Below are 144,179 nucleotides of genomic sequence, written 5' to 3' on the forward strand. Positions count from 1 at the left end.
GCGTCATTAACATTTTATGTAAAAGTGTTTCCAATATCTTCCCAATACGTCTGATAAAATTTGACGGGGAACCCAGTGAGAACTGCTGATTTATTGACATCTTGGGTTGTCGGGTGTTCTGCCGGATATCAGCGTCGTACTTGCACGATATTTCGGTCACGTAGCTCGTAACCTTCATCAGGTGCGACCTGAGACTGGTCTCACCTGATGAAGGTTACGAGCTACGTGACCGAAATATCGTGCAAGTACGACGCTGATATCCGGCAGAACACCCGACAACCCAAGATGTCATTAGATCGCCGGAAAAGCCTGAAGAGTTGCTGATTTATTATTTGCGTATTTTTGAGGATTTGTTTCTTCGAGGTGTGTGAGGTTTGAATGCGCAGTAACGGGGAGGGCATAGCAGAAGGGTCAGACGGGCTGTGAGCGAAAAGATATACGGAAGAAGAGGGGACACATTGTTAGATATAGTGGTTTCCACTGCTCGCCATTCTTATGCTGAATGGATGGAAGGGACCTCTTCTGCATGCTGTGTTTTTCGTTTTGAGAAACCTTCAGTATGATACTTCCATCTGGAAAGATCCCTGCAGACCTTGCTCGAATAACATTTTTAAGAAAAGTTATAAGACACCATCATCCATTGCACACTACAAGTACGGTAAATGAAATTTGATTTTTGACAGCTTCATTATTACCTTAATAGTGAGAAGTTGCAGAACAGACGAGTCTTCCGTTCGAACAGGTCGGCCAACAAATTTAATTACCGTCAAATTTCATGTACGCTGTAAGGTAGAGTGATTGTCAGAATGTGTCTGTCGAAATACCACATCACTTCAGAGGTTTGCAATCGGTAATTGACTTCGGAAAGGTATTATCTTGCGAATTTTCAAGCAGTTTTGACACGAACTTAAATTTTCTTTTCTTTTTCTCTATAATTAAAATAACAGTTCTAGTACAGTCATTGTTTGCACCGAGCGAAGTGGCGCAGTGGTTAGACACTGGACTCGCATTCGGGAGGACGACGGTTCAATCCCGCGTCCGGCCGTCCTGATTTAGGTTTTCCGTGATTTCCCTAAATCACGCTAGGCAAATGCCGGGATGGGTCCTCTGAAAGGGCACGGCCGACTTCCTTCCCCATCCTTCCCTAATCCGATGAGACCGATAACCACGCTGTCTGGTCTCCTTCCCCAAACAACCAAACCAACAAACCATTGTTTGCACGTCTAAAGATGAAGATTAACGGCACGTTAATATTCGCTTTAATTGTACCAAACATAACAAGAAACGTACTTTAACAGTACTACACATGGCTAGCAAAAGTGTTTCTCATAAGGCGGTCTGTGAGTACGACTTCTGGTTCGTCATGTGAGCACTTCCGAGTCGATTATCGAAATGCGTTTTCAGATGCCGGATTTGTTATTGCATTTTAAAAGTGGTAGTCGATACCACAGCAGTCCATCATTTTGCGGTTTTGAAGTACGTTCCATATTCATAAACACCAAGAACTGAACTCCTGAGAATGCGGTTAACAAACAGTCTTGTCACGTCATGTCCGGCATATGTACCGGTACTCGATGGCCAGCCTCGCTCAATCAGCACTGCTGAAGTTATTCCTTTTTTTTACGTCCGTTACACGTATATCACTAATTGACTTCGAAACGGGTCGTCGACCAGTGTTCCGCCACGTCACTCGAACGAAAGCACGGGTTACACAGAATCGTGAAACCGTCTTCGGTTTCGCATATTGACGCTGTATTGATTCTGTTGTCAGATCGGTTACTGGTGCTACAGTGGGAGGTTATTAAGATTTAAAGAGTTTGAACGGGGTGTTACAGTCGGCGCACGAGCAACGGGACACATCGTCTCCGCGGTAGCGATAAAGTGGGGATTTTCCCGTAATACCATTTCACGAGTGTACCGTGAATACCAGGAATCCGGTAAGACGTGAAATCTCCGACATCGCTGCGGCTGGAAAAAGATCCTGCAAGATCGGGACTAACGACGACTGAAGAGAGTCGTTCAACGTGACAGATGTGCCACCCTTCCGCAAATTGCTGCAGATTTCAATGCTGGGCCATCAACAAGTGTCAGCGCGCAAACGGTATCGATAGGGGCTTTCGGACCGGAAGGCCAATTCATGTACGTAAATGACTGCACGACACAAAGCTTTATGCCTCGCCTGGGCCTGTCAAGACCGATATTCTACTATTAATGACTGGAAACATGTCGCCTGGTCGGTTGAGTCTCGTTTCAAAGCTTTGTAAGTAGGCTGTTTAGGTTTATGTTGGTAACGTCACCTAGCGCTATGTATGAAAATCACTGGCTGTGCTGTGTGCAGTCTGTGGCTGGTGGGCAGTGCTGAAATAGTCGCTATTGTAGTATTGAGCAGTTGGCTGTTAACAGCGCGTAGCGTTGCGCAGTTGGAGGTGAGCCGCCAGCAGTGGTGGATGTGGGGAGAGAGATGGCGGAGTTTTGAGAGCGGATAATCTGGACGTGTGTCCAACAGAGACTGTAAATTTGTAAGACTGGATGTCATGAACTGATATATATATATATTATGACTTTGAACACTATTAAGGTAAATACATTGTTTGTTCTTTATCAAAATCTTTCATTTGCTAACTATGCCTATCAATAGTTAGTGACTTCAGTAGTTAGAATCTTTTATTTAGCTGGCAGTATTGGCGCTCGCTGTATTGCAGTAGTTCGAGTAATGAAGATTTTTGTGAGTTAAGTGATTCATGAAAGGTATAGGTTATTGTTAGTCAGGGCCATTCTTTTGTAGGGATTATTAAGAGTCAGATAGCGTTGCGCTAAAAATATTGTGTGTCAGTTTAGTGTTGGTCAGAATAAGTAAAGAGCGAAATGTCTGAGTACGTTCAGTTCTGTTCAGCTGTTTGAAAATCAAATAACGTAAGCGGTTTACCAGCACAGTAATTCAATAATTTTTCTAAGGGGACGTTTCAGCTTCATCGGATTCTCACTGCCGCTACCAGTTTTACGCCCAATCGGACCTTACTTTCCGACTAGTCCTCGAGTGATTGTGAGAGTTGGGGACCTGTCTGAAGTGAGGCTCAAGTTTCCCTCGAACCTTTCAGAATATACAGCGTCTCTGTCCAGGGGTCGATGCGAAAATGTATTTTCGCTGTGAATGTCGAGTAGTATTGAGAGTTTATAACAGATGGCTTTGGGCACCCGTGCTGCTAACGAGTATCCGTCGCACGTCGTGGTACTGAACCGATAAACGCGGTCGTTTGGTGGGATTGAATGGGAGTTCGGTTTGCGTAGATCACGCGGGCGACAACTGCGTCACCAGACCGTGACAGAGAGGTGTCCATCCAGTATCGATGTACCGACCGTGTAAGGCCGTGTTCAGTGTTTAGAGAGAATCTACTGTCGCAGCGTCGCGGTTTCTCGCCTCCAAGTGGTATTTGCGGAACTGCATCACTGCGGATGTGCGACAGGAATACTCCACGTGTTTACGTGTGTGTGGGAAGTGCGGCCACAAGTGCTGGCGTCATATCCAGCCGGGTAGCGGTTAGCGGCCAGCCGACAAACTGTCCGCTGTCCCTGGAGCCGCTTCCCGCTGCCGCCAGCCCGGCATCAGTAAGCATTGCAGAGAATGTAAATGAAAGTTCAGAATTTCTGTTGTTGGACAAGACCAGTGAATGGACGTCTCCCAAAGCGTCTAATCCCTCGTACCGTCCGTGACGACGCTGCGTTCTCTGCCGCCTTCATCTCTGGGCCTGACACTCGAGGACTCATCTTCGTGGGGTTATGTCCCAGAACACAAATCGCACATTTCTGATGCACTCGCCTCGCTAACTCCACATGCACTTCTAAGTGTTTAGCCGCGCGATCTGGGCGTCTTGTCACGGCCCGGGCGGCTCACCCCGTCGGAGGTTTGAGTCCTCCCTCGGGCATGGGTGTTTGCGCTGTCCTTCGCGTAAGTTAGTTTAAGTTACATTAAGTAGTGTGTAGGCCTAGGGATCGATGACCTCAGCAATTTGGTCCCATAAGATCGTACTACAAATTTAAAAACTTCTAAATGTGTCGCTTACATGTTGTGTGCGTCACTATGGCTTTCATGCAAAATACCTGCACACAATCTAAAATACATTTCCTCTGTATCGAATAGCTACCACCATTGGTAATCGCTTCATTCGAGTTTAATTGCCCTGTACATATTTCATTGGCAGGACACTTAGAAGATGCAACAAGTCCACTAAACAAACAGCTTACACCACACTAGTTCGCCCTCTGTTAGAATATTGCTGCGCAGTGTGGGATCCTTACCAGGTGGGATTGACGGAGGACATCGAAAGGGTGCAAAAAAGGGCAGCTCGTTTTGTATTATCACGTAACAGGGGAGACGAGTGTAACAGATATGAAAAGCGAGTTGGGATGGAAGTCATTAAATCAAAGACGTTTTTCGTCACGGCGAGATCTATTTACGAAATTTCAGTCACCAACTTTCTCTTTCGAATGCGAAAATATCTTGTTGAGCCCAACCTACATAGGTAGGAATGATCATCAAAATAAAATAAGAGAAATCAGAGCTCGAAATGAAAGGTTTAGGTGTTCGTTTTTCCAGTGCGCTGTTCGGGAGTGCATGTCGCAAACTGACACGTGCATGTCGCAGACTGACACGTGCATGTCGCAGACTGACACGTGCATGTCACAGACTGACACGTGCATGTCGCAAACTGACACGTGCATGTCGCAGACTGACACGTGCATGTCACAGACTGACACGTGTATGTCGCAGACAGATATGTGCATGTCACTGACTGACACGTGCATGTCACAGACTGACACGTGCATTTCACCGACTGACACATGCATGTCACAGATTGAAACATGCATGTCGCAGACTGGCACGTGCATGTCACAGACTGACACGTGCATGTCGCAGACTGACACGTGCATGTCACAGACTGACATGTGCATGTCACAGACTGACACATACATGTCACAGACTGACACGTGCATGGCGCAGACTGACATGTGCATGTCACAGACTGACACGTGCATGTCACAGACTGACACGTGTATGTCGCAGACGGATATGTGCATGTCACCGACTGACACGTGCATGTCGCAGACTGATACGTGCATGTCACCGACTGACACATGCATGTCGCAGACTGACACGTGCATGTCACGGACTGACACGTGCATGTCGCAGACTAACACGTGCATGTCACAGACTGACACGTACATGTCACAGACTGACACGTGCATGTCGCAGATTGACATGTGCATGTCGCAGACTGACATGTGCATGTCACAGACTGACATGTGCATGTCACAGACTGACACGTGCATGTCGCAGACTGACACGTGCATGTCTCAGACTGACACGTGCATGTCTCAGACTGACACGTGCATGTCACAGACTGACACGTGCATGCCCAGACTGACACGTGTATGTCACAGACTGACACGTGCATGTCGCAGACTGACATGTGCATGTCACAGACTGACACATGCATGTCACAGACTGACACCTGCATGTCGCAGACTGACACGTTGTAACGTCTCCGCTCTTGCGTACGTTAACTCTTTAAAGCCTTTACTATGATAAGTTGACGGGCTTCACCTTATCAGAAAGGATTTTATTCAATATGATGACCGTGTGTACCTAAATGGAAGCAAAATCGGACTTATACCCAGTCAGTAACAACAATGATACGTCAAGCTAGTATAAAGTGCAACTACACATTAGGACGGGCAAGAAACACATACAGTAGATGCTACCAATGGTTAATAATACGGTCGCCAGCCTAATTAGGCATTACGTGAGTTTTTTCCTTGTACAAGTGGATGTACGTACAAACATAACCACACGTAGTAATACTGCATTATATGGAAAATTTTAGAACCAGAAAAATCTACTAAAGTAGTATTTTCCTTTTCTGTACTGATTTGGACAAGCTACAAATACACAACATTACACCACAATGATTACTACTAACTGCGTTTTGTCTATTGATCAGACTGAAATCGGGCATAGGTTGCCCTAGAAATAGCACTTTTGAAAAACACATACAATGTCAATCTTAATAAGAAAAAAAAACTGATAAATTTAGGTTTTATATTGGCTTTCACTTTGCAGATTAAATCAGTTCAGTGCACTTCAGCATTTAAATGAATAGAAATGAAAAGAATGAAAAGGAGGGGGGGGACCCTGAAACTGTTATGGTCACTGTGATGAAACTATTAACTGTTGAAAACATGAAGCACTCAAGATTTACAAAATAGGAGTTACTATTCTTTTTGTCTTATTAATTCCTCATTTAACTACCATTATTTTCGTCTCTCTAATTAATTAAGCTTCATTACTAAACCGCTTTCAACATTATCTTCAAATTTTGTCAGGTCTATTATTTACCAAAATATTCATTAACAACAAAGTTCTTTAAACATCATTCTGATATAGATGGGTCTGCAGGTAATTCTCATTAACATGAACTTTATATCTTCATTTCGGGACACTCGGATTGCACAACATGCGGAAAGGACCCTAACCAGGTTAGTGATTAGGATAATTAATTAATAGGGCAATTCTGGTAAAAGTCAAGTTATTATTTAACAGTTAGGAACAAATTTAACACTGGTCCATACGGATACACTTGTAAAGAATTGACCTGTGCAAGTCGATGCGGCGGTTGGCGGGCAGCGAGATGGCGAGGCGCACAGCACACATACAATCACAGCTATGGCTCTTGCTGTATCGGCACTTTGCTTCTTCTTGGCGTTGTAATCCTTTTCAATTCAGTGCCTATTGGATATAGCCATGCTGTATAGTCGTCGGAAACGGCACATCCGAGGCTCAATGAAACCACTTTTTCCAGGATCGCCTCCTCAATCCTGAACGTGTTCCTCAGACCGTTGCCCAACTCCGACTGTCTACTGAGCCAGTTATGCCGTACCACGCCCGTGTGCATTTTCCCGCGCTCGCCTGCCATCCACCTTTTACCTCTCCCCTACAGATAGGGTATTCACCAAAGGTTTTACATTCCACATATCCTAATACATTGCCTACGTATGGACCAGGCGTACAATTACAACTTTCACATCTTACAATATTCCCAACATTATTTAAACTTCATTTCTATTATAACATTATTTGAAATTTAACATAAATATTAAAATTTACATCGAAATGTGTTTACAGTTTCTTTAATATAATGACATGACAAGAAAAGAAATGGATTCAGAACCTTGATTACAGTAATTTATCGAAATTCAGAAGAAAAATATTATATGTACAGTTGTTGTTGTTACAACGTGCATGTCCCAGACTAACACGTGCATGTCGCGGACTGACACGTGCATGTCACAGACTGACACGTGCATGTCACAGACTGACACATGCATGTCACAGACTGACATGTGCATGGCGCAGACTGACAAGTGCATGTCACAGACTGACACATGCATGTCACAGACTGACACGTGCATGTCGCAGACTAACACGTGGATGTCACAGACTGACACGTACATGTCACAGACTGACACATGCATGTCGCAGATTGACATGTGCATGTCGCAGACTGACATGTGCATGTCACAGACTGACACGTACATGTCATAGACTGACACGTGCATGTTGCAGACTGACACGTGCATGTCGCAGACTGACACGTGCATGTCACAGACTGACACATGCATGTCACAGACTGACATGTGCATGGCGCAGACTGACAAGTGCATGTCACAGACTGACACGTGCATGTCACAGACTGACACGTGCATGTCGCAGACTGACACGTGCATGTCGCAGACTGACACGTGCATGTCGCAGACTAACACGTGCATGTTGTAGAGTGACATGTGCATGTCGTAGAGTGACACGTGCATGTCACAGACCGACACATGCATGTCACAGACCGACACGTGCATGTCACAGACCGACACGTGCATGTCGCAAACTGACATGTGCATGTCGCAGACTGACACGTACATGTCGCAGACTGACACTTGTACGTCACAGACTGACATGTGCATGTCGCAGACTGACACGTGCATGGTGCAGACTGACACGTGCATGTCACAGACTGACATGTGCATGTCACAGACTGACACGTGCATGTCGCAGACTGACACGTGCATGTCACAGACTGACACGTGCATGTCGCAGACTGACACGTGCATGTTGTAGAGTGACACGTGCTTGTCGTAGAGTGACACGTGCATGTCACAGACCGACACATGCATGTCACAGACCGACACGTGCATGTCACAGACTGACATGTGCATGTCGCTGACTGGCACGTGCATGTCACAGACTGACACATGAATCTCGCAGACTGACACGTGTACGTCACAGACTGACATGTGCATGTCGCAGACTGACACGTGCATGGTGCAGACTGACACGTGCATGTCACAGACTGACATGTGCATGTCGCAGGCTGACATGTGCATGTCACAGACTGACATGTACATGTCATAGACTGACACGTGCATGTCGCAGACTGACACGTGCATGTCGCAGACTGATACGTGCATGTCACAGACTGACACATGCATGTCACAGACTGACATGTGCATGGCGCAGACTGACAAGTGCATGTCACAGACTGACACGTGCATGTCACAGACTGACACGTGCATGTCGCAGACTGACACGTGCATGTCGCAGACTGACACGTGCATGTCGCAGACTGACACGTGCATGTTGTAGAGTGACACGTGCATGTCACAGACCGACACATGCATGTCACAGACCGACACGTGCATGTCACAGACCGACACGTGCATGTCGCAAACTGACATGTGCATGTCGCAGACTGACACGTACATGTCGCAGACTGACACTTGTACGTCACAGACTGACATGTGCATGTCGCAGACTGACACGTGCATGGTGCAGACTGACACGTGCATGTCACAGACTGACATGTGCATGTCACAGACTGACACGTGCATGTCGCAGACTGACACGTGCATGTCACAGACTGACACGTGCATGTCGCAGACTGACACGTGCATGTTGTAGAGTGACACGTGCATGTCGTAGAGTGACACGTGCATGTCACAGACCGACACATGCATGTCACAGACCGACACGTGCATGTCACAGACTGACATGTGCATGTCGCTGACTGGCACGTGCATGTCACAGACTGACACATGAATGTCGCAGACTGACACGTGTACGTCACAGACTGACATGTGCATGTCGCAGACTGACAGGTGCATGGTGCAGACTGACACGTGCATGTCACAGACTGACATGTGCATGTCGCAGGCTGACATGTGCATGTCACAGACTGACACGTACATGTCATAGACTGACACGTGCATGTCGCAGACTGACACGTGCATGTCGCAGACTGATATGTGCATGTCACAGACTGACACATGCATGTCACAGACTGACATGTGCATGGCGCAGACTGACAAGTGCATGTCACAGACTGACACGTGCATGTCACAGACTGACACGTGCATGTCGCAGACTGACACGTGCATGTCGCAGACTGACACGTGCATGTCGCAGACTGACACGTGCATGTTGTAGAGTGACACGTGCATGTCGTAGAGTGACACGTGCATGTCACAGACCGACACATGCATGTCACAGACCGACACGTGCATGTCACAGACCGACACGTGCATGTCGCAAACTGACATGTGCATGTCGCAGACTGACACGTACATGTCGCAGACTGACACTTGTACGTCACAGACTGACATGTGCATGTCGCAGACTGACACGTGCATGGTGCAGACTGACACGTGCATGTCACAGACTGACATGTGCATGTCACAGACTGACACATGCATGTCGCAGACTGACACGTGCATGTCGCAGACTGACACGTGCATGTCGCAGACTGACACGTGCATGTTGTAGAGTGACACGTGCATGTCGTAGAGTGACACATGCATGTCACAGACCGACACATGCATGTCGCTGACTGGCACGTGCATGTCACAGACTGACACATGAATGTCGCAGACTGACACGTGTACGTCACAGACTGACATGTGCATGTCGCAGACTGACACGTGCATGGTGCAGACTGACACGTGCATGTCACAGACTGACATGTGCATGTCACAGACTGACACGTGTAAGTCGCAGACTGATATGTGCATGTCACCGACTGACATGCATGTTGCAGACTGACATGTGCATGTCACAGACTGACATGTGCATGTCACAGACTGACATGTCCATCTCACACACTGACACATGCATGTCACAGACTGGACCGGTAGGTGGTGGCCGCCTATGCAGGCCATACACTGGCTGTTATGAGTTTCAGATCTGTGCCTTTTTAAAAAATGTACAGTACCGCAATCAAAGTAGACTAAATTAGGACGTCGGTGGTGCTTATGGTGGGTGTCTAGTACAAATAACGTGCGGGATAACGTAGACTGAACGTTGTAAGTGAAACACGCACTCAGAGCACCTTTAGCGGCTAGAAAAAAATGATTCTTAATGTGTTTCACATCATTACAGAGAAAAATGAGCTTTGGCGTTTATTGACAGATACGATGTAATAAAAATAAGAGAGGCAAAAGTAACAGTGATCCTGGGCTAATCGGTCATGTCGTTGTTTGATAATCGGGCGGGTTAGTAGGCGGTAGCTCGAAGCCCGTTGTGAACAACAATTTTTTGTTCTGTTTGATTACCTAAATGATTTAAATACAAAATTTGTCAATATGTGGTGATTAATTCATACTTAACCATGATGTTTTTCAAGAAAAATGCACGTCTTCTGGTTTCTAATCACATACCACACGGGGAATTTTGGTTTTCGTTGCAAATACATATTCTTAATTATCGATGTGTTATAAAAGATTGTTACAGATTTTGAACCTAAGAAAACATTACACAGTTAAATTTTTAGGAGCAAAACGAAAAATTAAATACTCTTTGTTTGAGAATGCCCGCTGTTTTATAGGAGAGATGTGGTGTCACACGAACCAGAGCGATAAACGTCGCAGAAACACGGAAAAGAATTTTCACGGTGTCGAGCACGCTGTAAAAATGTCGCATTTTTACACTTGTAGCCACGCCTCTGCTATCTGAACCCAATAGAACTGTTCTGCATTCGAGTTAAGTGATTTGTCGCAAGAAAGAACAAGACATTTAAGCTGCAAAACATACTGGAACTAATGCACAAAGCCTTCTGACACGTCACTGCCGTAAGATGGCGAAAAGCGAAACAGGACGTCATAAAAGAGAAGGAAGAGGAAATGTGGACTTTTTGGTGGCTTGGGACTCTGTCGTTGATCGCCTCGGTATCAGCGTGGCAGTACTGAAACGTACCGCATTCCTCTGAGTCCGTTGTGGAAGCAGATCAGAGATCACCAGACGACTGGCTGTAATACCTTCAGTGGCTTCAATGTTTAACTACACGGTGAGATCACAGCAGTCCGCTTTTACGCCGCTGGTAGCTCCCGCAGGAAAGTTAGCCTTGTTAAAGTCAGGAATTTTCATCGCTCTCGTTTTTATCACAATACTACGTTAGCTAAGATCGAGAGCATGTTTTCCTTCAGATCACCTAAGAAGCGTATCACCTCAGTTTTACTATTCTTTCCTTCTGTTCAAAAATAAAATGACATTCGCGACTATATGGTGCTCTGCTCGTCTCTCTTTACACCTTTACTGCAACTGTTCACATCACTGCAGGTTAGTCGGACAAGGTGGCTCGCCAGTGCTGTCCAACTTTAACGCGCTGGTAAACCTGTTGCCCCGTACTATCGCTGAGTCGACGAACGCGTAACGTACAGCGTGAAACGTATCCTCATCACAGTACTTGACTGTACTCGAGACAGATTGGCTTGTGCTCCACGTGGAACGAAATCTAATCAGGTTCCAGCTAACGCGGAAGAATACATAGTGTAATGTTTACATGAGGTTTATTCTTATGATGAACGGATTATATCTACATAATGTGTGCAGCATCAGTCACTGTGATCAACAAATTTATCTTTACAATAAGCGCAGTTACCTCCAGTCTGTCTCAGTTCCCACTTCAGTACTGAAGAAGGGCAAGCCTGGCGACTTTTTTCTTTCCTTCTTTCTTTCTTTCTTTTTTTTTCCAGCACTTGTAGACATTTTCTACAAGTCTTTTAGTGGAACTTGCTGTCGTCCTAAACACATGTGGCGAGTGTTCATCAGAGACAAGGGTTTCGTCATGAGTGCCCCAGGGGAGTGTGGTAGGACCACTGTTGTTCTCTATATACATAAATGATTTGGCAGACAGGGTGGACAGCAAATATCAACTTGTCTGCTGATGATGCCGTGGTGTAGGGTAAGGTGTCGGAGTTGAGTGGCTGTAGGAAGACTTAGACAGAATGTGCAGTTGGTGTCTTGAGTGGTAGCAGCCCCAAATGAGGAAAACCGTAAGTTGATGCCGATGAATATGAACATCAAACATTTACTGTTCGGACACAGCCAAGTTCAAATGGTTCAAATGTCTCTGAGCACTATGGGACTTAACTTCTGAGGTCATCAGTCCCCTAGAACTTACAACTACTTAAACCTAACTAACCTAAGGACATCACACACATCCATGCCCGAGGCAGGATTCGAACCTGCGACCGTAGCGGTCGTGCGGTTCCAGATTGCAGCGCCTAGAACCGCTCGGCCACCACAACCAAGTCCTTTTAGACTCAGTCAGGTTGTTTAAATACTTGGGTGAAACAACGCAACGCCATATGAAACTGAATGAGCATTTGAGAACTATGGTAGGGAAGGCGAATGGTCGATATTGGTTTATTGGGAGAATTTTAGGAAAGAGTTGTTCATCTGTAACGGAGACTGCATACAGGACGCTGGTGCGATCTGTTCTTGAGCACTAAGAGAGTGTTTGCGATACGTACCACCTCGGATTGAAGGGAGACATCAAACCAATTCAGAAGCGGGCTGATAGATTTGTTTACCGGTAGGTTCGAGGAGCACGCAAGTATTACGGAGACGCTTCGGGAACTCAGATGGGAAGACGACGTTCTTTTCGAGAAACACTGTTGAGGTAATTTAGAGAACCGGTATTTAAAGCTGACTGCCGAATGATTCTACCGCCACCAACATACGTTGCGCGTAAGAACAACGAAGATACGAGAAATACATACAGTCGTTTTTCCCTGGTTCTGTTTGCGAGTGGAACAGGAAACGGAATGACAAGTATCTACACCTACATCCACATGGATACTCTGCAAATCACATTTAAGTGCCTGGCAGAGGGATCATCGGACCACCTTCACAATTCTCCATTATTCTAATCTCGTATAGCGCGCGGAAACAATGAACACCTATATCATTCCGTACGAGCTATGATTTCCCTTATTTTATCGTGGTGATCGTTCCTCTCTATGTAGGTCGGTGTCTGCAAAATACTTTCGCATTCGGAGGAGAAAGTTAGTGATTGGAATTTCGTGAGAAGATTCCGTCGCAACGAAAAACGCCTTTCTTTTAATGATGTTCAGCCCACATCCTGTATCATTTCTGTGACACTCTCTCCCATATTTCGCGATAATACAAAAGGTGCTGCCTTTCTTTGAACTTTTTCGATGTACTCCGTCAGTAGTATCTGGTAAGGATCACACACCGCGCAGCAGTATTCTAAAAGAGGACGGACAAGTGTAGTGTAGGTAGTCTCCTTAGTATGTCTGTTAAATTTCCTAAGTGTCCTGCAGTCTTTGGTTAGCCTTCACCACAAAATTTTCTATGTGTTCCTTCCAATTTAAGTTGGTCGTAATTGTAATACCTAGGTATTTAGTTGAATTTACGTCTTTTAGATTAGACTGATTTATCGTGTAACCGAAGTTTAACGAGATCCTTTTAGCACTCACGTGGATCACCTCACACTTTTCGTTATTTAGGGTCAACTGCCACTTTTCGCACCATTCAGATATCTTTTCTAAATAGTTTTGCAGTTTGTTTTGATCTTCTGATGACTTTATTAGTCGATAAACGACAGCGTCATCTGCAAACAACCGAAGACGGCTGCTCAGATTGTCTCCCAAATCGTTTATACAGATAAGGAACAGCAAAGGGCCTATAACACTACCTTGGGGAACGCCAGAAATCACTTCTGCTTTACTCGATGACTTTCCGTCAGTGACTACGAACTGTGACCTCTCTGACTGGAAATCAGAAATCAAGTCACATAACTGAGACGATATTCCATAAGCACGCAATTTCACTACTAGCCGCTTGTGTGGTACAGTGTCAAAAGTAGTGGTAGACGGTACCCTCAGCCACGCACCGTACGGTGGCTTGTGCTGTCTCTATTTAGATGTAGCTGTAGACGCACTCGTAAATCGAACGAATAGTTCTGTGACGGATGTCTGTGGACGGCTGTGACTCGCTGCGGTCTGCGCGTCCTGCGGAAAGACTTCGCCACGCGTGTCGCTATATATACAGCCCGTGCTCTGCGCGATACGCACTGTGTGTGTTTTTCTATCTCAGTCCCAACAGATAATCATGAATTCAGGAGGCGTAGTTGCATCGTTGGTGATTTTGCTGGTAGCAAATGACAACGAGTTGCTCGATTGTGTCTGTAAACAAATCAAATTCGCCGGAGAACAAGCGGGTAGAGTCTCAGTCAGCCCTGGTTTGTCAGAGGTCTGGAGTACGTACTGCATACATCACGGTGAGTACCTCTTCGTACATCATGGGTCTGCACGACGTTAAGCGCTGTGCGGTTCTGAACACCTGAGGGCTGGCTTGCTTTGCACATAATGTTGTCAAGAAAGGTAATACGTTCTCAACCTCGCAGTGAAAGTCTATCCTTATTTCGGAAAAATGTACTTAATTTTCAACCTTTTAGGTCAGTGGACTTTTTCATCCCTTTTTCGACCGAGGAGATATCACGTGGCACAGTTTCAGAAGACTGTAAATTAACCACTGACAGTTTAGGAAAATGGCCCAAGTCACCTTACAATATCTGACGCTGACGAAGCTCCACAATTTACTTGAAATCAGTAATACTGTCTACACAATGAGTAATAAGTGTGTTGCTTCCCTGCAACTTGAGATTAAGTTTATTCACGTGGGATGTGATGTCGGTGAGAAATGCTACCTCATTAATCCATTTAGGATCAGTGAATTCATGGACGGGGGGACCCTTCTTTTCCATGAATAAAACTATTTCGTCCAACAAATCAAAAACGCCCAACAACATATTACCTCTACTGAACCAACCAACTTCACAAAATTGCCCAATATCATCAAATTGAAACTTTTAAATTATCTATGGTTGCGTCCATGACTCTTAATAAAATTAACTGCTGTCACTACTATGATTATTACATTTGCCGTTGTGACGTGTTTTGCGCACGGGTTTTGCTGACGAATCAAACAATGCACAGGTACGGACCTCACCTCGTGTTGCAGTAGTTTGCCTCTCAGACGACTTATGAGTCCTTCTCTACAGCCGGGCATGGAGGGTGCTCCGTCAGTGGCGATCGAAACGAGCTCTCCCCACGGCAGACCAAACCTGATAAACACATCTTCCACGCACTGCGCCGGCCAGAGTGGCCGAGCGGTTCTAGGCGCAACAGTCTGGAACCGCGCGACCGCTACGGTCGCAGGTTCGAATCCTGCTTCGGGCCAGAGCCATTTTTTTCCACGCACTGCAGTACGTCATAACCTGTCATGGTGTCTTTGAGAGGACATGAATTAAGGGCTTCCTCCCTTACTGCTAAGTTTGTATCGACACCGCCAATAAATATGTCCAGCTGGGCTGTGTCCGATAAGTCGGTTCTCTCATCTAATGCAACAGGAAATACCAAGACATTCGAAGTAACATCCTGCAACTGTTCCACAGTATCAGCTGACGAACTCCGATACGACGCGACAGTTTCAAACTTGCGAAAGAACGTGATAATTGTGGACGGATTTTTCATTTAAAACGAAAATTTGGTTTATTAGGTGCCGTTATTCACTTATACCGTACGGAGGTACAACAGTATAATACATACCTCTACTTTAGTCCCTTTCTCGTGTAGATTATTGAGAACTGTATTTCACTCTCTACTCTTCCGTACAGGTCGAAATGGTGTTTTATGTAGCGACATTCTAAATTGTACTTTTATGCCTAATATTTTATCACATACTAAACATGGTGCTCCTCCTTCGCTTTCGGTGAGCAACTAATCACACTCCCAACTATTGCACTGTGAAATACACTGAAGAGCCAAAGAAACTGCTGCACCTGCCTAATATCGTGTGGGGCCCCCGCGAGTACACAGAAGTGCCGCAACACGGCGTGGCATCGACTCGACTAATGTCTGAAGTAGTGCTGGAGGGAAATGGAACCGTGAATCCTGCAGGGGTGTCAATAAATGCGTAAGAATACGATGGGGTGGAGATCTCTTCTGAACAGCACGTTGCAAGGCAGCCCAGGTATGCAAAGTGATGTTCTTGTCTGGGGAGTTTGGTGGCCAGCGGATGTGTTTAAACTTAGAAGAGTGTTCCTGGAGCCACTGCAGCAATTCCAGACGTTTGGGGTATCGCATTGTCCTGCTGGAATTGCCCGAGTCCGTCAGAATGCACAGTGGACATGAATGGATGCAGGTGATCAGATAGGATGCTTACATACGTTTCACCTGTCAGTCGTTTCAAGACGTATCAGGGCTCCCATATCACTCCAACTGCATACGCCCCACACCATTGCAGAGCCTCCACCAGCTTGAACAGTCCTGAGCTGACATACAGGGTTTGTGGATTCGTACCCGTACACGTCCATCCGCTCGATACTATTTGAAACGACACTCGTCCGACCAGGCAACATGTTTCCAGTCATCTATGTCGGAGTTGACGGGCCCAGGAGGGCGTAAACCTTTGTGTCGTGCAGTCATTAACGGAATACGAGTGGGCCTTCGGCTGCGAAAGCCCATATCGATGATGTTTTGTCGAATGGTTCGTACGTTGACACTTGTTGATGGCCCAGCATTTAAATCTGTAGCGGTTTGTGGAAGGGTCACACTTCTGTCACATTCAACGATTCTCTTCAGTCGTCGTTGGTCCCGTTCTTGCAGGATCTTTCTCCGGCCGCGGCGATGTGAGATACTTGATGTTTTACCGGATTCCCGATATTCACGATACACTCGTAAAATAGTCGTTCGGGAAAATCCCCACTTCATCGCCACCTCGGAGATGCTGGTCCTATGGGTCGTGCGCCACGTTCAAACTCACCTAAATATTGATAACCTGCCGTTGTAGCAGCAGTAACCGATCTAACAACTGCGCAAGGCACTTGTCTTACACAAGCGTTGCCGACCGCAGCGCCGTTTTTCGCCTCTTTATATATCTGTATTTGAATACGCTTGCCAATACCAGTTGCTTTGGCGCTTCAGAGTAGAAGGCCGCTTTACCGCACTGCTTTGACTAGCCATTTCAACTCCACAATGCATTGTACCGTAACGTATTATATTCAGCAAGGTTCGCTTCTGTGGCTATTCTTGCGCCTTTACTGCGCATAACGCCATCTAGTCTTTACAGCATGTGTTTCTTTAAGTAAGTACCGTTTTGAAATTTAAAAAAAAAGACTTGGTCAAATATCTCAATAATTTTATTTTTACATGAAAGCCTGTACCTTAATCTACTTTTCTACATAATATCCGTCAATATTGATGGACTTGTCATAACGTTGTACCAGTTTTTGAATACCCTCCTCATGGAAGTCTGCCGCCTGAGTTGTTAACCACTGCATCACCACTGTTTTGACTTCGTCATCGTCTTGAAGACGCTGACCGCCTAAGTGCAGGAACAGATGGTAGTCACTGGGCGCAAGATTGGGGCTGTACGGAGGGTGATCTAGAGCATGGCTTTCCAACGTGTGGTCTAAAATTATTGAATAAAAATGTGAAAATCAAATTCATCACTATTTTTTTTTCGTGTGAAAAACATGTGTACTTTTACTTCAGGGGCATCATTAAATGTTAAACTTGCTTTGTCAGTGTACTACCTATTTCATAAGTCGATTTTTGTCCTTCAAGTTGTTTTCATTCATCTCTAAATCAAAGACTATTGATACTTCGGGAGGGGGGGGTGGAGGGTCATTGGGAACATGGAACTTGGATTAAGAAGCTTTCAGTTCCCATGGGTTTCGCTCTGAAATTTAAAGTTACTGTGCTCTTGACTGACTAGGGGTCCGCCATGGATTTTCGACTGAAGAAGGGGTCTACCAGCTGAAAAGGTTGGGAAGCCCTGATCTAGAGTTTCCCATCCAAAAGATGTCATGAGATCTTTGGTCTGATTCGCCAGATGCGGACGGCCATTGTCTTGCAACAAAACGATGCCCTTGCTCAACTTCCATGGACTGTTGCTTTGATTCTGGTGTGACGTAGGTCACCCATGTTTCATCGCCCGTAACAATTTGGCTTAAGAAATCATCACCGTCGTTGTGGTACCGCTCAAGGGAAGTCAATGCACTGTCTAAACGTTTGGTTTTGTGCACATCCGTCAACATTTTCGGTACCCAACGTGCGCACAATTTTCGGCAATTCGAGAACTCGGCCACAATGCCATACAAAACACTGCGAGAAACATTAGGAAAGTCATCCCGCAAGGAGGAAATCGTAAAGCGTCTGTTTTCTCTCCCCTTACTGTCCACTTCCTGCACCAAACTTTCATTAACGACCGAAGGACGTCCACTCCGTTGTTCATCATACACATCTGTGCGGCCATCTTTAAATGCTCTCACCCACTTCCTTACCATTCCATCACTCATAATGTTTTCTCCGTAAACTGCACAGATCTCACGATGAATATCGATCGCTTTTAAGCCTTTAGCACTGAGAAATCTTATAAAAGCCCGTACTTCACAGTCGGCGGGACTCACGACTATCGGAGGCATCTTAAATACTCAGTACACAACGTAAACAAGGAAGAATCAGACTGTGCGTAGATTAAGGTACAGGCTTTCATGTAAAAATAAAATTATCGAGATATCTTAGCACGTCTTTTTTTAGTTTCAAAACGGTACTTACTTAAAAAAAACACGCCTCGTATTAGAGAGACGTCAGCTGGTCTCGGCTGGTCGGCTCATGCAGCTGGCTGCGGGAATGGGGCTGTCTCATTGCCGACCTCTGGTTTAGTTGTTGTCCGTTTGACCGAGAGGAGTCCCATAGAACACCTGTTACGTACGTAAACTTGTTTTGAACTTTCCTTCGTGTTCTATTCAGCTCTTATCGCTGAATCGTTATGAGTTAAAGAGCTGTAGCCTTTCGTCATCGTTGTACTCATTTTGAAATGACGTACAGTGAGGTTCTTGCAACAGGTCGGTGTTGCGGGCGAGGATCGCTTCTCGAGGAGACACCGTGATCCTGCAGCCAGCCACGTACCTGGAGAAGGGACGCCTTACAGTCATAACAAAGCCACAAATATTAGTAACAACAATTCAGTTTGGTGATAGAAAAGGACAGACAAAGTTTCTCAGCCACTGGCCACAACTGTGACACTATTCCAATTCAGTTAAAGTTTAGGTAAACAAATGTCAGGGACACAGCCTACAAGAATATACGAGAAGGCACGAAGTCATCCGAAATTACATATATTGAGGAAAGAAAACGATGTGTGTTCGTTATATTAACGAGGGTACGACGCCAAACGGGGCGACTTGGAGCAGGAGAGGTGCCACAAGACATTTTCATTTCCACTGCCTATACTTTTACAAATAAATTGATAAAACTTTGTCAGCATGACCAGGAAGGATTTAGGATTCACACTCATAGTAGTGGATGTTCAAAAACATAGCAAAATATTTTTTTTGCATTTGAAATTTCATCATTTTTTCACTTACTAATGGCTATATTTGTTGCTATAGGTACATTTTTCTTCACAAGTAAGAGAGATTCTTCGATGAATGTTGCACAGCATGCAAACCATACTCACAGGTGTATGAAACCCTACAATTTTCCAAATTTATTAAGAACTGTCGTAAAATTGAGATAATTAATTTTAAAATTTGAGTTTTTTCTAAACATGAAGTTTAAAATGTAACAGCTCATTCATTTTTCCATAAATTAAATAAATTCTAGAGTTTCATACACCTGTAAGTATGGTTTGTATACTACTCCGCCCAAACAGGCCATGAAGGCCCCCCGTCGGTACCGACCGTCCGCCGTGTCATCCTCAGCCCATAGTCACCACCGTATGCGGGTATGGAGGGTTATGTGGTCAGCACTAGAGATGGGCAAAACTGTTCTTTTCAGAGATTGGATCAGAACTGTTCACTCCCTGAAATGAATTAGCTGTTTTTCATGACTCACCACTCATTTACAAAAGAAAATAAATGAAAGGCACATTGCCCTTTAAACTTGGTTTATTCCAGTACTATACCTGTATTTTGATCTTATTTGATCATATTTTGAAGTAACATAGATAATGAGTAAGAATTTTGTATTGTTTATTGAAATTTCCACGATATGACAAAGTTTTTGATTATTGATTTATTTTGCACTAGCGTGGTTTTTTGGGTGATCGGAAAATGTTGTAGCTTGAGATTTACATTAACAATATATTTGGCTATAATGTATTAAAATTTCATTAACCTCATACAAATACATCGTAAGCCATATATTTTTCCTTTCGAAGACGCCTAAAATCGCAAAATCCGTACCAGAATAAGAAAAAAAAATATAAATTTGACTGTAAAACGAAAGTGCTGCATATAGCCTTACGCAGAATAAAACAAGGAAAATATTGGTGTATCACATTTTGCGATACGTTTATCGGTTCGCTCGTAATTAAAGCGTAAATTCGAGTGTCCATAATAAAAATCCTATAGTAAGAGTAGTCATCAGGAACCTAATCTAATCAGTTTAAACAAATAAAAATAAAATAAAAACAATTGATGTATACATAACATAATAATGTAATATACATAGCAGTATTACTACGAAGAACAATATCCAGTGGGGACAAACTCCGATGCAGAGGCGCTGAGTCGAGCAGGTCGAGCCGCGAGCTGTATTACTGCATGAGCTGAGACCGCAGAGACCAGAGTGACACCAGAGTCGCTTTGCTCGACGCTCTGGCTAGAGTCGAGATGGTGGGGTGAGCGTTGAGCGGGCGAGTTCCGAGGGCGGGGGGAGCTCACCCGCTCCGAGACAAATCGTCCGCTCCCTTGCGAGCAGGTTTTTGCAAGTAGTTCCTATGTTATCCGCTAGGTGGCTCTCTGTCCTGTTGCTGGCATCAACTGCCCAGAGGGCAGGACGTGCGACTGAAACGATCGCCGACAGAGTGCGATGCGAAGTTAAGCTGCGCCAGACACTGCACAGTGCACACGGCAGACGACGCACAGAGACGGCCCGGCATATGTGAAACACAAAATCCAATGGGGCACTGCACAATGCAGGCAGCCAAGGTAGAAGCAGGGCAGAGGCCGGCGCTGGCTGTGTTGTGTGGCGTGCACTGTGCTCTGACCAGCAGAGGCGCTGCTGATATGCTCCGTCTCTCTCTCTCTCTCTGCCTGGGAAACGTTTGGAGCTACCGTTCTTTTTTTCTGAATCACTGATTGTTCACTCCTTTGAAAGATTGAACTCTATGAATTAGTTCAAGAGCCGATCCCCCATCTCTAGTCAGCACACCGCTCTCCCGGCCGTATGTCAGTTTCTGAGACCGGAGCCGCTACTTCTCAGTCAACTAGCTCCTCAGTTTGCCTTGCAAGGGCTGAGTGCGTCCCTCTTGCCAACAGCGCTCGGCAGACCGAGTGGTCACCCATCCAAGTGCTAGCCCAGCCAGACAGCCCTTAACTTCGGTGATCCAACGGGAACCTCTGCGGCAAAGCTGTGCAAAATTCGTCGGAGAATCTCTCTTAATTATGAAGAAAAGTGGACTTATACCAACAAATGCAGCCAATAGTAAGTGAAAAAATGATGAAATTTTTACATGTAAAAAAAATTATTTTGTTATGTTGTTGAACTTCCACTGCTATGAGAGTGAATCCTGAATCCTTCCTGCTGATGCTGACACAGTTTTATGAACTTATTTGCAAAAGCATAGACAGTGGAAATTAAAATGTCCTGTGGTGCCTCTCCTGCTCTCCAGTTCGACCCCTGTGACGTCCTGCCCCCTTTAATGAGGTTATAACTGTGAGAAAAACATTGGCAGGCAATGATGAGGGAGATAAAGTATGTGTCATTCCAGAAGAAACATTGTCAGGCCATGATGAGGGAGATAAAGTATGTGTCATTCCAGAATATGACAGTCGCTGTGGAGGCATGTGGGGAGTGGCTGGGCGCTGTTGGATGTCTACTGGAGCCGCGGCCTCAGCAGTAGAGACCCACTGACTGTCACTGCACTGAGAGGCGTGTCTCGCGCCACCTGCGAGCAGCAGCTCAAAACTGCCTCACATCGAGGCAAGCGTCTCTCGTGAAGTGTCGCAGTGACGTCTCCCACACGAACGTAAGAGTGTCTCTCCCCTAGCAGACTGCAATGTTTTACATAGGCGTGTTCATGCATCTGACTGGTAAGCTCACGTACTCGATCTCACCAATGAAATCATTTTAGAAGTGCATTTTTTACTTGAAAAACCTCTCTGTGACTAGCCGAGTACATTCCACGTTGCTATGGTAGGACTTGTTTGGGCAATGATGAATTCCACAACTTAATGATGCTGAGTTGCTTATGGCTGTATGGATTGCTCGCCGAACTGCCCACCGTCTGTGCGATCCCATTTAGTAACAACAGTGTTTAATGTTCCAATTATCTGTCTGTCTCCGCCGTCCGCTGTGGCCGAGCGGTTCTAGGCGCACCAGTCCAGAGCCGAGCTGATGCTACGGTCGCAGGTTCGAATCCTGCCTCGGGCATGGATGTGTGTGATGTCCTTAGGTTAGTCAGGTTTAACTAGCTGTAAGTCTAGGGGACTGATGACCTCAGATGTTAAGTCCTATCGTGCTCAGAGCCATTTGAACCATTTTTTGTCTGTCTCATATTTGTTGCATACTGTGTTGGAAACTCGAGGTACCTTGAACACTCTTCCACGCCAACCATCTTAGATTCTGCAAAACACAGACTTTCACTTTTGACACGTGTCATGCCAAAGGCCACGTTGAAGGCAATCAGGTAGAGTTTTTTAATTGGTTTTCTAATAGAATTTGACTAATTATCAGGCCAATGCTTATTAAATAGATTATCAAATGGGATATCAAATGAAATTCGTGGCTCGATTCTGGTAGAGATGACATGTCATGGAAAGAGTGTCGTCTCACAGGTGTACAGGTAACCACAGGGAAGTAAGTTGGGACCCTTACTGTTAGTGACGTATGTCAGTTATCTAGTAGAAAATTTTAATAGTGACCTCAAGTGATTGTTTCATCTGTAAAGGAGTGTTAAGTCGAAAAATCTGTACAAGTATCCGGACAGATACTGATGCAATCTCTATATAGTCCAAAGAATGTCATCTTACTTCAAATGTTAAGAAACAAAAAATCGTGCACTTCACAAATTGGATCAGTCAGATCGTAGAAATATCTGCTGTAACTATTTGTAAATCGAACGATCACATAGGTTGAATGAGAGGTGGAGTACGTGGTAGAATACTGGGGAAATAAGACATGCCTGTGTGACCCTTTCCACAATATTGGCCAAGTGCATGCTGTCCATATTAAGTAGGACTAAGAGGGAATATCGAATGTACATATACGCGTACAAAGAGGGTGACAAGAATGGTCGCAGGCTTTCCTCAGTCTCATAGAAGGTCACAGGGAAGTTTTAAAACCTAGCACGAAGCAGACGTTAGCTATCCTCTGAGAGCCTACAAAGTATCAAGAACGGGCATTAAGCGAGGAATCGACGCTTGTACTACAGCTACTTACATATCGGTCGCCGGGACACCTTGGAGACAAGGTTCGACCAACTGCTGCATGCACAGAGTAACCTTAAGCCGTCGGTACACGGACCGTGCATCCGAACGTTGAGCGTTGAGCGTTGAGCGTGCCGAGTTTCTGACGTCATAGCGTGGAATAGCACGTTCGGGAGTCTTTCCGAACGTGCAGAGCAATATCTGGCCTGTCAAATATTCTGAGCGTGCGTCTGAGCGTGGACCAATGAGATGTCACAACGCCACCTACGTCACACGCACGCCGTGTCCCTTCAGTACAGAGTTGTGAGGCGCCATATTGGCATTCATTTCAAGCCTATATGTATATATGCCGTTTCTGAGCACCAGCAAATTGAGAATCACTCGAAAACCCGTCGTTAACTGTGTCATTCGTTGCAATAAAATAATGAGAAACATCATATTCGTGGCAAAAGAATTATTGTAACTTGCGTATTATGAGAGTAGGCTATTTGAAGGCAGCGACACACTGAAGATCCACCAAAAACGCATTGTTCTTGGTACAATTTGTTATAATTAAATTTCAATTAGTAACATATCTACCATTAAGGTTTTCTGTAGGAGCTAACATACTGTGATTAGACGTTCGCTATCTGTTACTGGTGTAGCGTATTGACTAGCGTCACTGCCCAGCTTAGGAATATTTGATGGGGCGGTGGTTCGCGTCTTGCCACTTCCAATTTTTTTCCTAACATTCGCGCTTTTATTGGGTTCTGATACTTTATTATTAGTTTAATATAAGTATATACTATAATATTTGATGTTATGTAAATGTAAGTTCACCTTTTTTTGAGGGACGACTTTGTTCGATTGGCTTAATCTACAGGACAGCTTGCGCTGCTTGTATAAAGATATTTTGCTCATTTTTCTTTTACGCTTCGTAATTCTCATGTTGCAAAGATTCTGCTACTGGGTAGGAACACCGATCAAGTAAGACTGACCTTGGGGTTTTCCTAAAATGTGGGAATGATGAAATAATGTTTATCTTATGCGGAGAAGTATTTCAACTTTGTACTGCACTGTTTGTAACAGAACTTTTATAAGCCTGTGTACTTATTGATTGGACATGGTACTTTCCTTTTCGTGGACGATGGAGGAAATTTGCGTTTTAATAGAGCTAATGTGGGAATTTTACGCGCGCCCGTTGAGTAAACAGTGTGACTTACGAACTAGGAACACCAATCAACTGCCGCTGCAGTACGTTGCGATCGCGTATACCACGTTGGGGCCCACGTACCGTGTGCACAAGTCGCATCGTTCCTGAGCGTTCAGCAGCACGTTGAACTTGGCACGCTCAACGTTGACGTTCGACAGCACGGTCCGTGTGCCGACGGCTTTAGGAGACATTCTTTCCTTACATCTGTGCACAATGTGCTAAAATGTTGGGAAGGCACCCTAGTGTATAGTAGAATGGAAAGTACCCCTCCCAAGCACTTCACAGTGATTGCTCTATTGTGGAATTAGAAGTACATTCTTGACCGTTACAGTAATTGTAACACCAGAAAAGACAGGCGCTATCGAAATTTGTAGCATGTATACAATATGGTAGGCAGAACGCGACTCTTACATTCAAAGTTGGTTGGGGTATACAGGATGCAAAATTTAGTACATATTGCTGCCACCTGTATCACCAAGAACAGTTCTTATCTGGCTGGGCATCGGGTCACATTGCACTAGGATGACAGGACACGGGTATGCGGCCTGCTGGTGCGTCACCTCTGTGCCAGGGTTCTGTGGGTGCTGAGTGGAGGCAACCACTGACCACGTGTTTACTGAGTGAGAGATTTGGAGGAACTTCTGCTCAAGGGTAACGGCTCTGCATCTTGATGTAGATCATGGCACGATGGGCAACGTGCAACCTCGAGTAATTCTGTTGAAAGATAGCGCCACAGAGATCCTGAAGACACAACAGAGACACCAGTCTTAAGAACTGAGGAATGTAATGGCCGGGGTCCATGTTACCGACTGTACACTGCGCACCAAATGACAGTCGACACGACGACGGCAAGTGTCGCCTGGACACGACGAATGCAACCTTTGCTCTTCTTGGAGCCTCCATACCTCGACACGTCCACAGTAACACTATGATCAGAACTGGGACTCACCTGAAAAGATGATGCGATGCAACTCCTGTGTCCGATGTTGTCATCAACTACACCACTGTCGGCTTCAATGGAAACCGCAACAATGGTGTTAACAACCACCTCAAATGTTAATCATTTCTCTGTGTAAGAGTGTAGCGCACACCGTGTCATGTGTCATTTCTTGGTTACTGCTTTCACGGTCTTGCGATTTCAGTGGTGAGCAGTGTTGATGCAGATTGAAAGCTGATGACAGCGTCTCCGAGCAGTCAGTTTGCAGACCACAAGGTGACTGGAACGCGTTTTGCAGATGATTACCAGCTGTACGAAACGTGCGACAACCTCGACCAGTCGTCGCCCACGTTGCCAGCTGTCGGACGCCTGGTACCGACCACCTGGGACATGAAACCTTTCCGGTACGCAGACGAGTTGAAGTGCGGCTTCGTCACAGAGGAGATCCGTGGCCTGACGGTGGACGCTGCCGTGAAACTCTCCAGGGAGCTGAGTTGCCACATCGCTGCCAACTGCATCGACTCCTACTCTGTACAGGGGTACGTACGCCACCGAAGGCCGCGACCACTAATCGTACGTCTAATCCTCTCCTCCTCTTCTTAAATTTGTTCCGTATATTATCTTCTACTTTTCGTTTTGCGTGAGACTAATGTCCATCAGTAACCACTGAACACCACATTGGTCAGCCCCTAGGAGACAGTATGCCTGCACCTTCAGAACCTATTCTGATCTTAATAATGACCTCAACTAGATGACCAGGAGAGTCCATTATACAGGGTGTTACAAAAAGATACGGCCAAACTTTCAAGAAACATTCCTCACACACAAAGAAAGAAAATATGTTATGTGGACATGTGTCCGGAAACGCTTACTTTCCATGTTAGAGCTCATTTTATTACTTCTCTTCAAATCACATTAATCATGGAATGGAAACACACAGCAACAGAACGTACGAGCGTGACTTCAAACACTTTGTTACAGGAAATGTTCAAAATGTTCTCCGTTAGCGAGGATACATGCATCCACCCTCCGTCGCATGGAATCCCTGATGCGCTGATGCAGTCCTGGAGAATGGCGTATTGTATCACAGGCGTCCACAATACGAGCACGAAGAGTCTCTACGTTTGGTACCGGGGTTGCGTAGACAAGAGCTTTCAAATGCCCCCATAAATGAAAGTCTAGAGGGTTGAGGTCAGGAGAGCGTGGAGGCCATGGAATTGGTCCGCCTCTACCAATCCATCGGTCACCGAATCTGTTCTTGAGAAGCGTACGAACACTTCGACTGAAATGTGCAGGAGCTCCATCGTGCATGAACCACATGTTGTGTCGTACTTGTAAAGGCACATGTTCTAGCAGCACAGGTAGAGTATCCCGTATGAAATCATGATAACGTGCTCCATTGAGCGTAGGTGGAAGAACATGGGGCCCAATCAAGACATCACGAACAATGCCTGCCCAAACGTTCACAGAAAATCTGTGTTGATGACGTGATTGCACAATTGCGTGCGGATTGTCGTCAGCCCACACATGTTGATTGTGAAAATTTACAATTTGATCACGTTGGAATGAAGCCTCATCCGCAAAGAGAACATTTGCGCTGAAATGAGGATTGACACATTGTTGGATGAACCATTCGCAGAAGTGTACCCGTGGATGCCAATCAGCTGCTGATAGTGCCTGCACACGCTGTACACGGTACGGAAACAACTGGTTCTCCCGTAGCACTCTCCATACAGTGACGTGGTCAACGTTACCTTGTACAGCAGCAACTTCTCTGACGCTGACATTTGGGTTATCGTCAACTGCACGAAGAATTGCCTCGTCCATTGCAGGTGTCCTCGTCGTTCTAGGTCTTCCCCTGTCGCGAGTCATAGGCTGGAATGTTCCGGGCTCCCTAAGACGCCGATCAATTGCTTCGAACGTCTTCCTGTCGGGACACCTTCGTTCTGGAACTCTTTCTCGATACAAATGTACCGCGCCACCGCTATTGCCCCGTGCTAATCCATACATCAAATGGGGATCTGCCAACTCCGCATTTGTAAACATTGCACTGACTGCAAAACCACGTCCGTGATGAACACTAACCTGTTGATGCCACGTACTGATGTGCTTGATGCTAGTACTGTAGAGCAATGAGTCGCAAGTCAACACAAGCACCGAAGTCAACATTACCTTCCTTCAATTGGGCCAACTGGCGGTGAATCGAGGAAGTACAGTACATACTGACGAAACTAAAATGAGCTCTAACATGGAAATTAAGCGTTTCCGGACACATGTCCACATGACATCTTTTCTTTATTTGTGTGTGAGGAATGTTTCCTGACAGGTTGGCCGTACCTTTTTGTAACACCCTGCATAATGGCCTCAGCTATACGAGCCGATAGTCCATTACTTTCTTGAGGTATGGCCTGTACAGCTGAAGTCATGCAGCTGGCCACTGTGGCCGAGCGGGTCTAGGCACTTCAGTCCGGAACCGCGCTGCTCCTATGGTCGCAGGTTCGAATCCTGCCTCGGGCATGGATGTGTGTGATGTCGTTAGGTTAGTTAGGTTTAAGTAGGTCTAAGTCTAGGGGACTGATGACCTCAGATGTTAAGTCCCATAGTGCTTAGAGCCATTTGAACCATTTTTTGAAGTCATTCGGTGATGAATAGATCCTGTAGAGCTACCACCCTGCGAGAATGTTGACTGCAAAGTCTCACACACTTGCAAATTAATCACACAATGTTTATGTAGGTTTAGCGGACCAATCCAGGAGTGATACACCACCTCAGTTTATCCGTAGAGCCATGTGAACACGGCTTTTGTTATCTTGTGAGATGGAAATGTAAACAGCATACTTGTCACAAACATGGAGATGATAGGGAAACACTCATTGATCCTCTTGAAATGAGCATCCTGGTTCAGATTCGTGGAAGCCCGAATGAGTGGAACCAAGACGTTGTATCAAAAACAGCCTCATAACAACTCAGAACCATCTCTGGCCTGAACTACACAACGTACACAATGCATGCCAAATGCCTCACTGCGCCGTCGGAAGATTTACAAAGAAGCAAAATCGACACTTGTTGGCGGCCCTCAATGAACCGCTGTCCAGTTTCTGTGTTGTCTGGCCTAGTGAACACGTGCAGCTCTACCTACCGCTGCGAGCAACAGCCTTTTGCAACATACCTGACTGCAAATCTCCAATCTATGCAATTCTCTCTGACAAGGAACCCCTTGAGTGCGAGGTCACAAGTTCAATCTTTCGTAAGGCTCATTTGAAAGTGTTGTGTTAACAATTATGACAGAAAAAATATTAGCTGCTAATGACTCGCCATGTACATCAGGAGAGTCATAGAAATTGAGTCCCTGGGAGGTGTAGATATTAGCTATGTATGGGATGTATGTATTACACTTCAAAACATGAACATTGTTGACATTCGAGAAATGTTCAAAAGAAACCATTAATTTGGACCACGAACACCGAATGAAAAATGGTGCGTCGCAGTGATCACAAAGGTTCGCCCCGTCGAGATCGAAGGCGCGCAGGACTTCAGCTAGGTACCCACCCTTAAAGAATGTGTACAGAGTAATATGGAATGCGAATCGCATGCACACAAGTGTGGAACAGTCTGTCTTGTAGCTTATCATGAAACTGGCTATCCTTTAACACGTAGCTGCAGGTAGTGTGATAATATGTTTTATAATCACCAAAAAAACAAACATCCAGAGGATGAATTGTCCAGCGGTTCCAGGTTGTATGAATAGCAACGTCACACACTTTTCAGGAGGGACAGTTTGCTCTAAAGGTGTATAATTTTTGTCTGGAGACCGGGAATCAAGTTATTTTGACCAGATATTACCCAGAAGCAGGGCTCATACCGTGGTTGTAGTTCGTTTGTGCCCATTTTACCACACTTGTTTACTGTGACGTAGCCGTCCGTTGTGGCCGAGCGGTTCTAGGCGCTTCAGTCTGGAACCGCGCGACCGCAACGGTCGCAGGTTCGAATCCTGCCTCGGGCATGGATGTGTGTGATGTCTTTAGGTTAGTTAGGTTTAAGTAGTTCTAAGTTCTAGGGGACTGATGACTTCAGATGTTAAGTCCCATAGTGCTCAGAGCCTTTATTTATTTTTTTTTTTTTTTTTGCTGTGACGTAAATATTCCCTTCTGCCCTTATAAGATCATACACACATGAAATAATCGTAGGGGGGGGGGGGGAGCAGAGGACCTCCAGCTTCTAAGAGCACAATAAATTGCTTTCCAGACAATTTACCATCCAGATTAACAGTCTGCATAATGGTATACGGATACGTTAAGGCATTGACGTTAGTTGATCTTTATACAGCTCTCTTGGAACCTCCAATTTCCAAGGTTTGTTTCATATGCATTTTCTATTCAAATCCAGATTGGTCGGAGCTGAAAACATATTGAAAAATCAGATAAGTTTGTTCATCTGAATTGTAAATTTTTGAGACGATTCTACAGTTCGTTCTGCATCATGAAATTGATGCTTTGCCTGAAATTTCGCTGTCTTCTGGTTCCAGTTCTGTGGAACTTTTTCAATCTAGACAAACGCCCACTGTTTCCCTTGGGATCACTGTAATATATGTCGCACGCAATTTGATGTGCGTAATGTAGTAGGTCAGCATCATGCACATCTTGTAAATCGCACCACTGAAAAGTGCAACCACAAGTTTTTGTCCTCTCTTGAATGCCTGTAATTTTCCTAATACCCTAGACGTTCACACTGCTGTGGACTTATTGGAGATTGTTCATACACTACCGGCCATTAAAATTGCTACACCAAGAAGAAATGCAGATGATAAACGGGTGTTCATTGGACAAATATATTGTACTAGTACTGACATGTGATTACATTTTCACGCAATTTGGGTGCATAGATCCTGAGAAATCAGTACCGAGAACAACCACCTCTCGCCGTAATAACGGCCTGGGCATTGAGTCAAACAGAGATCGGATGGCGTGTACAGGTACATCTGTCCATGCAGCTTCAACACGATACCACAGTTCATCAAGATTAGTGACTGGCGTATTGGTGACGAGCCAGTTGCTCGGCCACCATTGACCAGACGTTTTCAATTCGTGAGAGATCTGGAGAATGTGCTTAGAGGTGTACAAATTCCTCTTGCAGCCTGCTTGCCCCTAGCTCCTATGCAACCATTCATGCAAGTAAGCCTGCCGCGACATAAACACAAGAGTGCGCTTGTACAGAGGCATAGTGGGTAATGCGGCCGACTTGGGCTCCCGCAAGCCCGGGCTACCTGGGTTCCCACAGGCCTGCCAAGCTTCACGGGACCCGCTCAGCTTGCTGCGCCTGACAACAGGTTGCGCTGTCAAGCTACCGTGACTAGAGTAGCCAGGTAGTTAGCCCGCAGTTCATTTATCGCAACGGTGGGGACAGCACAATGAATAGGTCGAACTTTGGTGAGACTGAAAAGAAATTGACAACTGCCGAATACATGCTTGTAACGAAACAGAGCACAAGTGCCGCATGGGAAACGTTTTCGTGTGTTTATGAGGCCACTTCAAATAAATCGGTAGGTGTGTCTCAATGCAAACTATGTAAAAAGCTCTTAAGTACTTATTCTGGAACCTCGAGTATGTTACGACATGTGTGCAAATTTTACAAGCAGTTCCCTCACTCCGTAAATATCTTGAAAGAGGACAAAGATTTAGTGGCCGAAAAGTGCGTCTAAATGTGTGCTAAGGACCTGAGACCATTTAGCATTATAGAGGGAGAAGGATTTCATGGTAACCCGCAAACGATGTCAAAATCTTTTGTAAGATACTCTTTTCCATGCACTGTCCGAAATATTATGTAGACAGTGATGTTCCTCTTGATGGTCAAGTGTGCAAAATTTCTTCAAGATCGGAATAAAACTGTAGGTTGGTGTAGAAGTGTGTAAGTAAAGTACCCTCCGCCATGCACCATTCAGAATTTTAAGCAGACAGCGCCCTTCATCCTGCTTTGAATATCAAGTGTGCCAAATTTCATGAATATCGGAATAAAAATGTACAATTTGTCGAATTCCGTTAGGTAAAGTAACCTCTGCCATGCACCCTACGAAATTTTATGTAGACTGTGACCTTCCTCTTGGTTTCAAGGTATAGTGTGCAAAATTTCATCAAGATTACGTGCAATACAAGCAAAACGCACTTTCAGTTTTTCTCAAATTTTCCAATTTTTCGGTCGATTTTCCAAAAATTTTATTTCATAAAAACCTTGTCCTGAGTATTAGGAACACAGCAAAAAAAATTAGCCGAGTTGGTCCAGCCGTTCTCGAGTTTTACGCTTATCAACACATTTGGCAGTTCATTTTTATTTATATAGATAATAAGCCCGAAATATACGCGTAAAGGAAGAATGTACAAATAAAACCCAATCTTTTTGACCTGAAATATATATAATGTTGGGGTTTGTCTTTCGGTGCTGAGGTAAAATAAAAACTTTTAATTAACTTTCATAATACGACAATGACGCGCGCAGGCTTAACGGCTGCGTAGCGCAGCTCAGCAGTAATATGGGTAGGCAAGCAAGTTTCCCGCAGCCTGCCCGGGTTGGGTTCTGCTTGGCTTGGCTGGGAGTGAAGCAGCCTGCCCGTTCTGTTGACAACGCGCGGCGGCCTGCCCGCCTGGCCACCGGGCAAGCATGGGCGGGTTAAAAGCGGAACATGTACACCACTGAATGTGCTGGCCAGGGCAGCAGTCGAACATTTTCTGTATTCAGAAAGGCCGTGCATTAACCTGCTGAAATGTAGGGTTTCGCAGGGATCGAATGAAGGGTAGAGCCACGGGTCGTAACAAATCTGAAATGTAACGTCCACTGTTCAAAGTGCCGTCAATGCGAACAAGAGGTGACCGAGACGTGTAGCCAATGACACCCCATACCGTCACGCTTCCAATGTGCGTTCACCACGATGTCGCCAAACACGGATGCGACCATCGTGATACTGTAAACAGAACCTGGATTCATCCGAAAAAATGACGTTTTGCCATTCGTGCACCCAGGTTCGTCGTTGAGTACACCAATGCAGGCGCTCCTGTCTGTGATGCAGCGTCAAGGGTAACCACAGCCATGGTCTCCGAGCTGATAGTCCGTGCTGCTGCAAACGTCGTCGAACTGTTCGTGCAGACGGTTGTTGTCTTGCAAACGTCCCCAGCTGTTGACTCAGAGATCGGGACGTGGCTGCATGCTGCCATGCGGATAAGATGCCTGTCATCTCGACTGCTAGTGATACGAGGCCATTGGGATCCAGCACGGCGTTCCGTATTACTCTCCTGAACCAACCGATTCCATATTCTGCTAACAGTCATTGGATCTCGACCAACGCGAGCAGCAACGTCGCGATACGATAAACCGCAATCGCGATAGGCTATAATCCGACCTTTATCATAGTCATAAACGTGATGATACGCATTTCTCTTCCTTACACGAGGCATCACAACGTTTCACCAGGCAACGCCGGTCAACTGCTTTTTGTGTATGAGAAATCGGTTGGAAACTTTCCTCATATCAGCACGTTGTAGGTGTCGCCACCGGCTTCAACCTTGTGTGAATGCTCTGAAAAGCTAATCTTGTGCATATCACAGCATCTTATTCCTGTCGGTTAAATTTCGCGTCTGCAGCACATCTTCGTGGTGTAGCAGCTGAACACGATCAGGTAGGCTGAATGCTTCAGCACCAATATTGAAGTATGGAATTTTGCCTTGAATACATTTTATTTCCTCTACATTAGATACTGATAAATTCCCATGTGTCAAGTGTGTGTACAAGAACGAATCTTTCAAAATCGACAAATCGCTACATTTTCCATATGCCTCAACGGCAGTATATGTAATTTATAGTTGCTATCACGCAGTGCCATCAAAACTAATGAAAATATTTCTGTAAGTGTAATAAAGTGATACTCTGATGCGTGATTTTATACACAGCTATGTTTTGCATCTGTAGCTCCAACAACATGACGAAAGTTTGAAGCCTCTGCCGTCGCTTGCGGAAGGCATCGCTCTGCAAAAAATGGTTCAAATGGCTCTGAGCACTATGGGACTTAACTGCTGTGGTCATCAGTCCCCTAGAACTTAGAACTAATTAAACCTAACTAACCTAAGGACATCACACACATCCATGCCCGAGGCAGGATTCGAACCTGCGACCGTTGCGTCGCTCAGCTCCAGACTGTAGCGCCCAGAACCGCACGGCCACTCCGGCCGGCAGCGAGGAACAAGTCTCTCCTCAGTACTTCACTGGGAGAGCATCTCTGTCGAGAGGGAATTGAAGTGCTACTCTATATTGAGTCCTCGCGATTAAGTGTTGTTCACTGTGTTGGCCAACACACTTATTGTGCGGTGTGAACGGACAGAGTTACATTTAAACGCCTGCAAGCGAATTTTGAGTGGCATCACGGTGGACTGGTTATCTGACCGGTGTACCATGCCAATAGTTAGACTAGGGGCGAATGGGAATCCTTGACTTCGTCAAGGCATAAGGAGAGTTTGATTGGCGAAGGTCAATCCAGATAGAACGACAGTTATCTTATTTGTCAGCAGCGAGCGACGCAGACAGCAGTCATCGCAGCTTACGGTATTGTGCACTAAAGCTATTGCGAGCCCCATATTTCCTCCACAACAGTACACTTCACTGCATTTCACACACGACAACCTCGACCGTAACTAGCAACATTCTAAAGGATAATTATTCAAGTTGAGTAGGCGCTCCTCTCAGCCATTCTGCCAAGTCAACAACCATCTTAAACTTCGTATAGAAATTTCATTAGCGAATCCTACCCTTGAGAGGTAACTTCACATTCCGAAAAGAACCATGATATAACTTGTTCAATTCATAACTAAAAGTGCCATTGTGATTTCTCAGAATTTTTGCAAAATAAATAATAACTTTTGTTAGTTTCATGTTTTTCTTACACTAACTAGCACTACTCCAGTAGCCAAGTATCCCACTAGTTACGTAAGAAATTTTGTAAATTTTTGTGTCATTTCCTTACAGCGGACGACTCCAGAAGATATTTATTGCTGAAAGTTTTTCAGACATTTCTCTTTAGAACGTTAGGAGCGTCTGTCTGACTTCTGTAGTAGTGTGGGGGCGGAAATTGCATCTTGCAGGAGCCACAGAGTAAAGGGTACATCTCAGATTAATCCGTTGCGCAGAATAACAGATCAACCCCACACCTCAGAGCCTGTGTTGAGCGGCGCCTGCCTCCGCAGCCCAGTTCCACTCGCCGTCCCCGCAGTACACCGAGCGCCTACTGACTACTCGGGGAGCTCCGTGCGCCGGCTTCCCTCTCTCACTGCCGCCGACCGAGTTTGCTGAGCCAAGCGAGCCGCGGCCGTCCTAAGCAGAGGTCGCTGGACAAGCAGCACACCGCAAAACGCGTAACTTGGACACAGAAAGTATCCTGCCAAGTTGCCCCCCTTTTAATGCGGAACTGGAGGGGAGCAATTTTCATTCTCGTGACTGGATCCTGGATCCCTTATGTGTGTCACCTACCCCGGCTGCCTTAATCTGGCTGAGATGCGCCCTGGTTTTACATTCCTCAGTAGGAAGTTCACCGGTGACAGCGTCTTCAAAACCAGGTATGGTCCCACAAATCTCGGCAGCAACTTCTCTGCAATCCCTCCGCTGCCCTGAGCTTGCCTGTGGAAGTTTTTTCAAAAATACTCTGTCCGCTACTTCCAATCCATCCACCCGCCTGGCTTTATTACACCTTTCCCTATTCTGATGTTCCTTTTGGCTGCCTCTCACGACCCCTTACTGTCGTCAAGACTAATTTGGCGGGAGTCGTCCAATGCGCCTCGTGATTTGCGGTGTTGAACGCGAAGGACAACCAATTAAAGGCTGAATATTAAATTATTTAAATAGGATACGAACAAGCGTACCTGATCGTTACAACTAGCTTTCGTTCAGCGTTATATATGATCGGATTTTTGCTGTCGCTCCAGTTACTAAAGAAAGTTCCGAAAGTAATTCGTCGAAGCAAGATCCTGGAATTCTGGTGTAGCTAAAAAATTTATCCTCTTATACCCTTAACTCCTTGTACGGTCTCCATTCGTATTTCTCTTATCCAGGAAAGGCTGCACCGAGTGTATGTGTTTTCTGCTTCTGCGGCGCCTTTCCTTCTTCAAATGGCGTTCAAAGAGCCAAAGAGCCACAGCACCCTCTGCAGACACTTACATTTATTGTTTCCAACAGTCTGAATAAACACCTTGCGCCCGTCCGCATATTCTGAGCGAAGCGACTGAGATAGTCAAGGGCTGGCACGCTACGCGCAGAACAACCCACTGACCTGGTCCACACGCCGCGGCTTTCGGTGGGCCAGTTGTTGTTCCCCTTATAGGTGGTCTGAAGGACTTGCGTGAAGAGACAGCGTGTGACGCGCTCTGGTTGGCAAATCTAAAAGTTAACCGGTCACTACACTGTGCGCGTGCGTCCGTGTGTCCTGTGAAGCCATGCGGTATTAGTGGCCCTCCTGTGCGAGATCGTATCCTTGTTCTGACAATTGTGGACGAACGTGTGCGCAGGCTTTGTTGTGTTTCAACCGAATGCGTCGGCAGACTCGCATGGCACTCAAATTTATTGCGGAATGTGGCAGTCTGATATCTTGATTCAACTTGGAAGACTTACAAGGAGACGACACGACCGTGGGGTCGGTGATTTGTCCGAAATTTTGTGTGGTGAAGGAGGACCCCTAACACCTCACATGGTTAAAATATTAGGACGCACTACCCGGAAAATCCCGGGAAAAATCGATCCAAAGTTTCTTAGGTGCCGTATGAGTGTAAAATGTTGGTGCATTGCCGCGCCGCCGTCTGGCCTAGATGTTGCCGGCACGGTAACTCAGAGTGTTCGGTCAGAGGATTACATGCCCTCTGTAATAAAAAAAACTGAGTTAATCGATCGTCAACGAACTTAAAACGGACGTCTTACGACGTCCGTCCCGACCAGACGCAACAAACTAAGATTAAAAAAAAAAGTTGGGTTAGGCCTCGGACTCTTACGCCAGAGGTCTCTAGTCCGATTCCTACTCCGGCACTTTTTTTTTCCTTCTGTTATTCCACCAATTATTCCCAAACCTACATTATCTTTAACAAATTAGTTACATTATTGAATAAAAATTATTTTCTTTTTGTCCAACAACACAATTCATGGCGGTGGGTTTTCCATTTTTCATCGTAAAGTATATGAGGAGAAACATTGGGTTTTTAATCAGAATAACAAAGTCGATTGGGAAACATTTAATTTTTATACATATAATAAATATTCCAAGACACAACAGGTAGGCACAGTCTACACAACCTAAGCAATGACAATGGAGTTAGGTTCATCAGCTTCGCTACATCATTAGGGTTGTTCATCTCCAGCACAAACTTCCAGCGGAAAAACATACATAAAGGAACCTGGGTATCACCAGATGGGAGAACTGTAAATCAAATAGACCATGTTGCCGTTGATCTCAGAGCCAAGAGATGGGTGTTAGACGTTAAGACAGCGCGGGGTGCCGCAGGTGGGAGTGATCATTTCCTGGTCAGAGGCCATTTAAACATACAGTGTAAAGGAAGAACGGGGCCTAAGTTAAAAAGAGTGGAAAGGTACCATGTGGAGAAACTAAAAGATGAGGCAACGAAGACCAGATACCAGTTGCAACTTAGTAACCGCTTTGAAGCACTCAGTGAGGTGGACGCGAATCAGGACCTCGAACTTATGTGGGGAAACATCCAGAGCTCAGTTAGGGATACAGCAAAGGAAACACTCATGGGAAACCCAGTGGGCAAGAAGATCTGGTTTGGAAAGGAATGTGCAGATGCCCTGGAAAGGAGAAAGGAAGCCAGGAATAAATGGCTGAAGGGGACAAATCTGGCACAGGCCAAAGCACAATTTGAGGAGGTCCGAAAGACTACACAAGCAATTCTGAGAAGAGCAAAGAGGAAATACATAAGGAATATCATCACTGAAGCAGAAACAGACTTCAGAGGACAAAAGACGAGGGAAATGTTTCTGAGGGTGAAGTAACTCTGCAAAGGTCACCAGGCCAAGCAGAAATTTGTCAAAGATTCCCGTGATAAGATCCTGACGAACGATAGGGACATAGCTGACAGATGGAAAGAGTACTTTCGACAGCTGCTAAATTGTGATGAACCCGAACTGCAGTTTGATTTCCAGTACCCAATTACAGCCGATGCAGACTATCCCCCACCTACCCTGGATGAGATAAAAACCAGAATCAGACACCTTAAACAGAATAAGAGTCCAGGTCAAGATGGAATACAGGCTGAAATGATCCTGGCAGGAGGAGAGAAACTTGCAGAAAAAATACACCGACTGATACAGGCAATATGGACCAAAGAAGAACTACTAGGAGAATGGAAAACAGCTCTGATTTGTCCAATACATAAGAAGGGCGACAAACTGAAATGTGACAACTATCGAGGAATCGCCCTGCTTAACATCTGCTATAAGATCCTGTCCAATTGCCTCATACATAGAATTCAGCCAGTGGCAGAATCGGTGATTGGGGAGTACCAGGGAGGTTTCCGGCCAGGACGGTCAACAGTAGATCACATCTTCAGTCTCCGGCAGCTCACTGAGAAACTGGGTGAATATGGTAAAGATTTGCATATTTTATTCGTTGATTTTAAGAAGGCCTATGATTGCATACATCGTAAGAGCCTGCTCAACTGTTTAAGGGAGTTTGGCATAGCAGAGAAACTCATCAATCTGATAAAGATCTGTCTGAACGAGACACATGCAAAGGTGAAGATGGGAAATCGCGTAACTGAGGAATTTGAAATTGTGACAGGACTCAGGCAAGGAGATGGGTTGTCCCCTATCCTGTTCAACTTTGCCCTCGAGAAGATCATACGCGAGACCTTCCAAGAGAACGAAGGGACTGAAATCGAAGGAAAGAGACTGGCATACTTAGCCTATGCAGACGACATTTGTTTACTCTCTAGATCGGAAGAGGAGTTGGAGCAAATGACCAAAGCACTAAAGGAGGCTGCCAGCAAATTTGGGCTAAACATAAACGAAGCTAAGACAGAGTACCTCGTTATGACGCGTGGTCATTGTCAGACTGCTGATAATCTACAATCACTGCAGGTTGGGGACCATTCCTACAAGAGAGTGCAAGAATTCAAATACCTAGGGGCACTTTTCACTGAGAACTCGTCATGTGAAGCAGAGATCAATGCCAGAATACAAGCAGGAAACCGATTTTACTACAGCCTAGCACAACTGCTTCGGTCCAAATCTCTCTCCAGACAGTTCAAGATTCGACTGTACAAAACCCTGATCCAGCCTGTTGTTCTATATGGCTGTGAGACATGGAGTATCCGGGAACAGGACTTCCATAAGCTCCTTGTCTTTGAGAGAAAAGTGCTTCGGAAGATCTTCGGTCCGGTTGTGGATGCAGATACAGGGGAATGGAGGATCAGATACAACCGAGAGCTTGAGGAACTATACCAGCAGCCCAACATAGCAGGAGCTGTCAAAGCCAAACGAATGCAGTGGGCTGGCCATGTGGCCCGGATGGAGGATCACAGATGGCCTCGGAAGCTCCTGGATTTCACACCTACAGGAAAGAGACCGCCAGGGAGACCCAAGAAGCGTTGGAGGGATGGACTCCATGAATAATTAAAACAAATGTCAATAGATGTGGACGAATGGCGGATAGCAGCAATGGACAGAATACAGTGGAGGAGGAAACTTGTAGATGCGTGCGGTCCACTGGGCCTGATCACGTAGTTGTAGTAGTACATATAATAATTATAAACAAGAACCGCAGTGGTAATAATCGTAAAAACAAACAAAGCAATAGTTTTTGCGACATCTTGCGCAACGTATGAAAGCGGATTTTTTATAATCACAGGGCGTTTGCAATAAATCTGTACAAAAAAATGCCCCATTAACATTTACGAAAATGTTCTGAGTTTCTGATAATTTTGAGGCAAACCAGGAATATTGAATCATGTCTCGGAATATTGGTGACGATTATTGATGGTGAATTATAGAATGAATTTTTATACGATCTTCCCGGGAATTAATTTCACGATTCTCCTGTAACAATGCGCTGCAATTTTGCAAGCAATAGAAAAAGAATGCGTGGGAGGAGGAATCGAAGCCGAGACCTCTGTCATAAAGGTCCGAACGCTAACCATGTAGGCCAAACGGTGTCTCGGCAATGGACTAACATTTTATACTCATACGGCACCTAAGAAACTTTGGATCGATTTTTCTCGGGATTTTCCGAGTAGTGCGTCCTAATATTTTAACCATGTGAGGTGTTAGGGGTCCTCTTTCACCACACAAAATTGCGGACAAATCCCCGACCCCACGGCCGTGCCGTCTCCTTGTTAGGCACGTCTATCAAAGGAAAACTTAAAAACTGAGGACGAGGCTAGTTGACTTTAGCTTCCACAGTGCTGCCCTAGAAAATACAGTCCAGTTCCGGGATATAATTTGTCACATCGTGTGACTCCGTTTCATTTTGTTAGGTCGAACGACACGGAATGGAACTTGACGACGCTGGAAACGCACACTCTGTGGGATCCTATCATCTGGGATTCACTGGAGGCCGTTCAGCGCGTCACAGGGGCGACGACTGCCAGGGATATGTGTTATCTCCGACATCCAGTCAACTTGCCCGAGCTGTCTTCCAAGCAACCTGGTGAGTATCTTATTTGTATGTGTGTTATTGTTGACTGAAGCTTTAATATTCTCGTTAAGGTATGCTACGAAGAAAAATTTCGTTCAAGGCAGTGAACAAATAGATGAGGAGGCACTGCAGGAACTGACAACTCCGTCCTGATAAGTGTACGTAGATAACAACAAGAATTAAATAATACCCACTTGGGAAGAAAAAAGAGAATCAGATAGCACCCAAGCTATCACTCAGAATTATCAACACGAACGCTGAGGACGGATTTCGATTGATCTCAGATAAACACACCAGACAAAAAGACAGTCCTGGCGCTGAAGCCGCAGTACAGTACACGTCTTCTGGCCCTGACAGTGGTTTGAGTCTGGAGTCGGAGTCCTGAAGTCTCTCCAGACAGGGCACGTCTAGCCGAAGCCACTCGCCAAGTCCCACGGAGCTGCCAGATTGCAGCGATGTCGACTAGCACGTTTCACATAGAGGCCTGGACGTTAGCTGTTGTTGTGGTCTTCATTCCAGAGACTGGCCTGATGCAGTTCTCCATGCTACTCTATTTTGTGCAAGCTTCTTCATCTCCAAGTACCTACTGCAACCTACAGCCTTCTGAATCTGCTTACTGTATTCATCTCTTGGTCTCCCTCTACGATTTTTACCCTCCACACTGCCCTCCGATACTAAATTCGTGATCCCTCGATGCCTCAGAACATGTCCTACCAAGCGATCCCTTCTTCTAAACGATTTGTGCCACAAATTCCTCTTCTCCGCAATTCTATTCAGTACCTCCTCATTAGTTACGTAGTCTAGCCCTCTAATCTTCTTCTGTAGCACCACATTTCGAAAGCTTCCATTCTCTTGTCTAAACTATTTATCGTCCATGTTTCACTTACATACACTCCATACAAATACCTTCAGAAAAGACTTCCTGACACTTCAATCTATACTCGATGTTAACAAATTTCTCTTCTTCAGAAACGCTTTCCTTGCCATTGCTAGTCTACATTTTATATCCTCTCTACTTCGACCATCATCAGTTATTTTGCTCCCCAAATAGCAAAACTCATTTACTACTTTAAGTGTCTCATTTCCTAATCTAATACCCTCAGCATCACCCTTTTTAATTCGACTACATTCCATTATCCTCGTTTCTCTTTTGTTGATGTTCAGGTCCTTTGATGTCTCTGACAGAATTACAGTGTCATCGGCACACCTCAAAATTTTTTATTTCGTCTCCACGAATTTAATTCCTACTCCAAATTTTTCTTTTGTTTCCTTTACTGCTTGCTCAATATACAGATTGAACAACATCGGGGATAGGCTACAACCCTGTCTCACTCCCTTCCCAACCACTGCTTCCCTTTCATTCCCCTGGACTCTTATAACTGCCATCTGGTTTCTGTTTAAATTGTAAATAGCTTTTCGCTCCCTGTATTTGAATTTGAAAGAGTTTATTCCAGTCAACACTGCCAAAAGCCTTCTCTAAGTCTATAAACGCTACAAACATAGTTTTGCCTTTATCTTAAGCTATCTTCTAAGATAAGTCGTAGGGCCAGTATTGCCTCATTCTACGGAATCCAAAATGATCTTCCCCGAGGTCGGCTTCTACCAGTTTTTCCATTCGTCTGTAAAGAATTCGTGTTAGTATTTTGCAGCCGTGACTTATTAAACCGATTGCTCGGTAATTTTCACAGCTGTCAACACCTGCTGTCCTTGGGAATGGAATTATTATATTCTTGACATCTTGGGTTGTCGGGTGTTCTGAGACTGTCGCACCTGATGAAGGTTACGAGCTACGTGACCGAAATATCGTGCAAGTACGACGCTGATATTCGGCAGAACACCTGACAACCCAAGATGTCATTAGATCGCCGGGAAAGCCTGAAGAGTTATTATATTCTTCTTGAAGTCTGAGGGAATTTCGCATGTCTCATACATCTTGCTCACCAGATGGTAAAGTTTTGTCAGGGCTGGCTCTCCCAAGGCTATTAGTAGTTCTAATGGAATGTTGTGTACTCCTAGGTCCTTGTTTCGACTTAGGTCTTTCAGTGCTCTGTCAAACTCTTCACTCAGTATCATATCTCCCATTTCATCTTCACTTACCTCCTTTTACATTTCAATAATATTGCCCTCAACTACGTCGCCCTTGTATAGACCCTCTAGACCGGACGTTATCTACGAGATTAAAATCGGATGACTTAGCGGCCAAGTCGAGGTGCGGTAGCACGCCTAAATGGACGTCAAGCCAGGAACGCGTCCACATGCCCCTGTGAACACGGCCGTTGACTTGGAAGACCTGAATGTACTCGGCACTCAGGCGTGGAGCAAGTCTGGAATTCACAATTACTACGCGATGTTATGCAGTCTACGCTGGACGTACACAAAACTTCTGTGCCAAGCTCCGACACATGGCATTCTAAGACTTTCTCCCATTGTCGTTCTGATAACAGTGAAAACGCAGAAAGGTGATGTATGGTAACACCGCAATTTCTGGAGCTTTGAGTCCATCTGCTGCCTGAGTGGCCAGTCTACAAGGTTATCGGGACCTGCTGGCACACACACGGTGCAGAGGCTACGAGCTGTAAGCAGTAAGCCGAGAGACACTGTGGCCCACGATAAAGAACACTGCGTGGTCCCGAAACAAGCATATCATAAATGTTCACGTGACATGTCTGAGAAGCTTTGAAATGCCAATATACACTGATGCGCCAAAGAAAGTGGTAGAGGCATGCGTGTTCAAATACAAAAATATGTAAACAGACAGAATGCGGCGTTGCGTTCGGCAACGCCTGTATAAGACAAGAAGTGCCTCGCGCAATCGTTAGATCAGTTACTGCTAAGTAAGTGAAACCCTTCCGCAAGCTGCTGCAGATTTCAGTGCTGGGCTATTAACAAATGTCAGCGTGCGAACGATCATCGATATGAGCTGTCGCAGCCGGAGGCCCACTCGTGTAGCCTGACTGCTCGACTCTCGCCTGGGCTCATTAACACCGACTTTGGACTGTTAATAACTGGAAACATGTTGCTTGGTAGGACGAGTCCCGTTTCAAATTGTATCGAGCGGATGGACGTCTACGGGTTTGGAGACAACCTCATGAATCCATGGACGCTGCATGTCATCAGGGGACTGTTCAAGTTGTTGGAGGCTCTGTTACGCTGTGGGGCGTGTGCAGTTGGAGTGATATGGGACCCCTGATAAGTCTTGATACGACTCTGACAGGTGACACGTACGTAAGCATCCTGTCTGATCACCTGCATCCATTCATGTCCATTCAGCAACTCCAGCAAGACAAAGCGACTCCCCACATGTCGAGAATTGCTACTGAGTGGCTGCAGGAACACTCTTCTAAGTCTAAACACTTCGCTGGCCACAAAACTCCTCAGACATGAACATTATTGAGCATATCTGTGATGTCTTGCGACATACTGTTCAGAAGAGATCTCCACCCCTCGTACTCTTATGGAGAGCATGGATAGCCCTGCAGGATTCATGATGTTAATTCCTTCCAGCACTACTTCAGACGTTAGTCGAGTCCATGCCACGTCGTGTTGCGGCATTTCTGCCTTCTCGCGGAGCCCTACACGATATTAGGTAGGTGTACCAGTTTCTTTGTTCCTCCTCTATATTATATAGCAGAATAATTTAGACATATAATGGGGATGACACAGAAATACATAAGGCTATGCATGATAGATACACTGATTTTGAAGCGCAGGAAGAGCCTGAATCTGAAGGTGGCTCTCCAAACAGTAGACGATGTTCAGCTCCAGAGGATCAGGAACAGTCCAGTCAAAGTGAGTACGAACTGACTCCACCCGAACAGACATTGGCGACAACCTCCTAGAGAACATTTGGCTTCATTTCCTATAGCAAACTTGTGAGGCGTTATAGATGCATTAAAAGTAAGTAAAATTGGAGATTACATGTAAATTAGGTGTCTATCAAAACGTGAGTAGGAGATCGTTTCGAAGCAAACAGACTGTCGCAATTACAAACTATGAATGAGCTTGTAATATCGCAGTTTGAGAGAAAGAGGTAGTATGGGTCTTTAGTCCACTATTGGAGTCTGCAAATGTGGGCTCTGGAAGCTTACGAAACGGTTAGCTTGGACAGTTTCTTTGACTTTTGGAAGGCGGCCAAGCTCCTGATGTTCAGGAAGCCAAGGAAAGACCACTCCCTCCCACAGAATCACCGACCCGTCAGTCTGCTGTGCTCGATCAGCAAGATTGTTGAGAAGGTAATACTTGAACGCATCACTAGGCACTGGATCGCCAATGACATCCTAAGAACGGAGCAATGGCCTTATCCGCAAACTAAGCGATGCTGGTTTCCCCGACGGAATCATACGTCTCATACTCTCATATCTCACGAACAGATGTTTTAACACCGACGTGCAGGGAAAACAATCGACACAACACAGTATGCAAGCTGGAGTACCCTAGGAAAGCATTCTGGAGACGATCTTGTTCAACCCGTACATTAATGACTTTCCAGTAACACAAAACACGATGTTAGGCGTCTACGCGGATGACACAGCCATCCTTGCGCGAGATTGGAAACCGTCAAACATAAATTCACAAATACAGACGGTACTCAGAACCGCCGAGACTTGGTTCGAACGATGGAGTATTAAAGTGACTGTCGACAAGTGCGAAGCAGTTCTGTTCACACGCAGACCGAAGCTACTGCGCAAACATCAACACTGTCGACAGGTAACACTACATACTGGCTCCATACGTTTCCGAGAGAAAGTGAGATATCTCGGTGTCTGGCTGGACCGGAAACATACATGTGGGGCCCACATAGAACACGTTGCCAAAAGAGCGCACGTGTGGCTCAAACAACTCTATCCAATGCTCAACAGGGAAAGTATACTGAATAGGAGAGTGCCGAGGTCCATGTACATGAGACTGATTAGACCTCTGATGACGTATGCAGCTCCCGTCTGGGGATACGCAGCTCCTATACGCCTGCGCCGACCGCAGATCATACAGAACAAAGTGCTACGCATCATTAGCAACTCTCAGCGGTACACACGCACCGTGGATCTTCACAAAGAATACCGCCTTAAAACCCTCAATTAAGTATTCAAAAACACACGCCACACGACTATACAGGAACTCGAGACCCTCGAACAGTCCTTTCACCCTTACTCTGGGAAACTGTGATCACAACCATAGGTGGAAGCATAAGCGGCCAAAGACTCTACTAGCTGGGGCATAACCACCTATGGCAAGCTAACATACACCCACAAGCGACAACATCGGAAAACCCCTGCATATCAGCAACGTTGGCTGGATGTGCCAGCTGCTACTAAAGCCGACCGACAGGCTACAGCAGGGAAACCGACGAGCTCGCACACTGACACACAAACAAACCGCCTTCACTGTGAGTCTGATGTATGACCTATCGGACACAAAACGATGATGAACCTCTCTGTTACAGGTATGCTGACGCTGACCAAGAAATCAAAACTGGCACCCATCGGCAGCCGCCGAGTAACAGCACCGCACGACGTCAAAGGTATCGACCTGCATGATATCCACTACTAACAGAGCCCACCCTTGCATGTCCTGTCGCAGGCAGCAAGAAGCAACTCCAATCGCTTGATACGGGCAAGTCTTCAGGTCCAGATTGTATACCGATTAGGTTCCTTTCAGATTACGCTGATACAATAGCTCCCTAATTAGCAATCATATACAACCGCTCGCTCACCGATAGATCTGTACCTACAGATTGGAAAATTGCGCAGGTCGCACCAATGTTTAAGAAGGGTAGTAGGATTAATCCAACGAACTACAGACCTATATCATTGACGTCGGTCTGCAGTAGGGTTTTGGAGCATATACTGTATTCAAACATTATGAATCACCTCGAAGGGAACGATCTATTGATACGTAATCAGCATGGTTTCAGAAAACATCGTTCTTGTGCAACGCAGCTAGCTCTTTATTCGCACGAAGTAATGGCCGCTATCGACAGGGGATCTCAAGTTGATTCCGTATTTCTAGATTTCCGGAAAGCTTTTGACACCGTTCCTCACAAGCGACTTCTAATCAAGCTGCGGGCCTATGGGGTATCGTCTCTGTTGTGCGACTGGATTCGTGATTTCCTGTCAGGAAGGTCGCAGTTCGTAGTAATAGACGGCAAATCATCGAGTAAAACTGAAGTGATATCAGGTGTTCCCCAGGGAAGCGTCCTGGGACCTTTGCTGTTCCTGATCTATATAAATGACCTGGGTGACAATCTCAGCAGTTCTCTTAGGTTGTTCGCAGATGATGCTGTAATTTGCCGTCTAGTAAGGTCATCCGAAGACCAGTATCAGTTTGCAAAGCGATTTAGAAAAGATTGCTGTATGGTGTGGCGGGTGGCAGTTGACGCTAAATAACGAAAAGTGTGAGGTGATCCACATGAGTTCCAAAAGAAATCCGTTGGAATTCGATTACTCGATAAATAGTACAATTCTCAAGGCTGTCAATTCAACCAAGTACCTGGGTGTTAAAATTACGAACAACTTCAGTTGGAAATACCACATAGATAATATTGTGGGGAAGGCCAGCCAAAGGTTGCGTTTCATTGGCAGGACACTTAGAAGATGCAACAAGTCCATTAAAGAGACAGCTTACAATACACTCGTTCGTCCTCTGTTAGAATACTGCTGCGCGGTGTGGGATCCTTACCAGGTGGGATTGACGGAGGACATCGAAAGGGTGCAAAAAAGGCCAGCTCGTTTTGTATTATCACGTAATAGGGGAGAGAGTGTGGCAGATATGATACGCGAGTTGGGATGGAAGTCATTAAAGCAAAGACGTTTTTCGTCGCGGCGAGATCTATTTACGAAATTTCAGTCACCAATTTTCTCTTCCGAATGCGAAAATATTTTGTTGAGCCCAACCTACATAGGTAGGAATGATCATCAAAATAAAATAAGAGAAATCAGAGCCCGAACAGAAAGGTTTAGGTGTTCGTTTTTCCCGCACGCTGTTCGGGAGTGGAATAGTAGAGAGAGAGTATGATTGTGGTTCGATGAACCCTCTGCCAAGCACTTAAATGTGAATTTCAGAGTAATCATGTAGATGTAGATGTAGAACCCTTATGCAGAGATGGCAGTAGATCTTTTGTGCCTGCCATCATGCCCGAGTGCACGTGGAGGGGCTCCACCTCTTATTAAAAAAAATCAAAACAAAGTTTCCATTTCTTTCTTTAACAATCTTAAGACTGAATATGGCATTTCAGCGAGGTATATTACTTTTGTGACATAAGACGGTAATAGTGTACATCATAAGGTACAACACTTTGTGGAGGAAGTCATTGTGAGACACCAGGGTGTGGAGAAAGGAAATGTTTAGAACAGTGAGCAGAGTCAGTTCCAGTATGAAATGTCTTCATCATCAACACTGTCTCACAGAGGAGGGGAAACTGTAGCTAGTGTGTTGCAGTCTGTAAATGGCTCTACCCACAACTACACAATTGATGTGGTGTTATCAATGACAGGCAGACTATCAAACAAGTTGTACATCTGTCTTCAAGAGGCACAAGGCACTTTCGGCCCAAATATTTCAAGGATACCTGAAAAAAAAAACTGCCCACGAAACACGCATGTGGCGGCAATAAATGTGGAAAAATGACTAAAGAACACATGTAACGTTTTCTAATGTTATTCCTTGGCGAACACGTAACAAGTGAAAAGAATCCACTGGTCTGCTCATACAGGTCGTACATTTCTAGATGCAAGTTTTCCAAACAAATCTGTTATGCTGAAGAGATTGCCACCAAAAACAAATAAATATTGTCAACCCCCTTTAATGTTTACTTCTTTCGGCAATGTAAGTCCTATATCAGAAGGACTGCTGATTTTTTCAGACTACAATTAGCCAAACCACAAGTGAAGATACGTGATGGTTATTTCACCATCTGACTTTGCTATGTAATTTACAGTTACCTTTCTGCACAAAAGTATCCGCCTGTGCTGCAAAATTCTTGGCGAAAGGCAGTCTATGACATTTACATACTCATGTGATCATCTGAAAATGTAATTAGTGTGGTTTTTGATCTGGACCGCTTGAAAGCGAAAGTGATTTTAAATGTAAAAACGTGGCTTTAGTGAGATTTGCACATTGTTCTATTCCGATTTGTTTTAACCACTTCATCAAATTCCCACATATGTACTATGAGGACTAATACAGCAGTATTAGGACTGTAGGATATGTGTTTTGCGCTATTATAATAGCTTCAAGCAGAGGATTTTTGGCACTATTCATTGAAAATGTGATGATATTCTGACGTCACTGAATTACGTAAAATGTCCCTCCTATGGTACTGATATCTTGTTACTTTGTTTACCTCTATTTAAATGTCACTCGTCGTTGAATGAAAATTTTACCATCGAAAAGACACAGACCACTAGTTTCTTTTTAAGATCGAGTGTTGTTCTAAATTAGATTCCATGTGGTTCGGAGCGTTCCAGGTCAAAGATGTCCCTTGCTAATATGTCAACATTATAACATGCATAGCACATGAGAAGTACGTAGTTATAACCAGTGATGACTAGTTATCGTGTGCTAATGTGCTGCAGCACGCTATAAATATCACCCTAAAATTATGCCGTTTCTCCTTGAATGCGAGCTGAAATCACACTAAAATTGCACCATTTCTCTTCGAATGCAGGCCTCTAATCACAATAAAATTACCCATTTCCCTTCGAATGGGAGCTGGTATGCAAATGAAACAGACGAAAACAGGTTTTATAGTGCCCTCTGTGCGATTACTAGAAATAGGTGTCGAGGAATGTAAATGATGATCAGCCACACTATGATCAACTGTGAAAGGGACTCATTGGCTGTTTTCGATTGCACGTGGTCTGAGGTGACGTCATCCCTTCCAGAACTGCAAGTGAAACGTTGGTCACAGCGTCAGGACAGTATTTTTCTTTGAAACTGCGTTTGGCGGGTTGTTCGAGCGTAGGGTATGAGGGGGTTTTTGAGTAGCTGTTGTAATGTCGCCGTGGCCTAGCGGTCTAGCACACAGACTCGAATGAAAATTTCGAAATCATTGCAAAATATCTTCATCAGCTTGTTAATTGTCCAGAACCACTCCATAAGTTCGAATTCTTGAACACTCATGAAAATCTAGAAGAAGATTTATCCCAGCTACCAAGAAATTGAAGAGTTTATTAAACTCTTATTGCAAAGCTAGTGGAGAAGACTCTATTAGAGCAGAACTTTTGAACTGGTCTCTGTTGTTGTTGTGATCTCCAGTCCGGAGACTGGTTTGATGCTACCTTATCCTGAGCAAGCCTCTTCATCTCCAAGTAACTATTACAGCATATATCGTTCTTAATCTGCTTAGCGTATTCATCTCTTGGTCTCCCTCTACGATTTCTACCCTCCACGCTTCCCTCCAGTACTAAATTGGTGATCCCTTAATGCCTCAGAACGTGTCCTACCAACCGATCCCTTCGTCTAGTCAAGTTGCGCCATAGATTCCTCTTCTCCCCAGTTCAATACTTCATTAGTTACGTGATCTACCCATCTAATCTTCAGCATTCTTCTGTAGCACCACATTTGGAAGGCTTCTATTCTCTTCTTGTCTAAACTATTTATCGTCCATGTTTCACTGCCTCACATTACTACCCCTCTATACAACTGCTTTCAGAAGAGTTCCTGGCACTTAATTCTATATTCGATCGTGACAAATTTCTCTTCAGAAACGGTTTCCTTGCCATTGCCAGTCTCCATTTTGTGTCCTCTCTACTTCGACCATCATCATTTACACTCCTGGAAATTGAAATAAGAACACCGTGAATTCATTGTCCCAGGAAGGGGAAACTTTATTGACACATTCCTGGGGTCAGATACATCACATGATCACACTGACAGAACCACAGGCACATAGACACAGGCAACAGAGCATGCACAATGTCGGCACTAGTACAGTGTATATCCACCTTTCGCAGCAATGCAGGCTGCTATTCTCCCATGGAGACGATCGTAGAGATGCTGGATGTAGTCCTGTGGAACGGCTTGCCATGCCATTTCCACCTGGCGCCTCAGTTGGACCAGCGTTCGTGCTGGACGTGCAGACCGTGTGAGACGACGCTCCTTTCAGTCCCAAACATGCTCAATGGGGGACAGATCCGGAGATCTTGCTGGCCAGGGTAGTTGACTTACACCTTCTAGAGCACGTTGGGTGGCACGGGATACATGCGGACGTGCATTGTCCTGTTGGAACAGCAAGTTCCCTTGCCGGTCTAGGAATGGTAGAACGATGGGTTCGATGACGGTTTGGATGTACCGTGCACTATTCAGTGTCCCTCGACGATCACCAGTGGTGTACGGCCAGTGTAGGAGATCGCTCCCCACACCATGATGCCGGGTGTTGGCCCTGTGTGCCTCGGTCGTATGCAGTCCTGATTGTGGCGCTCACCTGCACGGCGCCAAACACGCATACGACCATCATTGGCACCAAGGCAGAAGCGACTCTCATCGCTGAAGACGACACGTCTCCATTCGTCCCTCCATTCACGCCTGTCGCGACACCACTGGAGGCGGGCTGCACGATGTTGGGGCGTGAGCGGAAGACGGCCTAACGGTGTGCGGGACCGTAGCCCAGCTTCATGGAGACGGTTGCGAATGGTCCTCGCCGATACCCCAAGAGCAATAGTGTCCCTAATTTGCTGGGAAGTGGCGGTGCGGTCCCCTACGGCACTGCGTAGGATCCTACGGTCTTGGCGTGCATCCGTGCGTCGCTGCGGTCCGGTCCCAGGTCGACGGGCACGTGCACCTTCCGCCGACCACTGGCGACAACATCGATGTACTGTGGAGACCTCACGCCCCACGTGTTGAGCAATTCGTCGGTACGTCCACCCGGCCTCCCGCATGCCCACTATACGCCCTCGCTCAAAGTCCGTCAACTGCACATACGGTTCACGTCCACGCTGTCGCGGCATGCTACCAGTGTTAAAGACTGCGATGGAGCTCCGTATGCCACGGCAAACTGGCTGACACTGACGGCGGCGGTGCACAAATGCTGCGCAGCTAGCGCCATTCGACGGCCAACACCGCGGTTCCTGGTGTGTCCGCTGTGCCGTGCGTGTGATCATTGCTTGTACAGCCCTCTCGCAGTGTCCGGAGCAAGTATGGTGGGTCTGACACGTGTTCTTTTTTCCATTTCCAGGAGTGTATTTTGCTTCCGAAATAGCAAAACTCATGTACTACTTTAACTGTCTCATTTCCTAATCTAATCCCCTCAGCATCACCTGATTTAATTCGACTACATTCCAGACAGTCTGTACCAAAAGCAAAAAAGCCTAGAGAGGCTATCGAAATTCGTACCAGGGACGGACTCATTAACCGAGATTGCGGCTATAACCTCAGAAAGGCATGGGAACCAGGACTGAGTCTAATTAAAAAGACGCTCAGCAAAGATAACTAACGGGCAACCACAGCAGACGAGGCAATTACGCCGACGCCGCCACAGACGCCGACGCCAGCGTCTCAGCGACCGAAGATGCGCGGGCGCGGGCGCGGACGGCGGAGAGAACGTCTAGCAGGGGGAGGGGATTTAAGATGGCTGCCCGACCTCACGAGCTCAGTTCGTCAGCGCACCTGACGATGGCAACATGTCTGATCGCTGTAATATTGTGCCTGTTGGACACTATGGACCGGCAGTACAACCGTGGACTGTTCAAGTGAATGTCCCATGTTTCTAGCTCCAACTACTATTCCGCGTTCAGTGTTTGTTAATTCCCATGCTGCGGCCATAGTCGCATCGAACACCTTTCCACATGAATCACCTGACAGCTCTGCCAATGGACTGCTCTTTTATACCCTGTGTATGCGATACGAGCTCAGATGGTTCAAACTATGGGACTTAACATCTGAGGTCATCAGTCCCTTAGAACGCGGAACTACTTACACCTAACTAACTTAAGGACATCACACACATCCATGCCGGAGGCAGGATTTGAACCTGCGACCGTAGCGGTCGCGTGGTTCCAGACTGAAGCGCCTATAACCGCTCGGCCACACAGACTGGCGCGATACTAGCGCCATCTGTATGTGTGTGTATCGCTGTCCTATGATTTTTGTCACCTCAGTGCATTACAAAAGGGATTAAGATTTTTGCCATATCCTGGAGAGCATTCAGCCTTCCTTCAGTATACCCAAAATCAGTCCTGCTGGCATATCTGACAGCTCGCCAAACCATGACTCCCTGAGTTGGATAGATGTGCGTATAGAGAATTACGGCTCTCTGAGAGTGGTCAGCATGTCGTCTACAGACAAAACAGCGCCGACCAGTCAGCTACAAACAGAACCGATTCGAATCGCCACATAACGCCACTCAGTGTGCCAGTTAAGTCTGGCCATACACCATGCCGGTCTCCATTGTCTGTGGCGTGGTACCAGTGGTGAACGACACACTCCAGATGTCAGCCCAGCTTCAACTTACCTGTTCCCGACGGTCAGTGGTCTCCTAGCCACACTCTTCGCCAGAATCCATCTCGCCACCACACGTTCTTCAGTCATTCCGCCGGCCGGAGTGGCCGTGCGGTTCTAGGCGCTACAGTCTGGAACCGAGCGACCGCTACGGTCGCAGGTTCGAATCCTGCCTCGGGCATGGATGTGTGTGATGTCCTTAGGTTAGTTAGGTTTAATTAGTTCTAAGTTCTAGGCGACTGATGACCTCAGAAGTCAAGTCGCATAGTGCTCAGAGCCATTTGAACCATTTTTCAATCATTCCGCTGCAGATGGCTGGGTGTGCGGTCTGTCGCTGCGATGTTCTCAGGTCCCTCATGCCGATTATTCGGCCTTCCACAAAGTCAGAAACACAACAATAAACTCCACGTGCACCTCTACTGGGCATGCTCTCTTGCGGATAACGTTCGATAAAGGTGTCCATCCTCTTACTGTAGTCATTGTATATTGATCTATGCTGAAGAACCGAAGAATCTGGTACACCTGACTAGTATCGTTTAGGGTCCCCACGAGCACACAGAACTGCCACACGACGTGACATGGACTCGACTAATGTCTGAAATAGTGCTGGAGGGAATTTTCACCATGAATCCTGCAGAGCTGTCCATAAATCAGTAAGAGTACGAGGGGATGGAGATCTCTTCTGAACAGCACGCGGCAAGGCATCCCAGATATGCTCAGTAATGTTCATGTAATGGTAGTCTGGTGGCTAGCGTAAGTGTTTAAACTCAGAAGAGTGTTCCTATAGCCATTCTGTAGCTAGTCGCGACGTGTGGGTGTCGCATTGTCCTGCTGAAATTGCCCAAGTCCACTGGAATGCTCGATGGACCTGAATGGATGCATTGATCAGACAGGACATTTACATACGTATCACCTGTCGGAGTCTACCACTCCAACTGCACACGCCCCACACCACTACAGAGCTCGAACAGTCCCCTGCTGACATGCTGGGTCCATGGATTCATGATGTTGACTCCATACACGTACACCTCAATCCGCTCGATGTAATTTGATACAAAACTCGTCCAAACAGGCAACATGTTGTCAGTCATCAGCCATCCAATGTTGGTGTTGACTGGCCCAGCCGAGGCAAAAAAGTTTTATGTCGTGCAGTCATCAAGGGTATACGAGTGGGCCTTCAGCCCCGAAAGCCCATGTGGATGATGGTTCGCATGCCGACACTTGTTAATGTCACAGCATTGATATCTTCAGCAATATGCGGAAGAATTGCACTTCTGCCACGTTGAACGATTGTCTTCAGTCGTCGCTGATCCCGTTCTTACAGAAACTTTTTCCGGTCTCGTTGAAGTCGGAGATTTGATGTGTACCTCGGACATGCTGTGTCCCATCGCTCGTGCGTCGACCATAGCGTGACGTCCAAACTCACTTAAATCTTGATAACCTACCATTGTAGCAGCCGTAACCGATCTAACAACTGCGCGAGAACTTGCTGTCTTTTATAAGCGTTGCCGACAGCAGCGCCGAATTCTGCCTGTTTACACATCTCTGTATTCGAATACATATGCCTATAGCAGTCTCTTTGGCGCTTCAGTGTAGTTTCTAAACGTTGATTTTACTTTCATACAGTCTGCGACCTGGTGAACGTCGAGGTTGAATGTTCTGCTTCTACAGACATCTGGCGCATGTGATTGATCACTAGTATCTGTTCTGTTTTCATACCCAGAATTCCAGGCGGTCGTCCTGGAAGAGCTCTCCAACTACTGGAGAGACAATGCACAGCTGCTGTCATCTGGAGTGACGCACGTCTCGCGACTGCTCATTCCCCTCGCATTCAAATACCTGGTAAGTGTCTTTGTTTGTCCTCCTTTGAGCTGTGTTATATGTACGAGTACTGAGAAAACTACAAGAAATTTGCCCGTATCTTTTTTCGTATTGTTCTTACAATATCCTCAGTAGATTTGGGAATCTTCGTTTCAGATCCTACATACAAGCCCTGGCATCTTGACTACATATTTATTTAAGAGAATACTATATTTCACGATTTTACTTTTTATTTTATCAGCTATTTTCTTCTAGTCTGTTATCTACATTAAAGAACAGGCCAAATCTTGCACACGAATTGGCATGAAAGTAGCACATAATAGTTTAAAACAGTTTCAAATTTGTTATTAGTGACAAAGCAGTATGTTGTTTACGAGGGAAAAAATTCTACATAGAATATCTGTGTAAAGAAAAATAATAACAAAAGTAAATCTACGTATTACCATTTGCCCATGTGGCACACTGATATTTGTTCATCCGGAATCTCGAAGGCACATGCTACTGGTCTGTTACACTATTCTGGACTACACTACTAAACAACACTACACTACACAGCACTACAAAACACTACACAACACTACGCTACACAAAGGGGCAAAACATACACCATAATGTAATTTTGCACATAAAAAATCAAGATATTTAAAGGATCATCTGGTAAAATTTGCGAATTGCGGTGAATTTTATTTTGTGTTGTGCTGTCCACCGTGTTTGTTATGTGAAGAAATGTCGTCGATTTTATGTGCATGGTGTAGAAAAACATTGTTTTAAGCATTTATTTACAGATAATCATTATGGTAATCATTTTTTAATACGAATGAGTTATTTTTTATTTTCACTTAATGAAATTCACGAATATGAAACGATAATCTAAAAAACTACAAAAAACGTAAAATAAAAAATTAAAATATAAAACTAAATAAGTAGAACGTGTAACTTGAATAGTAATGAACATTTAGATGTTTCAATTAGGAATGCTGAAAATACCCTGACAGTACATTGTGTAAAACTTACTTTCCAACAACGATATTTCTGAAACCAGCCTTATTACACATGGATGGATGTTGGGCTGAAGGCATATTTAATTGATCCTGTAACAAGAGTTTCCATTTTTCTAAACTGAATAGGAGTGCTCGAGTATTTTGGAAAATTTCAGGTGACTACAAAAGTTGGAGATACAGTTTTGAAGAACGTTAATTACGTTTCAACTTTTACATGGAATACAGTTTTTATATATCATGGTTTCGGAGGTATCCACTCTAAACTTAATATGCTAAATTACCTTTCAAGAATGTACCCCTGGTAGCTGAGTGGTCAACGCGACAGAATGTCAATCCTAAGGGCCCGGAATCGAGTCCCGGCTGGGTCGCAGATTTTCTCCGCTCAGGGACTGGGTGTTGTATTGTCATAATCGTCATCATTTCATCCCCATCGACGAGCAAGTCACCGAAGTGGCGTCGAAACGAAAGACTTGCACCCAGCGAACGGTCTACCCGGCGGGAGGCCCTAGTCACACGACATTTATTTATTTTACCTTTCAAGAAGTGTTTTACCCACTTCAAAAAATACGTATTGCATTATTTTGATCCCTCTACATACCCGCCAAGTTTCATCTATATTGCTTATTTGCACTTGTGAGTCATGTGAGTCTGAGTGCAGGCTCTGTGGTCTTTAAGGTGGTAGAATCTGCTCTAGGCATTATGCCCCTCTGACTTCTGACGCTACTATACATGAAAAGCAAAATAAGCAGTATGATCCGTGTATTACTGCAACTTTTTGTATTGTCTGTGAAAGTTTCTCGGTCCTTGAAGTGTTGTGAATGGGTCAGCTTGGGTCGTTTGTGAACAAAATTTGGGGGTCTTGGCGCAATGAATTGATAAATTAATGGACAGAGAAACCTTTTTTGCCATAAATGCTATTGACTTTTTTCTGGATAGTATAATCTGTTGCTAGAAACTGGTCCTTTTGTTTCAGGCATTCGATAAAGAATTTAAAACACACCCCTTTATGTCCAGTGGTCCTTCGTCTGGTGGACATCTTGAGCTGATTTTCAGTCCGGTGCTTGCTTATTTGCTTGTCTGCCGTCTTAATTTGTTTTCGGCGATAGGAAATGTGTACCATTTCGGTGAAGCAATTTCTGAAGACAGGCTTTAGTATTTGATCCTTTGTCCCAGCATCTTCCATGTAAATGTCATCATGATCAGATGTATAGATGACTTAGCTGCGTTCAGCAATTTCACGTACGACCAAAACTTTGTAGTGTTGATAGACAATTACGTAGCTACAATCTTGCTTTGAAATTCACATAATGAGTCCAACAAAGTTGTCCTTACACATGATTTCACAGCGTTCAGATTGAGTGGCCGGTTGTCATGAGTGGTGAGTTACTGGCGGGTCAAGTAAACGATTGTGAAGGGTAACACGTTTCATTAACTTTTATGTTGAAAAAATGTGGAACTATCTGCACAAAAGAAATTTTATTTCTTTATCAGTTTCAGGCACCCAGTGCTCTTCTTCAGTAGAATTATCTCATAATTACGAAGTGTCAAAAATAAGGAGGTTATACAAAATAGTATTGTAGTTATGGACAAATAAGATATAAGGACATCAAAAGACTCGTGCAGACATGCAAGAGTTCTTATTGTTTGGTGCCCTTATATAATGTTTATACATGACTACGATACTATGTTGCATAACCCTGTCTATTTTTGATGCTCGCTAATTATGAGATAATTGTAATCTTCTGAAGGGGACTAGATGCCTGAAGCCCATTTAGAAATAAAATTTCTTTTGTACAAATGGTCACTGATTTTTTTTAAATATACCTACAGTTGCTGAACATAGATAGAGTACTAAATTTCATTAACACATATGATCCACAATTGCAGCGTCTCTGCCCGACAACCTTCCTTAATTGAAGTTAGTGATTCCACCTCTGCATCACTCCTTGTATGACTTAAATTTCTTAAGAGTTTATGAAGAGTCACTTGTCGAGCTCAATAATGTTTACATCTTAAGTACTATGTACCACAGTTCTTAACACTACTTGTATGTATTTGTACATAACTTTTCCATTTCACACTTCCAACCTCTGTACTTTGTGAACCAGGCTCCTGAGATCTGAACTACCGGGTGCTCACTTGGGTGGACGACTCTCTGCCTCAGAAGACGGCTGCACAGAACAGGGTCAGAGCTGGTGACTACCATATCACCCTGCTTTACTGTTACTGCTAAATGTGTTGACACATCTGTTCCCCTGAATACGTCCTTCTTGGCTAGCTATGAGTTGGTTGAGGGAGAGGATTAGGTCTGGCTTCTGGGTGTTGTTGAAATATTTCAGATCGTGCTCTGGAAGCACTCCTACGGATTTCATTGGCCAGTGGAGTTCTAGTCATGTCACGTTCAACTTGGTAACCCCTGAAACAGTGCCTGACAGAAGAAATGTCTGTCCAGTTATGTTTCAAACTATGCCATTAATTAGCAACCCACAGTCACACAGTTCCACTCTCTTTGCCCTGGTGGGTCCATCCTTGTAGCAATTAGCTACCAGCGTTAGGGTGTCATACATGTAGTAAATCCAGTGTAGTCCTGCTTTCTGAAAGTAAGGTTGTGGCTCAAAGATGGGTAAGCATGGATGGTGAAATATTTAAACGATGTGCATTCACTTGGAACTGGGATCCTAATCAGTGCATTTACTTATGTCTAGTCTGTACTAACTTACATAGTTGCTCTTTGGTAGTACACAAAAAAATTCCGTTCATTCGTTTCTGCGAAGATTATAAGATTACAGCTCAGGTGGCAGCTGTTTGTCCTTTCTGTAACTGAATGAGATATTTTTCTGGTTTTATTAATGCTGGACTTAGTTGTCCATGTCCTGCATGGAGAATGGCTTCTTGCGAGCTTGCCATTTCGACTCAGGCAACCAAAATGCTATCAGCGGATGTCTCCAGCAACCTTGCAACTGTAACTCTTTCGTCTAATGCACTCACATGAGACTGCATCATTCCCAGATCTTGGGGCAAGATATCAGCTGACGACTACACATACTCCATCACCTCTGTAGGGAGGAAGTATTATTCGGAACTTCTTTCTCCAGGCCCACCAAGTGCATTTTATGCCGCTTTACCACCTCAGTCTACCACTGTCTTCTTGTCTTTTGTCATCTTCCTCACTCCTTCCATGGTACTATTTAGTTCTCTGATGCCATACTTATCTGCAACTCGGAACACAGTTTTAATATCTGTCCTCCAGCATCCAACCAACTTCTCTTGCATCACTGCAAAGTGAATGGCACACATCTGCTGCTTCTTGCATCTGCCCCCATAAATGATGTACAATTACTGCAGTCTGTCATACTCTCCCTATTCTTCATTCGCTATGTCCGTACTCTCTATTTCTTTTTGCAACCCAGCAAACACCTCTTCCACTCTCCTTACTTGGTTTCACATTTCCCACGAACTGAAATCTAGCATCAGATTCCATTAACGACTGGTGAGAACCACATCTTCTTGTTTACTGAAGAGCACTCCACTGTAAGTAGTGATCCCACAGCCCTCCCCCCTTCTGTCATGGGTAAACAGGTGCAGCATGGCACACAGAAACCTGGGAACAGGAGCCATCATTATTCGCTGACCCCCATTCGAAAGAAGTGCAGTCACCTGATAAACTTCTTAAACATACACTATACATAAGTCTTATATATAACAACAAAAACAGTGACAAACGAACTGATTTTGTACATTTTGCATAAAACCAAGTTGGTCACTGACAAACACACCTTCCTTATCTTAATGCTACCTTATGCCATTATCTGAACACAACATAATGCGGAAAACACAACTATTCCCTATTCTTTTGGTCTCAATCCATGATGTATTTCTTGTACCAATCATGCAACATCTTTTTTATTTTATTTTTTTTTATTTATTTATTGTTCCGTGGGACCACATTTAGGAGAAGTCTCCATGGTCATGGAACGAGTCAATACATGAAATTATAACACGATTGTAGAAACAGATGAAATGAAATGTAAGAAACATATTCAGGCGACAAGTCGTTAGTTTAAATAAAGAAAATCAAGAATGTAACACTGGAATTTGCTTAATTTTTTAGCTCTTCCAGGAGCTCCTCGACAGAATAGAAGGAGTGAGCCATGAGGAAACTCAGCTTTCGTCTTACTTCTCAGCCTTTTCTCTTTCTCCATGATTGATTCTTGTGGTAATGTACCTGGCATGCCTTGAAATAGACAAAGTATCTGAAATGAACTATTGCTGTTCTCACTGGCAAATGAACTTTGATGGTGATTGGCGATGTCTCTACTACTTCATAAATTTATTTGTAACTCATTACAAACGTCCTTGTTTTACTCTTCAGTGTGTAAGGGCTAGACCGCATTACCTGCCTCCATATCCTGTACTGCAGTGAAGTGCCTCTTGCCATTCCAGAGCTTTGGTGTTAGTTTTCTGCACATGCCTCTGCATCTCTTCAGCATCTTTGCAAAATAGCAGACTGCCTCTCTGTCTTGAAGCTTATCAGTCTAACCATATCAATTGGCAATGGCATCTTCCTTCCTTAGACTACCTGATAATCGGATATCCCAGTACCACTTGAATTGTACGCTCACACAAAGAATGACAAACATGTATCCCAGTCACTGTAGTGATAGTGAATACAGCAGCTCAGCACTCCACCAATAGCACGATGAACTCGCTCCATTCTACCATTTCCTACTGGATGCAGTGGACTAGTTTGCAATTTCTTAAAGCGTAGCAAACGATATATTTGTTTCACTGAGTCCGACAGGAAGGTCTCCTTTGATTGTTGAACAATGTCTCAGGTACTCCAAACTCGGGGAACCGGTTGTCAGCTACACTTTGGGCGCCATAGTTGCTCTCTGATTGAAGATGTTAATAATTTTCACATATCATGAGAGGTGGCAGTAATCATTAAAACGAAATCGTTTCCATCTTTAATTCATTAAATGGACCAAGAAGATCCATCTTAATCATTTCAAATGGTTTTGTGGCTTCTGGTAACCAGATGTAATACGTGCATTCATTCTGTCGGTAGTTCATAGACTGCAGTCTTTGTGCACAGTACAATTTCGTACTCAAATGGTGAATGCGCAGATCTGCAGTTCCTTTATGGCGCAGCAGAAGACAATGTATGATCAGCAAGACGACGGTATATGGAATGTTTCCAAACGGAAGAGTACCAAACCATCAGACTTTCACAGCTGTGGACAGCCGTTTCAGGGAATATGGCATTCATGGTGCACTGCAGACAGGCTGGCCTCAACACGGTGGAGCGGGTATTGTGGAGATCCTGGAAATGATGGATGAGGATTCGATCACAAGTAATCGCCATATAAGTACCACTGTAGGGATTCCTCAATCAACTGCATTGCATCTGCTCCAGAGATGGCAATTCCACCCATGGCGCCTACAGTAGGTACAGGAGCTGACATCTGTAGACAATCCTAGACGTCAGGATTTCTGTCAGTGGTTGCTCGAGCACCATGCACTTGATCCATTGTTTGGTCGTAGGATACTGTTTATGGATGAGAGCTTCTTTACCTGAGTGGTTATCGTGAACCGTCATAAAAAGCTCATTTAATTGTATGAGAATGCTTGTGTAACTACAGTATCAGGATATGAATATCGTTTTGCAGTGAAATTTGGTGTGGCATAGTGGATGATCAGTCGCTCGTACTGCATGTTATTCCACAAGGTCTGACTGTCAGTGTGTATCAACAGTTTTTGGAACATGCATTGGGTGATCTGCTTTATGGCAGCCCACTCGCTACCCAAACCAACTTACAGTTTATGTACGATGCTGCTGCTGCTGCACATTTAAGAGAGAATCTCAGTGTTGGTTGTGCCAACACGTGAACAGGTTGTGCGGGGTCGGTTGCTTGGCCCGCCATATCACCAGATATTACCGCTCTGCACGTCTACCTTTCGAGCCATCTCAAGGAGCTCCTGTATGATGTTGCAGCTAAGAATGTAGCACAACTACAGCAGCTATGCAGGATGAGCTGAAAGTAGCCTGAAAAAGTCCCAGAGTGGTGAGACGTCGAGCACGTCACTGTCACATGCACATCAGTTTGCACACGTTCTGGGGTAAATATGCAGTACTTAGTTGCGTTGACTTTTGGGCACACTCGTGTCGTTGCTTTCTGACAACAATTTGTTTTTTACGAAGACAGTAACTTGTTCTTGAAAGAACAGTTACTGTTGATGACCGTGCAGCTTTTCCCTGGAATAAATGATGACTTACTGACAACCACAGCTGCCGACAGGTGTTGTTGATATACCTCGATGTGGACAGCTGAAAATGTGTGCCCCGACCGGGACTCGAACCCGGGATCTCCTGCTTACATGGCAGACGCTCTATCCATCTGAGCCACCGAGGACACAGATGAATAGCGCGGCTGCAGGGACGTATCCCTTGCACACCTCCCGTGAGACCCACATTCCCAACTGTCCACGCTTCTACATATGTATTGTACCTTATAGACATTTGCCCACCCACTCATTGTCTTCGTATATGTAGTTAAAAGGCTACCCTGCCATTGACCTTCGTCTGTGCGAATGCGCACAGGTTGCCCAAACTCTTACGGGAATCGCCAAAGCGTGTGCGAGTAATGAGTGGGTGGGCAAATGTCTATAAGGTACAATACATATGTAGAAGCGTGGAAAGTTGGGAATGTGGGTCTCACGGGAGGCGTGCAAGGGATACGTCCCTGCAGTCGCGCTGCATCTGTGTCCTCGGTGGCCCAGATGGATAGAGCGTCTGCCATGTAAGCAGGAGATCCCGGGTTCGAGTCCCGTTCGGGGCACACATTTTCAGCTGTCCACATCGAGGTATATCAACAACACCTGTCGGCAGCTGTGGTTGTCAGTCAGTCACAATTTATTTCGTGTTGATTGTCGTGATCCCTACTCTGCTGCCTAACTCGGAAATAAAACATTTTCAGTCAAATCGTTATTTAATATTTTACTCTTATTTTTGATGCATACATTACACCTACAAGGTGTGTACAGTCACTTTTGAACCACATCGTATGTACAGAGAGAACAAGGGCGCTCCTAGCAAACCTCTCTGGGGCACTCCTGACCATACCTTTGTCTGTGCTCAACATTCTCTGCTCCATGTGTTTATAAACCGCCATTCCACAGTATTCTGTTTATAAGCAACGAAGATATTTCGACATATATTCTCCGACTTTGCTTCTGTGTTAACATCAGCTACACCATCTATGATGGACTCATTTTTCCCCATCTGAGACTCGTGAGATGCGTAAAATTTGCTATGTGCCTTCAAATTTGCTAGATTCGAGACATGTTCAGAAAAAACGATCACGTCAAACGATGAACAGCAAACGAATATTTGCAGCGAAAGCGAGCAGCGAGACAATAGGCAAATGATGATGTTTGATATGCGCACAACCAATTAAAATAATATTTTTAAAAACTTACTTATTTACAACTATTCATGACGTCGTCTTTCCGGCTTAGATTTTTTTTTTTGAAAATATGACTTGTAAGTACTGCATCTCTTTCCAATCAGTACACACTTTAGTTTATTAATGTCTTATATACCTATTACGTTTTAGAACAGTTAGTTTAATTCTGAAGACGACGCTCATAGTAGCGTCTAAACCTGGTCAATTTTGACTTAATATTTGTGACCGAGGGCTTATTTGTTGTAATATAAGATAATATTTCTGATACAGAGTGCTTGTTACATATCATTACGTATGCAAACGGTCCCTACATGTACCCACCTTTTCCGCAGCATTGGTAACAAGCAAGAATTTGACACAGTAGTCAACGGTCTCAGGACCGTCATTTCGAAAACCGTTGAAAAGTTTGCACGAAATTTGCTTGGTCTCCCAGCCACGTTAGGCGGCCTCAAATGTCGGAGTTTGACTCTGCCCGCAGCCCTAGGGGATTTAATTCATATGCAATGCTGCAACAGCACGCATTCACACATTCAAACCTCGAAACATCTACAGGTCTCTTATTTGACGTTATAGGCTGATAACTGTTTGTGAATTATATAAGGGGCGATGAAATGTTTCCCTTTGGTGGCGTAGCTACAACGTTTGTGCAACGTAGCGCGACTGCAGTGCTGGTATACGAGGTGTGGCTAGAAAAAAACCGGACTAGTACTGGTGAAACAATAAAACGAATGCAATAAGGCTGAAAGTCGCGTGGCCTGTCACGTGACTCTCGCTCCGCCTACTGCTCGAGTTTCATCTGCCTCCTGCACTCAGTCTGCCCGTGGCGTCTGTTTTAAGTAGTTGACGTTTTGTCTGTGCGTCGAAAAATGTTGATTGTACAGAAAGAACAGCGTGTTAACATCAAATTTTGTTTCAAACTAGGAAAATCTGCAAGTGAAACGTTTGTAATGTTACAACAAGTGTACGGCGATGATTGTTTATCGCGAACACAAGTGTTTGAGTGGTTTAAACGATTTAAAGATGGCCGCGAAGACACCAGTGATGACACTCGCACTGGCAGACCATTGTCAGCAAAAACTGATGCAAACATTGAAAAAATCGATAAACTTGTTCGACACTTTCCTTGTCAACTCCTGTTAACTGAGACACTGCTCTGATTGTTAAACGGCGATCTTGTCGAACAAGTTTACCGATTTTTTCAATGTTTGCATCAGTTTTTGCTGACAATGGTCTGCCAGTGCGAGTGTCATCACTGGTGTCTTCGCGGCCATCTTTAAATCGTTTAAACCACTCAAACACATGTGTTCGCGATAAACAATCATCGCCGTACACTTGTTGTAACATTACAAACGTTTCACTTGCAGATTTTCCTAGTTTGAAACAAAATTTGATGTTAACACGCTGTTCTTTCTGTACAATCAACATTTTCCGACGCACAGACAAAACGTCAACTACTTAAAACAGACGCCACGGGCAGACTGAGTGCAGGAGGCAGATGAAACTCGAGCAGTAGGCGGAGCGAGAGTCACGTGACAGGCCACGCGACTTTCAGCCTTATTGCATTCGTTTTATTGTTTCACCAGTACTAGTCCGGTTTTTTTCTAGCCACACCTCGTATAAGCACTGACATGTAGACAAGGGATTAGTGTGGCATTCGCGTCTTAGTGCTGTGAGTGTGAAAAATGAACTGCGCCAACAATATAACCAAATGCATCCAAATAGGATCAGCGTGCTGTGTGTTAGTCTTTTCTTGGCTGACAGACTCCAGTAGACATCCATCAGTGAATTATGGGGCAGCACGTCTGTCGAAAACCACCGCTGTGGAATGGTGCGCCAAGTTCCGCGCTGCCTGCGATTCGGCACGAGTGGCTGGTCGGTCTGGGAGGCCAGCCTCATCCGTTGTGGATGACTCGTGTGGGAGACACGCGAGCACCCACCCTACAGTCCTGATGTGTCCCTGTGAGACTGTCTCGCCTTCGGTCGGTCCATTAAGAAAGGCCTCGAATGGTCGGCGATTCCTGTAGGTTGAGGATGTGCAGCAGGCAGTTGCGGACTTCTTCACGCAACAGAATGCGGTGATCTACCAAACGGTTAACTTCAGCCTTGTGTATCGGGGAAATGATTGCCTCGATACTCAGATCGATTTTGCCTGATTGGCATATCGTTTCTGGACCGTACAGCCTTTGAACAGAAACGTTTTGATTGTCCCTTATAACACACCGTTATATACTTACTTTGCTTTAATGCTGCGCTGGCTGTACAAAACTGAATGTGTGGTCCCCCACGTGCAGTACTTTAAATGTTATGTAATAACTGTGCCTACAAATGTAAGTTAAGATTTGCTGCCGCGGTCTGTATTACACAAGTAATTTTAACTACTTTCTGTGTGTTTCAGAGCCGGCCAGTGTGGCCGAGCGGTTCTAGGCGCTTCAGTCAGGAACCGCGCGACCGCTACGGTCGCAGGTTCGAATCCTGCCTCGGGCATGGTTGTGTGTGATGTCCTTAGGTTAGTTAGGTTTAAGTAGTTCTAAGTTCTAGGGGACTGATGACCTCAGATGTTAAGTCCCATAGTGCTCAGAGCCATTTGAACCATTTGATTTTGTGTGTTTCAGAGTAAAAACGTCAGTTATGAGCAGCTCGATCGATGGATTGAGGACATGAAACATGTGAGAGACATGCTGCACACGAAATTAAGGGGTTGGGAACGCGATGTTCAGTACATCAGAAAGCAGATAGCGAACTATACGCTGGAAGAAGACAAGGAGACGCCTGGAAGCTATATACTTAGGTACTGTAAAGGCCATGTGTATTTGAACTATTCTCCAGCTCTTTATAATTCTGGAATATTTACTTTACTTATCTCCATGGGTCTCATTCTTTACTGTTATAAAAATTACTGACATCATTTAATTCACGATAGAGTAAAAATGGTGCTTGTTGTTCATGGTGAAGGAGACGGTTACAGCATCAACTCATTTACAAAGTCCTGGCACTCCGTATAGCCTTCAGTAATTGCATTAGTCTCTTGTCTTAAAATGGGCCGCATATTCCGCACCAGATGAGCGGAGCAGACCGTTTCAGTGAACAGTGGTACCACCAGTAAGGAAGCCAGGCGTCTCAATGAATGTGAGTGACTAACGTCAGTGCGTTTCCTTACACTGAAGCGCCAAACAAACTGGTGTAGGCATGCGTATTCAAACACAGAGACATGTAAACAGGCACAATACGGCGCAGCGGTCGGCGTCGCCTATATAAGACAACAAGTATCTGGCGCAGTTGTTAGATCAGTTACTGCTACTACACTGGCAGGTTATCAAGATGTGAGTGAGTTTGAACGTGGTTTTATAGTCGGCCAACGAGTGATCGGAGACAGCATCTCCGAGGTAGCGAAGAAGTGGGGATTTGCCCGTACGACCATTTCACGAGTATACTGTGAATATCTGGAATCCGATAAAACATAAAACCTCCGACATCGTTGCGGCGGGGAAAGGGTCCTGGAAGAACGGGACCAACGAAGACTCAAGAGAATCTTTGAACGTGACAGAAAGTGCAACTCTTGCTCAAATTGCTGCACATTTCAATGCTGGGGCATCAGAAAGTGTCACCGTGCAGACCATTCAAGGAAACGTCGTCGATGAGGGCTTTCGGAGCCGAAGTCCCACTCGTGTGCCCTTGGTGCTTGTACGACACAGAGGCTTTCGCCTCGCCAGGGCCCGTCAAGACCGACATTGGACTGTTGATGACTAGAAACTTGTTGCCTGGTCGGACGAGTCTCGTTTCAAATAGTATGGAGCGGATGGACGTGTACGAGTATGGAGACAACCTCGAAAATCCATGGAACCTGCCTGTCAGTAGGGGACTGTTCAAGTTGGTGGAGACACTGTAATGGTTTGGGGCAGTATGCAGTTGGAGTGATATGGAACCTCTGATACTAGAGGCAACTCTGACAGGTGACATATACGCAACAATCTAGTCTGATCGCCTGTATCCATTCGTGTTCATTGTGCATTCCTAGGGACTTGGACTCTTCCCGCAGGACAATGCGACACCCACACGACCAGAATTGCTACAGAGTGGCTCCAGGACACTCGTCTGGGTTAAAAACACTTCCGCTGGCCACCAAACTCTCAAGGCATGAAGATTATTGGAAACATCTGAGATGCCTCGCAACGTGCTGTTCAGATGACATCTCTTACGGGTTTATGGGAAGCTTTGCATGATTATTGGTGTCAGTTCCATCCAGCACTAATTCAGACGTTAGTCGAGTCCAAGTCACGCCGTACTGCCGAACTTTTGCGTGCTCTCGGGGGCCATCCACGATATTAGGCAGGAGTACCAGGTTTTTTGGCTCTTCAGTGTATATCGAATGCCTTCCGGAAGTAAAGGAACCCTGAGCCTACCCAGGCGCCTCTATTTACTGCTTTCTGAGTCTCGTGGACGAACAAAGCGAGCTGGATTTCAGAAGATAACCCAATATTGGTTCCTGCTAGAGGAGATTTTCGGCCTCCAGAAATATTATAATTTGTGAGCATAAAACAAGTTCCAAAATTCTAAAAGCGACCGATGGCGGCCTGTGGCTCTGTGCGTCTGTTCGACGACCCTTCTCCAGCACGGGAGTGACCTGTGCTGGTTGCCAGTCATCAGCAACGCTTGGCTCCTCCAGACACTTGCGACACACTGCTGCAGGATGAGGAGCCAGCCCTTTCCCATACTCAGCGTTGCCTCTGTCGAATGATGTCAGTTGTTTTTCTGTCAGCCGGCCGTTGTGGCCGAGCGGTTCTAGGCGCTTCAGTCTGGAACCGCGCGACCGCTACGGTCGCAGGTTCGAATCCTGCCTCGGGCATGTATGTGTGTGCTGTCTTTAGGTTAGTTAGGTTTAAGTAGTTCTAAGTTCTAGGGGACTGATGACCTCAGATGTTAAGTCCCATAGTGCTCAGAGCAATTTGGACCATTTGTTTTTCTGTCCTATGATCTCTTTCTCCGATATGTGTCATTTTGCCGTTGGTGCTGTGATTTTAAGGAGGTATTACACTGCAACCTGCCTCTGGGCAACAGGTTCGGAAAAAGGCATTTGGTATTTCGGCTTTTGCTCTGTCGTCAACCGTTTCACGTCCGTTATGGTCACAGAGTGCCTCGAAATGTGACTTCGATCCGTTTACCGATTTAACATAAGACCAGGACATCTTAGCATTGTCTCTCAAGTCACGTTGGACGCTTCACGAATGGCTCTCCATACGCTAATTTTGGCTTCATTCAACTTTTTTCTTTTCTTTTTGGTTTGTGAGGCCTTGGCTACGTTTTTATTTACAGTCAAGCTCCCTTTGTTTTCGGAGCAGTTCCCTAACACGTCTGTCAAGCTACAGCGAGTCTTTTCCTTTCCTCAGAACTTTGCTCGGCACATATCTGTCTAAAGCGTATGGTGGAATGCTCTTGAACTTTTATCTGTTGATAATATTGTTTGGGCTGGAGATGAAGTTTTCGTGCTGACTGCTCAAGTAATCTTAAACTTGTTTCTTGTCGCTCTTGTTAATTACAACGATATTCCTGCCTCTTTTTCTATTCCTATTTATAGCCGTATTGGTTCAAATGGCTCTGAGCACTATGGGACTTAACTTCTGAGGTCATCAGTCCCCTAGAACTTAGAACTACTTAAACTTAACTAACCTAAGAACATCACACATATTCATGCCCGAGGCAGGATTCGAACCTGCGACCGTAGCGGTCGCGCGGTTCCAGACTGAAGCGTCTAGAACCGCTCGGCCACTCTTATAGCCGTATTCCCTGATGCTATAACCGTCCTGTTTCCCTCTTCTACGCTACACAAGTCGAAAAGTTCCGGTCTGTTTGTCACCAACAGAACTAAGATGTTATATTCACGAGTCAGTGCTCTGTTTTACTGTTCAAACTATCTTTCGGATAAAACAGGTAAGTTTAAATCTACCTCTGCAGCTATAAAACTACCAGGAAACTTAAGCCAAATATTCTCTAAGATTCTCCTCAACTGTTGCGCCTCTACTGCTGCTATGCCAAGGGGTGTATAAACGCATCTGGTGATCATTTTTGATCCACCTTTAACACTTGTCTCGCCCAAATTATTTAGAATTTGGTACCTTTACTAATCAGCAATATATTATCGCATTTTTATGGTGTAACCACACTTCCACAATCAGCGTTCAAACTATCTTCGCGATATACTCCGAGGGGACAAAGAAACTGGTACACCTGCCTAATATCGTCAAGCTCCCCCCCCCCCCCCCCCCCTCCCCGAGAGCACGCAGAAAAATCGCAACACGACGTGGCATGGACTCGACTAATGTCTGAAGTAGTGCTGGAGGGAACTGACACCATGACTCCTGCAGGGCTGTCCGTAAACCTGTAAGAGTGCGAGGGGGTGGAGATCTCTTGCACGTTGCAAGGCATCCCAGAGTGCTGAATAATGTTCATGTTTGGGGAGTTTGGTGGCCAGCAGAAGTGTTTAAACTCAGAAAGTGTTCTCGGAGACACTCTGTAGCAATTCAGGTCGTGTGGATTGTCGCAGTGTCCTGCTGAAATTGCCAAAGTCCGTCGGAATGCACAATGGACATGAATGGATGCAATGATAAGACAGGATGCTTACGAACGTCTCACCACACGTATCAGGGGTCCCATATCACTCCAACTGCACACGGCCCACACCATTACAGAGCCTCCACCAGCTTGAACAGTCCCCTGCTGACATGCAGCGTCCATGCATTCATGAGGTTGTGGGACAGTCTGGACCACCAGTGCCTACATATACTTGTGGATAGTATGTCACGACGAATACAGGCAAGCATCAAAGCAAGAGGACGTGCTACTGGGTATTAGAGGTACCGGTGTGTACAGCAGTCTGGACCACCACCTCTGAAAGTCTCGCTGAATGGTGGTACAACATGCAATGTGTAGTTTTCATGAGCAATAAGAAGGGCGGAAATGATGTTTATGTTGATCTCTATTCCAATTTTCTGTACAGATTCCGGAACTCTCGGAACCGTGGCGATGCGAAACTTTTTTGATGCGTATATATATTCCGCGCCAGTAAAAAACTTTATTTTCAAAAACGCGGTTGTCCCATGTTCGAATCCCGGTCCTACAAGCGGTTTTAATCTTCCAGAGAGTTTGAAGTCCGCGCCCGCTCCGCTGCTGAGCGAAAATTCACAATGCATATTTTTACATTCTTCCGCGCGCTGTGGTACATGATTTGGAACGCTGGTTTTAACCTCTCTGTCTGTGTGTTATAGGCGGCCGGTGCTGAATGACCGCCTGCTGGACTACCAGGAGTGGTACCTCTCCTTTCGCGACGACTTCAGCGCGCAGTGCGAGCAGCAGCAGCCAAAGGCATCAGAGATGTTCGGTCTCGCCGACGCGGTGTACTCCTTCTATCGGATCAACTGGCTGAGAACTAAATACAGCCCATCTGTCAGAGACATCGTAGGTGAGTTTGATACTGGGGTTCGTCCACTGCAGCTCTGTGCGCTGATGACTTCGGACTGTATTCTGATTTGACGATTGAGGTTCAGAAACCCTTCTCGATTTACGTGATTGCCGTGCAAGGTGTACACTCCACTGTAAGCTTTTCGATTTCTTGGCAGCTCTGTGTCTGGAACTCTTACAAGCCAACTACATACTACAAGTGGTTTGGATGTTATACTCGTAGAATATTAAGAATAAACCGTTCATTGGGACAGAAGAATTCCTTCGTGCTTTCGCTACTGGAGTTTGTTGAATTATTTCTTGACATTCTCGCGCTAACGAACAAACTGGTTACGCGATATCTCTAAGCGGAATATACTATACTGAAGTATACTGAAAAGGCGGGAAATCAGAATGAGTCATCCTTCATACAGTGTAGCTGAAAGTGCATAGCGCTAGCTCAAAACACTAAGTTGGTTCAAATGGCTCTGAGCACGATAGGACTTAACATCTGAGGTCATCAGTCCCCTAGAACTTAGAACTACTTAAACCTAACTAACCTAAGGACATCACACACATCCTTGCCCGAGGCAGGATTCGAACCTGCGACCGTAGCGGTCTCGCGGTTCCAGACTGTAGCGCCTAGAGGCGCTCGGCCACTAAGTTGTGTTTGGACTACTTAGACATAAAAACTATATATTCAGCATATCAATATGTGGACCATCGCGCCTTACACAGAGATCTGTGTGTCTCCACGTCCCCTTTGACATCTTGTGAAGTGTCTGTGTAGGTACGTTTTAAAAGTTTTCGTCAACAAGTTATGTTGACCTACATGGGAAATAATTATTCCTCATAATAAGTTGTCGGTGTGGTAACGTTCAGAACACCTGGTGTCCATTTTGATGAGGCCGGACATGTTGCAGAACCACTCCCAGGCCACGATGCTCATTGTGCAACCCAGACACATGAATAGCAAAGTGTGCCGGAGTTCCGTCCTGCTTGAACCACACACGATCCATGATTGCCTTGCCTTCGAGTTGAGATATTAACCACATTTGCAATACTTTAAAAGTTTCCATCCGTATGTCCTTCAAGGAACTGTGGTCTGAAATGGTATCATGATGGTATCCTAGACCATACAATGTAAGACGAGTTCTTTCTAGCTCTTGCAGATAATGAGGATTTTCCTTAGACCATAAAACAGTATAGCTCTTAACTGCAGTACAGCGCACAGTTATTGGAAAACTAGGTACTCGCCTCGGATTCTCAGGGAGTAGCACTAAGGGTCTCTAAGTGGACGACTTGTAAATTATCCACGCAAGCTTTTCCCATGAAACAGTCTATGTGTTAGCGGAAACCTTATCCTAACCCCTGCAATAATTGGTGGGTTTTGTCTTCACATACTGACACAATAACTTGGTGGAGGAAATTTATTTTCAATGTTAATGGATAAGGCACCTGTGGGAAACATAGCAGACACTGTGACAACAATGTAAGGCAGGGTGCACCTTGTTGTTCCATGTCATAGACAGGTAATTCATTCACAAACATCGGCCTACATCCTTTCATTTTCAAACATTCTAGTGTGGTCGCACATTGCTAAGCGCGCTGCCTGATGTTCAGCTCAATATTTGCCAACGAATTTCAGCTCACGAATTTCTACTCACATATGTCGAGTAGGCAGCCTGTCTGTGACACAGCCTGAAAAGAAAAGAACAACAAGTTTTCTCAGCCAAGCAGGTTTGCTTTATGAGGTGGGCCATGCCAAATGCTCTCGTTATCTCTGTCACTGTTTGCCCTATATGTGGACTTTCATACACCCATACAAACACCACTAAACGTTCCTTTCTCAGTACGACTGTGTCGGCATTGAATCACAACTGACAGAGTGTGACGTTGAAACAAGAGAGTACAGTACCGATGCCAGTGCCTTTTATCAGCCTCAAAACAGAGACATCTATAAAACCTACTTATTTCGTCAGTTATACAAATTCGAAGGGGACATGGGGGTCTTCTTTGACGCCGTTTAGATGATATGAGCTTGAATAGTATTCATTCAATGGATCTCTGGTATCATTCTTTGTGAACACTAAAATCTAAGTTCACTTTCCGCCTCACATCATTCCTGACAAATACACCTGGTTATTTAACAATGAAATGAACACCCTTAGCTGCTTACAGGCGTTGACATACGTCGACGGGGACAGATGAAAATGTGTGGCCCGACCGGGACTCGAACCCGGGATGTCCTGCTTACATGGCAGACGCTCTATCCATATGAGCCACCGAGGACACAGAGGATAGCGCGACTGCAGGGATTTATCTCTGGCACGCCTCCCGCGCAACCCACATTTTCAACGTATTGTCCCGCACTACATTCGTAGTGCCACCGCCCATTATACTCATTACTCGCGGCGAGTTGCCGATTCCCGTTAGAGTTCGTGCACTGTTTGTGCATTGGTGACCACGCAGCTCATTAGAATGAAATTACAATGAAATGAACACCCTTAGCTGCTTACAGGCGTTGACATACGTCAACGGGGACAGATGAAAATGTGTGCCCCGACCGGGACTCGAACCCGGGATCCCCTGCTTACATCGCAGACGCTCTATCCATCTGAGCCATCGAGGACACAGAGAATAGCGCGACTGCAGGGATTTATCTCTGGCACGCCTCCCGCGAGACCCACATTCTCAACGTATTGTCCCGCACTGCAGGAGATCCCGGGTTCGAGTCCCGGTCGGCGCACACATATTCATCTGTCTCTGTTGACGTATGTCAACGCCTGTAAGCAGCTAAGGGTGTTCATTTCATTGTAATTTCATTCTAACGAGCTGCATGGTCACCGATGGTATCTGTTCTTTCGGACATGTCCGAAAGAACAGATACCATCTTACAAGGGAACCTCCCCATCGCACTCTCTTCAGATTTAGTTATAAGTTGGCACAGTGGATAGGCCTTGAAAAACTGAACACAGATCAATCGAGAAAACAGGAAGAAGTTGTGTGGAACTATGAAAAAAATAAGCAAAATATACAAACTGAGAAGTCCATGCGCAAGATAGGCAACATCAAGGAAATCGAGCGTTCAGGAGCGCCGTGGTCCCGTGGCTAGCGTGAGCAGCTGCCGAATGAGAGGTCCATGGTTCAAGTCTTCCCTCCTGTGAAGAGTTTACTTTTTTTATTTTCGCAAAGTTATGATCTGTCCGTTCGTTCATTGACGTCTCTGTTCACTGTAATAAGTTTAGTGTCTCTGTTTTGCGACCGCACCGCAAAACCGTGCGATTAGTAGACGAAAGGACGTGCCTTTCCAATGGGAACCGAAAACATTTGATCGCAAGGTCATAGGTCAACCGATTCCTTCAAAGGAAAACACGTCTGATATGTTCTATACGACACTGGTGACGGCATGTGCGTCACATGACAGTAATATGTTGTCGACCCACCTAACTTGTACACTTGGCGAATGGGTAAAAAGATTCTTCTACCTTGCCCGATTTAGGTTTTCTTGTCGATGTGATAATCACTCCCAAAAAAGCGATGAAAACATAAGAGTTTTTCAGATAATAATCGTCTGAAAATAAAAAATTAAAATTTTCACTCGAGGGAAGACTTGAACCAAGGACCTCCAGTTCCACAGTTGCTCACGCAAACCACGAGACCACGGCGCTCCTGAGGTCACATTGTCATTGATGTTGCATATTTGCGCATGGACTACCCAGTTAGTATATTTTGCTTATTTTTTTCATCGTTCCACACAACTTCTTCCTGTTTCCTCGATTGATCTGTGTTCAGTTTTTCAAGGCCTATCCACTGTGCCAACTTATAACTAAATCTGAGGGGGGTGCGATGGGGAGGTTCCCTTGTTAGTATATATATCTGGTTATTTGTTGGTTGTAGCCTACTATAACCACCGATCATCGACGATTTAACTCAACAACACCCAGTCGTATCGTCCAAAGAAGACTTAAGGTTTAGCTAGCTACAGTGTACGAGCACCAACTACTTGCTGTCGTTCTTTTCCAGACGAGAAGTGGCAGCTGGAGGACAAAAGCAGCGCCGTGCTCAACGTGGACACTGACTGCCTGCAGCTGCTGGCTGACGTCCTAGAGCACCCCACGTGTCCGCTGGAAGACCTGCCCCCGGAGACCATCCAGCAGCGCCTACAGTGCCGCGAGCGTCTGTGGTCCGACATGGTGCAGAGGTCGGCCCACGTACCCGTCACCAGCTACCTGGCCTACACGCAGAGGGCCAACGTCAACCTCTGTCTGCTGGCCTGGATGGCTGTCAACTCGTTCGGCGTTTGTCAGGACGTCCCATTCAGTATCGTGCAGTCCGTGCACGACGCTCGCTGCTACTTCGACAGTCCCGACGACCAGTCGTGTCTGGAATCGAACGCCACAGACGCCATCTGCTCTGTCTCCAGAGCTGTCCTGTTGCTGAAGTGCCGCGAGTTTTCCTTCCATAAATCTCCTGAGCTGTGTGCCGTCAGATATTACGGAGCTGGGCTGTACCCGAGTGGCTTCGAAGTAACGTGGACAGATCCTCTCAGAGGTTATGTAAAGCCAACAGAAAGGACACTGAGTTACAAAGAGAGTTTGTACAGTGTCACCTTGAAATACAAGAATTTTAAAATCGACAGGTTGAAATCTTTAGAAATATCGTTTGTAGTGTTAAATATTCTTTTCCGCTTTTTGACTGCCGGACTATACATGCACCTTCCCCATTTACGTAATCTGCCTGGAAAGATATTCTTGTCCTTTCAGATCACGGGTATAGTCCAGATCCTGTGTTCTGAGGTCGTTTATCGGATGGCAGGCGTCCCCGACTTATCTGTAATGGTACTGATCGATAGCGCCCTCACGTTTCTCAGCTGTATCTGGCTGAACTCATTCTGCTACCACATGTACGCGTGTGTTCGTCATCTGAGGCTTCCTAACGAGCTAGCACCTACTGAAGCGAGCCAGATATTCCGTCGCCAGGTGCTGTATGCACTAATACCCTGGAGTATGGTATGCGCAACGTGTATCGCTTTGGAAAGAACGGCCAGGTATTATCTGATCTATAGTCGGATAATATTCCTTGGGGCGATTTCACTATCGATATCTTTTAACTTGGTTTGTCTCGGACTGGTGGGAATCATGTACCTACGAACTCGGAACTCAATGCAGCAACTCAAAATTTATAGGAAGGGTAAATTTGCCTCAAAGAAAGAACTCGTTTTTATGTCAGTTAAAACTGTAATCTTAAGTGGGATTGGGATTATCATTAGAATTGGGTTTCACCAGGTGCAGGGCGTGGCACAGCTTGTGTACTGCGTACATATAGCTACAATGGTGCAGGGGCCACTGCTGTATGTTTTTTTCATTTGTAACGGAACGACGCTCCCCATACTCAAGAAGAGGATACTGGCGTGTTTCAGCCCAGACATCACCATTCCGGAGCAAGAGCTGTGCTCAGCAGCTGAGAGAAATCTAGCGAGGAGGAAGAAAGAACAGGCTGCCGTTGCAGAATCTTCGTTGTAACCTCTGTAAGCATTCTTCTCAAAGGATTGTCTTTCACTGTAGACTGTTCTAAACCATGTAATTAGTTATAAAGACAGAATCTAGCAGACGAGACAAAATTAACTGCGACCGATTTCACAAAACAGTGCCTCAGATTTATAATTCATTCTTTATTTAGCATTAATTACTTACTTGTACATGGTAGCATAAAAGAGTGTAATAGTTTTAGTTGTTCAGCGTAATCTCAAGTGAACACAAAGATGTTAAAGGAGAGTTTTACATACGACTAACGTGCTTTTGTGATGATGACTTGTTGAGCTAGAGGTACATTAAAGTATAATAGAGGACATTAAAAAGTAACGTGTATGCAGTGTTGTGGTCTTAAACAAGGAACAAAATTATTTAAAAAAAAAAAAACATTTATACAGACAGTATCGCGGTAGGAAAGACATATGCCAGATGTCAAACTAGAAGTACACACGTCTTTCCAGAAGTATAATAGCATACTATGTACTGTTTACTGTGATACGTTATTAATAAAAGACCAGCCATTTGTTGGAATAAAAAATGAATGAGCGACCAATGGAAATGAAACTGTTACCTGTGTGAATTCAGTATGCAGCCCAATTAAACACCTTGCTACAGTATAAGTGGTAGTATACAGATGTGATTTTCAGAAACTGTCAAATTACAGCGATCACCACTCACTTACCGACCACCCATAATCTTAACAGAGAATGTTGAGAAGGAAGAGTTGACGACTTGAGATACAGCACTGGAGATTGCAGCATGCCTCGCCATCTTGGTACATCACAAGGTAGGAGCTAACAAGTAAGTGCGCCTTACCCGCACACACCTCTGATCGCAGAGAGACGCTGACAGAGAAGACGACAGCACTGCCGAGGCGGCCCTCACCTCCCCTCTCCCCCCCTCCTCATCTCTACACGCCCGTCTCTGCAGACCCCCCCACCCCCCAACACCAACTCCACTCGTGGAAGCAGCCTTCACTGCTACACATGTCATGTCAGTCTGACGTAAGGGTCGCCAACCTCGCTTTGATCTGCAAGACAGGATTAACCCGCCTGTATTTAAAAGCCCTGTTGCTACCTAGCTACTGTGAATTAAGTTTCCGAGATCCGATGAGAGGATTGGGAACATCACTGATTCGTTCCCCACAGACCGTATGTGGACTTTGCTGGGAAGGCGTATACATCCACAGCAGCCTCCAGCCAGAGGCCTGCGTCAGCTAAAAACGGCACGTTTCAGACATGGCAAGAAATTCCTCGAGACGACATTCAGAGGCTGTATGCTTGCATGAAATAAATACAATGAAGAGCCAAACCAACATGTACATCTGCCTAATATAGTGTAGGGCCCCCGCGAGCACATAGAAGTGCCACAACACGACGTGGCATGGACTCGGATAATGTCTGAAGTAATGCTGGAGGGAACTGACATCATGAACCCTGCAGGGCTGTTCGTAGATCCGTAAGAGTACGAGCTGGTGGAGATCTCTTCTGTTCAGCACGTCGCAAGGCATCCCAGATATGCTCAATAATGTTCATGTCCGGGAAGTTAGGTGGACAGGGGAAGTGTTTAAACTCAGAAGAGTGTTCCTGGAGCCACTCTGTAGCAAATCTGGATGCGTGGAGTGTCGCATTCTCCTGCTGGAATTGCCAAGTCCGTCGGAACGGAAATGGACATGAATGGATGCAGGTGATCAGACAGGATGCTTACATACGTTTCATCCATCAGATTCGTATGTAGACGTATCAGGGGTTCCATATCACTCCAACTGAAAGACATCCCACACCATTACAGAGCCTCCACCAGCTTAAACAGTCCCCTGCTGACATGCAGGGTTCATGAATTCATGAGGTTGTCTCCACACCCATACACAACCGTCCGCTCGATACAATCTGAAATGAGACTCGTCAGAGCAGGAAACATGTTTCCAGTCATCAACAGTCCAATGTCGGTGTGACGGCCCCAGGCGAGGCATAAAGCTCTGTGTCGTGCAGTCATCAAGGGTACAGGAATGGGACATGGCCTCCGAAATCTCGTATCGATGATGTTTCGTTGTATCGTTCGCACACTGACACTCGTTGGTGGCCCAGCATTGAAATCTGCAGAAATTTGCGGAAGGGTTGCACTTCTGTCACGTTGAACGATTCTCTTCATTAGCCATTGGTCCCGTTCTTGCAGGATATTTTTACGGCCGCAGTGATTTCGGAGATTTGATTTTTTCCCGAATTCCTGATATTCACGGTACACTCACGAAATTGTCGTAATGGAAAATCCCCACTTCATCGCCACCTCAGAGATCCTGTGTCCCATCGCTCGTGCGCCGACTATACCACCACGTTCAAACTCACTTAAAACTTGATAACCTCCCATTTAGCAGCAGTAACGGATCTAACTGCATCAGACACTTGTTGTCTCATACAGGCGTATTCTGCGTGTTATGTATCTCTGTATTTGAATACGCATGCCTATACCTGTTTCTTTGGCGCTTCAGTGTATGTATGTGTATGTGTGTGTGTGTGGGTGGCTGGGTGAGTGTGTGTGTGTGTGTGTGTGTGTGTGTGTGTGTGTAGGTGGGTGTGTGGTAGTGGCTCTTGTGAGAACTTTAGTGGGGACTACGTGGAAGATGGGAATTAACTTTGTTTTATGTTCTCCTCAGGAAGGACTAAACACATGTGATATTTTAGTACACAGTATTAATGTTCCACCATAATATATATTTAATAGTCTGTTATGAACTTGCTTTCGGCTTCTTAAGCCATCGGCAGTTATCTGACGATCGCCAAATAAGCCGAAAGCAGGTTCATAACGAACTATTAAATAAATATCATGCTGGAACATTAATACTGTGTGTTAACATGTCTATATTCCCCCAAGAACGAACGGAATGTTTCATAAACTACATCAAACATTTGTAGCCAACAAATTTCAGCTACAGTTCGTTGACCCTGTTAATAAATGGCGCTGAGCACTATGGGACTCAACTGCTGTGGTCATCAGTCCCCTAGAACTTAGAAATACTTAAACCTAACTAACCTAAGGACACCACACACATCCATGCCCGAGGCAGGATTCGAACCTGCGACCGTAGCAGTCGCACGGTTCCGGACTGCGCGCCTAGAACCGCGAGACCACCGCGGCCGGCGTTGACCCTGTAAGAAACCAAGAGTCCAGTTTGGTAAAAAGAATTGTTAGATACAGCTTTTGGATTTAAAGTGGTAGATGCCATGTAGGTTCTGAAGGGTACGATATCCAGCCTTTAATTAAGTGCACAATACATTCCACACTTGACAGCAAGATTATCTCTATTAATTGTCTGTCTTTAATAAGAACATTCCTATCGATCGCAGTATGTAAACATTATATTGCGCAAAGTTTGTCATCCTATTAACTTCACGTTAAATCGCAAAAGAATAAATGGGAGCACAATTTTGAAAATAAATACACGCCTAATGCACTGTAGCTTTCCAGTATTTAATTTATTCAAGTAATAGCAAATGTCACCAAAACTTACGAAATCATAAGAATTATATTTAAACTGTTCAAGATTATTATTTATTATTCATTATTGAAGCAGTGAGCCTTTTATTTAGAAAATGTAGTTGGCTCTACAAAAACTCCTTTTATTTACTGTATATATCATGTAACTGCAATACATAAACTATGGCTTATAGACATTTCTTTGTAGCCAGAGAAAAATAGCCGCTTTCCTCCGGTGCACTGTTGGAGCTTCAACCATCACAACCGAGCGGTACTGCACACTGTCCACTGCTTTGTCGAACTCTGAGGAGTACTCAGCAGCAGAACATCGAAGCCACAGCCGATGGCCGTGCTCTAGGACGACCACTTTCACTGCTGATCTCGTGTTCAGACGTTCTGTGCTGCTATTATTAATGCAGCGCCAACACGAAACACTCGTTTGCAACTCTTGACGACTGTAGGGCACACCAACGGCAGAAAATCACTTTACTACCAGAGCTGATGGACGCAGGCACCTCTAAGTCGCGACGCCACGTGGCGCTGTTTATCCACGGTTTGTCAACAGGGGCGCTGTACGAAGCGAACTGCCGGTGGCGTGGTGGGGGGAAGCCACTGGTGTTACCTGGGCAACGGCGTCATGTCCCCACCGGTGAGCCAGAAGTCGGAAGTCGCAACTAAGTCGAAACGGGCTGTAATAGAGCTCACTGTTAAATGCAAATACTCAAACCTCTGGAAATATTTGTCCATTTCGCATACAGCAAGAGCTAATCGCGACGCTGAAAAAGGTTTTTAAGAAATGTTTACAGACTTGTCCCAGTTACTCCCCCAGAGCTTGTGTAAAACTACCTCTGTCGAAACGTAAACGCTGTCAGTACAGCCTGGTGTCCTCTGAGCGACTGCAGTGCGATGCGGCCACACCCTGTCGGCGTCCGCCTCTGCTGGGTTCTCCGTGTCAAACATTCACAAAGTTTTTTTTTGTCACTGACACCTCTGCGTACGTGCGCGAGCGCTCGCGCACGCACACACACACACACACACACACACGCACACACACACAATCCACGTGAAATTGTGAAGGGACGAAACTTGATCGGTAACTCCATTTCCGCCGTTCGATCAGTGAAACGTCAGCAGCGGACCTAACGCTTGAATTTGTTACTCGTTTACTACCGACTCTGTTGGCAACTAGACTTGGCCACTGTTTCTATGTTTCGATACAGTGTATCGAAACGTGGAACTGTTTCAGTGTTTCGGAACGGCTGTGGTTCACTGTTTCGAAACAGTGGTGTTTCATTCCGCCCCTGTCTCGGATAACCGGACCAGATTCGATCTCGAGCCAGACACAGAAACTGTATCGTTGTTTCAACATAAGGCTGTTCTGTCCACCTTTGCTTGGAACGGACTAATTGTATCAAAACAGTGATGTTTCATTCCGCTCTGTTTCGGACGAGATTCGGGCTCGGTACAGGTACTGAAACGCAACATACCACTTCATGAAACACTTTCAAGAGTGTCGAAATCTTTTTGACAAGCAATAGCATGAAGCTTAAGATATCTGAAAATAAAGCTTCGTTTCTAGCTGACTGTCCTATTCCGAAATGGCGTAACATCTGCTTTATAAACACTAACCAAACAATAAAACAACACATACTATTCACATTCAAAGTAATAAATATGTGAAAATCTTTCAGTTAAATTACACTTCTTTTATAACATACGCTTCTCTGTTCATGTACAGTAATCATATTAAGAAACGCAAGTAAGCCTACAACAGTTTGAATAAAAAAAAGGCGTCGAGTGACAGTTATTAGACATATACATAAATTTGATGTAGGTATAATTGCAAGCAATCTGTTTGACATATCACTGATAGTGTAATGGTGAAGGGGAGGGGCTGGGAAGCATGGTGAATTTATAGCAATCATCTTGAAAGACAAAATTTTTTCTGTTATATTTTGTTATTTATTCGAGTTATTTGGCGTTATTTGTGAGCCTATAGTCTGTGCGTATTATCCACAATTCCCTTTGTGTGCATGGAAATTAGCACGAAGGGTATATTACCCATACTAACGGAATGTGGGAATCCCAGTAGCATATCCGTTGTTTCTGCACTTTGCTTCCATCTCTAGTTCCGTTCGTGGTGGTTCTTCTGTCTTCAGCTATGGCTGTCCTCAGCCAATTGAAAAGTATGAAAGTCACACGACACGAAAGCAGCGCATTTTCTGCAGGAAATACGAAACTGCCAAGATGCCTAAGTGATAGTTTCATACTGCCTGCGATACGATTAGCGCTCTCGCACCTCATTTGTGTTTATATGGACATACTTATACAGTAGACATTCAAGATGATAAAATGTGTAGGTTTATTAGATTATAAAACACAAACTGTTTCACTGTTTCGAAACAGCGTATCGAAACATTACACTGTACTGTATCATTTGTTTCGAAACAGTTACGTGTTTCAGTTTTCCCATCTCTATCGGCAACACAGTTTGCAGACAGTATCCAGATACGTCACTGCTGACGAGGTACGACGTCGTAAACAGCGAGATGCGCGAAAAACTCGTCTTCGCTTCAAACGGAGCGCAAATTCCCCTGGCTATCTCATCCAGCGTTTCATACTTGGCGACCTCCAGTAAACTTTGAACATGATTTCAAATCTTTTCTAAACCTGCATGCTAAACGCCGAATATTTAACACTTTAACTCTGTTGCAGTGTAATGAGAAGTTTCAAGCTGTTTTATACAGGGAAGTTGCATTCTTTAAAGAATCGGAGGTCTGCTCGTCACACAGTACGAGGCTGACAAACTGGGATGAACTGGCTCATAACACGTTTCGCTCGTACGATCTCGCTGGATTCTTCGGCGCCACTGATTACTGGTGAGCCTGCGACTGTTCCGTCGAGTTGTTTACATTTTCAGCAACTGAAGAACAGGGCTGACTCGGTGATAACTCGACAGAAGACCCCCCCGAAGCACACCATTGTTCCACTAATATTCACAACGAAGTCCACAGAACGGAAACTACAAACCTATTCACTAAACATATTTTATCGGTTCATCCTGCGTGACGAACACAATTCTAAACAATATATTGACAGGACGGAACTGTTTACAATTACCGCAAAGTGGATCGACTTTGGACACAAGAGCAGGCGGCATTTACCGATGGACAGACGTCTTGGACGTTGCTGTGGTCACCAATACGTGGCAGATGATCGCTAAAAGGAAAAAAAAAAAAAAAAGAAACTTTGTATCTCAAAAGTTAGGACTGAATGAACAGCTTTGTCATGTGGCCTCCTGACAACGCAAGTACACACACACACACACAGACACAGAATGATCAAATAGTGAGTGGTCTGTCGGTCCCCACTCGAGCAAGCCAGATTTTGCACAAATTTCCTGTGCAGGTTTTCTGACCAATCAAAGGAAGGTGTACTAATTTGCAGCCCAGATAGGGAGACGAGTAGGTAAAGGGTGACGAAAAGTAGTGGTGACACCTCAAAAAATTTTAGCCCAGTTTCAGTGAATAATTCTGATAGAACTGTAAAACCTGTCATGACAGTTGCACAGTTCATATTGCGCACAACCTGCTAGTTTTATGTACTTTGATTCTCTGCTTTTGTTCCAAGCAGACTGACAATATTGTTGCCACAAAATTTGCCCCACGTAATCGGAATACTACGCTCTCGTTTTCTGACCTTGATACCTGCTGGCCTGTTCATAAAGCGCGTACGCCAACGACCTGATCCACTGGGAGACGCCTTCCCCCCCCCCCCCCCAAACCCCCCTCCAGCAGCAGGAGTGCGAAGCACACCTTCTACGAGCGAGGTCAACGTGCTCTGGAACCGCCTGCTGGCGGTGGGACTGGAGCAGCTGTCCAGACGGCAGGAAAACCTGGTCAAGTCACACGTGACGTCACTGACATGTATACTCTGTACCAAAGACTGCAGAGGACTCAGTCGATACAAAGGATCAATGTTACAGTGGAGCAGAAGTTGTACGGTGACAGAGATTCCGTACTCGAAACTACTCGGCGTGGTTTATTACCTCCAGAAATGATTATTGTTAAAAGTTAAAGACTGAAATGTCTAACGCCAAAGCATATCCTCCATGTTGTCGACCAGTTACACATATCATATCAGTAAAATGCAAAGTTCTGTTAACATTTCCCATCACAATTTGCCCTGACACACGAAACGCAGATGTAGAGGGCACAGATTGTTTTTCCCGGTAGTTTAATATCTTCATCCCATTTCACTCGGAAACATAATTGTTCAATCCAGTGTTCATCATTCGGAAACTGCAATGAAATTACTGTTGCCAATTTTAAAATCTCTCGAAAGTGTCAGACGATCGCGCAGGTAACTAGAGTTTTTCGTGTTCTTTCTTTGGAAGTAAGTTTCAATACAAAGTCAGCAAATGTGGCACCAACGCGCCGATAGTATAAAACCGAATACGGCGACTGCTCCGTCTGTTCTGCCTCAGGCAATCACAGCATTGATAACGGCCTCTTATTTCGAACTGTTATAAGTAACTACAGGTTACTGTAAAAACTGCTGCTACAAAATAAACGTTCCGATCGTCGTTCTTGGCGCAGCACAAGGGAGCAGACAGAAAAATTTAAGCTCTTGCGTTGATAGCAGAGCAGTATACAGTCAACTGAATCGCTAAAATGAATGGCCAGATCATACGAATTAATTACGTTATGTACTTGGTACCTATCAGCTTCTCTGTTAAGACTGAAATCAAAAAAACTATGGAAGATACAAGTGGTAACCATTCGAGTTAATGTTGTTATTGTGGTCTTCAGTCCTGAGACTGGTTTGATGCAGCTCTCCATGCTACTCTATCCTGTGCAAGCTTCTTCATCTCCCAGTACTTAGTGCGCCTACATCCATCTGAATCTGCTTAGTGTATCCATCTCTTGGTCTCCCTCTACGATTTTTACCCTTCACGCTGCCCTCCAGTACTAAATTGGTGATCCCTTGATGCCTCAGAACATGTCCTACCACCCGATCTCTTCTTATAGTCAAGTTGTGCCACAAACTCCTCTTCTCCCCAGTTCTATTCAATACCTCCTCATTAGTTATGTGATCTACCCATCTAATCTTCAGCATTCTTCTGTAGCACCACATTTCGAAAGCTTCTATTCTCTTCTTGTCCAAACCATTTATCGTCCACGTTTCACTTCCATACATAGCTACACTCCATACAAATACTTTCAGAAATGACTTCCTGACACTTAAATCTATACTCGATGTTAACAAATTTCTCTTCTTCAGAAACGCTTTCCTTGCCATTGCCAGTCAACATTTTATATCCTCTCTACTTCGACCATCATCAGTTATTTTGCTCCCCAAATAGCAAAACTAATTCACTATGTTAAGTGTCTCATTTCCTAATCTAATTCCCTCAGCATCACTCGACTTAATTCGACTACATTCCATTATCCTCGTTTTGCTTTTGTTGATGTTCATCTTATACCCTCCTTTCAAGAACTATCCGTTCCGTTCAACTGCTCTTCCAAGTCCTGTGCTGTCTCTGACAGAATTACACTGTCATTGGCGAACCTCAAAGTTTTTATTTCTTCTCCATGGATTTTAATACGTACTCCGAACTTTTCTTTTGTTTCCTTTACTGCTTGCTCTATATACAGATTGAATAACATCGGGGATAGGCTACAACCCTGTCTCACTCCCTTCCGAACCACTGCTTCCCTTTCATGCCCCTCGACTCTTATAACTGCCATCTGCTTTCTGTACAAATTGTAAATAGGTTTTCGCTTCCTGTACTTTACCCCTGCCACCTTCAGAATTTGAAAGAGAGTACCAGTCAACATTGTCAAAAGCTTTCTCTAAGTCTACAAATGCTAGAAACGTAGATTTGCCTTTCCTTAATCTTTCTTCTAAGATAAGTCGTAGGGAGTCGTAGGGTCAGTATTGCCCCACGTGTTCCAACGTTTCTACGGGATCCAAACTGATCTTCCCCGAGGTCGGCTTCTACCAGTTTTTCCATTCGTCTGTAAAGAATTCGCGTTAGTATTTTGCAGCTGTGACTTATTAAACTGATAGTTCGGTAATTTTCACATCTGTCAACACCTGCTTTCAAATGGTTCAAATGGCTCTGAGCACTATAGGACTTAACATCTATGGTCATCAGTCCCCTAGAACTTAGAACTACTTAAACCTAACTAACCTAAGGACAGCACACAACACCCAGCCATCACGAGGCAGAGAAAATCCCTGACCCCGCCGGGAATCGAACCCGGGAACCCGGGCGTGGGAAGCGAGAACGCTACCGCACGACCACGAGATGCGGGCAACACCTGCTTTCTTTGGGATTGGAATTATTATATACTGCTTGAAGTCTGAGGGAATTTCACCTGTCTCATACATCTTGCTCACTAGATGGTAGAGTTTTGTCAGGACTGGCTCTCCCAATGGAATGTTATCTACTCCCGGGGCCTTGTTTCGACTTAGGTCTTTCAGTGCTCTGTCAAAATCTTCACGCAGTATCATATCTCCCGTTTCATCTCCATCTACATCCTTTTCCATTTCCACAATATAGTCCTCAAGAACATCGCCCCTGTATAGACCCACTATATACTCCTTCCACCTTTCTGCTTTCCCTTCTTTGCTTAGAACTGGGTTTCCATCTGAGCTCTTGATATTCATGCAAGTGGTTCTCTTTTCTCCAAAGGTCTCTTTAATTTTCCTGTAGGCAGTATCTGTCTTACCCCTCGTGAGATAAGCTTCTACATCCTTACGTTTGTCCTCTAGCCATCCCTGCTTAGCCATTTTTCACTTCCTGACGATCTCATTTTTGAGACGTTTGTATTCCTTTTTGCCTGCTTCACTTACTGCATTTTTGTATTCTCTCCTTTCGTCAATTAATTTCAGTATCTCTTCTGTTACCCAAGGATTTCTACTAGTCCTCATCTTTTTACCTACTTCATCCTCTGCTGCCTTCACTATTTCATTCCTCAAAGCTACCCATTCTTCTTCTACTGTATTTCTTTCCACCATTCCAATCAATTGTTCGCTTATGCTCTCTCTCTGAAACTCTGTACAACATCTGGTTCTTTCAGTTTATCGAGGTCCCATCTCCTTAAATTCCCACCTTTTCTTCAGTTTTAATCTGCAGTTCATAACCAATGGATTGTGGTCAGAGTCCACATCTGCCCCTGGAAATGTCTTACAATTTAAAACCTGGTTCCTAAATCTCTGTCTTACCATTATATAATCTATCTGAAACCTTCTAGTATCTCCAGGGTCCTTCCATGTATACATCCTCCTTTCACGATTCTTGAACCAAGTGTTAGCTATGATTAAGTTATGCTCTGCGCAAAATTCTACCAGGCAGCTTCCTCTTTCATTTCTTACCCCCAATCCATATTCACCTACTATGTTTCCTTCTCTCCCTTTTCCTACTACCGAATTCCAGTCACCCATGACTATTAAATTTTCGTCTCCCTTTACTACCCGAATAATTTCTTTTATATCATCATACATTTAATCAATTTCTTCATCATCTGCAGAGCTAGTTGGCATATAAACTTGTACTACAGTAGTAGGCATGGGCTTCGTGTCTATCTTGGCCAGAATAATGCGTTCACTATGCTGTTTGTAGTAGCTTACCCGCACTCCTATTTTTTTATTCATTATTAAACCTACTCCTGCATTATCCCTATTTGATTTTGTATTTATTACCCTGTATTCGCCTGACCAGAAGTCCTGTTCCTCGTGCCACCGAACTTCACTAATTCCCACTATATCTAACTTTAACTTATCCATTTCCCTTTTTAAATTTTCTATCCTACCTGCCCGATTAAGGAATCTGACATTACACGTTCCGATCCGTAGAATGCCAGTTTTCTTTCTCCTGATAACGACGTCCTCCTGAGTAGTCCCTACCCGGAGATCCGAATGGGGGACTATTTTACCTCCGGAATATTTTACCCAAGAGGACGCCATCTTCATTAAATCATACAGTAAAGCTGCATGCCCTCGGGAAAAATTACGGCTGTAGTTTCCCCTTGCTTTCAGCCGTTCGCAGTACCACAACAGCAAGGCCGTTTTGGTTATTGTTACAGGGCCAGATCAGTCAATCATCCAGACTGTTGCCCCTGCAACTACTGAAAAGGCTGCTGCCCTTCTTCTGGAACCACACCGGAACCACACGTTTGTCTGGCCTCTCAACAGATACCCCTCCGTTGTGGTTGCACCTACGGTACGGCTATCTGTATTGCTGAGGCACGCAAGCCTCCCCACCAACGGCAAGGTCCATGTTTCATGGGGGGGGGGGGGGCGTAGGGAAACCCTGGGGAAAACCTCGGCGGAGCGACAGACTAACTGCTTTGGTTACTTTCACTTAATTGTTTTTGGGATGTCATTGGAGTACAGGACGTGCATACGTTGCGAAGAATTTTTCGTTGCACTATGCAAAAAAATGTGGTCATTATAACAAGCTAGCATTATTATAACAGTGGTTATACGCTTCCGCATAAGCACTGTGTCAGAACCCATACATACATGACATCAAATATACACGGTTGCTTACTGCAAAACATAGCACCCACCATTTGGCGTGGGAAGTTAGAAGTATATCGTTCTTGATTTACGTAAATATTACGTTAAAACTGAGAAGTCAAATGTATAAAAATAGTAATAGTACGAAAATGCCACTAAGTAACAATTCAAATGCCATTAAACACTGCATTTTCGGGCAACAACAAAGTTATTATGTGGCAGGTGTCTTTAGAGCACAGTTAATTAAGTCATTTCATGTAATAATAAATAAACTAGGCACTCATCTCTTCGTATTTCCCACGCTGGTGTCGTAAAATCATGGCACAATCGTCGAAAATCTAGGTGGTGATGATTCCAAGCTCGGATGCAAAGAGGCCTAGGTTTTATTATGCGATATTCAGAAGTTTTATAGATGTGTTCCACAAACCATTCTTGAAGATTAAACCTTTGAAAGTTAGCACAATGGTGATGTAAAAAAAATAATCAGCACTCCGAATTTAAGTTACACTTCCTTTTTATTGCTTTTGTTGCAATATCACGTAACACACAAAACATCACTTCACAATACAAAACATACTTGAAAGCATCTTCCTCACTGTTAAAGTTCACATTTTATATGCGTCTTTCCAACATGACGTCCAAGACTTGACTTTAAGGTCCGACACTCTAACAAAACTAACTAATAATCACTTACGCGCCCAAAAATCAATAGTTACAAGTACGACAAAATCATAGTGACAAAAGAAAGAATACACATAAGAATAATATCATTGCAACATAAACATATCGATGTATCAAAGTACCTCTACATTAATGAAATCAAATCTAAATGTTGTCTCAGAAATATGCCAACTACTTTACAGAAACACAGTAGAATACTGCTGGTATCGAGAGGTTGAGTTGAGGTGCCGTAATGGTTACGTAATTCAAGTACCATTACAAGCGGAGCTGGTTTTCCGTTTAATTAGGATTTTTAAATGACGCGTCCGACTGCTTTTCGCTGTTACTTGGGGCATGGCATATGTTCCGAAGAATAATGAAAATACCAAAAAGCCCAGATACAATTACAAACGAATCGTTATTCCGCGACTACTTGTACACGGGAACGATCGAACGAAAAGTAAAAATAAGAAATATTCAGTGAAATATGGAGTAAATAAACTGAATCTGCTATAATTTTAGATTGAAAATAACTTACGAACGGTGGGCAGCTCAATTGACGAGCAAAAATTGCTGTGTCATTAATAATTATTAATCTTGGAGTATGAAAGGCAATGTCCTGACGTCTGACCCATCATAGCGCAGCACAGGCCGATAACGGGAGGAACTCGAAATCTCCAGGAGGTGTGCGGGTCTTACACCCTAAGGGGGTGAAACGGGGATGAAGGATGTCTCCATTAAGGAAATTTTGAAGATAGAACTGCGAAAACTGGAATCTGGTTTCTGCCAAGAAATAAAAAATACGTGTTTCATTGAAACTTCCTGGCTGATTGAAACTGTGTGCCCGAGCGAGACTCGAACTCGGGACCTTTGCCTTTCGCGAGCAAGTGCTCTACCATCTGAGCTACCGAAGCACGACTCACGCCCCGTCCTCACAGCTTTACTTCTGCCAGTATCTCGTCTCCTACCTTCCAAACTTTACAAAAGCTCTCCTGCGAAACTGTGTTTCATTGCTTCTGAAAATCCAGCCCTGAAGGCAGTCCAACAGAGCATGAAAAATCTTAAGAAAATATTTCGTTACATTAGAAAAATTTCAAAGCTAAATTCATGAAAATTGGTACTTTGCTCCTCTGTTAGATGTAAAGAAATGCCGGCCTTAGTGGCCGAGCGGTTCTAGGCGCTACAGTCTGGGACCGCGCGACCGCTACGGTCGCAGGTTCGAATCCTCCCTCGGGCATGGATGTGTGTGATGTCCTTAGGTTAGTTAGGTTTAAGTAGTTCTAAGTTCTAGGGGACTGCTGACCTCAGGAGTTAAGTCCCATAGTGCTCAGAGCCATTTGAACCATTTTTTTGTAAAGAACTATTTGTTAGGGGATGAAAGCTGCTATGGAAATATATCCACAAGAACGCAAAAGGCGTGATTAAGAAAAACTCTGTGCTCCAACTTCCAGAATAGCTTTTTGGTCAAAAATACATTCTGAAAAGGCCATGCTTACATGGCCTTAATTGGCGTGGAAAGCTGAGATGGTGTTAGAGTTCGTGAACAACGTAAAAATTGGACCAAATAACAATAAAAAAAATTTTTAAGGCCATACAGTCTACGCGATCTAAGCGGCGGTCGCTCAGACAGTTGTTTCTGGACTGCAGTTACGAACCAATCGTCGGACTGTAGTCAGGCGGGAACGGAACCAGAAGCACTGATCCTGGCTCAGACGTCGAAACACGGTTAAAGCCATACAGTCATAAAACCAGGAGATTACACTTCCTTCACTCTTGTTTCAATAAGGTGCACAGTATACTGGTGCGCCTATCTTCAGTGACCTACCACGAGAATTCAAACGTCTTAACAGTAACCCACGCGCTTTCAAATTGAAACTGAAGAGTTTTCTCATGGGTCACTCCTATTCTGTCGAAGAGATCCTTGAAAAATTCAGCTGATTCATGCATTATATTGTTGAATGCGTTTACATAAACTTATGGCGTGTCTTTTTCGGGGTTCATAACCATTTTATTTTATCTGTTATTACTCCTATGCTGTAATTTCATGTACTGACACGCTGCATGTCCTTGAAGATTCGCTCATCAGTTTAATCCTAGGGAACTAGATGTGTAAAATAATAATAATAAAATACTGTTGACGTAATTTGCAAATATGAGTAGAATTTGCAGCGCACACAAAGAAATGTATGATTCTGTGGTAATATTTTATGAACATCCGTTTAAATTATGTTTTTTCCCTCAAACTTTGTCATTATTCTTTACCTAGTTGTCCTGCCAAGCAAGAAAGTTAACTATTGTTAAATGACAGTTTTGAATAGCACCCTGTTTTGTAAATTGCTCTTGTTTATCATTGTTATCGAAATTAAGTAAGCTAGCAGGACCAATATTTTACTTCATGTTCACTGGTGGTGTTCTCGGAGTCTGTAATGGTGAAAGGATTGGACGCTGTTAGGGAAATGATTGAGGTAAAGTTCATTAGGCAATAACAGTTGCTGCACTGAACTCTCTTATTTAGATAAAAAAAAAAACTCCTACGCTGGCAAGCCTTGTACAAGGTAAAGATTAAACTGGTCGAATCTTACTTTGAGTTGCTGCTCGTGCGATGTAAGGCATTGTTCGTCGACATCGTGTGGCGACAGGCTGTTTCTTAATGTCGCTCGCCGTAACAAGTTTGGGCCCACAGTACTATCCGGGAATGTCAGTGTCCCCAGATGGTGGTGTACTGTCCCCACTTACGACCACACAGTACGCCCGGCCGTGTGTCGCAGATCTCGGGGTTCGGGGTTGACTCCCCGCGTCACCTCCTCCCCACCACGTGGTGTCCTTCGAGGGCAGCTCTTCCCCCCCCCCCCCCGCCGACAACTACCGCCACCCGACAACAACACTCCTTACTTCATCCGTACGCTGCGGCTCTGTACAATAGAGATGGGCAAACTGAAACATGTAACTGTTTCGAAACAAATGAAACAGTACAATGTAATGTTTCGATACGCTGTTTCGAAACAGTGAAACAATTTGTGTTTTGTAATCTAATAAACCTACACATTTTATCACCTTGAATGTCTACTGTATAAGTATGTCCATATGAACACAAACGAGGTGCGAGAGCACTAATCATGTCGCAGAAAGTATGAAACTATCACTTAGGCGTCTTGGCAGTTTCGTATTTCCTGCAGCAAATGCACTGCTTTCGTGTCGTGTGACTTTCATACTTTTCAATTGGCTGAGGACAGCCATAGCTGAAGACAGAAGAACCACCACGAACGGAACTGGAGGTGGGAGCAAACTGCAGAAACAACGGATATGCTACTGGGGTTCCCACATTCCATTAATATGGGTAATATACTCATCCTGCTTCTTTCCATGCACACAAAGGGAATCATTGAGGATAATAGGCACAGTCACTATAGACTCACAAATAACGCCAAATAATTCGAATAAATAACAAAATATAACAAAAAAATTTTGTCTTTCAAGATGTTTCGAACCGTTACTATACATTCACCATTCTTCATAGTCCTTCCCGTTCACCATTACACTATCAGTGATATGTCAAACAGATGCTTGCAATTATACATACATCAAATTTATGTATATGTCTAATAACTGTCACTCTACGCCTTTTTTATTCAAAATGTTGCAGGCTTACTTGCGTTTCTTAATACGATTACAGTACATGAACAGAGAAGAATATGTTATAAAAAATTGTAATTTAACTGAACGATTTTCACATATTTATTATTTTGAATGTGAATAGTATGCGTTGTTTTATTGTTTAGTTAGTGTTTATAAAGCAGATGTTACGCCATTTCGGAATAGGATAGTCAGCTAGAAACGAAGCTTTATTTTCGGACATCTTAAGCTTCATGCTATTGCTTGTCAAAAAGATTTCGACACTCTTGAAAGTGTTTCACGAAGTGTTATGCTGTGTTTCAGTACCTGTGCCGAGCCCGAATCTCGTCCGACACAGAGCGGAATGAAACATCACTGTTTCGATACAATCAGTCCGTTCCAAGCACAGGTGGACTGAAACAGCCTTATTTTGAAACAACGATACAGTTTCTGTGTCTGGCTCGAGATCGAGACAAGGGCGGAATGAAACACCGCTGTTTCGAAACAGTGAACCACAGCCGTTCCGAAACACTGAAACAGTTCCACGTATCGATACACTGTATCGAAACATAGAAACAGTGGCCAAGTCTACTGTACAACAGTAAACTTCGCTGGCGAGGACAAAGTTTTCACTACATCACAATTACTTCGTTTGAATCAGTTCTTTGACATTTAAATTAAATCACAACATTAATAAAATAAAAGGTACGTAAAACGGAAATTACCGAATTACATTATGGTTACAGAATTTATTATGTGAACAATTTATTAGGTTCTATGTTAATGTTTCCAAGTGACTCTTTCGTTTGCAGCTGCCTGAATATGGCAATGACTACATTTTAGTGGAATTGTATACATTTTCGGTCGCTTTGTAAAGAGACTTCAAAGACGATATTGCACTGACATGCGTGGAACTTGACCGAGCACTCAGTGTGTTGAGCCAGAGTATTGGCTGATGCGATTTCTGCGGTTCATCACCGCGTGTTGAACTCCGCCTGGACTTATTTTCGCGTGGACGTGTGTTACACGGTCTACGTTGTCTTCGTGAGTCGCCTGTTTCTCTCTGCAGACTTTTTAATTTTCCGCGCAGACAAAAATAAGGTGGAGTTACGCTTGGAAAATGTACAGGTGTCTTGTATTTTCCGAACGACGGATCCGGTTGTCTCCAAATGTTCCCTAAAGAAGGTGTCTATCGTTGCGCAATGGGCAGAACATTCGCCATGCGACACCGCGTGGACTGCTTTTAGACCACAGCGGGCATGTCGGTTAGGCCTGTATTACACTATCATATTTCTTTGTCAAGGTTGATATGTGAAATATTTATGTCAAAGAAATTTGATGGTGTAATAGGGAACTCTGTCAAATCTCGCCTGTCGTCAAATAAATATGATAAAATTTGTGGCCTTCTGTTCACTGCAATGTGAAATGTAACCGCTTTGAGCGCTGGCGTCGCTACAGCCCTTTGTCGTCTCCATATTGTGTTTGTAAACATGGCTTCAAAGTTGGTTTGTTCCTTTGACTCTTTTAATAATTTTGCTGCGACTAGGGTGCTGGGTGGGCAAGCATCACAAAGCACGCTATTAATTGTGTGTTGATGGGCAGGTGGAATATGCTACAGGCGACTTCATGTCCACAATCACAGCTACAGCCATCCATGTCTACATCTGGAAACATCCAGGCAGCTTTTCAGCAAGACCGAACAGACGATGTGGTCACACTCTAAAATAAAAAAAAAATATTTCTTAACATTCCATCCCACTTTGGGTACACTAATTCTATTACTTAAATTATACAACATTAAAAATAGTTGTTCTTGCCTATATAGTGCACTAAACATTCATTTATCTTGACATATTCCCCCTCTAGTGCTTTATAAATCACTTCACACGTTTCTGGAATTATTTTGGTTAATGTGCAACGTGATATTCGAGTGCTGTGCTGTAAACTATAGTAGCTCTCTCCTGTATCAAGAAATTGCAATGTCGCGGTTTGCCTGTCTTCTGCACATATAGCATTTCTCGAGGGAGTACTCTGTTTTGTAATATGAGAAGGCACTTTACTGAGCAAATAGTGAAATACACTCTCATCCATTCGTAAGTAATTTATATATTATGTCTTGACTTCCTCCACTTGCAAGTCCAGTAACAAATTTTGCTGAGTACTTTCACTATCACGACGCAATATCTACGGCTTAATCCAAGTACGTCTCCTTTCTTTCCGCCGCTTTTCTTCCAAATACACACACAATGCAACTGTGGTACTAGCAACTGCAGCGCATAGTAACAAGCTGTCGTCCGCCATCTTGAATCTCGTGAAAAATATGACGGCAGTGTAACAGCGCTTCGTAGCGCCACGTCATAGATCTTTGTCAAGGAAATTTGACGAATAATTGATCATACTTTCTTATGACCTGTTGCATTGGTAAATTCATTTTGGCTGCTTCTTTTTTTAGGGTTGCAGCTTATGGAGTGTTCAAGGGTATACAATTACGAGTTAGTCTGTAATTTTAGCAGTCCCAAGGGTGTCAACTGTTCGCTCCCCATTTGGCGCGGCCATCGGGATTGTTGTTGCTGTGGTCTTCAGTCCTGAGACTGGTTTGATGCAGCTCTCCATGCTACTCTATCCCGTGCAAGCTTCTTCATCTCCCAGTACCTACTGCAACCTACATCCTTCTGAATCTGCTTAGTGTATTCATCTCTTGGTCTCCCTCTACGATTTTTACCCTTCACGCTGCCCTCCAATACCAAATTTGTGATCCCTTGATGCCTCAGAACATGTCCTACCAACCGATCCCTTCTTATAGTCAAGTTGTGCCACAAACTCCTATTCAATACTTCCTCATTAGTTATGTGATCTACCCATCTAATCTTCAGCATTCTTCTGTAACACCACATTTCGAAAGCTTCTATTCTCTTCTTGTCCAAACTAGTTATCGTCCATGTTTCACTTCCATACAAATACTTTCAAAAATGACTTCCTGACACTTAAATCTATACTCGATGTTAACAAATTTCTCTTCTTCAGAAACGCTTTCCTTGCCATTGCCAGTCTACGATTTATATCCTCTCTACTTCGACAATCAGCAGTTATTTTGCTCCCCAAATAGCAAAACTCCTTTACTACTTTAAGTTTCTCATTTCCTAATCTAATTCCCTCAGCATCACCCAACTTAATTCGACTACATTCCATTATCCTCGTTTTGCTTTTGTTGATGTTCATCTTATATCCCCCTTTCAAGACACTATCCATTCCGTTCAACTGCTCTTCCAAGTCCTTTGCTGTCTCTGACAGAATTACAATGTCATCGGCGAACCTCAAAGTTTTTATTTCTTCTCCATGGATTTTAATACCTCCTCCGAATTTTCTTTTGTTTCCTTCACTGCTTGCTCAATATACAGATTGAATAACATCGGGGAGAGACTACAACCCTGTCTCACTCCCTTCCGAACCACTGCTTCCCTTTCATACCCCTTGACCCTTATAACTTCCATCTGGATTACGTACAAATTGTAAATAGCCTTTCGCTCCCTGTATTTTACCCCTGCCACCTTCAGAATTTGAAAGACAGTATTCCAGTCAACATTGTCAAAAGCTTTCTCTAAGTCTACAAATGCTAGAAACGTAGGTTTGCCCTTCCTTAATCTAGCTTCTAAGATAAGTCGTAGGGTCAGTATTGCCTCACGTGTTCCAACATTTCTACGAAATCCAAACTGATCTTCCCCGAGGTCGGCTTCTACCAGTTTTTCCATTCGTCTGTAAAGAATTCGCGCTAGTATTTTGCAGCTGTGACTTATTAAACTGATAGTTCGGTAATTTTCACATCTGTCAACACCTGCTTTCTTTGGGATTGGAATTATTATATTCTTCTTGAAGTCTGAGGGTATTTCGCCTGTTTCATATATCTTGCTCACCAGATGGTAGAGTTTTGTCAGGACTGGCTCTCCCAAGGCCGTCAGTAGTTCTAATGGAATGTTGTCTACTCCGGGGGCCTTGTTTCGACTCAGGTCTCTCAGTGTTCTGTCAAACTCTTCACGCAGTATCATTTCTCCCATTTCATCTTCATCTACCTCCTCTTCCATTTCCATAATATTGTCCTCAAGTACATCGCCCTTGTATATACCCTCTATATACTCCTTCCACCTTCCTGCTTTCTCTTCTTTGCTTAGAACTGGGTTTCCATCTGAGCCCTTGATATTCATGCAAATGGTTCTCTTATCTCCGAAGGTCTCTTTAATTTTCCTGTAGGCAGTTTCTATCTTACCCCTAGTGATACTCGCTTCTACATCCTTACATTTGTCCTCTAGCCATCCCTGCTTAGCAATTTTGCACTTCCTGTCGATCTCATTTTTGAGACGTTTGTATTCCTTTTTGCCTGCTTCATTTACTGCATTTTTATATTTTCTCCTTTCATCAATTAAATTCAATATATCTTCTGTTACCCAAGGATTTCTACTAGCCCTCGTCTTTTTACCTACTTGATCCTCTGCTGCCTTCACTACTTCATCCCTCAGAGCTACCCATTCTTCTTCTACTGCATTTCTTTCCCCCATGCCTGTCAATTGTTCCCTTATTGTCTCCCTGAAACTCTGTACAACCTCTGGTTCTTTCAGTTTATCGAGGTCCCATCTCCTTAAATTCCCACCTTTTTGCAGTTTCTTCAGTTTTAATCTGCAGTTCATAACCAATAGATTGTGGTCAGAGTCCACATCTGCCCCTGGAAATGTCTTACAATTTAAAACCTGGTTCCTAAATCTCTGTCTTACCATTATATAATCTATCTGATACCTTTTAGTATCTCCAGGATTCTTCCATGTATACAACCTTCTTTTATGGTTCTTGAACCAAGTGTTAGCTATGATTCTACCAGGGGACTTCCTCTTTCATTTCTTAGCCCCAATCCATATTCACCTACTACATTTCCTTCTCTCCCTTTTCCTACTACCGAATTCCAGTCACCCATGACTATTAAATTTTCGTCACCCTTCACTATCTGAATAATTTCTTTTATTTCATCATACATTTCTTCAATTTCTTCGTCATCTGCAGAGCTAGTTGGCATATAAACTAGTACTACTGTAGTAGGCGTGGGCTTCGTATCTATCTTTGCCACAATAATGCGATCACTATGCTGTTTGTAGTAGCTTACCCGCATTCCTATTTTCCTATTCACTATTAAACCTCATCCTGCATTAGCCGTATTTGATTTTGTGTTTATAACCCTGTAGTCACCTGACCAGAAGTCTTGTTCCTCCTGCCACCGAACTTCACTAACTCCCACTATATCTAACTTTAACCTATCCATTTCCCTTTTTAAATTTTCTAACCTACCTGCCCGATTAAGGGATCTGACATTCCACACTCTGATCCGTATAACGCCAGTTTTCTTTCTCCTGATAACGACATCCTCTTGAGTAGTCCCTGCCTGGAGTTCCGAATGGGGGACTATTTTACCTCCGGAATATTTCACCAAAGAGGACGCCATTATCATTTAACCATACAGTAAAGCTGCATGCTCTCGGGAAAAATTACGGCTGTAGTTTCCCCGTTCGCAATACCAGCACAGCAAGGCCGTTTTGGTTATTGTTACAAGGCCAGATCAGTCAATCATCCAGACTGTTGCTCTTGCAACTACTGAAAAGGCTGCTGCCCCTCTTCAGGAACCACACGTTTGTCTGGCCTCTCAACAGATGCCCCTCCGTTGTGGTTGCACCTACGGTACGGCTATCTGTATCGCTGAGGCACGCAAGCCTCCCCGCCAACGGCAAGTTCCATGGTTCATTGTACTCACTGAAATTACAGTCTGTCCCAAAAATATTGACTGTGGGTTCACTTCACGTTAACAGTTCACATTTATAAGCAAATTCACAGTTTTTCGTGCGTAATATTGGCGTTTGGCGTCTTCACCGCTGTTGAACGTTCAATACTAGCAGTTCACTGTCCGTATCACAGTTTCATCCGCACAGTTTTTCACACTGCTTAAAGTAACTGTTTCGATTAGTTCACAAACACTAATGTATTAAATTCAGTCTGAACTGGATTTTGGGTCGTGCTGGATTTTACTAGTCTCTCGCACTAATCACCTCATTCCATTTTCCACTTACAGAGTCGTACTTGCCTTCAGACTTTCGACTATACAATTGTATTTCCGTCTCATCTGAGGTAAGTCCCCATGTCACGTCTGCCTACTCGTGCGTACTTGCCCTCCAGAGCCAGGCTCGACTTTAAAAAATTTGCCTCTCGCATTATTTTACACATTTTGTAATCTAGGCCTAGTGTGCAAGTTCCTAGATTAGTGTTAGATTTGTGACTTTTGTTTACACGATAAATTCGTGCAAATCTCTGCCTTAGCAGATGGCATGATATTTTAACAGTGCTTAGCGTTAGTCGCGTTTACCGATTTGCTTTGGACCTTGTCCACAACACATGAGGTGCCTTGGGTGATGTACACCCTGCACTCATGTTGTTTAGTAAATTATGATTGAGCATATTTCAGGATCGGTATAGACATAAATACATGGAACAACATATATACTATAATATTGAATTTCCATAAGTTTCATTACTATTACTACAGTTAAAAAATATTCATGACACACTAATGAAAAATTCTTTCATCATCACATGCTGTTGAATTTTTTTAAATATTTTTAAAGCATTTTTAAAAATGAAATTTGCTTGGTATTCTTAAACCTACGTTCATTTTTTTAATGTAATTACTTTTAAATTACTGTTATTACTTAACATCTACAAAATTGAATCACACTAATCTTGTATGCCTCATTGTCTTTAAATGTTTCACTAAAATCTGAACATTTACACACAGAAAAAATACACTCTAAATTTAACCTACTACTCACATATGTAAAAGTTGCTCTACTGAGCGAACGTCTTTAAGTCTTTGTAAGTATTTTTCTTATTTCCTTCGTAGCTGCCTCCTTCTCTTTGACCACGGGATGGTGTAGTTTACGTGACGGAAAGTATCGTGAGGTACCACTTCGATGTTATAGGTGTAGCCCTCGAGAACACCGGGTTTTCCCAACAACACATTCTCATAAACTGTAAGTAGCTGAGTCAATTCGCTTTGTTGTGCTTCAGTCAAATGTTCCGACTCCCTGACTTTCATGTCTATCAGTTTATTTTTTCCTCTCTGTCTTCAGTAATAGGCCGGCCGCGATGGTCTCGCGGTTCTAGGCGCGCAGTCCGGAACCGTGCGACTGCTACGGTCGCAGGTTCGAATCCTGCCTCGGGCATGGCTGTGTGTGATGTCCTTAGGTTAGTTAGGTTTAAGTAGTTCTAAGTTCTAGGGGACTGATGACCACAGCAGTTGAGTCCCATAGTGCTCAGAGCCATTTGAACCATTTGAACCTTCAGTAATGAATTCATTATAATATGCTTGTCTTATACTTAAGTCAGAATATAAATTCATTACCTGTATTCCTTCGAATCTAGACTGAAAGTTCCGGCAATATTTACCGTGCACTACCCGTGTCCTCAACAATGGCAAAATTACACGTCCACCCTCATTCATAAGGCTTACTTCCCCACACAAGAGGTCGATTTTTGCGTCCCTCTGGCGTAAAAATTCCATCTCCAGGATGCAAGCAACATCTAATCCCTTAACTACTAGGAACGAGCTTTTCATTGCTTCATTTCCTACCGTAAACTCGACTTCCACCTGGTGCTTTATGATATGAGATTGTGCACCTATTGCACCTGTTACACGACAATTCTTCACTGGCAATACTGGTATTCTATTATTTTGACTCAAGTACTTGTAAAAATTGACACTAATGACATTGGTTGACGCCCCGGTATCGACTATTATCTGTATTGGTGCTCCGTACATATCTGCTTGCAATATAGCCTGCACAACACTTTTGTCGGTTCGGTTACATTTCTGCGGTATGTCTACCAGTTCCTTTTCTATTTTTATTCCCTCATTGTATCTCAGCATACAAAGTTTATGGCTGTCATCCGTGAATGTGCCCTCACTACACCATCCTGCAGCCAACAACGGAGAGGTATTGTGGCTGTCTTTAGTTTGACGGTTGTCTGTCACTTCCACTAACCTCACATTGTGGTTCTGGTTGTTGTTGTTGCTATTGTTGGGTTGGCCGCCCTGCCTCCCCGTTGGCGTATTTTGATGCTGTGTATGGCAGAGGGTTTTGCGGTGGTCGGTTGTAACTTCCTGACATGGTCTGTGATGGACCTGGGTTGACGTTCCATTGTGGCGCTGTGTTTTGTTTCCACTGTGGTGTCGGTTCATTACAACCACGCCACTGGTTTCGGTTGTTCCACCATTGCGGATTGCCGTTACCATTACATCCATTAGTCATGCATCCATCATGACGTCTCTTCCGATTTTGACGATTATAACCGTTGCCGTTATAACCACTGCCATTGTTTGTGCCTCGATTCTGTTGCCGGTGCTCTTGCCTATTCCCGTTACCATTTGGTACTAAGTTACTACCGTTACTGTGGCTGCCATTGTAATCGGCTTTTTGTTGATTACAGCCTGAATGGTTCCACTTGTTTTCGGTTTTCATGTCTTCGATCAATGAGTCAACAGAATCCACTATTTCCATGAATTGTTCTATATCATATTCCGGCACATTGATGAAATATCTTTTAATTTCTCTGGGCAACTTCATTTTTATTAATCTGATTATGTCACGATCGGACATGGGCTCGTCCCAGTACCTGGTTTTGTTTATGTACTTTTCAAAATATTTGCGTAACGTTCCCATCTTAGGATTGTACATTTCTGGACTGTACAACTCCTTGCGTAGTCATTCTTGGACGCTATCGGACAAGAATTTTTGCAAGAATGCACCTTCAAACGGTTGCATCGTTAGACATTTTTCGGACACGTCGGTGGCCCACAGTGCCGCGTCACCTTGAGTAAAGGAGACCACGAACTGTATTCTTTGTCTTTCCGTCCATGTCCTGGGAAACACATTCCTGAAGCTCTTAATAAATACCACAGGGTGGACATTACGTTTATCGCTATTGAAGGGTTGGAATGTCCTGTGTTTTATTACATTGTCCTCTTTTTTGCACATCTGATTGCTACCTTCTGTGACATTCATTACATCGTGCTGTGCGCTGCACGGTATCGCATATTGTTCGTGCCCGTAATTCACATTAGGTTGCGGTTGCGCACTCGCACCCTGCATACAGTCTGCGTTATTATAATAATCAGTACGCGGAGTCGGATTCATCTGTCCGCCACTGTTTACATTGCTTTCCAACGCAGACAGTCTCCGCGCGACCTCCTGTTGCCAATTCGGCAACTCCGCTGTCACACGGGATTTGATCTGTGTTAATTCGGCGTGTAGTGCGGCAGCGCTAGCGTCAGTATTTACACTCGCGGCCGCAGTCGCTTGTTCTACAGCTGTTTTCACATCGCTTTCAATCCTTGCAGATATCTCGCGATCCTTTACTTCTAGCCATTCATTAAATTCTTTTTCGACTTTTTGAGCTTGCACTTCCAAATATGTATCAATACTTTTCCGTGCATCCATCTCCACATTATCCACGCGGGTGGTTAAAGTCTGGACATTGTCTTCAAGCCTAGCCTGTGATATCTGTAGTTTTTGCATCTCGCCGGCTAAGCTTTGCACAAGATCGGGTATTTCTTTGCACGCGTCCCGACTCTCGGCAAGTTCGCTTTGGATACGGTCTAGTTTCGCTTCACTGCGCTGCTCTTGCTCACGTAGCATCTGAGCCAGTTTCTGATCTCTCTCCCTCTCTCTTTCTTCTAACCTGCGCAGAAATTCTGCAAATGGGTCTGCAATCGGTGAGCATACTGGTGCCCCGCTTAATCTAGCACTCGATTGGCCCCCTGCCCAGGCAGTGGAGTTGTTATATTCCATTCTGCTGTGGAGTGTCATTCACCGTCCACAGATCCTCGCCCCCCGCTCCGGAAATTGTGTTATCCGAGGCGGTGGCTTGGGATTCGTTTACGTTTCGCAAATGATCCTCACTTTCCATATTAACAGAATTTTGTTTGTCTGGTACGGATGCTTTAGCTTGTCCTATCTTACCCATAATAAATTCACTTCAAGGCACTGACAAATCTTTAACACTGATACATACACGAATAATTATCCCCTCCAAAAATAAACACATAAATACACAAATACACACAATTTAATTTGCACTTTACTTACTATCTTTTCACCGAAGGTATCTCATGTGCATATGGGTTAGATATTCCGCACAGAGCTACACAGCTTAGTTATTTTTCTTTCTCGAAGCCTTTTTCTTTTCTACACTTTTTCTTCTCCAGATCTCCTCAGGGTGTGGTTTTGTTGTTGTACATGTAAAAGAATTGATATAGTCATTAATATTTTACAACAATTAGACACATACATAATTACATTCATTACAATAGAATCATATTGATCGGGCCCCAAAGTTGCGGCGCCAATCTCGCGTCCGTCGGCTGTCGTGATTTAATATATTATTATTATTATTATTTTGATTGTTGCCGACTTACGTGGTGGGCCTTAATAAAAATGATATTTCATTCAATTTTGATTTACGATTAAATGCTTTTGTGAAGTTCCCCTTTTTAACAATATTAATCTTAAATTATTTGTTACGTTAATGAATGTTAGACTCGCTGAATCTTAAAACATGAGCATATAAGTTGAACAATGGAATAAACTTTTCATATTAATTTCCTCGGCTAGTCAGTTCACTTAAAAGCAAAATATCTTTAGTTATTAATTACAATTGCGGCCCACACACGCGCGAGAGTATTTTTTCTTACCTCCGTTAACCACTGCATTGTAGTCGGAGTCCTGGCTCTGGCTCTCGGCTGTGGTACTGAAAATAGAATCTTAAAGCTACGTATTTTCTGCAACGTCGGGCGGCTGTGGAGAAAAATGTATATTATGTTAATGGCGGGCGAGTTTTTCGCTTCCGCTAAATTTTATTAGTTAATTTCGCCACGTAATGGCGTCGTTGGCTACACCGGCCGCTGCGATTGTTGAATTGTAAATTACTCGAATGCAGGTTAATTCAAGGAAGGCGGACATGAAATCCGAATCAACTCTTACAAATTAAAAGTGCACAATAATATTAAATCAATATATTATCTGCTTAATTCATACAAATATGCTTACATTTGCCAGCACACGCAAGACGTCCGTCTATACGCAATGAAGACAAGAGAAGTGAAGACGATTAAAAAATTAACAAAAGAGCGTATCTTGTCGTCTCTTTAGATCATTTTGTTATATTTCTTTGCCCTCGAAACTTACACATAGAAATTATTATAATACGGATAAATGAGTAAATGTATATTACCCAATTTTTAAATGTCTCTTCTTTATAAATACTGTCTTTTAAGTCTTTTATTATTATTATTTCGCTGGGGACGATATGAGCTGCAACTAGGAAGGAGGGGGTAGATTACAGGATATCTGAGGTGACTAGTGTATGAGGTCCCAGTGGAAACGGAGATGGAATTAGTAGCCAGAATTGTAGCTGCCTGTGTTATGATTCGAAACACACCGGGGATATTTGTCAGGGTGCGTCAAAATCTTGTTCGTCCATGTCATGCGTGCAGTGAGGTTGATGGAAGTCAGTTTCAGCACATTTTGTAAGATACAGCACAAACGGAACGTTCATTGTGTCGGTGATGGTATTTGTAGTTAACTGTAACTAACGTAAACAAAAAAGTACTCACAAGGGAACCTCCCCATCGCACCCCCCTCAGATTTAGTTATAAGTTGGCACAGTGGATAGGTCTTGAAAAACTGAACACAGATCAATCTAGAAAACAGGAAGAAATTGTGTGGAACTACGAAAAAAATAAGCAAAATATACAAACTGAGTAGTTCATGCGCAACGTAAGCAACATGAAAGATATAGTGAGCTCAGGAGCGCGGTGGTCCCGTGGTTAGCGTGAGCAGTTGCGGAACGAGACGTCCTTGATTCAAGTCTTCCCTTGAGTGAGAAGTTTAATTTTTTATATAATCAACTTCGCTCTCCAAAATTCCAGGACATGTTCAGATTTGCTTGGACATATGCAAGATTTGACGGTCTACACACGGAAAAATTTGAAAACGTTAACAACATATGTTTTGACAGAGCACAGGGAAAACTGTGGGACTGTGAAACTGTTGCATTCATTTGTTGCAGTTTATGTGACAAACTCTTATGTTTTCATCACTTTTTTGGGAGTGATTATCACATCCACAAGAAAACCTAAATTGGGCAAGGTAGAAGAATCTTTTTACCCATTCGCCAAGTGTGGGTCGACAACATATTCCTGTCATGTGAGGCACATGCCATCACCAGTGTCGTATAGAATATATCAGACGTGTTTTCCTGTGGAGGAATCGGTTGACCTATGACCTTGCGATCAAATGTTTTCGGTTCCCATTGGAGAGGCACGTCCTTTCGTCTACTAATCGCACGGTTTTGCGGTACGGTCGCAAAACAGACACTAAACTTATTACAGTGAATAGAGACGTCAATGAACGAACGGACAGATCATAACTTTGCGAAAATAAATAAAATAAACTTTTCATTCGAGGGATGACTTGAACCAAGGACCTCTCGTTCTGCAGCTGCTCACGCTAACCACGGGACCAGGGCGCTGCTGAGCTCACATTATCTTTGATGTTGCCTATCATGCGCATGGACTACTCAGTTTGTACATTTTGCTTATTTTTTCATAGTTCCACACAACTTCTCCCTGTTTTCTCGATTGATCTGTGTTCACTTTTCCAAGGCCTGTCCACTGTGCCAACTTATAACTAAATCTGAGGGGGTGCGATGGGGAGGTTCCCTTGTCAGCAATGTGATTTTATTCCTATTATCTCCTTAAGCTGTCTTCTCTGACCCGAGGTTCCCTGCCACAAATTGTTCAGTGGAGCATCCTCTGCGCCCTGTCAAATGTTTTCGCGCTTCGAAAGTGCTCAGTGACAATATAACTAAAAACGTAATGCTTGGAATATATAGGGTGCTCAAAAAATGGGTAAGTTAATACATTTCTCTCTTGTCATATATCACAAACAGTGGTCAAAACTTGGACAATAAAAGTTTGTGTAAACTAGAAGCATAAACTCCTTGCTTGAAGATATCGGCTGTCCAAATTTTCTATACATTTTCTATAATATAGTGAGTAATATATTTTTGCCAGCAACGGAAAGTTTCATAAACAGAAGGAAAAACACTTGCACAATTATAGGTTATGGTTCATTTAAAACTTTCGAGAAACTGTCTTCAGTCAGAGAGAATACTGTCATTTCCAGACGACACTTTTCCCGTCCACACAAAAGGGCTTATTCTTAATTTCTCTCGCACAGATGGCAACCGCAGCTCGGAACCGTTAAGTCGGTTTTTGAAGTCTCAGCTGCCTGGTTACTTATGTTCTTAAAGCATACCATCTCCTATAGCGTAAATGATCGACAAATGGACTCCTTTCAAGTCCTTGGATCGCTATTTTACTTATGGTTTCAAAAGTTACAATCCTAATTCATGCAGATGTAGTCTGCTGGCCTTCGATTTCCCTTCAGTCGGCTGAGGCACGTACTTCTTGAACTTTGTGAGAGAGTTGACTGCAGCCATATGAAGCAGAGTGGAGAACCACCTCCTCCGCTCCCTGTTTGTAGAGTGTGTCCGGGGCAGATGCTCTACAGCAACCACTCCTGCCTTAGTGCAAGTACAGGTTTATGTGGGTTTTCTTCTTTGCTGCGTCAGCTTCTATTCCTCGCAGCAAATTTTTATTCAGTTTTTCCTGTGTGACGCTAGAGACAACTGTTACTGGAGGCTTCTTAGTCGCTCCACAAGTTCTTTAACGCCACTACGGCGACTTGAGAGTGAATGAGGATGAAACGGGTTCCCGGGTTCGATTCCCGGCGGGGTCAGGGATTTTCTCTGCCTCGTGATGGCTGGGTGTTGTGTGATGTCCTTAGGTTAGTTAGGTTTAAGTAGTTCTAAGTTCTAGGGGACTGATGACCATCGATGTTAAGTCCCATAGTGCCCAGAGCCATTTGAACCATTTTTTTGAGGATGAAATGATGATGAAAGACACATAACACCCAGTCATTTCGAGGCAGAGAAAATCCCTGACCCCGCCGGAATCGAACGCGGGACCCCGTGCGCGGGAAGCGAGAACTCTACCGCAAGACCACGAGCCGCGGACAGATAAACTTGTAATCTACCTGAAGTCTGTCCGCCTATTTCCCAGAAGTGTAGAAGTAGAGAGTTGTGACGTTGTAACCTGTATTCTTTATTGGCTCCGTCAGCCTCTTCACAATCTCACAAGCACCTCTGAAGCTGGTCTACTGTCTATTCCAGTACACACTTTTACTTTATTTTCAACTCTGTCGCACTTTCTTTGCATTTGTTTCTCTTGGTGGTCGTTTTTTCCCTGCATGTGTTCATCTCGCCTTGTCTTTTTGGGGTGGACATTTTAATCTGTTTAGATTAGCTCGCTCATGATCTCTTATTGTTGTTATCAACGAGCCCAGACCACATGCTCTATGGTTTTAATACCTTCTTCCACTTTTCCTTGTCGTGTATGTTTTCCCCGTTTTTTGTTCGTTCCATTCGTTTTCGTTTAGGTGTGGTGTTGGGTGTTTTTGTTCCATGAGCTTTGCTTGCCTCAGGGAAAAGGGACTGATGACCCCGTTATTCTGGTCCCTTTATACCCCAAACCAAGCAATCTGGAACTGGAAATATGTGCGAAATGGGCATTAAACGCCAAAGTCCCGTCCTAATAGAGCTCCAGTACATAAATACACACGTTCTGACGTCCAGTCAGTAAACTGGGTCCTGCGTTACAGTAGTAGTGTTGCAGAGGCGGCACAATACATCACTCACTGGAATCTGTAAGATACTGAATCATAAAACTCTCATCAGTCGCAAGTTTGCGAGTTCCATAGGACCGTCTCGAAGAACGAGTGATCTGACACTGAGATAGAAACAATTTTCTATGTTTCTCATTTTTTGCTCATGGGTGAATTACGCATGTGGAAAACAAGGAGTAAAATTGTACAGGATTAAAGCAACGTCTGTTTAACTCTTAAGGTGTGTGTGTGTGTGTGTGTGTGTATGTGTGTGTGTGTGTGTGTGTGTGTGTGTGTGTGTGCGCGCGTGCGTGTTGTGTGTGTTTGTATATACAGTGTGCAGTTAGCAGTCCAATGACTGTTTGGCAATAATTTCAATTAGATACTCCAGCTGCTGTGTTCCTCTGGTTGCTCTTGACAGATTCGTCTATTATCATTAGACCGTTACGACTCAGAAAATTAGTGAATTAGCATTCCTCCTCAGATTCTGTTTGCTCTGCAGCTGTAGGAGGTGGTTATGAGGTCGATGTTCTAAACTACAGGCACAAAGACGTACAATTGAGTGGCTAAAAATGTTCATTAACAGTGTTCCTGTAGTCAAGTTGGCAAAATTACCAACATAAACTATTTGCCATTCCCTGCCAAGTTGACAGTTGTTCATTCAACTGAACAAACCTGCTCATCGACGGCCTCATAGCTTCTTGTTCACTGATGATACGGTGCAGGTATGGCCACGCTGCCTTTGTGAGGCTTCGACGGCAGTCTTCCAGTCTCGGTCATACCTCCCCCCTCCCCACTCCCGCCCACCAGTTCACGGCGAGCGTCAGTATTTAAACAGCCATGGATGAACAATTTGGGCTGTGTTGGGGGCGTGGCCAGTAGTGGTGGTCAGCGTAGACATCACTAGTCCTACACTTTCTTCCTTTTTTTTATGATCCAAAGTGAGTTTCTGAATATGTGGCTTCGTCTTTCTGAGGAAATAAACTTACTATTTCCGCTGGATGGACGCCTAGCTTAAATGTTCCGTAATTTTTCCCTTTTTAAGAAGTCATTCTTCTTTCTGTGGATGGAAATTGAAATTTTTCTTTCAGGAGTCGTGGACAGTTTTCCTCATCCAGTTATATAACGCATAAGAGAATATAGCTCGTGTCCGACCGGGTAGTTGAGTGGTCAGCGCGACGGAATGTCGCGCCAAGGGGCCCGGGTTCGATTCCCGGCTGCGTCGGGGATTTTTCTCCACGCAGGGACTGGGTGTTGTGTTGTCCTCATCCACGTCATCGTGTTGTGTTGTCTTCCTCATCCTCTCATCCACTGGGGTGGCGAGAGGAATGGCATCCGGCCACCCCTAAAATTAACCTTGCCAAATCAAACCATAACAATGCCGACCCTGCGGAAGTGCGGGACAGAGGCACAAGGAAAGAGAGAGAGAGTGTGTATAGTCTGTCTCTCAGTTTTATTGCTCTCCCTTCGACAAGGTCAGCAGGAACATTGTCGATACCTGGTCCATGTTAATTTCTACAGAACTGTTTCGAATTCCTGTTTTAACCTCCAGCTACTGTTACTAGTGAAGCAAAGTAAATCCAATAAACAGATAGAGATTTCCTGTCTAATATAAAGGACCAGTGTGGACATCTAACTCACACAATCTTCACAGTCAATATAAGCAGGAACTGAGAACTTCTTCAGTGATAATTCGACCGTGTAGTTCAGAAACTGTACCAGTGAACGTTATCGTCTGTTATCAGTATCCGACCCGATAGCTGAGTGGTCAGCGCGACGGAATGCCATGCCAAGGGGCCTGGGTTCGATTTCCGGATGGGTCGGGGGTTTTCTCCGCTGAGGGATGCGGTGTTGTGTTGCCTTCATCATCATCGCATCCCCATGAACGCGCAAGTCCCCAAAGTGGCGCCAACTCAAAAGACTTGTACCAGGAGAGTGGTATAGCCGACACTAGACCCTAGCCACACGACATTTGATTTTGACTGTTATCAGTACCATCTGCGCCGCCGTGGTACCATAATTTCAGCTACAAAATGATAGTATACGTGTTAATTGAAGGGAAAAGATATTCCCTATGGCTGGCTCCGAGATATTGTGGTGTGTGTGGTTGCTGGATGTTGTCCTGTTGAACTACACTCCTGGAAATGGGAAAAAGAACACATTGACACCGGTGTGTCAGACCCACCATACTTGCTCCGGACACTGCGAGAGGGCTGTACAAGCAATGATCACACGCACGGCACAGCGGACGCACCAGGAACCGCGGTGTTGGCCGTCGAATGGCGCTAGCTGCGCAGCATTTGTGCACCGCCGCCGTCAGTGTCAGCCAGTTTGCCGTGGCATACGGAGCTCCATCGCAGTCTTTAACACTGGTAGCATGCCGTGACAGCGTGGACGTGAACCGTATGTGCAGTTGACGGACTTTGAGCGAGGGCGTATAGTGGGCATGCGGGAGGCCGGGTGGACGTATCGCCGAATTGCTCAACACGTGGGGCGTGAGGTCTCCACAGTACATCGATGTTGTCGCCAGTGGTCGGCGGAAGGTGCACGTGCCCGTCGACCTGGGACCGGACCGCAGCGACGCACGGATGCACGCCAAGACCGTAGGATCCTATGCAGTGCCGTAGGGGACCGCACCGCCACTTCCCAGCAAATTAGGGACACTGTTGCTCCTGGGGTATCGGCGAGGACCATTCGCAACCGTCTCCATGAAGCTGGGCTACGGTCCCGCACACCGTTAGGCCGTCTTCCGCTCACGCCCCAACATCGTGCAGCCCGCCTCCAGTGCTGTCGCGACAGGCGTGAATGGAGGGACGAATGGAGACGTGTCGTCTTCAGCGATGAGAGTCGCTTCTGCCTTGGTGCCAATGATGGTCGTATGCGTGTTTGGCGCCGTGCAGGTGAGCGCCACAATCAGGACTGCATACGACCGAGGCACACAGGGCCAACACCCGGCATCATGGTGTGGGGAGCGATCTCCTACACTGGCCGTACACCACTGGTGATCGTCGAGGGGACACTGAATAGTGCACGGTACATCCAAACCGTCATCGAACCCATCGTTCTACCATTCCTAGACCGGCAAGGGAACTTGCAGTTCCAACATGACAATGCACGTCCGCATGTATCCCGTGCCACCCAACGTGCTCTAGAAGGTGTAAGTCAACTACCCTGGCCAGCAAGATCTCCGGATCTGTCCCCCATTGAGCATGTTTGGGACTGGATGAAGCGTCGTCTCACGCGGTCTGCACGTCCAGCACGAACGCTGGTCCAACTGAGGCGCCAGGTGGAAATGGCATGGCAAGCCGTTCCACAGGACTACATCCAGCATCTCTACGATCGTCTCCATGGGAGAATAGCAGCCTGCATTGCTGCGAAAGGTGGATATACACTGTACTAGTGCCGACATTGTGCATGCTCTGTTGCCTGTGTCTATGTGCCTGTGGTTCTGTCAGTGTGATCATGTGATGTATCTGACCCCAGGAATGCGTCAATAAAGTTTCCCCTTCCTGGGACAATGAATTCACGGTGTTCTTATTTCAGTTTCCAGGAGTGTATTTAAGAAATGTTGAGAATGAGTTATAGGCTGCATAGGCTTGCTTCCCGTAAGCAGTGTTTCCCAGAAAAACTCTCCAGGTTTTAGTCGATGGTTGATCCCCTGTGTGAAACAGCTCCTGTAATGTTATATGCACGACTGCTTATTAAATAACAAATAATACAGATTACAGTCATAAAACAATGTTATTTTCTTGAATAACAGGACAAATAAAAAATATCTCATTGGATAAAGCACTACTACAGTTCATTACTACCTCCTTACTATTTTGGTAGATGCCCATTTTGAACGATTTCCAGACCAAGTAACATTAAGCTGTAGAAAAAATTATGGAAATGAGGTCTCTGCCGCCTCTGGAGCTTGTTGTTCAAAAAAAAGTGTGCTGAAAGAAAAGTTAACCCTTGAAAATAGTATTATTAAAGATTTGTAGTTATTTACCAATGGCATCAGTCTGACAGAAAGGGTGTGATAGTGCTGGAATTGAATGATGACGGACCACTATCGCTGGAGACCAGTGTGCCTGTCATTCATAGAAGTATCAATTGTCACCTGTAAGCTGAAAAGGCTGCTCGGTGATGCTGTGTTTCAGAATCCTCCCCGACGGAAGCAGTTAAGAACATCACAGAGACAGCAGACGTGGACCTGGGCACCCTTCTGGACACTGGGGACAGCACCGTAGTGATGGCTGTGGCAGGCGACATTGCCACCACCAGCTCTGCCACCACCAGCTCGGCCACCACCGCCTCTGCCACCACCACCTTTGCCGCCACCACCTCTGCCGCCGCCACCACCTCTGCTGTCACCACCACCTCTGCCGCGGCCACCACCTCTGCCGCGGCCACCACCTCTGCCGCCGCCACTACCTCTGCCGACACCACCACCTCTGCCGCCACCACCACCTCTGCCGCGGCCACCACCTCTGCCGCCGCCACCACCTCTGCCGACACCACCACGTCTGCCGCCGCCGCCGCCACCACCACCTCTGCCGCCGCCGCCGCCACCACCATCTCTGCCGCCGCCGCCACCACCTCTGCCGCTGCCGCTGCTCTGCCCATGACTCCTCCACCTGATGAAGAAATTGTCTCTCGCATGTGGTGAGTTCCCTCACCACACACACACACACACACACACACACAAACGCGCGCGCGCGCGGTTGCGTGTGCCTGTGGTAGATAAGAGATAAATGTCAAAAACCAAAGTGTAAATCCTAAGTCTAGAATTATCCACAGGATTAGGAGGTTGTATCATGAGAGACAGGTTAATTAAAAACAGGTTTGTAGGGAAAATAGTGAGTCATTGTCAACAGTTCAGTGATTTATTCTCATCAAAATCAGCAAACCAATGCCAACAATAATTCAGGCAACGTCATACACAGAAAATCGAGTGTCAGCGAGAGAGTATGACTGCACTGAATGCGTAACACTCTACGTCAAAAGAGATGAATGTCCAATACTCCTGGTGCATTTGAAGAGTGTAATAGGGGTCAGACAAACACACATTTATGAGACCATTTTGGGTGCCTGGCAGGAATGGGAGAGGAGAAAGAACCTAATAATTTGCCATAAAATTTCTGCTAGTATCAAGAAATATGCTTGTCAAGCACCAAACAGAAGCAAAATTCAGCAGATCCTCTGCTTGTCAGGGTGTGGACCACTGTTGTTTTCCTAACAGCCAGTCCCAGTAACCACATACATGCAAAGCAGAAACTCTGCCTGCTGTAGATAACGATTGTCTGTTCGAGCAACAGATGTAGAGTGCCTTGAGCACCCGAAGTCCACAATCATTTGTGGTATGCATTCCTGTCTCTGTCTTGCCCTACAGTTTTTACCCTCTACAGATATCTCTAGTACTATGGCAATTATTCCCTGATGCCTTCACTTATAACCTATTACACTGACCCTTGTACTGGTCACCCTTTTCCAAATATCGCTATCCTCACCTATCCTGCAGAGATGTTCCAGAGTTCCTCAGTTAAGTGTTCACCTAATTTGAACATCCTTGAATAGCATCGCATTTAAAATGCTCAGATTCCCCTCCTTGTTTTTACCGTAATCTATGATCCATTTTCATACAGTACTGTGCTCCAAACATACATTCAGATATGTCTTCCCCAAATGAAGGCCTATCTTTGGTATCAGTAACTTTGTTTTGTGCAGAATCTCCTGTTTTCTGTGCTACATTACTCCTTATAACAATCACTCTTTGTCCCTCAGCATAAATTGGCTTCATAGGTAGTAGAATCACTACAATTCGTCTACTTCGTGTTCCTTAATTCTAATGTAAACTTTGCCACCAATATTGTTTCTGCCGCTCGCCAATACTTTCCTCTTTCTACTGTTTATTAGTCCTAATTCAGCGCTCATTCGACTGTTTATTACATTCACCAACTCTGGTGATTCTTTCTCATCTTCAGTGAACACAGAAATATTACCACTGAATTTCATTAACAAAATCATTTTCACCCTCAGTTTTAAATTCCTGGAGGTTTCTTCAATTCCGCCAATGATTCTGCAGTATTCAGTTTGAAAATTTGTGGTGATGACCTGCACCGCCGTCTTTCATAGTCTTTAATCGGAGTACCACCTGGATCCTTTACTCCATGTTAAGCGTCCTCAAACTGATCCTCAGCCTTGTTTTCTCCCCTTCTGCATGCTATTATTATTATTATTATTGTCAGTAATTTGAATTCATGAGCTGTTCAGCTATCGCACTTGTTGGCCCTTGGTCGCTTCTGTAGTGTCTGGATGGTCTTCTTCTGGCACTCTCTTGTTACGACTCCTATCTTATGGATTACACAGACAAAAGTGGAAACTTCTTTGATTTCCATCTTCCCCCAACGATCATGTAAGTTCCGAAGGAACGTTAACTAACCATTCTGCTTTGTTTGTGTGTAAGTTTTCCAAATCAGCTATCATGTCTTCTTCTGTCACGTCATCTGATACTTCCTCACACTCATAGAGGTCTTTAATGTACTGTCTTCTGCCATCTACTATCTCCTGCACATTTAACAATGGAATTCCTTTCGAACTCTTGTTGACACCTGTGCATTTACTTTCACTGCAGGTTGTTCAGACTTCTCTGCATGCTGAATTTGCCCTTCCTATGTTCATTTTTTCTAATTCTTCCAGCAATCATTCTACTTTTACTTCCCTCAAATTTGCGATTGATTTCATTCCTTATTGATCCATAATGCTGTATTACTGTCTTGTCCTTTTTCTGTTTGTCAAACAGATAAAGTATTTTTTCCCATTCTCGCTGTAGCTACATTTGTCTGTCAAACTTTGGTTTTTGGCCTTTTCAGAGACATCAACTGGTGTTCACCTGAACTTCCAGCTATGGTATTCATTATCGCATTATCTAGAGCCTCATAGAAGTGAAAATTCCCATTTCATTCCTCAGTACTTCAGTATCTCATTTATTTACCCACTGACACCTCATGACAATTCTCTTAAAATTCACTTCTCATCATTACTAAATTGTGATCCGATTGTACATGTGTTCCTGGGTACACCTTTATATTCCGTACGTGATTTTATAATGTGTGTCTGGTTGTGAAGTACTCCAGCTGGAACTGTCTTTGCCAACTATGCCTCCGCCTCCCTCCCTAAGAGCCGATACACAGAAGCAGCCATACGAATGTCCCAGAATAAAGGGTGTAGTCTTGCTGCAAGTCCGCCACCCAGAACCTTGTGGAATGGTGGAGGAGGGAGCTCTTGTAACGGTAACACTGACCACCTTAAATGGCAATTTATGCTAATGGTAAATCTCTGTGAGGAATTTTTGAGAAGTAACTGTGAGATAACCTAAAGGGAACAGAACAAACAGACTGAAATTTGTTTCCGCAACACTCCAGCAGAGTATAACCAACAGTAAACAGGTGGGTCAGGAACAGACATTCTCCCAGCACAAAAGCAAGTTGTTATAATATGTATTAATATCAGTCGCTTGCCTAATTAGGCATTCTTGTGTCAAACAATATAATAAAGCAGAAGGCAGTGATAAGGCTAACATAAGCTTCCATCACCACACACACACACACACACACACACACACACACACACACACTTTCTTTATATCTTTGCACACTAAAACACAGTAACGTAACCTTGCATATAAATGTACTATTAACTTGGAAGTCATATAAAAATGGTCAGTGAAATAGCAAACCGTAAAATATGCCTCTCAACAACACGTACCTTAAATGAACTAGAAGCAGCAATTTATAGAACAAGTCACCAACAAACATGAAACTAATAGCAGTACTTTAAATCAGAGGGTCTATTAATGATCATACCCTATAACATCATTGCTTACGAGGGAACCTCCCCATCGCACCCTCTCAGATTTAGTAATAAGTTGGCACAGTGGATAGGCCTTGAAAAACTGAACACAGATCAATCGAGAAAACAGGAAGAAGTTGTGTGGAACTATGAAAAAAATAAGCAAAATATACAAACTGAGTAGCCCATGTGCAAGATATGCAACATCAAGGATAATGTGAGCTCAGGAGCGCCGTGGTTCCGTGGTTAGCGCGAGCAGCTGCGAAACGAGAAGTCGTTGGTTCAAGTCTTCCCTAGGGTGAAAAGTTTACATTCTTTATTTTCGCAAAGTTATCATCTGTCCGTTCGTCCACTGACGTCTCTGTTCACTGTAATAAGTTTAGTGTCTGTGTTTTGCGACCGCACCGCAAAACCGTGCGATTAGTAGACGAAAGGACGTGCCACTCCAATGGGAACCGAAAACATTTGATTGCAAGGTCATAGGTCAACCGATTCCTCCACAGGAAAACACATCGGATATATTCCATACGACACTGGTGACGGCATGTGCGTCACATGACAGGAATATGTTGTCGACCCACCTTACTTGTACACTTGGCGAATGGGTAAAAAGATTCTTCTACCTGGCCCGATTTAGGTTTTCTTGTGGATGTGATAATCACTCCCAAAAAAGTTATGAAAACGTATGATTATGTCACATAAACTGCAACAAATGAATGCAACAATTTCACAGTCGCACAGTATTCCCTGTGCTCTGTCAAAACATATGTTTTTAACGTTTTCAATTTTTTCCGTGTTTAGACCGTCAAATCCTGCATATGTCCAAGCAAATCTGAACATGTCCTGGAATTTTGGAGAACAAAGTTGATTATGTGTGAGTGCCTGAACTTTGATAATTGACACACGATCACGTAAACAATACTGCTCTGTGTACCTGTGCAGCTTCGCATAATAATTGTCTGAAAATAAAAAATTAAACTTTTCACTCGAGGGAAGACTTGAACCAAGGACCTCTCGTTCCGCAGCTGCTCACGCTAAACACGGGACCACGACACTCATGTGCTGTGATTAACCTTGATGTTACCTTTCTTGCGCATGGGCTACTCAGTTTGTATATTTTGCTTATTTTTTTCATAGTTCCACACAACTTCTCCCTGTTTTCTCGATTGATCTGTGTTCAGTTTTTCAAGGCCTATCCACTGTGCCAACGTATAACTAAATCTGAGGGGGGTGCGATGGGGAGGTTCCCTTGTTAGTATAGGGTGAATTTGCCTGTGCATTAACCAACTTGCATTAGAATAGCTGTCATGGTAATTTTTTTTCTTAAACTCAGTTTGAAGCAATTAAACAGAATGAAAATCAAACTATTTGGCTGTCTTCTACTGTTATCAGAGCTATGAGGTTACAACATACATTCTCCAACCATAATGGGGCCACCCTATAGTGTGTGGGATCTTGGGTGTTGATGCATTTAACATACAGGTGAGCACATTTTTCTCCATCAGGGATTAAGTACGGTTTATAGTGACGCAACAAGCAGATGCTCTTGAACTGTGTCCCGCAAGTATGCATAAGACAGAAAAAACAATTACAACAGCTACTGAAGAGCTGCGCCACTCAAATAATGCCCATTAATCGTGTTTTATAGTGTTTAGCCCGCCGTTAGTGAATCCAAAAACGACTCATATCTACAATTTAGTTGCGACATCTATTAACAGAAAGGCAAATAAAATTCGTTCCTGTTCTGTCTCTCTGAAAAGGAAGTAGGAGACACTCAAGGTACGGCTAAGCGTGGAAACATTTTTCTACCACTAGCTACAGACGTGACAACATCCCACACTCTGAACTTCAGCTTAGCTGCTGGAGTGACAGGTAACCATCCTGACATATTCACTTGATATTTTCCTGTCATTTTGATTAAACATTCCGAATGGTTATCATGTAAGGGGTGGTATAGGTTAGAAGATTTATTTTTTGCAGTCCAGAAGGCTCATTCCAAACTGAAACTAAAACCACTTTAACCTTTTAAACCGAAAATTATCCAACTTGGTCATCACTGGGGCAAGGAGAGAGCTAGATGTGACAGTTGACCGATAGCTCGGTGGTGACACGTTAACTCTCCAAGGGGGAAATTGTGGTATATGTAGGCTGAAATCTTGGTGTAAAGGACTTTTTATTTCTTCTGTGACAATTATCCTCAGGCAGATCCACAGGCAGTAAAAAGTCGTTAGAAAAATTCTGCCCTATAAGTTTTGTTCCTACCTTGATTCAGTACAATGTAGATCTAAAAGTGAAAACTTAAGGACTTGAAAATTTGTTATTGCTGGTTTTTCTGCTTCTCCAGAGATAATTTCTTGTTTTTAAACAGTAGTGACTTAATTGGGGCACTGAATGATATGTGAACTTGATTTCGTTGTGTGTGTGACCACACTGCTACTTTCCCATACTTGCATGATAGGACTGTGGGCTGCACACAGTCAGAGACTGTTTTTGCGCAAGAAGCGCACAATATCTCGCCGATTCATGATGATATGTGGGCGTCTGTGTTATTGGAACTTTGTTTTATTGCAAAAGACTTTTGTTGTAAGGTTAGCGTGGTAAGTTGCAATTAGTTTTTGTTAGTACAATGTACACTTCATTGCGTGTTTTCATTGGTTTCTTGAACACGACTGCTAAACATAAGAAATGCGTTCTCATCAGGAATGTAGTCTCCCACATCATCTAACGTTATCAGACTTGAACTGCACTCACTCGCTTGTTTAATTTTCTTCACACCATTTTGACTGCATTTTCTTTGGTCATTGATAACATTTTCTACCAGTGTTTGCCTTTCTGATTCGACACTGTGTGTTATTCGCGTTTTACGAAAAATCTTGGCGGATGTTCGTGTTTTCTAATTGGTGTTGCGTTGTAGTCTCATTTATGTTATTATATATTGGGGATGATACCTATGAAAGCATACTTAAGGAAAACTTCTTTAAGTAAATAATATTATATGGAAAGTTATTTAGTCATAACGTAACGGTGTAAAAAGCAAACCATTTTTGGTGAGATGTTGCGTTTCTGCGTTACTCGTAAGACACACACACACACAAAAAGAAACAGATACAACAGCTACTGAAGAGTAGAACCATCCAAATGTTTTCTTCTGCTCTTTATTTACGACGTTAGATTTACAGACGGTGGATCTGGATATTATTCGAAACATTGCTTTGGATCAAAACAGAAGTTATTGAAGCGCAAATGAAACTCTGGGACACGGTTCACGTATTTCAGCTGTCAGTCATTGCAGCAACAGACAACTTCCCTGCGCCTTCACGAGGCGAGATCGCCAAGTGCTAGAAAGCTTAGAGCATCAGCTGAACAAACGTATTCTCCGTGTCGCTAGTCTAATGCAGAATTGGCAATATCGCAGAATACATTTGGCAACTACGTGATCGTCTATTTACTTCCCGGTGTGGTTTAGATTTTTCCTGCTAAATTCACTTGATATTTCGTTGTCACTTCAGTGTGGTGTCAAATTTATTACTTGATTGGAGAGAGGTTAGTCCACACAGAACATATAACTAATCTCATATTTAACGCTACTAAGTCTCTCTATTGAAGAAGAATACCATAGTGAGAGAGCTAAATGGTGACTTGGCTGCTCTGTGTGGGGAACGCTGCATTAGTTCTAGGTTCTATACCCAGTAAAAGCCTGAACATTTTGTCTCCTCTTCACGTCATCTGTCACCAAGTTGGAGACTTCCAGATCCAAAACCATTAAGGACATCTTAACTTAATCATCTTGAATGTCATCGCAGTTTCAATTTAGTAGCCCATCGATCTAAAGGTGAAAAATTTAACAAACTATGACCATGTACACTATTTAAAATTATATTTTCCCGATTATACCGACACACATCTCAATTTTTTTGAATACGCAATTCCGTTGATTACTTGTGGCATTGAATAATTCCTTAGCTGTGTTTCTTTCTTCATTTATGGCGCGCGTTCTTGCCCACAGAGTAAAAATCATAATGCATGAGGTAACTGGCTCGTATCAAACTAGTGTGGGTGAAGAGAGACCAGTTATCCAAACTGTTTGTGAATACACACCCTTCGTAGCTGCGGCACTCACTCCCACGTTTTACTGCGCTGTAATGTCGCTCGATTTCAACAAGGCTTTCTACAGGGTGAGCCAGCAGTGCCTTGTGAAAACAATGGAATTTCCCCAGTGTTTTGACGACATCATTGGTAGAATTTTGAAGAACTTTAGGTCGCCAGCAAATACGAATTTGTATCAGGTGCGAAGCTGAGCAACACTAAATCACGCATCGTGAATGTGGGGCGTGGAATATCTCTGCGAAACACGCGAGACTTCAATGTAGTCAACCATATGAAAATTCTGGGTATCGATTACACATCTGTTATAAATCGTACCACAGCTGCCAACCCTAGGAAAACACTTCCCCGCATGCCAGCTACCGCCAGAGAACATAGCGCGAGAAGACTTGACGATATCCAAAAGCCAGACTTTGCAAATATGTACATGGTCTCTAAAGTCAACTGTATGGCACAAGTTTTACCCATACCACGTGAAACAGCAGCAATATTTCTCTCAGCTTTGGGTCATTTTGTAACTGGTGCTAATATTTTTAAGATTTAGCTTGACACGGGGTGGATTAAATCTCATCGACGTTGGGAGAAAGTCACCAGCTCTATTCGTGTGTTGCACATACTAGCTGTGGAAGAAGACACCCACGACCCTCCTGTCCCATTTAGCAGGCGAAATTACTCCCACTGTCTTGCATCCACCCGTAGATGTATGGCACGTCCCCATTGGCTTTTATCTGTTTGAACAATTTCGATTCGAACTGGGTTATACTCAAACCAGAGGTTTGCCCGTCGAATATGGTAATACTTAATAACATGTACGTGGAATTAATGGGAAGCAAAAGCACAAATGTGATTGTTCAAAAGTACTCGCACTACAATTGGAAGGTCATTTGGAAAAACATCGGCACCCTTCACCTACCAACAAATGTGAAAATTACTTTGTACAGGAAAGTAGAAACCACAGAGAAAAGTCATGCAATGCATCTGGGTGATTGGCCAGTTCGGGAGAATTGTGACATGGCAGACACGGAAGAACACAGGTTTGTGTGCACCGAAGTGAAGGACATCTGGCGAGTTATCAGACAGCTGTTAGCCATATTAAAACGAACACTACCCATAATACGTTGTCTTCCAGTTTTTTTAATCCTAGCGACGTGCCATGTCCATTTACAGTGAAGAAATGCTGTAAACTGGCTAAAAGGACAAACAACGTGTTACCTCGTAACGGAAGGAAACTAAACGGGTGGGCGTTGGGTGGGGCGCCGCACGCACGCCAGCCCCCCGCTGTTCGCCGCTGAGGCGAAAAACTGCGAGAGAAACTTCGAGAAATTTTTTTAGTTAATATAGTTACGTGAAAGAGTATGCAAAGTGAATAGAAAAACACGTAAACACAGGAACAACATAATGAATCGTCCTTAAGCTCTTTTGTCTCAAACGGTATTTTTTACTGATTTATTTACTTATTTTTAAGGAAATAGAAATCTCCTCTAAAATACGTAGGTCAGAAGCACCCTATTTTGTGTTGGAATCTCGGAGGAAAAGTTTATCCTCACGACAGAAGACATTGTACTTTTGGCACATTTAATTTTACTTTTTTTCCGTACGCCAGAACTACTTTTAACCAGAAGAAGGGACCGCCCCTATTTCTTCTGTTCTGCGTTACATTCGTCGTCACCCCGAGTATCAGGAATCGCAGCACGCACCTTCCAGCGAGTGGAGTACTCGGAGATAGCAGAAGACCAACTTCCCAAACAAGCCTCGGGAACTGATGCATTGGATGACTGAGAAGATACTGCGAAATAAATCGGAAAGCAAAGCGTCGTGAACACGAACTTCAAGCCGTCGCTTACAGCTGAGATGATTGTGTGTGGTCATGGTCTCCTGCCGGCCGGAGTGGCCGTGCGGTTCTGGGCGCTACAGTGTGGAGCCGAGCGACCGCTACGGTCGCAGCTTCGAATCCTGCCTCGGGCATGGATGTATGTGATGTCCTTAGGTTAGTTAGGTTTAATTAGTTCTAAGTTCTAGGCGACTGATGACCTCAGAAGTTAAGTCGCATAGTGCTCAGAGCCATGGTCTTCTGGAGGAAGCATTAAAAAAAATTAAAAAATCGTACACTAGAATAACGGATCGCCTCGGTGACAGGTATGGGGGAGGAGTGGTGGCCAGGCCTCCTCGCCCCCGCCTGACTGCCTGCCTGGTGCTGACCAGCGCCTCCCTGAACAAGAAAGTCCGTACATCACAAAGGAAGCGGACACCTGAGACAGCATGGCGGACGGGCCTCTGGATTCTTGATCCCTGCCCTCTTTATCGCCACCTACCTGACACTGACACCCTAAAAAATTAAAAAAATAAAGCTTTGGCACGGAAGATATCGTGTAGAGAAAAGGATGATGTAGTGGTTAAAAAATAAAATGGAAAAAAGTGGTTAAGGCGGCCAGTTTTAGTCTGCACGTAGTGGGTTCGAATGCCGTAACTTCCATGAATTTAAATTCGTGGTAAAAGTTATTAGTTAAAGAAGTTCAAATGATTCTAGCTACGTACGCCGAAGTTCTGTGTTCGTTTCTCACGTCAGGCAATCGTTTTTATCAAGCAGAAGCAGCATGTCTCCCATCTCTGGTAACCTGGAGGAAAGTCTGTATAGATTGGGCACTGACAGAGGAGGAAGTCATGCCATGTCGAAACTCTGTCACCAGTTACCTTTCTTACGCGGTATTTTTTTTTATCAATGAGCCAGTCGCCGTCCAAGGTCACAGGGCACTTGACTCTTACTGTATTTGAGCTTGAGATATGGAAAATATTGGTGCTGCACTCAAATCTCCTTTTTCGTCACGTCTGATTCCTTTGAGATGATGCATTTCCTTCGTTTCATTGTTTCCTCATGTCTGCAAAGTCCACAAGACACATGTCTGGGTTCGAATCCTGGCCTGTCATTACAAGTTGCAACGTGTGAGCACTAAACTACATGTGACAAATTATTGTTAATGATTCTCTGGGCTTTGTCAACAATAATGATGGGTACTGGTTTAGACTCCCAAGTCAGACACAGAAATTTTCGTCACATCATGTCAGGCTCAACCCGCTCCTAGCTCCCCGTGAAAAAGAATTCGATAGTCAACGTGTCTTTGTATGTAGTCAACAACGATGTATGTGATGCTCGATTCCTAGTCAGCACAGAAATTTTCGTCATGTTATTTAGAATTCAGACGTGTAAATATTTCACTGCTGTTGAAGTAAGCCAACATGTAACGTCTACACGTGACACGACGTGAATGTAGTGGGGTGCAGGGTTCGAATCCTGGTGAAGCAATACATTTTCGTCTCGTCATTTCAGTTTATCATCTCGCTACTGGTTAAAAATGACGATTTCTAATGTTTGATTGTGCTTACTTAACAGTCTGATTAAGTCCTGGGTTCGAATCTCCGGTCGACAGAAAACTTTGTGGTATCATTTCAACTTTGCACATGAGCAGTCTTTCTCACTTGTGACTGAAACCATAGTTATGATATTTCATGTTATTGTTAACAGGAATAATAGCTGATGGATTGTATTTGGAGTGCGAACTGCAGAAACAAAATTTTCGTCTTACAATTTCAAGGTGAAAATTGCTTTTCGATATGTCGTTCATCGCAATAAATTTGTGTTTACAAGTGTAATGGATATGTAATCTCTAATGTTCTGGTATTTGCATTATCGTAGTAATAATTTGCATCTAGACTGGTATTCACACAGAGCAGTTGTCTCTTGTGTTCTCTTGCGGTAACCATGTGGTATAAAGAAACGACTGTAGCGAAAAGGGAGCAGAGAATCTGTGTTATGTGGATTGCATACAAATCAAGTGAAACACAATTCTGGTCATTCGGGTAGTTTTGAGTATTGATTGGCGACTCCGTGGAGTGTTCTGTGCATCACGACCAGATAATGGATATAACTGGAAGGACAAACAGCATTGGTCGTATTTTTTGTTGTTGTTTTATTATCCACAAAATCGATTTTATGTGATCGCTCTAAGCTTGTTGATACCAGTGCCTACAAATTTTAATTGTATATTAAAGCACTGAGGATGGTCACTAAGTGACCGAAAATCGATTTTGCGGATAATAAAACAACAACAAAAAATACGGCCAATGCTGTTTGTCCTTCCAATTATAGTTTTTAGTATGATAGAACATGTTAGATACATGTGCATTTGCTATCAGACCCACCAAATCCTACACACACACACACACACACACACATACACACACATTTTTATGGGGGTGGAGTTGCCAGTTTGATGTTTTTTATATCTGAACAATTCTGCGTGTGTGTGTGTGTGTGTGTGTGTGTGTGTGTCTGTCTGTCAGAAACTTTCAGTATTTGGTGAGCCTTTGTCAAGAATTGGACCGATAATTGGATTGAATTTTTTTGGTGGGATATGAGGAGAGTGTCTCTTCGAAAACCAGGGGATGGGATTCTTCTTGAGTGTGATATATGATAGTTAAGCTGCAGACAGAGTAGTAGTATTAGCTGCAAAAAAACTATTCTGTAGTGGAGGTGAGCAACTGGTTAGCTACATTGTACTGAGATCTAAGGAGCTAACTTCCAGGAATGAGTGTGACAAAATGTGACAACATATTTGTAATTGACGATGAGTGAAGATTTTTTTACGGTGGGGATAGAACAGATTTACTGTAGCTTCATACACACAGAGTTGCGCAATGTTGTGTATTGCAGGAGCGGGAATACGGTAGGTTTGTTTCAGGACAGAATTGTATTCACTGCAGTTGTGTTGTCTCGTGTGGCAGTTTTACTCAGTACGTGTGATGTGTGTTTGTAGCAGAGTGCAGCAATCTGTGTGTTTTGCGCTGTCGGCTCCCTGCAGAGCAGAGGGGCAGGAGGCTGATCCTGGCGACTGAGCAGGGAGCAGTGGGGGAGATGAGGGCGCTGCTCGCCGTGGGGGCGAGGGGTGGGGCGAGGGGGTGGACCGCCCTGCACGTCGCAGCATCCAGGGGAGACGTCGAGGCGGGGAGGCTGCTGGTGGATGCGGGGGCGGCTGTGGACGCCAGGAGCAGCTGGCAGCAGTGGACGCCTCTGCGCGTGGCTGCAGAGAGGGCAGAGCCGCTGTGGCGCGGCTGCTGCTGGGGGCGAACGCCGACCCCAACGCTAGGGATGGCAGTGGGTGGACGCCGCTGCACTTGGCGGCACGCTATGGCCACGCAGAGGTGATGGCTGCCCTGCTCGAGGCGGGGGCCGACAGGTGGGGGGGGGGGGGGGGGGGGGCACAGCTGTCGACAGTGGGGCCACAGTGCTGGACCTCGCCACAGAGAACGAAGACAGTCGGCTGATGGAGATGCTGTCATGAGGCAGCCAGTCCAACAAATTCTCTGCAAAAAAACTGAAACAACTTCTCCAGTAATAATTTGCATCCTTCTTCAATAAACATTTCAAAAATTCTATCCTACTGTCACTCACTAATTCCCCCCCCCCCCCCCCTCGAGTAGTGCAAGTAAAACGTCTCGAGTACACTTCTAGACTAAACTTTACAAAAGTCAGCAGCTCATTGTGAACAAACATAACTGATCTATAATATCTAATTGCTGAGAAGTATTTCACACCAGCCAACAAGGTGCTACATCAGACTATTCTAATTTGCAACATACCAAGATCACTGCTATATCAGTTCTATCACCAGAATTTTCGCTTCTTATATCAGACGCAATTTACTTGTGCATATTCAACAAACATTGTACTCTACCGTACCTCCTGTGTTTAATAACAATGGGATATTATTAGCAATATTCACACTACATAATGTGCCTATCATCTGGAACTATACAGTCAGCCCACATTTAACTAAAGACAATCAGAGCACAACCTCACACCTCACAGTTCCCACACAGCCATAACGCTGCTCTTGCAAAACGCGCCACCACCTACCATACAATGTGGACCTTTACTCTGACTTTACTGAATAATGAAGTAGACTTACCCACTCTCTCTTCCACATTCCCCTCCTGTCGGTATGCACTGCATTTGTAGAACACTTCGTTTATGAAGACACAAAAGATCCATTTTGATTCTGATGAAAACCAGTCACCAGATGCTGCAAATTAGTTGGAAAGCAACGATGACACATACAATATGTAGAGGAAATCCTGCCCCTATGCTATTTTTGTTTGTACTTTACATAAAAGACTGCAACAACCAAAGTAATTCTAGTTGTATTCGAGACAACCCTGAGGCCCAAATTTCAGCACATGAAAGCAATTTCACAATGATGCACATGAATCTCGACACTCATCAGTCACGATGGCACAGCTGAGACGGCAACGCAAGTCGTGGAAGTAGAGGCAATACAATTACATTTACTTTGATTCATACATCGAGTAAATAAGTGTAATGAAGACCGTATGTCTATCAAGTCAATTACTCTTACGTTACTCAAGTCCCTTATTTCTGTCTCTACAGTTTCTCTGACTTTAAACAGATTTTAAGTCGGAATAACTCGTCTGTATTTTTTAAAATAAGCAGCTATTCCATATCGCTGCAGGTGCCAACGGGCAGGGCCGGCACTACACTTTCTGGGCTGTGGGTGAATGTTGCTAGGCCTCTCCTCCAAATTTATTTTAAACTTCCTTGATTTGGATAACGTCAGAAAGTGTTAATGCAAAAGATCGGTCAATGGCTTTTTTTTAAGAAACTGTAACTCTCACAGTTTGCATAAATTCCATACTTTACTAAACTATACTTTCTCTCCACCCTTTTTGGAAGCTTAAACTTCTATATCCAGATATATTGAAATGAGTGAACAAATTCTGATCCTGTTGCAATCGTAGCTGATTCAACATTCCGCTCTTGCCCCACTGTCGTTCTGCAACAGTTATTAACTCTTGCAAAAACGCTCAGTGGCCACTCTGCTTGGCGACGCTAACAGGCAAAGTGCAGAACAATTCGTAAGGCCGTCACTGCACTTTGCAGTACGTCACTGAAACTGCACTTACGAAGAGCATCGAGACAGCATAGAAGTGGCTCAGACACAAAAATGGCTTCATGAATCCTTTTTAACAGCAAAATTTCTTCTCTGAGACCCTCCTCATTAACGTCTACACTGTAGAAAGGTTCGTCGTTTTGCACAAGCTCTGCTACTGGAGAGTCTTGTTCGCTTGAGTAGTTCCACAGGAAACGGAATATGTTCATGTTGTGTGTGGCTGCAATCAAGTTTCCTACAGCTGTGTAATAACGTGGGAAACATTTAGCTGAAAACTATTCTTCGAGCTCTTCAGTATCAATACTTACACTTTGCAATTTCACATTTATGCTATTAAATCTCTGTATTATGTCCTTCCAAACTGTCAACAGGAATACTGATTCATCTCTAGTGAGTTGATTCAGTAAACCTGAAGCCTCATTTCACGCTAGTGATTTCTCACAGGTATTATATTGGTAACATGTGTGAGAGCATCGATAACGCTCTCCCAGTTTTCATTTGGACTCTTCTGCCGACTAATGTGTTTTTTTATAAACTTTTGACTGTTTTGCTTCTGGTTTCAGTGAGTTCTTCACTTCAATGCCATGTTATTTCTACAGTTGATGAATTGAGAGGTTACTCCAGTGTTGACAGACAGATGCATATAGTGAAAGAGGACATGCTACTAATCACTTAGGTCTCTATTATGTGTATCTGCCGTGTTCATTAAACTTGTGAAAAAACGCTGAGAACTTACACACCAATTTATCATTTCAGACGAATTCAGTAATTCTTAACTGTGCGTTTAAATGGACGCGAGCTCTCGATAGCACGTGCCAAAGTTAAAACATTTATGCAGTACCTTTTCTTTGGCGTGTTGATTTCCCATGAGGCCTGAACTGAGCTGATCTTCTGCGAACAAGCCTACTAGTGTGATGTCAGAAGTTCGTTGTGGGGCCCGTATTCCTTGTGGTCTCTGCGCCGACAGCAGGTGACATCACAAAGCAGGTAGACGTACGCCACTAAAACATTGCCCTTGAAATGTGTGTTTCAAAGTGGTAGCACAAGACTTGTGTCCCACAGGTGGTTGTAGGTTTGCATTATGGTTGGTTGGTCCCATCAGATTAGGGAAGGATGGGGAATGAAGTCGGCTATGGCCTTTCAGAGGAACCATCACAGCATTTGCCTGAAGCCTGAAGCGATTTAGGGAAATCACATAAAACCCAAAACAGGATGGCCGAACGTTGACTTGAACTGTCGTCCTCCTGAATGCGAGTCCAGTGTGCTGACCACCGTGTGACCTCACTTGGTTTTGCAATATGGAACAGACGTCACCATCTGAGATTTTTCCAGCATACCTCCAACTCTCGACAACCCTCATGGTGCTGAACTGCATGTTAATGATTTGTTGATGAAAAGCAAAGGAACTGCGAGAGCACGTCACTGGAGGAACTGTAGCTGTGCTGGGGGATTAGGAAAAAATATATTTACTCGACTCTCAGTATTTCAATTGTGTGTGACACCGCCCCAGTGTGAGATTTACTGAAAACATTATTAACTCGCAAGATGTGTTATTACAAACGAGTGGCTGTATGGAATCAGCATCAGGGAAAGCGAACAGTACAGTTCAATTCCCTGTGAGGTTTCTAGGGAAGTGTGGTGCATTGGTAAAAGAAATCACATACAAAACGCCAGTGTGACCAGATCTAGAGTACTGCTCCAGTGTTTGGAATCCGTATTAAGTAGACATGGCAGTGTAAGCCAAGAAAAAATCAGTAGACATGTTCCTATAATCACAGCAGGCTAGTAAAGTACATACAAAAGTGCTACTAAGATACATGAGGAGGTTAACTGTACTCGGAAAACTCTACTGGGTAAATTTGGGGACCTGGTGTTGCACAAAACTTGTGCAGTAGTTCTGCTGCCTCCAATGTTTGTATCATGTAGATTCCATAAGAAGAAGATGAAAAGAGATGAGAGAACATGCTAAGGTGTACCATTAGATTATTTTCCCTCACTCCATATACAAAGGCAATAGCACATGGAACGTCTAGTATTCGTATCAACTAGCCTTGACCATGCAGTTCACATTGGGGCCTGCAGTACATACACATCTGTAGAAATCTGCAGCAAGAAAATTATATTAATTATGTCTTTATTTCAGCAATCAGAGGTAATTACATTAAGTGCTGTCAGTCTGCAGGTAAAGTACTTTTAAGTGGGAACTTGAGCTTTCAGATGCCTGCACGATTTCTTCATCGTAGCCTTCTCATGGACAGGATGGTGCAAATGTCTTAAAGCAGGAATTCGTACACCCATTGTGCGGCCTCTGTACGTGTGCATGGTGATCATATCCCATACTGATGTCGGGGTACATGCGCAGGAAACAGTGGCGTTTTGTAGCACATGTGTTTCAGGACGATTTTCTCAACGTATCACCAATACCGTGGACATATAGATCTGTGTCGTGTGTTTTCCCTACGTGCCTATGCTATTAGCGCCGGTTTTGTGCAGCGCCACAGAGAGAGAGAGAGAGAGAGAGATATATATATGAGGTGTCTATGTGCACATATGCACGTTCCTAAGAGAGGCGATTAAAACGTAAATTCCGTTTTCTGAAGTTGTAAATTATCTTTGGATACACTATACCACGGATGGGGTAATGTTCCGTTTCACAAGTGTTCCCACAAACGTGACGTCATTGTGACGTCACATAAAATATCGGTGACATCATGATTGGCTATTGACTTTCATTAGCTATCGGCCGGCCGCTGTGGCCAAGCGGTTCTAGGCGCTTCAGTCTGGAATCGAGCGACCGCTACGGTTGCAGGTTCGAATCCTGCCTCGGGCATGGATGTGTGATGTCCTTAGGTTAGTTAGGTTTAAGTAGTTCGAAGTTCTAGGGGACTGATGACCTCAGATGTTAAGTCCCATAGTGCTCAGAGCCATCTGAACCATTAGCGTTCGATACGGGCCACCATAGACCACAGACAACACTGACTGTGCGTGACGTCATTACACTGAAACCAACATCTAAATCACGTAACTCGGGACAGGACGCCGAGTTTCTGTTATTACGCCCTGTGTGGAGTAGATAGAGTTTTTTTCATTTATAACTGAGCCGGCCGCTGTGACCGAGCGGTTCTAGGCGCTTCAGTCTGGAACCGCGCGACCGCTACGGTCGCACGTTCGAATCCTGCCTCGGACATGGGTGTGTGTGATGTCCTTAGGTTAGTTAGGTTTAAGTAGTTCTAAGTCCTAGGGGACTGATGACCTCAGATGTTAAGTCCCATAGTGCTCAGAGCCATTTGAACCATTTATAACTGAAATGAAGCTTTGATTTTAACAAGAAAATAATTTGCCTTATTGCTATTACGCATGTAAAAGTGCAGTTAATCTGTTTTCTCCGAAATTCCTAACATTAATGCGATGGTTATCGTTTTTACGTGTGGCCAGATGAAACGAACTGACAGTTCTGTTTACAAGCAACAGAATCGAAGTTATTTAGTGAATATATGCCCAAAGAAGTCTTGTTTTGCCCCTGCACGCTTCACAAACGGATGAAAATCTCAATTCTGAAAGTGAACTGTTTCAAAATACTACAGAGGTATTTTGATGATTTGAAAGTTTGGTTGGATGTTGGTCCTTGGATGCAAAACTTGATGAATGACTGAGATTTTAAGGAGACATATTGTTAACATCCAGCTCACTACGCAAGTATAATCAACGTTTTGTAATATATTTTGCTTCCTATCTTTATTTCATTTCGGTATCTGTACTAGACTGAGAAAAAGTCAGAAAATACATGCGCTTATTTTGTGTAAATACCTGACATTATGCACATAAACGAATTTCCTTTCTTACAAAAGCATATAATATTTCACACACATTTTCTGGAATCGTTAGAAAACTAATGCTGCGTGCGGAATTATTATTTTGTCTTCCACTCCTGAGGAAGTGGTGACGGACAAGAAGTCACAGTGCCAAAAAAAAAAAAAAAAAAATTAAATACTAACAACTACTATTCTGTCGCTTGTTAGAAAGAACTGTCGATACGTTTCAACTTGACCACATGTAAAAACAATAACCATTGCTTTATTTATCAGGACTTTCGGAGAAACTACGTTAACTGCGGTACTACAAGTGTAATAGTAGTACTACAGTTCGTTGAATTGTCAAAATCAATGCTTGATTTCAGCTGTAAATGGGAAAAACTCTAACTGTCAGCTCCACTTTACACAGCGCGTAAAGACAGGAACTCAGCTTTCTGCCACAAGCGACGTAATTTAGATATTGGTTTCAAGCGTTAACACGGCATAGATACGGACATGCGCGGTCTATGTTATACATGGTCTATGCGGGCGACTCATAAGGCTTCACTCACGCCTACCGGAGATTTACAAAAACACGTCATTCTTGGAATTATTATCGCTGTAATGAAATGTTACAAATGGTTTATCAACGGTTAACACCTTTATATAAGAGTTTGAGAGGTGCCGGGGCTAGCAGTGTATTTAACACTAAATTCTTCTAGAATCTTCATATACAAAGGATGCCCTAAGCCCCCCCTATTCTAACTCCGACTTTTTGCTGTTGCACATGGATTAAAAAGAAACGCGAACTGCCTGTAATCGACCCTGCAAGTGGAGTAGAAAAGAGTTTGGCACCTGCAATATCTAATTTGATAAATAAGTTAAATAAAGGAAAGTTTCATTAACGTAGTGAGAAATGATAGGGTTGCTCTACCGATTAACAGGGTGAAAGTTCTGTCCAAAATAACAATATGATTTATTATAACTCAAAATAATAAACAAAAACACATGAAACATTTACAATACATCAAATTCGCTCAAATTGGATACTCAAATAAATGCTGTGAAGGTGAAGTTGTCCCTAAACTAGATTGTGACATTTATGACGAAGTGGTATGTGGAGCCACTTCCTTGCAACTCAAGTCTTAAGACAGACACACAGCCAACCCAGCATTAATTGCTGCTACATTAGTGAGAACTCAGACAATGAACACCCAAGACAGATCAAAGTTAGAAAAGACAAACAGGCGCGCTCTGCTGAGCTCGGATTATCACCTAGCAAAATTGCCTGCTTTGCTGGTGCTGCGGACGTACATTACCAAGCTGTCTTCTTGACTGCACATACACGATCTGGCATACCGGAGGCGATGGCTGGTTGCTTCGACGTCCCGTCGTGGTGATGATAATGTCGCGAGTATAGCCCGAAACAAATTATCCCGGCCTGGTTGTTCCACACTAAAGACTTCCTAGCAATACAAATGCGCCTCTGAGGGAGACGAAGAAGGCTCGCCACACAATCACTGACGGTACAGTGGTTGATTTTAATAATCGAAGTCACACAGTAACTCCGATACAGTCAACTTTAGCCAAAACTGCTCAAGACAGACAACATAGGCCTCTTGTACGCAGAAGGCTCAATTGCCAACTGTACTCGGAAAGTTACGTTGAAGTCGAAACTTCAGCAACTTCGTCAAACAGTTACAATTAAATAAAAGTATATTAGACAGCCAACGGAAGGCAGGCTGTCCAGAGCAGCGAGAGCTCAGTCTTGTAACCTACTCCGGCCGAAAGGCGAGAGCCGACTACCCCACAAGAGCACCCGTACAAACCGAACACAGAACATTCCCGCCCCCACGACAGTGGCCGTGGTTAACCATTCCAATCAGCAACTCGAAAACCGGCGGAAAATTTCACTCTATTGCCGGAGCACTACCATTCCACCAATTGAGATTCTTGGCGCCAATTTCTGCGCTGATTTTGCTACGTCACGGAGCTATGCCCTGAGCAAGCCAATCACAGTTACTATACGGCAGAAAACGCGGGAATTTGCGCGCCAAGGCTGCTTGGGAACACAAGTCATTCCCATGCCTCGCTGGTAGCCCGCCAGAAAGTGTTTTCGCTAAGTTTCTGCGAAGTAACGGAACCTCTGGCCCAGCCGCTACTTCAGGCCCCTCCGGGCGTGTCTTTTGACAATGTCGGCGTCTGGAAAGCATTCACTCGACTCCCTCACACCTGTCGGCTTACCCTTTCAAGATCAGCAGATCCCGCCTGTCACCGGACCACCTGGATGACGAGAGACGCTGCGTGGGAAGTCCGCGTGTGAAGGAATAGCAACTTTTCACCGCATGCAATTAGAGAGGAAAATCGTAAGATAGAAATATGAGAGGGGGCTCATGCCACCTCTCAAGTGCTGTCTCAGGGGGGAGATATTATCATCAGTAATTTACAAATTAAGCATGAAACACGGAAGTTTCGTAATTTGCAGTGTGCCATTTGAAAATTGATCGCAAACACGTCACCATTGTCATTAAATGACACTTAGTAACGTTTCAGCGGCATAAGACTGCAAGTGAGGATGTGATAACGCAAACACGAAACGAGTCCCACAAGATTACCCCGGACATGCACTATTTTTCGCGTGCAAAGACCTACTCGGTGATTTGGGTTAGCGGACACGCAGTCCGCTACCTGTGTGGTGGTGGTGACAAATCAGCACTCGATTTCTGGCAGTACCTTAACCACCGACACTGCACAGTTGGCAGGAACGCAAAGTACCAGCAGTACTTCTCGAAATTTCTCCTGAGCGCTATCCACAACAGCTCTCACAGCTGGATCATCCAGGTCAGCAGCAGCTGACAGAAAATTTGGTCTCCTCAACGGCTATTCGTACACACTTCCGGGAAGATGTGCATCGAAGGTCTACCGCTGTGTCGCCACCACGCAGGATTTTCTTTCCCGCAGATGTCGAAGGCGATGACCAGTCTTTGCGAGGACGTGCGGGTAAGATGAAGATGGATTCATTCATAATTTTAAAAAAGTAAATGAATACTATTGAAAAATAAAAAAAACAAGAGGCATATTCCTTGTATTCTCCTTCCCGCCGGCCGGAGTGGCCCTGCGGTTCTAGGCGCTACAGTCTGGAACGTAGCGACCGCTACGGTTGCAGGTTCGAATCCTGCCTAGGGCATGGATGTGTGTGATGTCCTTAGGTTAGTTAGGTTTAATTAGTTCTAAGTTCTAGGCGACTGATGACCTCAGAAGTTAAGTCGCATAGTGCTCAGAGCCATTTGAACCATTTCTCCTTCCCTGTTTTTTTTTTTTTTTGTGTCTGTGTGTTTTTAGAAGTTACTGGAGTCTTTCTTGATAGGGGCCAACGTCTGAAATAATGTTGGAGCTTTTCTTTTGGGGACTCTTATTAAAAATTTTAGGGTAAAAGTGGCGGTGGCATTAGCTTACCTATCTTTGTAGTTTTAGGTAATTTCAGCAATTCTTGGATAGAAAAGAGTGTTGGCAACTTAGCCTTTCGCTCAGTAGGAAATATTTGCAAACCACACCCGACCATTTTTTGTATATAATTAAGAAATTTAAACTGCATTGGTACACTTAACACTGTTTTGTGTGATGACAAATTGGCTAAAAAAAAAGGTAACTGCTAACATAATGGATAACGTGGTGGTTTCAGAAATCGGAAGTTGTGGGTTCGCATCCCGTCACGTGCGAACATTTTTTTTTTTTCACGTTAACGTTGTGAACAAATTCTGGGACTTCCTTATGAATGTAATACTAGTATGTTGTGCAATCATACTATTTATATTATTTGCAATACATGCTATTCACATTCGATATGGTTTGAGAACGAAGGATGAAGTAAATATTTAGCGTTTTCCGAGTATGTGGTTAGGCAGGAACCTAAGAGGACAGCTATAATCCCTGTGAGTGTATGAACGAGTAATAACATTCGTATTCTTCCTTGTCACAAAACCGATAGCCGATCATGCTATTGTCGATACTGCTCGTGACGTCAAAATGTAGTCATATTTGAGGGAGGTAGTGAAGGCAACTTATTCGCGTTTCACCAATTTATTTCGAAGCAAAACATAAAGTAGGTCTATTAACAAATCGACGATGTCGTTAATACGACGTTCCGACACTGCCGTATCATTTCCTAATCACCTGTAATGCCGCGCGGTCTAGGGTGCCTTTCATGGCCCGTGCGACTCCCCCCGTCTGTGGTTCGATTCCTCCCTCGGGCGTGGGTGTGAGTGTTGTCCATACCGTAGGTTAGTTTGAGTTAGATTGAGTAGTGTGTAGGCTTAGGGACCGATGAAATCAGCATCTTGTTCCCAAAGACCTTTCCACAAATTTCCAAATTTCTTTAATCAGTAATGCTAAAACAGGAAGCGAGAAAATGAAAGTACTTTTTATTTGTAATAATTATCTTTCAAAATAACAAAGGAAAACAGTAAAGTAATTCGAGAACTGACAGAACACAAGAATCCGAAAAACCTTATACATACCTTGTATTCCCTCACATAAGTGCCGGTAATACCTGGAGATAGTGTACCCATGAACAAAAGTTGTTTCAGGTCGATGTTTCAAGCTGGTGACCGATTTTAGGATGGTGCACTAGAAGCCAGCAAAAGCAACCAAAGCGGTGTGGCCGCGCGGCTAGAGGCGCCATGTCACGGACTGCGCGGCTCCTCCCGCCGGAGGTTCGAGTCCTCCCTCGGGCATGGATGTGTGTGCTGTTCTTAGCATAAGTTAGTTTAAGTAGTGTGTAAGTCTATGGATCGATGACCTTAGCAGTTTGGTCCCTTAGAAATTCACACACAATTTGAAAAGCGACTTCCGGCTATTTCTGCTGTTTTGTTGTTGTGAGACATAAGATTGTGTTTTGTACAGCGTTTGTAAGAATTAAGAGCTATGTACACATTTTTAACTGGTGTACAATAGACTCAATACCAGTGCTATTTTCAAGATACTGTTAACTCTTCAGTTACGGAGTTTCATGGTAACTTAACATTCTGTATTTTTTTTTAAAGTGGTTAAACGACTTGACTTGTGAATGAGTAAGCCAGACATTCTCAGTCTTGCTTCATCTTGTAGCTTGAAATGGAAACACTTTTTGCCGTGAAGCACGTGATATTTGCAAATGAACTGAGTTTATTTACGGTCTTGACTAATTTCCATTTCTCGAAAGCGGCAAATTTGTTTTAGTTGCCAGTAGGTTCTATTTCAGAATGTCTGTAAGATGTAACACGTCTTTGATGATACTACTTTTTACTTTGATTTCACTTACTATCAGTATGCAGTACAGACATAATATAACATATAGAGTATTAATTTCTCGATTAAATTTGAATAGAAACTTTGTGGCCATGCTGCACCTTAGAACAATTTTTCACATTTCGATAAACCTCACTTTTTCGGAGTAAATTCAGTAAAAGAATGCATTGCGCTTACAATGAGGTGATAAAAGGCATGGGATGCCTCCTGATATCGGATCTCTTTTTCCCCACTGTAGTGCATCAGTTCGACTTGGCGTGCACTCAGCAAGTCGTTGGAAGTCCTCTGCAGAAATACCTGAGCCGTGCTGCCCCCGTAGCCATCCATAATTACGAAAGAGTTGCCGGTTCAGAATTTTGTGCACCAACTGAAAAAAAAATGGCTCTGAGCACTATGGGACTTAACTGCTGTGGTCATCAGTCCCCTAGAACTTAGAACTACTTAAACCTAACTAACCTAAGGACATCACACACATCCATGCCCGAGGAAGGATTCCAACGTGCGACCGTAGCGGTCACGCGGTTCCAAACTGAAGCGCTGGTGGGCGGTTTACGGGTTTCAATCACCTCGGGGTATGACCATTCGGTGCATTTGACCTACAGTCGTCGCACGGTGGCGCTAGCAGCAGTCCACATACGCAGAGGGGTGTTGGTGCATGTCAGAGTACGGTGCACCGAGCAGACGTTTTCAGACGAGCTAATGGTGACTGTGTGTTGAAAATGGCTCAAAGAACATATATTGATGACGTTATGAGGGGTAGAATACTAGGGCGACTGGAGGCTGGTCACACACAGCAGGTCGTAGCACGGGCCCTCCCTGTGCCACAAAGTGCGATTTCAAGACTATGGCAACGATTCCAGCAGACAGGAAACGTGTCCAGGCGCTACAGTACGGGACGTACACAGTGTACAACACCACAAGAAGACCGATATCTCACCATCAGTGCCCGCAGACGGCCACGGAGTTCTGCTCGGGACCTTACCGCAGCCACTGGAACAGTTGTCTCCAGACACACAGTCTACAGACGACTGAACAGACATGGTTTATTCGCCTGGAGACCTGCAAGATGCATTCCACTGACCCCTGGTCACAGGACAGCCTTTAAAGCCTGGTGTCATGGTCATTGGAGCAGTGGTCCCAGGTTATGTTCACGGACGAGTCCAGGTATAGTCTGAACAGTGATTCTCGCCGGGTTTTCATCTGGCGTGAACCAGGAACCAGATACCAACCTATTAATGTCCTTGAAAGGGACCTGTATGGAGGTCGTGGTTTGATGGTGTAGGGTGGGATTATGATTGGTGCATGTACACTCCTGCATGTCTTTGACAGAGGAACTGTAAGAGCTCAGGTGTATCCAGACGTCATTTTGCACCAGTATGTCCGCCTTTTCAGGGGTGCAGGAGGTCCCACCTTCCTCCTGATGGATGATAACGCACGGCCCCACTGAGCTGCCATTGTGGAGGAGTACCTTGAAACAGAAGATATCATGCGAATGGAGTGGCCTGCCTGTTCTCAGGACCTAAACCCCATCGAGCACGTCTGGGATGCTCTCAGTCGACGTATCGCTGCACGTCTTCAAACCCCTACCGCACTTCAGGAGCTCCGACAGGCACTGGTGCAAGAATGAGAGGCTATACCCCAGCGGCTGCTCGACCACCTGATCCAGAGTATGCCAACCCGTTGTGCAGCCTGTGTACGTGTGCATGGTATTCATATCCCATATTGATGTCGGGGTACATGCGCAGGAAACTGGCGTTTTGTAGCACATGTGTTTCGGGACGGTTTTCTCAACTTATCACCAATACCGTGGACTTACCGATCTGTGTCGTGTGTGTTCCCTATGTGCCTATGCTACTAGCGCCAGTTTTGTGTAGTGCCACGTTGTGTGGTACCACATTCTACAATTATCGTTAATTTATGAGCACGAGTGTACATCATACTCCGCAAGCCACCTAATGATGTGTGGCGGAGGGTACTATCGGTACTACTATGTGATCCCTCCAGCCCTGTTCCACTCGCGAATAGTGCGTGGGAAAAATGACTGTCGGTAAGCTTCTGTATTGGCTCTAATTTCTCGAATTTTCTCCTTGTGGCCAGTACGCGAGATGTATGTGGGGGGAAGTAATATGTTGTCCGACTACTCATGAAAAGTGCTGTTCCGACATTTCAGTTGTAAATCTCTGCGTGATGCACATCGCCTCTCCTGTAACGTCTGCCAGTGGAGTTTGTTCAGCATCTTTAACGCTCTCTCACCGGCTAAACGATCCAGTGACGAAACGGGCCGCTCTTCGTTGCACCTTCTCTATCTTCTCTATCAGTCCTACCTGATAGATGAACAATACTCAGGAATCGGGTGAACAACCGCCTTATAAACCACTTCTTTCGTGGATGAGTTACATTTCCTTAAGATTCTTCCAGTGAATCTGAGTCTGGTGTCTGCTTTTCCCACTATCTGTTTTATGTGGTCATTCCACTTAAGGTCGCTCTGGCGCCGGCCGTTGTGGCCGAGTGGTTCTAGGCGTTTCAGTCTAGAACCGCGCTGCTACTACTGTCGCAGGTTCTAATCCTGCCTCGGGCCTGTAGAAGAAAGGTGCCTAATATGAGACACCCTTTTGTAAACCCATTTGAAAGACCTAAAAGTAAATGCAATTGTATTTTTTATGATGGTAATAAGATCTTGCATTATTTAATTTTATGATACAATTATCGTATTTGCAATAGTAAACAATCTTTCAGAGTAGTTATTAAGTCTTCACAAACAAGGCATTTCGTAGAAATGAGATCAAGGTTTCCTAATATGAGACAGTTTTTTTTTTGAGATGGGGCCCCTCCACGCCCGCACCAACGCGGTGACCAAACCAAAATTTCTACTGTCACCTCCGTAAAACATGTTAGTTATCTAGTAAGTGGATCACGGGATGCTGGGCTGTGATGTTATCCGTGCGTCTGGGTAGGACTACGCATTAACACGGTCCATCAGGTGATAGATAGTGGACGAAACGCGAGTGAGGGTAGCGATTTGAAGAGCAGAGGGAAAAAAGTGCCATGGCTCGTGCCGTGAGAAAAAAACCTCTGCGACAGTGGGATGGGTAGTAAGAGCAGTAGTGGCTTACTAGCTGCGATAGCTCATGCAAGGTTGGATTTGTTAGTATAGGTATCATGCATCATTACCGTGACAAGCGATGACGATGTGTCCCAGTTGCTGCAGCTGCTACATTCCTGGAACAATCAAGACCGTTATACAGTAGTGGGAGATCGGCCATAGATCATCTCACTGTGTGGCGGATGTGTGGAGCTTGTTTGCATGCAGTGTACGGTATGGCTTCCCTGTGTGGTGCCAGTTATTCGGCAGTGTATTTCAGCTGGATATCCAGTAATGGTGTCTGATTAACAGGGGCTCGCCTGTGCCGTTATGTTTGCGTATGCTTGGCCATAGATGTTATGTCCTTACAAGTATGTCTTTTGGTCTTTTGTGTTTCCATCTATGGTTGTGGTCGTAGTTCCCCAGATTCAGAATAAACGGGTTCTGCGAATGTCTGGAGTTTCTGTATAGTCTTGTGGTGAGTTTGTGGATTACCTCCGTGAGAGTCTCAAGTCGGTATTCCCGGTGAAGGTCCGCGATGCGTGTGTATCGTGGAGAATTGCTTATGATTTTGAGTACTTTGTTTTGTATGAGCTGCAGACGGCGCAGGCGTGTAGGTGCAGCGTATCCCCAGACAGGAGCTGCGTACGTCATCAGGGGTCGGATAAGTGTCATGTGCATGGACCAGTAATAATATTTTGCAGTAATTATTTTATTACATAATAATGACATATGAAAATAAAATTTTTACATGTTCATTCATTTCTGTTATCCTTCACTCGTTTCACACTACTTAGGTTTATATTTACGGCATCCGGGGCAAACAAAATTGTCTTCTGTGACATCGCTATCTTCGTGAGCCCAGGGATAACATTTCGTGCACTGTGCCCATTTCTCCCCGTGTTTGCCTTCAGAAAAGCGCCCAGTACAGAACAGACACTCTGCATCATCGTCATCACTGCTGTCTGAATCCCCACTGTCATCAAGATGGACATCGGATGCCGAGTCACTAGACGATTCTTCTGCTTTAGGTCTACCATTGGAAGATTTTCCACTCTTCTCCCCAAATAACTTTCGCGCTGCGTTCTTAGCTTCAGCCTCTGATTTCTTCTGTTTACACTCTTTGCAATTGCTTCACATGAGGAGTTGAAGTTAGTAACGCAGCAGAGCACGAACGCGATGTTTGACCTATTTGACTAACTCCAGGTGGTTTTGCGATGTGTGGGAGAGGTTTGATGTTTGCCGGGCTGACAGCTTGACCATCACCATCAGTAGTTTCATTTTCGTTTTTGGCATCTCTTTCTTGAAGAGCGTTAGCATGGCGATGAATTGAAAATTCATGTTCCCTAAAGATGTTTCTGTTGCATGGGATGAGACCTGTTTTTTCTGAAGGCATTCACAGATGCTTCCATTGTTGCTGCTCGGTTGTAAGCTGCCCCAAATAACTTGGCTATTAATAATGGGGTGATAACACGACCTGGGTTACTTGCCAACCACGTTTCTATCTCTTGGGCATAGTGGGTTTTCAAAGGCCCCATAAATCCGACGTCAAGTGGCTGCATTTTATGCGTTAAGTGAGGTGGAAAACATACTTCATGAACATTGTTTTCACGTGCTTTATCTAACACATCGAGATTCTTTGTGTGGGAATAATGCCCATCAAGAATCAAAATGACAGGGTCATGACTCACAAAATGATCAAACCACTGAGTAAAAATGTGAGTTTGTATCCAGCCACTTGGATGACAAGCTGATATTGATCCTGCAGGTGCACCATCCATCAAGTTCCTGAAAACATTCCAATTTCTGATCATAAGACCAGTCAAAGTAATCCCTGTTTATCATAATTTAATCGAATTAAAATAAACGTAGTTGTCAAAATTTTACTAGAATTAATGCTAAAATATTGTTATCTCATGACAGCATTGCGTAAATTACATATAACAAATCGTGAGAGAACGAGTCCCCCCAATATGGGACAGGTATCGTAATATGCGACACTGTCGCGTATTTGGATCCCCATACTATCGCATATTAGGAATTTCGCCATCTTACACAAAGAATCACGTACTTGCTAACAACGTTCGTTGGAAAATGAACCTAATTGTCAATAATTATAGGTAATACCGTTACAAATAACAACAATAAAAGAGTGCTGTAATATCCACTTACCTCTAAGCTGAAATATTGTCTCAACACCGATGACGCAAAAACTCCAAACACAAGAAATTTTGTATCAACCTCTACGTACTGTGTCCGGCTCACATATGGCTTCCTACTCGCTGTGTCGTCGTCTGGCACACAATAGACGTGTTTAAGAAACTCTCCACCAGAGTGCAACCCCTAACATTAGCATAGTTGGGGTGTCTCATATTAGGGAACTATCGCATAATAGGCACCTTTCCTCTGTGTGTGTGACGTCCTTAGGTTAGTTAGGTTTAAGTGGTTCTATGGGACTGATGATTTCTGATGTTAAGTCCCATAGTGCTCAGAGCTATTTGAACCATTTTTTAAGGTCGGTCTGGATAGTTACGCATAGATATTTTACGGCAGACGCTACCTCCAGCTGTTTGTCATCAATAGTGTAGCTGTACAGTAGTGGATTTCTTTTCCTATGTATGCGCGACATGTTACATTTATTTAAGTTCAAGGTTAACTGCTAAAGTCTGCACCATCCATCAATTCTCTGCAGGTCGTTCTACAAATTCTTACTATCTTCTGGCGTTGCTGCTTTGGTGTAAACAATTGCATCATCTGCGGTTAGCCTTAAAGAGAATCCTACGCTTCCTACTAGATTACTTATATATACTGTAAACAGCAACAGTCCTATCACCCGTACCTGTGGTACTCCGGATACTACCTTTACATCTGTCGATTTAGTTCCGTTAAGAGCGACGTGTTGAGTTCTAACTGCAAGAAAGTCTTGAATCTAATCGCAGGTCTGCTCCGATTCTACGTAAGATCGCATTTTTTTTCATGAAACGGCAATGCTGGACAGTGTCAAATGCCTTACTGAAATCGAGGAGCACGGCATCAGCCTGAGCGCCGTTGTCCACTGAGCTGTGGATCTCATGGAGGAACAGAGCGAGCTGAGTTTCACAGGATCTCTGTTTGCGGAACCCATGTTGATTTTTATAGAGGAGATGTCCATTTCGCAAACAACTGCGGCCCGGTGACAAGGTGCATTGTTATCCTTAAAAACTCTATCGTTGTTTGGGAACAAAAAATATCCATGTAGCAGAAATGGAAATGCCGTGTGGCTAGGGCCTGCCGTCGGGTAATCCGTTCGCCTGGTGCAAGTCTTTCGGGTTGACGCCACTTCGCCGACTTGCGTGTCGATGGGGACGAAATGATGATGAAAGACACACAACACCCAGTCATCACGAAGCAGAGAAAATCCCTGGCCCCGCCGGGAACGGAGCCCAGGACCCCGTGCGCAGGAAGCGAGAACGCTACCGCAAGACCACGAGATGCGGACCATGTAGCAGAAAATACGTAGGGCGTTTGAAAAGTCCGTGCACAGTCCGAGAGATGGCACCACCGGCGAATATCGAGGTCATCTTTAGTTAGTAGCATCTTTGGAAAGAACGCACACCAAGTTTCCGCCATATTGGTCTATTTCTTGTGTTTGGCATTCGTGTGAATCAAGGAAGTCGAGTGATTGTCAAAAACTGGACGAAAAAGGAATTTCGTGTGGTGATTAAACATTACTTTATGAAAGGCAAAACGTCTCAGGCGGCTAAAGAGAAGCTTGATAAATATTACGGTGACTCTGCACGTTCGATTAGAACAGTTCATAAGTGGTTTCAAAATTTTCGGAGTGGCCATATGGGCACAAGTGATGCTGAACTTTCTGGATGCCCTGTGGAGGTTATGACTCCAGAAATCATTGATAAATTCCATGAAATGGTGATAGATGACAGAAGAGTTAAGGTGTGTGAGATTGCTAGTGCTGTGGGCATCTCGAATGAACGAGTACATAATATTTTGCATAAAAATTTGGACATGAGCAAGCTATCCGCAAGATGGGTTCCGCGATTTCTCACGCTTGACCAAAAACGGAATCGTGTGAAGTGTTGCAAGGATGGTTTGCATATGTTCAGGAAGAATCCGCAGGACTTGTAGCGTCGTTTAGTCACTGTGGATGAAAGATGGACACATTACTGTACTCCTGAAACCAAACAACAATCTAAACAATGGGTTACCAATGGAGAATCTGCACCAAACACAGCGAAGACCATTCCTTTGGCTGAAAAGGTTATGGCGAGTGTCTTTTGGGATTCACAAGGGATAATCCTCATTGACTATCTGGAAAAGGATAAAACTAATACAGGTGCATATTATTCATCGTTATTGGACCGTTTGAAAACCGAGCTGCAAGAAAAACTCCGGCAATTGAACCGCAAAAAAGTCCTTTTCCATCACGACAATGCACTAGCACACACCTCAGCAGTTGTGGTCGCAAAATTAATGGAATCATGATTCCAACTCGTTTCACATCCCCCCTATTATCCAGACTTGGCTCCCTCAGACTACTTCTTGTTCCCCAATTTGAAGAAATGGCTGGCGGGACAAAGATTTTATTCAATGAGGTGGTGATTGCAGCAACTAATGGCTACTCTGCAGACTTGGACAATCCTTACTATTCGTAAGGGATAAACAAATTAGATCAGTGTTGGACGAAGTATGTAAGTCTAAAAGGAGACTATTTCGAAAAATAAAAAAGGTTTACCACAAACATGTAAATAGTTTTTAATTTTGCATGGACTTTTAAAATGCCCATCATACGCATTCTCAGTTAATAGCCGGTTCAGTTGGACCAGAAGGCCCAATGCATTCCATGGAAACACAGCCTACACCACAACGGACTCACCAGAATCCTACACAGTGCCTTGTTGACAACTTGGTGCCATAGCTTCATGCGATCTGCGAGACACTCGAACCCTATCAACAGCTCTTACCAACTGAAATTGGGACTCATCTAACAGTGTGGAGTCAAACCGATACGGTCGCGAGCCCAGGAGAGGCGCCATATGCAGTGTTGTGCTGTTGGTAAAGGCACTCGTGGTGGTTGCCTGCTGCCACGCCGAATTTCGTTGCACTGTCCTAACGAATAGGTTCGTCGTACGTCCCACGTTGATGTCCGTGGTAATTCCACGCAGTGTTGCTTGTCTCTTATCACCGACAACTCCACGCAGATGCCGCTGCTCTCGGTCGTGAAGTGAAGGTCGTCAGCCACTGCACTGTCCGTTGTGAGAGGCAACGCCTGAAATTCGGTATTCTCGACGCACTCTTGCTGCTGTGAGGCTCTGAATATTGAATTTCGTAACGATTTCCGAAATTGAATGTCCCATGCGTCTGTCTCAAACTACCATTCCGCGTTCCGAGTCTGTTAATTCCCGTCGTGCGTCGTAATCACGTCGGAAAGGTTTTCACAAGAACCACATGCGTACAAATGCAAGCTCCGCCAACGCACTGCCCTTTCATGCTATGTGTAAGCAAATCTGCTCCCATCTGTACATGAATATTACTGTCCCATGACTTTTATCAGCTCAGTGCTAAGTGAATGCTACCATTTCAAAATGGAATAAGAAAATATATTAAACTTCTGTTGCAGAGCTGGGCACAGGAGAACATGTGAAAAGTTTTCCAAGTTACGAAACTCTCATATTTGTATTCACGTGGATCAAGTGTAAACTTTCGTGCCATAAATGTAAAATGTACTTACATAATTCGAAGCATCACTTTTAGCAATTAAAAAAATATTATGA

General features: G+C 44.3%; 1 protein-coding gene across 1 annotated transcript; it reads left to right on the plus strand.

The window, feature by feature from the left end:
• Positions 1 to 14,431: 14,431 nt before the first annotated feature.
• Positions 14,432 to 76,699, plus strand: LOC126260001 (uncharacterized). The gene is made up of 8 exons (XM_049957154.1): positions 14,432 to 14,624; positions 26,211 to 26,451; positions 40,417 to 40,589; positions 46,018 to 46,095; positions 54,733 to 54,851; positions 65,910 to 66,085; positions 70,557 to 70,750; positions 74,755 to 76,699. The coding sequence occupies exons 1-8, from the start codon at positions 14,456 to 14,458 to the stop codon at positions 76,251 to 76,253; spliced, it is 2,649 nt and encodes an 882-aa protein (XP_049813111.1). The 5' UTR covers positions 14,432 to 14,455; the 3' UTR covers positions 76,254 to 76,699.
• Positions 76,700 to 144,179: the final 67,480 nt, after the last annotated feature.

Source organism: Schistocerca nitens, chromosome 5 (genome assembly GCF_023898315.1).
Source record: "Schistocerca nitens isolate TAMUIC-IGC-003100 chromosome 5, iqSchNite1.1, whole genome shotgun sequence".
Classification (NCBI taxonomy): Eukaryota; Metazoa; Arthropoda; class Insecta; order Orthoptera; family Acrididae; genus Schistocerca; species Schistocerca nitens.

Excerpts from the sequence above, each read along its gene's own strand:
- LOC126260001 (XM_049957154.1), top strand. The coding sequence starts at position 14,456 with ATGAATTCAGGAGGCGTAGTTGCATCGTTGGTGATTTTGCTGGTAGCA. Across the intron at positions 26,452-40,416 it reads GACTCCTACTCTGTACAGGG|GTCGAACGACACGGAATGGA; the intron begins GTACGTACGCCA and ends TCATTTTGTTAG. Across the intron at positions 66,086-70,556 it reads CCTGGAAGCTATATACTTAG|GCGGCCGGTGCTGAATGACC; the intron begins GTACTGTAAAGG and ends TGTGTGTTATAG.